This window comes from Phaseolus vulgaris, chromosome 7 (genome assembly GCF_051622355.1).
Source record: "Phaseolus vulgaris cultivar YP4 chromosome 7, ASM5162235v1, whole genome shotgun sequence".
NCBI lineage: Eukaryota > Viridiplantae > Streptophyta > Magnoliopsida > Fabales > Fabaceae > Phaseolus > Phaseolus vulgaris.
The window spans coordinates 8,165,788-8,301,533 of record NC_143504.1 but is presented as its reverse complement, the minus strand read 5'-3'; the positions used below and the strand labels follow the sequence as shown (position 1 = coordinate 8,301,533).

General features: G+C 32.2%; 12 protein-coding genes, 1 long non-coding RNA gene and 1 pseudogene across 25 annotated transcripts; 7 read left to right on the top strand and 7 right to left on the bottom strand.

Moving 5' to 3' along the window:
- Nucleotides 1–2,721: 2,721 nt before the first annotated feature.
- On the bottom strand, nt 2,722–8,160 carry LOC150025759 (uncharacterized). Its single transcript, XM_090304388.1, has one exon. It carries the CDS (start codon nt 8,158–8,160, stop codon nt 2,722–2,724), a length of 5,439 nt encoding a protein of 1,812 aa, XP_090160514.1.
- Nucleotides 8,161–25,242: 17,082 nt separating this feature from the next.
- LOC137828755 (uncharacterized) lies at nt 25,243–28,112 on the bottom strand. Its single transcript, XM_068635440.2, has 4 exons — nt 27,383–28,112; nt 27,181–27,284; nt 26,714–27,100; nt 25,243–25,542 (listed from the first exon to the last, which is right to left on the bottom strand). The coding sequence occupies exons 1-4, from the start codon at nt 27,507–27,509 to the stop codon at nt 25,480–25,482; spliced, it is 681 nt and encodes a 226-aa protein (XP_068491541.1). The 5' UTR covers nt 27,510–28,112; the 3' UTR covers nt 25,243–25,479.
- A 1,306-nt stretch (nt 28,113–29,418) lies between these two features.
- On the bottom strand, nt 29,419–32,830 carry LOC137830331 (G-box-binding factor 4). 4 transcript variants are annotated; one of them, XR_011084205.2, is made up of 5 exons: nt 32,035–32,771; nt 31,865–31,936; nt 31,566–31,774; nt 30,426–30,455; nt 29,419–29,929 (listed from the first exon to the last, which is right to left on the bottom strand). XR_011084205.2 is itself a non-coding variant. In XM_068637605.2 (4 exons), the coding sequence occupies exons 1-4, from the start codon at nt 32,572–32,574 to the stop codon at nt 29,849–29,851; spliced, it is 723 nt and encodes a 240-aa protein (XP_068493706.1). In that variant the 5' UTR covers nt 32,575–32,830; the 3' UTR covers nt 29,419–29,848. The 4 variants fall into 4 exon arrangements, 3 of the variants coding, with proteins under 3 accessions (XP_068493706.1, XP_068493708.1, XP_090161131.1); XM_068637605.2 differs by lacking the exon at nt 31,566–31,774 and having other exon boundaries at nt 32,035–32,830; XM_068637607.2 differs by lacking the exons at nt 30,426–30,455; nt 31,566–31,774 and having other exon boundaries at nt 32,035–32,830.
- Nucleotides 32,831–33,739: 909 nt separating this feature from the next.
- Nucleotides 33,740–37,301, top strand: LOC137830330 (UPF0496 protein At1g20180). Of its 2 annotated transcripts, XM_090305209.1 has the most exons (3): nt 33,740–33,966; nt 35,158–35,206; nt 35,989–37,242. In XM_090305209.1, exons 2-3 carry the CDS (start codon nt 35,173–35,175, stop codon nt 37,041–37,043), a joined length of 1,089 nt encoding a protein of 362 aa, XP_090161335.1. In that variant the 5' UTR covers nt 33,740–33,966; nt 35,158–35,172; the 3' UTR covers nt 37,044–37,242. The 2 variants fall into 2 exon arrangements, with proteins under 2 accessions (XP_090161335.1, XP_068493705.1); XM_068637604.2 differs by lacking the exon at nt 35,158–35,206 and having other exon boundaries at nt 33,742–33,966; nt 35,989–37,301.
- A 2,039-nt stretch (nt 37,302–39,340) lies between these two features.
- UGT80B1 (UDP-Glycosyltransferase superfamily protein) lies at nt 39,341–51,482 on the top strand. 3 transcript variants are annotated; one of them, XR_016523225.1, is made up of 14 exons: nt 39,341–39,929; nt 40,770–40,918; nt 41,231–41,461; nt 43,875–43,992; nt 45,071–45,241; nt 46,147–46,210; nt 46,441–46,498; nt 46,612–46,789; nt 47,329–47,464; nt 48,785–48,887; nt 50,138–50,214; nt 50,457–50,504; nt 50,670–50,819; nt 51,014–51,482. XR_016523225.1 is itself a non-coding variant. In XM_068637602.2 (14 exons), the coding sequence occupies exons 1-14, from the start codon at nt 39,749–39,751 to the stop codon at nt 51,215–51,217; spliced, it is 1,863 nt and encodes a 620-aa protein (XP_068493703.1). In that variant the 5' UTR covers nt 39,341–39,748; the 3' UTR covers nt 51,218–51,482. The 3 variants fall into 3 exon arrangements, 2 of the variants coding, with proteins under 2 accessions (XP_068493703.1, XP_090160999.1); XM_068637602.2 differs by having other exon boundaries at nt 47,329–47,459; XM_090304873.1 differs by lacking the exons at nt 39,341–39,929; nt 40,770–40,918; nt 41,231–41,461 and having other exon boundaries at nt 43,878–43,999; nt 47,329–47,459.
- A 2,186-nt stretch (nt 51,483–53,668) lies between these two features.
- Nucleotides 53,669–56,691, top strand: LOC137828044 (Sphingomyelin synthetase family protein). The gene is made up of 4 exons (XM_068634448.1): nt 53,669–54,120; nt 54,762–55,156; nt 55,581–55,774; nt 55,893–56,691. Exons 1-4 carry the CDS (start codon nt 53,831–53,833, stop codon nt 56,289–56,291), a joined length of 1,278 nt encoding a protein of 425 aa, XP_068490549.1. The 5' UTR covers nt 53,669–53,830; the 3' UTR covers nt 56,292–56,691.
- A 4,623-nt stretch (nt 56,692–61,314) lies between these two features.
- Nucleotides 61,315–63,912, top strand: LOC137828273 (uncharacterized). Its single transcript, XM_068634763.2, has 5 exons — nt 61,315–61,736; nt 62,104–62,192; nt 62,344–62,521; nt 63,448–63,518; nt 63,622–63,912. The coding sequence occupies exons 1-4, from the start codon at nt 61,542–61,544 to the stop codon at nt 63,511–63,513; spliced, it is 528 nt and encodes a 175-aa protein (XP_068490864.1). The 5' UTR covers nt 61,315–61,541; the 3' UTR covers nt 63,514–63,518; nt 63,622–63,912.
- Nucleotides 63,913–68,561: 4,649 nt separating this feature from the next.
- Nucleotides 68,562–70,251, bottom strand: LOC137827869 (small ribosomal subunit protein uS13z/uS13y/uS13x). The gene is made up of 4 exons (XM_068634224.1): nt 70,079–70,251; nt 69,814–69,974; nt 69,542–69,730; nt 68,562–68,810 (listed from the first exon to the last, which is right to left on the bottom strand). The coding sequence occupies exons 1-4, from the start codon at nt 70,079–70,081 to the stop codon at nt 68,705–68,707; spliced, it is 459 nt and encodes a 152-aa protein (XP_068490325.1). The 5' UTR covers nt 70,082–70,251; the 3' UTR covers nt 68,562–68,704.
- An 8,347-nt stretch (nt 70,252–78,598) lies between these two features.
- On the top strand, nt 78,599–80,380 carry LOC137828021 (uncharacterized). The gene is made up of 2 exons (XM_068634419.2): nt 78,599–79,425; nt 79,993–80,380. Exons 1-2 carry the CDS (start codon nt 78,787–78,789, stop codon nt 80,176–80,178), a joined length of 825 nt encoding a protein of 274 aa, XP_068490520.1. The 5' UTR covers nt 78,599–78,786; the 3' UTR covers nt 80,179–80,380.
- A 3,383-nt stretch (nt 80,381–83,763) lies between these two features.
- Nucleotides 83,764–84,766, top strand: LOC137828067 (HSP20-like chaperones superfamily protein). The gene is made up of 2 exons (XM_068634487.2): nt 83,764–84,038; nt 84,112–84,766. Exons 1-2 carry the CDS (start codon nt 83,891–83,893, stop codon nt 84,603–84,605), a joined length of 642 nt encoding a protein of 213 aa, XP_068490588.1. The 5' UTR covers nt 83,764–83,890; the 3' UTR covers nt 84,606–84,766.
- A 3,516-nt stretch (nt 84,767–88,282) lies between these two features.
- LOC137827851 (protein ROH1D) lies at nt 88,283–90,438 on the bottom strand. Its single transcript, XM_068634206.1, has one exon. The coding sequence runs from the start codon at nt 89,845–89,847 to the stop codon at nt 88,633–88,635; it is 1,215 nt and encodes a 404-aa protein (XP_068490307.1). The 5' UTR covers nt 89,848–90,438; the 3' UTR covers nt 88,283–88,632.
- Nucleotides 90,439–106,997: 16,559 nt separating this feature from the next.
- On the top strand, nt 106,998–109,911 carry LOC137828440 (uncharacterized; annotated as a pseudogene). The gene is made up of 6 exons (XR_016522993.1): nt 106,998–107,009; nt 107,440–107,699; nt 107,782–107,907; nt 107,997–108,275; nt 108,355–108,456; nt 108,533–109,911. The product of XR_016522993.1 is annotated as an uncharacterized LOC137828440 (transcript).
- Nucleotides 109,912–116,037: 6,126 nt separating this feature from the next.
- Nucleotides 116,038–120,572, bottom strand: LOC137828458 (uncharacterized). The gene is made up of 2 exons (XR_011083890.2): nt 116,699–120,572; nt 116,038–116,567 (listed from the first exon to the last, which is right to left on the bottom strand). It is a non-coding gene; the product is annotated as an uncharacterized LOC137828458 (long non-coding RNA).
- Nucleotides 120,573–125,218: 4,646 nt separating this feature from the next.
- Nucleotides 125,219–129,095, bottom strand: LOC137827694 (tubby-like F-box protein 8). Of its 6 annotated transcripts, none has more exons than XM_068633958.1 (5): nt 128,952–129,095; nt 127,586–128,056; nt 127,363–127,450; nt 126,384–126,516; nt 125,219–126,186 (listed from the first exon to the last, which is right to left on the bottom strand). In XM_068633958.1, exons 2-5 carry the CDS (start codon nt 127,931–127,933, stop codon nt 125,457–125,459), a joined length of 1,299 nt encoding a protein of 432 aa, XP_068490059.1. In that variant the 5' UTR covers nt 127,934–128,056; nt 128,952–129,095; the 3' UTR covers nt 125,219–125,456. The 6 variants fall into 6 exon arrangements, with proteins under 6 accessions (XP_068490059.1, XP_068490061.1, XP_068490062.1 ...); XM_068633960.1 differs by having other exon boundaries at nt 125,219–126,183; XM_068633961.1 differs by having other exon boundaries at nt 125,219–126,183; nt 128,772–129,094.
- Between the last annotated feature and the right edge of the window lie 6,651 nt (nt 129,096–135,746).

Genomic DNA, 135,746 nt, shown 5'->3' with positions numbered 1-135,746 from the left:
TCTATTCTCTTTTTTTTTAAATTGTGTCCTCTATTTTTTTTAATCAATAGAAACAAATAAATAAATAAATAAAATATTTAAAGATGTTTCAACCCACACACTCATTGTGCTTGTTTTATATTTTCTTTTTGGTACCTCTAATACTAATTAATGTATATTAATATCGGCTGATTAATAAAAAGCTACTACGAGACAACTCCTTTATCCGCACCAATAATATTCCAAAATAAAAACAATGGAAGAATACAAATTTTATATATTAAACTTCTTATATAAGTATATGCAAACTTATATTTGGAAAATTAGGAAAATTCCTCTCTATTAAATGACTCTCTCTTTAGGTAAAAAATAAATAAAATAAAAATGGTTTGAATGGTGCATGTATTTTCTGTTCATAAAGACTTTCTTTTGTGTCTTGCATCTTGTACCTGTATGGATATTGGGGACTGAGTAATGTTGATCCACGTCGATACAAGGTGTCTCCTTCACTCTTGGTTGTCCTATTCTTCAAGTCTTCTTTCTCTTCGCGTGCTTCGGTCGGCCGGCGGGGGTACCTGCGATTGCACTCCGACGCTCAAGTCAGCGATGGTGCTCAAGTGAGAATTCTCTGATAGTATGGAAAACGTACCTTTTTCCCCTTTTCAGAAGTCCCTTTAGTAGGTTGACCTGGGCCTTGGCCATGTGGGCCAATCAGTTGATGGTTAGAGACGTGCTTAGTGGTCTTTGGGTCGTGCCTGGTGGTTTCCTGAAAACCAGGGGAGTGGTCTAGAGAACGTGTTTTTACTTCGTCAATGGTTGTTATAACTGCTCTTTTCTACACGTGTAACCACGTTCTGGATTAAATTAGATTTATTCGACATAAACCATTCGGTCGTCCGGCTAGAGGTCATGGAAGGACGAAGAGTCGTATGAGACGCAGGGTTTTGTGATGATTTTACTATGAGTATCCTGCGGTCGTCCGGTGCCGACCGGTACACTTGCCCCCCAGGCTCGAGGTCATGTAAGGACGAAGAGTCGTATGAGACGTAGGGTTTTGTGATGATTTTACTATGAGTACCCTGCGGTCGTCCGGTGCCGACCGGTACACTTGCCCCCAGGCTCGAGGTCATGTAAGGACGAAGAGTCGTATAAGGCTCAGTGGGTTATTGAAACAATGCGTGATAGTTGGCATCATTAATATGTGGCAGAGATGTGACGCATGGATGGTCGTGAATTAACTACCGTGTAGGCTCCCTACGCGGGAACTGATAGCCCTTTACGGGTCGTCCAAGCAGTGGGTGGACCTAAATGGTGAGCACCTTCTTCTTGCGGTCGTTCGGCTGATAGCATATTTGTGCCTTACCTTCGTGTTTGTGGTGCAGAAATTGTTGAGTGCTCAAGTTGAACAGCTGCAAGGGTTCATGTTGCGCATCAACGAAGAGTCATTCAGGCAGGGAGTCCGGCGGGTCGCCTTTTTCCATGGGGTGCCGGACGACGATGAGCGATACGACTCGAACGTGGATGTTGTGGGCGGCCGTCTGATGCCTCTGGGGGACGAGGAGGCCGAAGATATGCCACGTGCAGATGATATTGTACCGCCGGAGGAGTCGATGCAACCGGATGACAACCTTGATATTGTTTAATATTTTCATTACCTGGGCCCGGGGTGTGGGCTAAAGACAATTTTATTGCTTTGTGGCGTGTTTTGACCTATTTTACTTTTTGCTATCGAATTTATTTTCATGTTGCTACTACCACGCAATTTAATACCGGACGACGGTGCTTTAATGAAGAATTTGATGTCGCGTGTAACTTGGACATTTATATATAATTTAATTGAATGTCTGACTAAGGTAATTTAATTGAATTTCCGACCGAATGAACGGTTAGTTAATTTAATTGAATTTCTGACCAAGATTGGTGAATAACGTTTAATTTATGATTCGGATAACTTTAGTTATGTATTCCGACCGAATGAACGGTGAATTAATTGGATTTCTGACCGAGATTGGTGAATAACGTTTAAGTTATAATTCGGATAACTTTCGTTATGTATTCCGACCGAATGAACGGTGAATTATTTGAATTTCTGACCAAGATTGGTGAATAACGTTTAAGTTATAATTCGGATAACTTTCGTTATGCATTCCGACCGAATGAACGGTGAATTAATTGAATTTCTGACCAAGATTGGTGAATAACGTTTAAGTTATAATTCGGATAACTTTCGTTATGTATTCCGACCGAATGAACGGTGAATTAATTGAATTTCTGACCAAGATTGGTGAATAACGTTTAAGTTATAATTCGGATAACTTTCGTTATGTATTCCGACCGAATGAACGGTGAATTATTTGAATTTCTGACCAAGATTGGTGAATAACGTTTAAGTTATAATTCGGATAACTTTCGTTATGTATTCCGACCGAATGAACGGTGAATTAATTGAATTTCTGACCAAGATTGGTGAATAACGTTTAAGTTATAATTCGGATAACTTTCGTTATGTATTCCGACCGAATGAACGGTGAATTAATTGAATTTCTAACCAAGATTGGTGAATAACGTTTAAGTTATAATTCGGATAACTTTCGTTATGTATTCCGACCGAATGAACGGTGAATTAATTGAATTTCTGACCAAGATTGGTGATTTAAAGTGCCTCGTTAAAACATTCTCGGTAGAAAACCCTCCTTAGGGATAAAACTACCGAGCGAGGAAAGAGTGCACTAAGTTTATTCATCAACTGTAATAGAATTTGAGATGCGTGGCATTCCACGTTCTCGGTACAGATTTTCCTGACAAATATTCTAAGTAATAAGCTCCTCCTGTTGCTGTGTCGGAGATGCGGAACGGACCTTCCCAATTGCTTGAAAACTTTCCTCCGTCCTTCCGGGCGTCGCTGCGCATGCGCCAAACTAGATCTCCTTTCTGATAGCTTCGTGGCTTCACTTTGGAGTTGTACCTTCGTGCTGCTCGTATCTTGCATGCTTCTTCCCTTATCTTGCATTTGTCCCTTAATTCATTGATGAGGTCGAGGCCGACTAGTAGACTTTCCTTGTTTAAGTCTAGGTCTAACGTCTGTCGGCGTAGTGAAGGCTCGCCGATTTCGACCGGAATCATGGCTTCTGTGCCGTACAGGCTATAAGGTGTTTCTTGAGTTGTTGACTGGGGAGTACAACGATAAGCCCACAGAACCTCTAACAATTCTTCAGTCCAATTTCCCTTGGACGGGCCAAGTCTCTTCTTTAACTCATTGAGAATAACTTTGTTGGCGGCTTCCGCCTGACCGTTGGTTTGAGGGTGTTCGACCGAACTCGTTATATGTTTGATGTGAAGTTTCTCATAGAATTCAGCTAGCCCACGGTCGGTGAACTGTCGACCGTTGTCTGTGATAATGATCTGAGGTAGGCCGAACCTGCAGACAATGTTTTTCCACACAAAGCTTTGTACGTTCCGGGCGGTGATGGCTGTTAGTGGTTCAGCTTCAATCCATTTGGTAAAGTAATCTATACCCACCAGTAGGAACTTGCATTGCCCTTTTCCGGGTGTGAAAGGGCCGATAATATCCATTCCCCATTTCAAGAACGGCCAAGGGGATAGGATGTAGTGCAAGTGCTCTGGTTTTTGGTGCAATAGGGTGCCGAACTCTTGACATTTCACGCACTTTTGAACGTATTCAGTGCAGTCTCCCTGTAAGGTCGGCCAGTAGTATCCTGCTCTCAGAATTTTGGCGGACATAGTCCGCGCTCCTGAATGGGTTCCGCATATCCCTTCGTGTAACTCGGTCATTACATAAGTGACTTGTTCTGGACCAAGGCATTTTAGGAGGGGACGGGAATACCCTCTCCTGTAAAGATCTTCGCCAATCAGTATGTATCGGGCGGCTTGTAACTTCATCGTTTTCTCCAAATGTGGATCGCATACACCATCGGTAAGATATTGTTTTATGGGAGTCATCCAGTTAGGTTGGGTGTCAGTCGCCATGCATTCTTCGGTACCAACACTTGGTTTAGCCAGGGTCACGTGTATGGCCGACCGGTGGACGCCTTTCTTTTTTAGGGTAGCCAGTCTCGATAGAGCGTCCGCCCTAGTATTATTTTCCCTCCGTACGTGTTGGAAGGAGACTTCTTTGAACCTGTTTAGAAGATTTTTTACGAAATGAAAATATTGTTGGAGTAATGTTTCTCTTACCTCATACTCCCCTGTAAGTTGTCCGACGACTAGACGGGAGTCGCTTTTACAAGTTATATTTGTTATCTCCAATTCAATCGCCAAATGCAAACCTGCGATTATAGCTTCGTATTCGGCTTGATTATTGGAAGTTTTAAATTCAAATTTCATGGCTTGTTCGACAACAATCTCCCCTGGTCCTTCAAGTACAACTCCTGCTCCGGACGAACGACTGTTAGATGACCCATCTACGTATAGTGTCCATCGGGGAGTCCGTTCGGTCGGATAGGGAGTGAGTTCCGCTGTGAAGTCGGCGAGGGCTTGGGACTTGATGGCTCCCCTGGGTTGGTATTCGATGTGGAATTCTGACAGTTCGACTGCCCAACCTATCATTCGTCCGGCGAGGTCAGGTTTGGTGAGAATCTTCATAATGGAATAGTTAGTCCTAACAATGACCTTGTGATTTTGGAAATACATCCGCATCCGTCGTGCGGTAATGACCAAAGCGAAGGCAACTTTTTCGACCATTTGGTACCGGGTTTCTGCGTCATGTAAGACTCGACTTACAAAATATACCGGTCGTTCTTCTGCTTCAATTTCTTGTACCAGAGCGGAACTCACCGCTTCATTCGAGACGGCGAGGTAGACCACAATGGGTTCCCGTGCGTTCGGTTTCTGGATGACCGGTGGAGATGCCAGAAATGCTTTTAACTGTTGGAAATTTTGTTCACATTCATCTGTCCATTCAAATTTACTTGTCTTCTTCAGAAGTTTTATGATGGGTCTCGTTCGTTCGGCAAGCTTAGGTACGAATCGAGACAACGAAGTGAGACGGCCGACTAGTCTCTGGATCTCTTTGAGTCCGTTGGGACTTCGCATTTCGGTGATTGCCTTGCATTTTTCTGGATTAGCCTCTATACCCCGATGTGTGAGCATGAAGCCTAAGAACTTCCCCCCTTCTACGCCGAACGCGCACTTCTCCGGGTTTAAACGCATGCGGTATTGACGCAAGGCTTGAAAAACCTCTTTTAAGTCAGAAACATGTTGTTCGCAAGAGTCTGATTTGACGACGATGTCGTCAACGTATACTTCTACATTCCGACCGATCATGTCGTGGAATACGTGATCCATGAGTCGCTGGTATGTGGCTCCTGCATTCTTGAGGCCGAACGGCATGACTTCATAGAAGAAATTATCAGAATCTGTTCTAAACGCGGTTTTTTCTCGATCACGGTGGTACATTTGTATTTGATTGTAACCTGAATAAGCATCAAGGAAACTTAAGATTTGATGACCGGCTGCACCGTCGACCAGCCGGTCGATAGTAGGTAGAGGATACGAGTCCTTTGGGCACGCCTTGTTAAGGTCTGTGTAGTCTACGCACATTCTCCATTTTCCATTCGTCTTTTTTACCATCACTACATTGGCTAGCCATGTCGTATAGTGGGCCTTTTGAATAAAACCAGCTTGAATTAGCTTGTCGGTTTCTTCTCGTGCGGCTTTGCGCCGTTCTTCACCTAGTTTCCTTTTCTTTTGAGCGATCGGCCTGGCCTCTGTATAAACAGACAATCGATGGGTAATCACATCTGATTTTACCCCTGGCATGTCTGCAGCCGTCCAGGCGAAAAGATCAGCGTTCTTTGTTAATGTTTTACCGATCGTCTCTCGGTCGTCCGGTTTGAGGGATGTTCCCATGTATGTTTTCCGGTCTTTGTCCCGAAGGAAAATGGGTTGAAGATCTTCTCCTGCTTCCATTCGGGGATCATCCAGTCGGGGATCTAGATCGACTAAAGCGACCAAGTGTCTTCTAGATTCTCTTCCTCTGGAGCGTCTTTCTGTTGACCGACCTCTTCGCTCTGTGGTCCGTTCGGCTGACGTGGTATAAAGCCTTCGGGTCGGCTCCACCTTCAGGCTAGCTACATAACACTCTCGTGCTGTCTTCTGGTCTACATGCACGGTTGCTATATCTCCATTGACCGAGGGGAACTTCATAGCTAAATGAGGAGTTGAGACAATGGCTTTCAATCTGTTGATAGATGGTCGACCGAGCAAAATATTGTACGATGTATTGGCATTAACGAGTAGATATCGTATGTTGATGGTCTTGCTGAGGTAATCATCCCCGAACGTGGTGTATAGATCGATAAATCCTTTCGTATCCACTCTTTCCCCTGAGAAACCAACTATCTGCTCGTTGTAGGGTTGTATCTCTGCTTCTGGAATATTCATCTTCTTAAACGTTTTCCAATATAAGATGTCGACCGAGCTACCCTGATCTACCAAAACTTTTGCAATTGCAAATTTATCTATCTCCACAGTTATTACCATGGGGTCATCTTGGGATGGATCGATTGCTGTGAAGTCTTCGTCAGTGAAAGTGATTGGTGGTATATGCGGTCGGCGTTGTGTGGGAGTCGAATGAACGGATTGAATTGCTCTCAAATGTTTTTTTCTTGCTGAATTAGAGCATCCTCCACCCGCAAAGCCACCTGCAATGTAATTAATTTCTTGAGGGGGCTGACCGAGCGACACCGGTCCAGCGATTGTATTGATGACTGTGCGAACTTTTTGTTTAGTTCGACTTCTACGTTCAGGGCTTTCGCTTTTAGGCCTCGTTCGTCTGATCGGACTTTCGCTTCTTTTTCTTCTGTTTGAACGATAGTGGTTGTCACGGGTCCGGTCGTCTCTTCGTCCCGAACGTTCGCGGGGATCATGATCACGCTGGGGTGACCTGGGTGCAGTGATGGTGGTTTTCACGAACTTGCGCAGATGACCGGCCTGGACGAGCTCTTCAATTTTATCTTTCAGTGCTTGGCATCCTTCGGTCGTGTGGCCATAGTTACGATGGTATTGGCAATGTTTACTGGTGTCGGCATTGGGAGGGGTTTGTGATGGCCTCAATGTCGGAATCAATTCAATCTGCAGTGCTTCGTCGAGAACCTTACCCCTTGGTACAATCAAGGGAGTGTAGTTGTGGAAACGGGGTCCCCTATTGGGGCGATGTCGTTCTCGGTCGGTCGGTATTGTGGGTATTGTGGGGGGACGAATTCCTTTGCTCTTGTCCGTGTTCTCAGCATAAGTTTTTCGATGATAGTCAATATGTTCTTCTATCTGCATGAACTTTGTTGCTCTTGTTCTTAATTCATCCATATTGCACGGAGGTCGTTTGATAAGGCTTTCAGTGAACCTTCCTGGTAGTATGGCCGAGACCAAATGATGCATGGCTATTTTTGGATTAAGATTACGAATGTTCATACACACTTTGCTAAATCTGTCCATGAATGTTCTCAATGATTCTCCCCTTTCTTGTTTGACATTTAGAAGAGACATGGAGGATGTCCGATGAGGTCTACTTGTGGCGTATTGCATGGTGAACTTCAATTCCAAAGCGTCGAAGCTTGCAATGGAATTGGGTGGAAGGTCCGAAAACCATCCAAGGGGGCCTTCCCTGAGAGAGGTGGGGAAGACTTTACACCATACCGTTCGGTCGGTTGTGTAAAGGGTCATTTGAGTTCTAAATATATTCAGGTGTTCGTCTGGGTCTGTGGAACCGTCATAAAGGTTTATCGTTAGGCCCCTCCACTTGTCAGGGAGAGGAGCGGCTATGATGTCATCAGTGAACGGATGGCCTTTTGGGTTTGCTACCTCGGTCGGGGTTACTGGCTTTACACTCTGACGGGTGTGTTGAACGAGTGACGTGTGAGGTATAGCCTGGGCTATTGTTCTTGTTCCTGATTGGAACGGTGATGGAGAAGGTGCACGTGAATGCCCTTCGCGTTCAGATTGCTCAAGTCTATCCAACAATCTCTTGTTCTGTTCTTTCAATTGTGCTATCTCCTCTGCGTGTTGTTGACGCTCTTCTTCTCGTCTTTTCCTTTCTTCATCCTGGCGAAGTTGATCGATGACTCCTTTTTGGAGTAACTCCTGCATCTGAATCTGGAGGGTTTGTAGTATGGTCCTATGCTCTTCAGAGATATCATTGTTGTTGTTGTTTGCCGTTGAGCCCATCTTCAAGCGTTGGGATCCTTGGGTCTGGGAATAATGATTACTCGGGCCCCACGGTGGGCGCCAATTGTACCTGTATGGATATTGGGGACTGAGTAATGTCGATCCACGTCGATACAAGGTGTCTCCTTCACTCTTGGTTGTCCTATTCTTCAAGTCTTCTTTCTCTTCGCGTGCTTCGGTCGGCCGGCGGGGGTACCTGCGATTGCACTCCGACGCTCAAGTCAGCGATGGTGCTCAAGTGAGAATTCTCTGATAGTATGAAAAACGTACCTTTTTCCCCTTTTCATAAGTCCCTTTAGTAGGTTGACCTGGGCCTTGGCCATGTGGGCCAATCAGTTGATGGTTAGAGACGTGCTTAGTGGTCTTTGGGTCGTGCCTGGTGGTTTCCTGAAAACCAGGGGAGTGGTCTAGAGAACGTGTTTTTACTTCGTCAATGGTTGTTATAACTGCTCTTTTCTACACGTGTAACCACGTTCTGGATTAAATTAGATTTATTCGACATAAACCATTCGGTCGTCCGGCTAGAGGTCATGGAAGGACGAAGAGTCGTATGAGACGCAGGGTTTTGTGATGATTTTACTATGAGTATCCTGCGGTCGTCCGGTGCCGACCGGTACACTTGCCCCCCAGGCTCGAGGTCATGTAAGGACGAAGAGTCGTATGAGACGCAGGGTTTTGTGATGATTTTACTATGAGTACCCTGCGGTCGTCCGGTGCCGACCGGTACACATCTATTATTAAAAATCTTAAAAAGAAGCTTTAATTTACTAGCGATATATAGTTATGGGATCGCTAATGAAGAATATGAATTTTATTGACAATTCCACAACAAAACAATAAAACGCATATATTTAAAAAATAAAAGCATTTATTAATACTTCTAAATGAAAACCTGATTAAATGTACATAAATAAAAGAATTATGCTATAGTTTTGTTTATATATATATATATATATATGTTGACTAGAGGGATATATCCTCTCTTTAACCTTTGTATAAAGGAGACTCTACACCTTTAATAATATGATTGAGTATCCCTCTGGTTAAAAATTGATTTCTAAATTAGTTTTTATTATTGTTAAATAGTTTTTAAATTGGTATCTAATTAGCAACCAAGGTTTTAACAACCAATTATTTAGTTTATAAATTTGGTAGCAAAAACATTGGTTGCTAATTAGATACCAATTTAAAAACTATTTAACACTAATAGAAATCAAATTTTTTTAGTTTTTAAAATGGTCTCTAATCTAATTACTATTGCAACTAATTATTTTAGTTTTTAAATATTGATTTCTATTTCATAATTTTCTTGTAATATATATATATATATATATATATTTTTTATTTTTTATTTTTTTATTTTTTTTTTATTTTTTTTTTTATTGAGTTGGGTTACTCAATTATTTAAACCGACTAACTTAATTATATTAGAGTCGAGTTTCATTTAATTGGGTTAAATTTATTTAATTAAAATTAACTCACTTTTATATGTATTGTGTAATAAGTCTTGATCTGAAACTCAACTTTGATACTTGTTTTTATACTTGTATTATATTATAGATAAATAATGTTATATGTTATCTTCATTAATTAGTTTACTAAACTTGTTATGATGTGATTTATTAATTTAATTAAAATCGTGAATTAAATTTTTAGAAATATATTATTTTTTAATTAGATTAATACTTAAAAATTATAGTTTTAAAAAAAATCAAAATCTTTACTCGATTAACATAACCCAATCCAATATGCTAACACCTTAATGTTCTAATATCTTGAATGGTGTCATGGTATAATAAGAAAACTGCTCGGAAAACAACAAGGTATTGATGTTGTATTTGTTAGTACAAAATTTGATGCATATATTATAAAGTAATATTGTCTTGTTTTCATGGTACTAATTAAAAGCCTTTTAGGTCAATTTGTCACTTCTGCTTCATTTGGATGGTATTACAGAATCTAAAGAGAATAAAAAAAGGAAAATTATGATGAAAAGAGACATTATTTCTACAAATTTTAAAAAATAAATAGTTTTATTTATTATTATTATATTAAAAAACAAACCAACATCATAATGAATTGTGATGACTCATCATCCATAATAACAATAATAGTAATAAAAGTGATAAGTTAAAATGACTTTGATGTCAAATCTTATCATACGAGGAAAATTTGATTTGATTAAGGACCCAAGTTTCATTCTTATTAATTGTCAACAAATACCTTTCAGATGAATAAAAAAAATCAACGTCAATCATTTTCCTTCCATCTTTCCTTAGCTTCTGTTTGAATTAAATAATAAATAATAAAAGTACTTAAATTAAGGGAGAATACAAAAATAATATATAATAATTTGATAATTTAAATAATTATCCAAATATCTTTACTTTAACCAAATACTTATTACTATTATTATTTAATATATTTTTTATTTATTTATTTATTTTTATATAATTAAATATAAAATTTAATCAAATTAAATAATATATTATTATTTGTATTAATTTTTTATTATTTATATTTATATTTATTTTTAATTAAATATGTTTAAAATAAAATAAATAAAAGAGATGAAATATGAAGAAAATTAGCAATACACAATTTCAGAATTTTAACATTAAAGTTTTTGAAGCATTGAGGAGACGGAAGACCTGGTGAAGTGGTGATGAAATATTGAGGAGATGGAAGAACAACAATACAGTTTCAGAATCTCAAAATTAAGATTTTGGAGACATTAACATGTTTTTATATTATTTCTCTCACAGTTCTCTTATATATCACTCTTTCAGAATCTCAAAATTAAGATTTTGGAGACATATGTTTTTATATTATTTCTTTTTTCACAGTTTTTTTTATATATCACTCCTTTGCCTAACCGTTCATAAATTCACATTTCACCCCTCTCTCTCCACTCTTCCCTAATAAAAGGCACCTATCTCTTCACTTTCCTGTCAGTTAAGTGAGAACAAATAAAATAAATTTTTAAAATTAAAAATATGCTTATTTAATAAAAAAGAATATCAGTTTAAAACAGAAAAGTAACTAATCTCTCTACTCTCCTGCCAGTTAGGTGATAACAAAAATTAACGTACCAACAAATAAAATATTTTACTTCCAAATGATACTCACAAAAAAAATGGATCTTTAACCATAAAAGATTTTCATCTATGACATCAAAATATATTAATTTTTCAAAATAATATTAATTATTTATTTTAAAACATTAATAATCAACAGCCTTTTTAACACTACCTTAATAATCAACACCCTTTTTCTATAAAATCCCAAACTAACCACGAATAAAAAAATTAAAAAAACAAATAATAAACTTGTATCTATTGATTTTATTTTATTTTATTAAATTCTTTTTGTTTTAAAAAAAATAAAATCTACTAATCGTTTCTGTTATTACACAACAATTAAATATACACATTTTTATATTACACAAATATTGAAAAAAACAATTTAAAAAATGAATGATCCCATTAGAACTCAAATCAACTCAAAGATAATGGTATTTTAAAAAAAAGTTGGTATAGTTACGAAAAATGAGAGAGACTACGAACAAAAAAAGATAAAAAAGGAAGAGGAGAGAAACTAAATAATAAATTATTATAGAAGAACCAACAGAAAGAAAAAAAAGATAGAAAAGGAAAAGAAGAGAGAGATGTAAATAATAAATTATTATAGAAGAACATTATTATAAAAGAACAAACAGAAAAAAAAAAGATAGAAAGGGAAGAGGAGACAAAGATGTAAATAATAAATTATTATAAAAGAACGAACCAAAACAAAAAAAAATAGAAAGGGGAGTTGTTATGGCATTAGTAAGCGGCAGTAGCGTGCACCGATTGGAGAGGAGTAGCGTGCACCAATGATCAGTCACGAGTTGCGTCCGTCTCCCTTTCAATTAGGTGTCTGACTCAGTGGTACCTCTGAATTGCATTCCAATAACTCTATCTTTGGCCACTACGTTTCCTAATATTTAAAATAAATCATATATTTCAATTGAAAACCGATAATCTATTTCAAATATTTTTTAAAAGTAGAAAAATGACGCAATAACCAAAATAATAAAATAAAACCAAATATTAATCTAAGAATAAAATAGGAAAAAAATTTGAAACAGTTAAAAGAGGAAATCCCCTTTATATATAGTTATAAATTATTATTATTATTATTATTATTTATGTGTTTTAACAAAGATACTTTCTATAAATCCACGCGTGACTTTGAAGTAGTAACTGGGGAAGAAAAAAAGGGTCTTTCTTTCAAATAGTAATGTAGTTTTTCTTTTCAATTTTCTGAAATGATCAAATTAATTTAATTTTATTTTAATTGTACAAATCACTCGTGAAATCCGAGTTAATTTTATCGTATTAGGCTTTGACATTTTCAAATTTTAAAAAGAAATGGTACTCTTTAAATACGATTCTGTCTAAAAAAATTTAGTCAGATTTTAAAAAAATGGTATTTAAAAAATACGATTTTAATTAATATAAAAAAATAAATTAATTAAAATTGTAAACTTTATAATAAGTATAATTTCCTTGAACCCCAGTTTCTGATAACAAGAATCTCTTTCCATGTCGGTAGAGTACTATATAGTGGAAAATGGGGGTGGAGAAGGAGAAGTGCACTATGTGTGTACTGCGTTTTATCCTTTACAAGTAGCAAAACGAGACACTGTAGTTTTTTGCGAGCTGAAGTATAAAAGGGGTAGAAGAGTCTAATGTTGCAAAAAAGGGTAGAAGAGTCTAATTTTGTGTTTGTTTCTAGTATAAATTATAGGTATAAGGAGGAAGAAAAAGATGGTGTTTCTGTTATTCGTAGGAGAATGGATGGGGGAAGAGGGGAGAGTATTTTTTCAATCTTCACAAAAATTTAAGATTTGTATTGATTTTAGGTAAAAGTATTATATTTTACCAAAATATATTTATCTATGCATTTTATTATAATATATAATATATAAAATTAAATATTACATAAATTTATTTAATAATTTTAAAAATATTTAATTATACTATTAATAATAACAAATAATTATAAATAATAAAAATAATAAAATAAAAATATAACATTCAAATATTTTTTATTATTTTTTTATTTTTTATGGAAAAATACAATAATTATGGACATTATATATTAAAAAAATTTAATTAATTCAAATATTATCATAATTAATTATTCAAATATTTTTAATAATAAAAATAAATTTGTAAATTTACATTCTACATTTTTAAAATAATTTATAAATTTTCTTACAATTATCACATTCACAATTTTAATAAATCATCGTCACATTTTCATTCAATCATTTCTTAATTCAAACATCTTCACGTATTCTCACATATTTTTTCTAATTCTCTCAAATTTACTTCATCTCTTTTCATAAATCTCCCTCTTCAATTCAATCACATCATAAATATAATTCAAGCAGTGCAAAGTGGTGGGAATAGTGATGGAGACGTATCTTGTGGTGCCAGATTCTCTCACGTTCGCCGTGTGTGAATGCTACGCTCAACCAGCCAAGAGAACCTATTTGAAATACGATTTCTCAATTTAATCTTTTATACTAATTAAAATTATATTTCTTAAATATGATATTTTTTAAAAAAGTTTAATTAAAAAAAGTTACATAAAATCGTACTTGGAGTATTCGATTCTTTTGAAATTTTAAAAATTATCTATAATACAATTTTTTTCAAAATTAAGTCGTACTTCTCGCTTATAATTTGTTCATTTCAAAAATAAAATTTTAATTTGTTCATTTCTAAAAATTGAAAAGCAAATTACATTTATGATAGGAACAAAACAAAAAAGCAGAGGGAAAAGTCAAAAAGTTGTGACAAGGAGTCAAAAAGTAATTGTAATGTGTCTTTTTCTATAGTATGAATAATAATTTAATAAATTCATCAGGTGTGTTTGAAGAGATGGAGAATTTTCCACTTTAACGTGAACAGCTAGTCCTTTTCAGCTTGTTTGTTTTTAGCATAGAATTTTTGCAAGAAGGCATAAAAAAACCAAGAAATAAAATATTATTAAAATTCAAAAATCAAGGTAAAAGGAGTTGATTCATATTTCTATTGCAAATATACAAACATTTGTAAAAATATTAGGACTAAATATATATTTTATAATTATTAAAAATTTACATATTTAAAAAGTTAAAATTATCTTTAATTTTATTTGTATCAAATATTTAATAATATTATTAACAAAAATAAATAATTATAATAATTAAAAATAATAAAAATAAATATAATTATTTATTATATAATAATATTATTATTGTTAATTATAAAAAATAATGATATAAATTAATTATTATTTTTATTCAAATATTTAAAAAAATAAGGATAAATTTATAAATTTATATTTAACATCTTTTAAAAAAATTAAAAATTTTACACAATCATCCTCTTACTCACAAACTTCGATAATTTTTTCTCACAAATCTACTATAACATACCCAAATCCAAATAGCCACATTTCTCTCTTAAATCACTTTAAATTTCTTCTTCAATCTAAAAACATCATTTGAGTTAGTTATCTTCAAGATAACTAGAAAGACAAACACACCAGTCCATCCACCCATATATAGGAACCTAAAACTAAAGGAAAAAATAAATAATTACAAGGACTTTTTTTGAGAAATACGTTTACATAATTTTAAAAAAAAAATATTTATTTTTTAAATTTCTCTATAAACTATTTTAAATTTACAAATAATTAAATTTTAATTTAAAACAAATTATTATATTTTTTCTGTTTGTGTTATTATTTATAATAACATTCTTATATTATTATTTTTCTTTGCCGAGAAAAAAACTTACATTATTTTAGTCTTTCTTTTTTATGGAGACTCCGCAGAAGAAAATGTTTCTTTCAAAATCTATTCAACAGCAAGTAAATATTATAAGAAGTATTTTAATTTAAAGAAGAGAATTTTGTGTCGAATTTCTTCTCATTATACGTGACTATTTTATCTTAAAAAAATACTAGCTGAAATGTCTAGTTAACAAAATCGATTGTAAGGTCGAGAGATCGTGAAATTAAAAAGGTCTCTCATCCTACTAATTATTTTATTTTAACAAAACTTTGACAATAAATAAAAGAGCATAAAATCATGCATGCTATTAACACTATCTAAATCATGTTGAAATCCAACCCATAACATAATAAATTCAATAAATATAAATATAAATAGTAAAAACTTAATAAGACTGCTAAAGTATAATAATTTACAGTAAAATACTTAATTAATAGGTAAGTAGAGTATTTTTTAAAGAAATAATCACTTAATTAAGATTAATTCTAACTTTATCATCAAAGCACCTTGCAAATACACACAACTTCTCCAAATTACTAGAAAATCATTTTTTAAGACAAAAAATAATTAGTTACTATATTGATTAAATTACATACTATTTTAGAGACTAAAAAAAGTATTAGTTTCTAAATTACTTTTTATTATTAATAAATAGTTTTTAAATTGGTATCTAATTAGCTACCAAGATTTTAACAATAAATTATTTAGATTATAAATTTGGTAGCAAAAACCTTGATAGGTAATTAGATACCAATTTAGAAACTATTTATCAATAATAGAAACTAATTTAGAAATCAATAATTTTTGTGTGTCTAAAATAGTATATAATTTATTCAATATAACAACTAATTATTTTTTGTCTATAAAATTATTTTTATTTAATATTTTTCTTGTAACAGTGATAATCGAGAAGCCATGAAGAAGAAGATTACATACTTGAACTGAAACATAAGAAAGGGAAGGACAGAAAAGAAGTGTTGAAAATATAATTAAATCTATCTAAAAGTACTAACAAATAATTTTTATAGTGTTAACTTTGTTATGAGTTGATAAAGTCTCCTTTTACTTATTCTCCAATTGTCATTTTAAAATATATTGACTAATATTACCGAAAATAATGGATCACACATTTTAATTAGTTTATATATGCAGATGAGCCTTACTCTACAAAAAAAAAAAAGTTACAACAAACCCTCTTTCTTCCTTATCCTTTTAAAATTATTTTTGAAAAATACTTTATAAAAAGAATCGATTTCTCCTTAAAACAGATATGAAAACATTTTCGTGTTAAAAGGTCTATTTACCTTTTTATATTAAGCACTAGAAAAAAGGTAAAATGTCCTTTATTTTATAATATCATATTTTTATTAAAAATGCAAACAAGCAGTTTGTGTTTGAATTGTAATTTGAAATTTATCATAAATGTGTATTTTTTAATGTATATAATTTAGAAATAAGTATTTTATTTTAGTGAGACAAACGTTAGTTATATGGGATGTAACCTTTATCCTTAATATATTCAACGGGGAAGCTCCACTACTATTGAATGGTAAAATATCCCATTGGCCACAAAATTTTGTATTATTCATACGTCATGATTTATTTGATAGAAAATCTTCTTCAATATTATGAAAGTCAATTATATGAAATTCAATTATTATTGTATTTATAAATTTATGGAGGCTAGTAGATAAAATTAGTGATATGTGATACCAAATCCAATGAATTGTAAAAATTATAATAAAGTAATTTTTAATGTTGTTAAAATATTAGAAGTTTTTCTTTTGGGCTTTTCCTTTTCTATTATATGTTATATGCAGTGTATCCTATTTTCTATTCACACCACAGGTATATAAACTCTTTTAGGGTTTATATAAACTGTTTTTCGTAATATTTTTTAGATTAATGATACATTTTCTTTCTTCTTTTCTTTCACATAGTGCTTCGTCCCTCTTCCCTGTCCTTCATATATTGAAGCCCTCTTTCTCTTTATCCTCTGTAAATGTCACAATTATATCAAAATACTTGTTTGGTTTTTCTCTGATATGGTATCAGAGCTCTTCATTGAGAAGAGCTCTGCTGCACGCACTTTGATTTCGTCCTCCCAAAATTCTTTCTTCTTCCCTTTTCTCTTTTTATGTCTTGTATATTTTTTTTTATTTTGTGTGTTTTGCTTTTGTTTTGTTCTTTCTAATGATGGTTTGGTTCTTTACCGTTCGTGTTTTCACACACAAATGGCCGACGAGAAAAATGACCGGAGTGAAAAACCCTAACCCTAGTCAACACAAGAATTTTGTTCAAGGTGAGAATTTTGTTCATTGTTTCTTGTATCTGCATCCCAGTGAAAATCCTACTACACCCCTTGTGTCTCCCGTTCTTGATTCCACAAATTACCACTCTTGGAGTCGCTTGGTTCTCACGACATTAAGCGCAAAGAGTAAAGTCGAATTCGTCAATGGTGATGCTCCCCGACCTTCAGAAACCAATTTTTCTTTCTCATCCTGGACAAGATGCAACATGGTGGCGTCTTGGCTTGTACACTCGGTCTCTGTTCATAAATGTCAGAGTATCAAATGGAAGCTTCTTCACTCAATCAAGGTGACCTTTTTGTTACCAATTACTTTACTAAACTCAGGATTATTTGGGATGAATTAGATAATTTTAGGCCTGATCTTGTATGTTCCTGTAATGTGCCTTCTGTTACTGTCCAAAGAAAAAGAGAGGATCAGGCAATGCAATTTTTATGTGACCTTAATGACCAATACAATAATATAAAAACATATATTCTCCTCATGGAACCCATCCTTGCTATTACCAAAATCTTTTCTCTTGTTGTCCAACAAGAGCGTCAGTTCAATAATAGTGTTCTTGTAGCTAATGTAAAAAATGTTACCCCTATTGCTCCTGTTACCTCTGTTAACCACACCAGTACCAGTACCTGTTCTTTTTGTGGAAAGTTGGGTCACAGTGAGAGTGTTTGTTTTAAGAAAAATGGCTTTCCTAACCAAGATAACAGAGGCTCAAATTTTGGTAGTAATAAAAAGGTATGTACTTACTGTAACAAAATTGGTCATACTATTGATGTGTGCTACAAGAAACATGGGTACCCTCCCGGGTATATATCTCAGTATGGTAAGTCTTCTCAATCCAACAACATCAACCCTACCATTCAAGAGGAAAATTTTGGCAATCAAGATCAAAACAAGTAGAATATCGAAAGAGATTTCCACATCACTCAGCATCAATACCAAATTCTTTCGGACCTTCTGAAAAATGTCAACAATTCCCACAATCAAGTTCAAGTCAACCAAGTTGGTTCTATCTCTGCTGATCATCAAGATCAGAATTCGATCGTCACAGGTAATATCCAAAAGCTCAAAAATTCAAATTTTAATAAATATACTTGGATTCTGGATTCTGGTGCTACTGATCACGTTTGATTTTCTTTGTCAAACTTTACATCATATAAACATATCAAACCCATTGCCATTTAGCTCCCTAATGGATATTTTGTTATTGCTTCCTGCTCTGGCACAGTTTTCTTTAACAAAAATTTTATTCTTGAAAATGTTTTGTATGTACCGGATTTCTCTTTCAATTTAATATCAATTTTTCAATTGACTGCATCCCTTAAATGTGAACTTATTTTTTCTTCCACTGAGTGTCTGATACAGAATTCCAGAACCAAAGACAAGATTGGTACAGTTGATCTTGTAGTTGGACTAACTGACAACAAAATTATGAGCTACACTGCAAAACAGAGGAACATTTGGCACCTCATAATGGGTAACCCCTTAGAAGAAAGGTTAAAAATTCTGCAAACCTACTATCCTAATATTCATATTGACAAAAACTATGTTTGTGATACATGTCACCAAGCCAAACAAAAGAAACTTTCTTTCTTTCCTAATAATACTAAAACTGTTCAAGCTTTTGAATTCCTGCATATTGATATACGGGGTCCCTGTTATGTTGTTTTCATGCTTGGTTATAAGTTCTTTCTTACCATAGTTGATGATTTCACTAGATACACTTGGGTTTTTCCCATGCATAACAAATCTGAAGTCAGGGCTAGTGTTGTTAATTTTATTGTTTATGCTGAAAACCATTTTTCTACTAAGGTTAAAACCATTCGTACGGATATTGTATTGAATTTTCTATGTATGAATTTTTTGCATCAAAAGGTATTATACATCAAACCACTTGTATTGAAACACATGAGCAAAATGGTATTGTTGAAAGAAAACATCAACACCTCTTAAATGTCACACATGCCTTGCTTTTTCAATCTAATCTTCCTGTTTTTTTTTTTTTTTGCTTTGCTGCACAACATGCTATCTTCCTTATTAATTGTATGCCTACTCCGCTGCTTAATAATGTTATGCCTTATGAAAAATTGCATAAAAATCTTTGTGATATTTCTTCCCTTTGTGTTTTTGGGTGTCTATGCTATTATTCAACTATTCTTGCTCACAGAAAAAAAAAACTAGGCAGTCGTGTTGTTCTAGGCGTTTTCCTTGGTTTCATACCAAACAAAAAATGTTTTTTTGTTTCTAAACCTTAAAAACCATAGGATAGATTTATCAAAAAAATGTTATTTTTTATGAAATTTTTTTTCCTTACCATTGAAATCATATACAAAATAATGACTCAAACAGTCTTTCTTTACCTATTCCTCAACACTATGCCCAGACTCATGATGATATTCATATGCAAACTGAAAATATTGTTGATAATGTTACTCATGATGTTTTTTAGGCTGACACTAATGTTGAGCAAAGTGAGCAAAGAGAGCAAAATGAAACTACAGTTGCACCTCCTAGAAGATCTACCTGCAGCGGAAGACTCCCCATTTATCTTCAAGATTTTGATGTGTCAAACTTCAACAACAATGTTGTAAGTACCAAACATTCAATCCATTCCTTTTTAAATTACAATTCTTTATCAAAGTTTTTCAAAAATACAATACTGTTAATTTCTTCTACTAAGCAACCTCGCAACTATGAGGATGTTGTCCTACATCCACCTTGGATCCGTGCTATGAAGGAGGAAGTGCAAGCGCTTCAAGATAATGGGACATGATCCCTGACTACACTTCTAGCTGGAAAATCAACAATTGGGTGTAAATGGGTTTATAAAATCAAGCGTCATGCAGATGGTTCCATTAAACGTTATAAATTCTGATTGGTAGCAAAAGGATACAACCAAATTGAAGGACTGGACTTTCTAGACACTTTTGCTCTTGTAGCAAAGTTGACTACCCTACATCTACTTCTTGCTCTAGCCGCAACCCATAATTGGACACTCAAGCAACTTGATGTGAACATGCTTTCCTACATGGAGACTTCGATGAAGAAGTTTACATGCAATTGCCTCCAGGCTTTCACACTTCTTCTCCCAATCTTGTTTGTCGCCTAAAGAAGTCCCTTTATGGTCTCAAACAAGCAGGTAGACAATGGTATGCCAAACTCTCAAATTTCTTACTTTCACACAATTATAAAATTTCCACTACTGACCACTCTTTATTTTTGAAAGATGATGGCAAACACACAACGACACTCTTGGTCTATGTGGATGACATTATTCTCGCTGGGAATAATCCTATGGAGATATCTGGTATCACTTGTTTGTTACACAATTTTTTTCACATTAGAAACCTTGGTGATTTAACTTATTTTTAGGGCATTGAAGTTGCTCACAATTCCACTGGTATCCACTTAAGTCAGTGCAAAAAAAATTTAGATTCTAGTATGTTGGGATGTGCCCCCGCTCCTACACCAATGTTGCACACTGTCAAGTTGTCAACAACAAAAGGCACCCCACTTGGTTATGCAGAATTCACTGCATATAGACGACTGATTGGACGTCTTATTTATCTGACCAACACACGACCTGATATTTCCTTCTCTGTCAATCATCTCAGCTAGTTCGTCTCACACCCAACTAGTGAACATCACCAAGCAGCAATGCACGTCCTTCGCTATCTCAAAAGAACTCCTGACACATGTATCTTACACAATCAATCTCTTATTCAAATAAAAGCATATAGTGATTCTGATTGGGCTACATGTCCTGAAACTCACAATTTCATAACTGGTTTTTCTGTGTATTTGGGGGAGTCAGTCATCTCTTGGAAGTCCAAGAAACAACAAACCATATCTAGGAGCTCCTCTGAGGCAAAATATCATGCTCTTGCTGCAACCACTTGTGAGATTCAATGGATAACATACTTGCTACAAGATTTACATATTCAACACCTACAACCATCTCTTCTCTACTGTGATAATCAAGTTGCCATCCAGATTGCTAATAACCAAGTCTTTCATGAGCGCACAAAACACATTGAGATCGACTGTCGTGTTGTTAGGGAGAAACTTAATGTTGGCCTACTCAAACTACTTCCAATCTCTTCATCCCTACAAGCGGCAAACTTCTTCACCAAGCCTCTTCCTGATGCTCAATTCAATATCTTGTTTTCCAAGCTAGGAATGAAGAACATCTACTCCTAGCTTGAGGGGGCTGTTAAAATATTAGAAATTTTTCATTTGGGCTTCTAAGCTAGTTGGGCTTTCCCTTTTCTGTTGTATGCAGTGTGCCCTATTTTCTATTCACACAACATGTATATAAACTCTTTTTAGGGTTTTTTTTTAATATTTTTCAGATTAATGATACATTTCTTTTCTTCTTTTCTTTCACGCAGTGCTTCGTCCCTCTTCCCTGTTCTTCATATCTTGAAGCCCTCTTTCTCTTTACCCTCAATAAATGTCACAATTACATCAAAATACTCATATGGTTTTTCTCTGAAAATTAGTGGTGTATTATTCATACGTCATGATTTCTTTGATTTAAAATCTTCTTCAATATTATAAAAGTCAAATTGTGCGTCTATTGATATGAATGAGGTTTAATTATATAATTTATCATTCAATTATTATTTTATTTATAAAATTAGTGGAACAATGATAATTGAGTATTTGCGGAAGAACATTAATGTACTTATGTCAAGTGTAGTTATGACAATATCTAACTTTAGTGTCAAGGTATTTCTCTCCGCACCCCAACAAATGGCTTCCTACAGTCCATCATTTTAAGAAAAGACCATTGTACCCCTTTTGAAAATGACTTTAAGATTATTCTTTCCATAATATTTTCAAAACATACTTTTTAGAAAAAATTTTATGAATTATGGATTTACTATTCTAAAAGTTAAAAAAAAAATGTGTTATAGAAAGAATATTCTATAATGGTTTTTTGCCTTCCGGATGTGCTATTCTAAAAATACATTTTGCTTACGGAACTCTTATTCTAGAAACACCGTTGGCTTATAAAACACTGTTCCATAATCACTCAAAATTATCAAGGATAATTCTGGTATTTCAAAAAATATAGGGGTGCAATAAGAAAAATGCAGGGGTACAAAAATAAATACCGTTAGTGTCATCATCCAAGGCTTATGCGAAAAAGAAATTAAAAAAAAATCATCTTAGGCTTGTAGATTGCAAGATTTGTCTACAAGGGAAAGCTATAATATATATAGAAAAAAAAACTCACTTTGCAAGCTAACCTTGCTTGGCCCAATTGTTTGCAGGCCATCCTTGGGCCTGAATAACGATTTTTATAGGACTTTGCATCATGCACCACCAAAAATTTAACTGCCCTTTTTATCCTTATATTTAACACACTTCTCATTTCTTTTACCCCACCTCACTACAAGAAAATCATGAAATAGAAATCAATTTTTAGAGAACAAAATAATTAGTTGCAATAGTAACTAAATTAGAGACCATTTTAAAAACTAAAAAAAAATGGTTTCTAAATTAGTTTCTATTATTGTTAAATAGTTTCTAAATTGATATCTAATTAGCAACCAAGGTTTTAACAATAATAGAAACCATTTTTTTTTTTAGTTTCTAAAATTGTCTCTAATTTAATTACTATTGCAACTAATTATTTTGGTCTCTAAAAATTGGTTTTTATTTTATGATTTTCTTGTAGTGTCTCTTCTTCTACCTTATGTTGCATTCTTGCCTGCACCTCTTCCAAATTTTCTTCCTTCATTCGTGAGTAGGAGAGTTATTGGAAATACAGTCAGAGAACTGTCATTGAAGAGATTAGTATTTACGGTGTATTTTGTTCTTATTAGTTATGTGTGTAACCTAGTTTTCGGATCAAAAAAATACAACGCACAATTTAAAATGTATATTAATTTTAAGAAAATTATTGTTTGTTTGTTATTATTATTGTTAGAGATATAACCAGGACCATAAATGGATCATCATCACAAATGCAAACTAGAGAGAGATCGACAACACTAGTTTGTAGAACAGATAGGGAACAAGCTATCGCCAATGCCATTAATGATGATCTCTTGCTACCATCTGTTACATAAAAAGTATAAATAAATTGGAGTAAGATTTTATGAGAGACATACTGATATGTCATTACTATAGAGTTACACCAACCATATGGCTTGTAGATTGTGGAAGATTGACAATTGATTTTGATTGGACATTAAGTTAGTATCCCACATACGCAAACTAAGTAAGTTTGGTATCATGTTCAAAATTTTTATGTTCAAAATACAAATGCATTTTAAATTTTACAATTTAAAATATAACTATTTTAAATTACACCATCTAAAATACATTTGCATAGTACATTCTCAAATAAAAAAATTTAACTTCTAACATTCAAAGATATAAACTTCGAAAGGTCACCATATTGTATATTCTGAAAGTGAATTTACAAAAATAAAATAAAAAACTAACCAAAGTCGGAACACCAACTAAAGCTCAATACAACCCCTTACCAAGCACTCCAACATAAACACATAAATTGCCCATAACTGATAATTAATTCTGGGAAGGAGAAAATTAAAATTTAAAGTTTTATGGAAATGCAACTTGAAAATATAGATGCAGAAAAGAAGAGATGGTAGGTTATATTTATGGATATATTAGGTGCAATATTTAGTAAGTTATAATCTTTTATAGCAATTTCTAAAATCTTATTTTAAACATTCAATTTCAATTTAAATATTTTTTTTAATAATAAAGTGAATAAATAAAAATGTTCGTGAAAAAAATTAAGTATTAAATAAATATTTAGAGTTTAAATGAGTTTCTACATGTACTATTTTAACGCGCATAAATATTATTAAATATAAAATGTGCCTTCAATATGGTAAATAAGTTTTTATTTTAAACACTTTCTACTTTTATTTTTCAGAAATTAGTTAACAACAGTATTACTTAAAAAAAGATTTTTTAATCCTTTAAGACAACAAATAAAACGAAATTTCTCTGAAATGATTGACATTTCAAACACTAGATGAAGTAGTAATAAACAAATAAAAATAAATAAATAAATGTAAACAAAAGTTATAAGCACATTATAAAATTTCATTATACATACTATTTTTTTAATAATAATCTGCATGAAATAATAATTATACAGAAATGTAAATCGTTAATTTTATTGAAAGTCGTTATTCTAGTTGTTATTATTTTGTTCATTGTTAAAGAGCATTTAATCGCCAAGTCTAATCTTTTTTAGAAATTTGAGAGACATTAAATAGATGCCCTTTTCTTTCTACTCTTGTTTCCTTCTGTTTTAAGATCATTGTTCTTTAATTTAATTAACAAAAATACGATATTTGATTTGTGAAGAAAAACTCATAAAAACAATATAATAATTCAAATATTTCATTAATGTTTTCACAAAAAAATGATTTCTCAACACACCTTTCCCAAGTCGTTTAACAAACATTTCATAGTTTTCAAAATGGCTTAATTATCTTTCACTCAGATTATTTATTTAGTTTATGCTATTAGTAAAATGTTCAATTTTTTTACTTTTTAAAAATCATTAAAGAATAAATATTAACAGTTTTAATTTACTATAATCTAATTTGTAATTAACACACAATGGTAATTTATAAAAATAATAATTTAATTTCAACAAATAAATATTCAGTTTTATTTTTTTGAAACTGATTGAAGTTTTAAGGAATCATACTGTTACATTTTTAAGAAATTTGATTGAAATTGTAATGAAAACCAACAAGAACAATAAATAACAGAATAAGAAGATAATTAAGCCATTTGAAAAGAAGTTGCTTAAAGAAGGCATTAATGGGTGGAATTTAGAGGTGGGATGACATGAGAGTTTCCCCACCAGAAGGGTGTGATGTTTGATGCAGTTGGTAATGTTAGGACCCATCACCATAAAAAAGCAAGGGGAATCAGAGGGAAAAAGAAAAAAGCAATTGCAGTAATCGATTGGTTTCTTAAACCAAGGAACAAAAAGTGGGAAGCATTCCAAAGTAGAATGTAAGAGCATCTTAATACATGGTATAATCATCACTCTTAAAGCTACTTTAGACCCAATCCACAGTCCTTGCTGCTACCCCATTGCCTTCCCACTCTCTCTTTCTCATTCTCTTTCTCTACATAAATTGAGTTCCAACTCTCTTTTTCTCTTCATCCTCACAGCAGCAGTAAAGCCAAGGTGTGCACAGCAATGCCAACTCCAAATGACCCAATCATCACCTGCACTCACCCACAACCACAATCACAACAACACAATCCAACTTCCAATCAGTATGCATCAACCCCACTTCCCACTTCAAATAAACACATTTATCATTATGTGCAAGTTTCTGGCTAATAAATAACATTAGGTACCACATACACACACAAATTTAGGTGCAACAACAAAACATAACATTTATGATTTATGTGCACGTTTGTTGCTGATATATACCACATTTTGGTACATGCTTAGATAGGAACTTTAGGTGCACTAACTTCACTTAAAAGACAGCATAACATTTATGATTTTTGTACACTTTTGTAGCTAATACACCACATTTAGGTACGCACATAGATACACATTTAGGTGCACTAACATCAATTGAAAGACAAAATAACATTTATGATTTATCTGCACTTCTGTAGCTAATAAACCAAGTTTAGCTACACACATAGATACACATTTAGCTGCACTAACATCAATTGAAAGACAGCATAGTGTTTATTATTTGTGTGCACTTTCGTAGCTAACAACCACATTTAGTTACACGCATTTAGGTGCACTAACAATTAACAGACAACATTTATGGTCATGTGAATGTTTCTTTCTATCAAATAAATCACATAACTTAGCACTAAAACACACATGGAAACATTTAGGTGGACTAACCCCAATTGAGAAATAACCAAGGTTTTAAAAAACAGTCTGTCACAACAATTTCAATCACAATATCAATCATTTCTTTTTTATCTTTGTAGTCACCCCATGATTATTGTAGTTATATCAAAATAGTTATCTATAATTGTCTGTATTGTCAAGAATTACATGTTTGTAATAAAATTATGACTACAAAATTTAAAACTTGAGAGATAGCGTTATGATAAATTTTAAATTATGTTCGCGGTTGCAACTTCTTCATGTTTCATGATATTGGAAGAAATTGCAGATAAATATAATCACTGTTAGTAATATTGCAGTCTGATTGCGTTTGCAAACACTCCAAAAACTTGACACTGGGGTGGAAATTGCTATGGGTAAGCTTTTTTCAAAATGTTGCACATGGTCTACAATTTGTTGTTTATGCAATCTAAGGAAAAGTGCGTGACACAGAAGTAACAAAAATAGAAACAGTACACATTAAATGCGTGCATGCTTTAGTAGAGAGAAAGAGAGGTATGGTATGGGCACCTGTCCTTGATGGCCAGAGGTGGGCAATGGGCGTATGGTGGCAGAGTCAACTTCACCAGTAGGCAGAGGAACTGCAGGATTGCTGTTAATGAAGGGCATGCCACCACCTTTATCTGGCACTAATGGAACTGTCACTGGTGAACCTGCTTGTGCTTGTGGTGCCGGACCAGGTGAATAAGCTGCTTGGTGTGGACGAAAAGGCCATGGAAATGAAGGGGAAGATGGTACCTCTCCCCCAGAAGAAGGAGCTGGCGTTGCCACTGGAGAAGGTTCCGGAACCATTGCTGAAGAAGCAACTTCTATGGCTAGCTTTTCAGAATCTTTGCATGCCTTGAGTGACCCATTGTGGAAGGTAAAATAGAAGAAACCGGGTCGAGATGGATGCCACTGAAAAACATCAACTTGGTTAAGGAAATTGGAAAAGTTAACCCTGCTGAAAGTAAAGAAGGAGGCTTTAAGGGCTTTACCGTGTAGGGGTTGGCGAGAAGAGTGGCTTGAGTGATATTGCAGAGGTTGTAGGCTTTCTCGTTCTTGAAAATGTAGAGGTTGAAATGTTGCTTGTGCTTGAAAACTGAGAGAGAGAGGAGAAGCAGAGTAATGTTAGATGCTAGTGGTAGAAATTGTTATACATTTATGTAGATTCCAAATCTGGGTGTTGTTGGTACTTACTGATGGAGTCACCGATGGAAACTGTGGGGTTCTTCCACTCTGAAGATCCGTCTACTAGAATTGTGGCTGAATATGAAAGCTTGAAGAGTGAAGGTAGGAGAAGGAGAAAGAGAATGGGGAAGTGCATTGTGATGAAGGTGTTTGATTTTGAAGGGAAATTGAATGGAGGAAGGTTTGTTGGTTTTGTGTCGTATTTATGAATGGCCAGGCTCTCTGGGTAATTACGGAATAGCAAGAGAAAAAGGATTTTGAAAACTGTGTTTGATTTGGAAGAGAGAGAGAGTGTGTGGGGAAGGAGACTGTTAAATTGTCAGGTGTGTTTGGCTTTTTGATAAGGAAGAGTTTAAATGGGTGCCAGATATGGGTGTTGGGGAGGGTGTGCTGATATTATTATTTTATACAGCAAAAGGTTGTGTGAGATTTTGTTTCTGAAAAATGTAGTCTCAAAATTGTGGCAAAAGAGGTTGAGAAAATGGGCAGGAACACAATCAGTATGAAATTTTTGGGGCTCTGAAGTATGATGATGGGGATTATAATTCTAAAATGATTAGTGCTGTGATTATAAACCTGCAGTCAATAATGTAGTGAATGCTGATTTCATTTTTCAATTCAAAAAAACCCTTCTTCTTGGGTGGTGAGAAATAAAAATTGTCTTTCTCCTTTACCTCTTTTATTTTGAACCAAGTTTTGCTCCCTACTTTCTGCATTGCATTGTTGCTCACACTTTCATGCAATAGCGGGAATAATGTTTTCAACCTATCCTATTTTTTTTCTTCTGCTTCAATGCTAACAATTTTCATTTAATAATATGATTGGTTAGAGAGACACATTTAACTTTATGTATAAATTTGGTCTTCTTCTTTTTTTGGAGGGGTGGTGACCATGTTTAATCTAACTTCTTTTATCAATCAAATAAGTTATTACGACCAAACATAAACTTACACGCCAGAATTACTTGGAGAATGAAATGCCAATAATATACGAAATTAAATTTATGCCAAGAATGTATAGGTCCCGTAAAGTAATATAATATGCTCTTTTTTCTCAGTCTTCCTTCCTCTTACACTCAACACTTTATCGTGCATTTTCTTTTCTTCTCTAGTCAATACATTGGCTATATAAATATATAAAGTTGTTTACAAAAATTGTTTTAAAATAAAAATATTATTTTAATGTAAATCTCGTATACGTAAATTACTTAAAATTAAAAATTGTTTTTTATAAATTAGAGAAAGTTTTTTATATAAACAACTCTTTTTCAATTAATTTGTTTATCGTACGATATTAAAATACTATTTTTTATTTATATAGGTAATTTTATAAACAACTCTCATTAATGCTAATGGTACAGAAGAGAGAGAGAGAGAAATTAGGAATATCAAATAATATAACATGGAAAATTCTTTGAACATCCAACAATCAACCACATGATTCATTTTCCTTTTAAACTAACAGATGTGCCCCTCATTTATCAGTTTTCCTCTTACTGTTAGAACTCTGAACTCCGGAGTTCAAAAGTTTTACTGTGAGTTTAATTTTTAACATTGACACTTGGTGAGTACTGTTGTTGTTGTAAAATGGTACAACACTTACCCTACGGAAGTAGGGGCAGTCAAAAAACATAAGGGTCGATGTCTTTCCCTAAGGTGGCAGCTTTGCTTTCTTTTAATCTCAGCATGTGGTCCAACATACAGATAACGAGACCACAAGGTCAGCAACGACAAAGAGGAAGCATCATATTTATTGTCTTTGGTCCATTTAATATTTTCTCCTCGCTTCTCAAGAACTCTCTAATTTATATATTCATCACTATAATTATCCTCGGTCTTCTAGAAGAGGCCTACGGATAAAACAAAACAATTTACAGTATGATACAATAAAATCAATAAATTATCCGCATCAAGAACTGCGCTTGTTGGTATTTTACAACAGGACCAGGTTCGTAAGTTAAGACTGAAACACCCACGCATCTCCAGACATCAGAGATTATCTTTTCACATGCACAGAAGAATTTTCAAGAGAAACGCTATTACAGATCGCATAAACAATTTCTTTATACTTTTTCTCCAAATAAATATCTGTCTGAGCACATGACTAGGTAGGTTATATACTCGTCTACAAATCCCCTTTGCCCTCTACTATTACACATTGGCATTCTTCATAGGGGAGAGAGACCAGGATGTCAAATTCGTATCTAAACTACATGATCCAACTTCATATTTCTGCTTTTACCTAAGAATAAGTAAATGTTGTTTCTTACAGAACAAATTTCCTTGGCCCCTCCTGGCTCAATTCCTTCTATCTATCTCTTCACATCATTAACCAAGATCGCCATTGAGACTAACCGTTAGGCTGAGAACTATCATTTAAGAGATGATGATTCGTTTGGTCCTGTTATCACTTCCCCACCACTGACGTGATTAATTTAGTTAACTGTCCTGCAACTGCACCACTAGGAAATTTTATCTACCACTGCAAGGAGCGAGCCCTACGGAGTGTACACGGTGGCCTTTGTTTCTGCGCTATAGGGAGTACTTTTTCCATTAGCTGCCCAAACAAAAACGCCAAGGTCAGTCGTAATCCAATCACTTTCTATGGCCAACATCTATTCTATAAATACACACTTTAATATAGTCACAGGATAGCTAAAAATCCAATGCTAACAAGCTTCATGAAACAACACAACTAAGTCTAATAACATTATACTTGACAAAGTAGTTTTTTTGCATCTCTATTAAATCATTATGGGCACTATTGATAAAAAAAAATCAGTATGAGCACTGAGTTAATTTGCTACATCTCGTATCATATACAAGCAAACTTCATATCCCAATGAACCATGAGTGTGTATTCATGATTAATCATCAGTTATGTTCTCAGGCAAAATATCTAAAAGAAGTGTTTACCAATAACATTATGCCAGTAACAACTAGCAAGCAATTCAGATAGAGTATCAACAGAGAAAAAAATTCTCAGAGCAATATGCAAAGTATTTTCACCAAAAAGATCCTACGCTAACTAACTTTTTAGAACAAATCATTACCTGCTTGTACCTCTCTTTTTTCCTCTCGGCCTGCACAAGAATATCTTCAATAAGAGATAGAGGGCAAAAATACATAATAAGTTCTAAAGCTACAAAGGCAGATGTGCAACGATAAATGAGACACTAAAGTAGAACCTGTATTACAGGCTACACTCAAACCCCTTACAAGTTACATCCTCTGTTTTGGAAATACAGTCCAAAACGTGGGCTGTTTGCAACTCAAAATGCTTGAACATATTCCAAATTCAAACGTGCTAGCAGTGAAAACAAGAACGGAAGCATGTGTTGAGAGAATAAAAATCTGAAGATCATGATTCATGACTCGGGTATAAATAGAGACTGAATTCTGAGGCAGAAATAGACATTTTCCCATCCCAACAATGGCTTTCTTGTTTGGTAGAGGGCAGACTCAACACTATAGCTTGAAGATTATGCACAGACCCAATTCTGTGTCATGACTCGTGTGTAACTGGAAAAACGCTTTGCCATTGCCGAATAACACTAATATCAGTGCAATCAATGAGGGAAACAGTGATATTTCCACACACAAAAATTGTACGAGCATTCTCAACTCAACACCAGTGAAGTTACCACACTTGTTATAACAGTCCGTATGAATAATAGTAGTGGTAAGAATACGACACTTTGTAAGAATATATTGGTGTAAAAGTAATACATAAAAGATAACCACAATCTTTCTCAAAATATGACAGAAAGAATCATCCCATATCTAAAAAATTCAAGGCGAGCATCAAATACAATGGCAACGAAAAAATGGTGATAGGTTAACCGAAGTTTATTCATTACCAATATCAAACCTATCACCATTTTGTATACCCATCTTAAAAACGTGAGACACTTGCCTACAATATAAGAGAGAGGGTAAAAGTCATTACAATTGGATCAGAATTGTAACAGTATTAAAGCAATGGGGAGCACAATCGCTCAGACATTTTAATTCAATGATCAGACAACCCCAACTAAAAAATATTCATGGCTTCAGAAACATTTACTACATAACCAGATGCCAAGAAACGAGACAGGTTATACTTAAGCAAGGATGGCTTCAGGTGTGACTGAATGAGAAATTGAGAATAACACTGTGAACCCATTTATGATGAGGCAAGAGAAAAATATGACCTGCAAGCGTGTTTACGAAAGGAAAGTCCATCAATGCAATCCCAAACATTAATAGATAGCACCCAACAGCAAGGTAATGAAACCATGTCAGGGAACAAGACCAGGCCAAAAACCCAATCAATGATCAGCCAAATCAAACGAAAAACGAAAAGTCAGCACTGGAAGGGTTTCAACTTTCAAGTTCAACACACAACAAAACTTATTGTCTCCTGCAATGATTACAAAACACAAGTTGCATGGCTGATGAAAACTGAAAGTATCCCCTGGATAAAACTTCAAAACAATGAAAACCAAAGCACCTTTTCCTTCAAGAGCTTGTCGTTTTCCTCCTCTAGTTTCACCGCCAAGGACTCCAATTCCACTTGGTAAGCCTTGAACAACGAAATTCACATCACAACCAACAAAGAAAAGTCAAATACACCGAAACAAACACACACATATATATCAATATCCACATCACTGTAGAGACCTGCTTGCGTTCCCGGGACCTAGCGGCAGATTCTCGGTTTTTAATCATTCTCCTCTGTCTCTGTTGCGCTGCCTTATCCAACTGCTCCAAAACGGGACGTGCTCTCTTCCCTCTCCCGCCTTCAACCACCTCCAAACCGTTCCCGAACCCTATGACGGAGCCTTCCACTCCGTCCTGAAACGGCGTTGCAGCGAGGAGGGGATCGAAGGCGAAGACGCCGCTGCCGAGCCTCTCCGTGAGGGGCATTGGCATCTTGATGTCGCAGTCAACTTCTTCGTTGTCGTCATCGTTGACTGCGCCGGCCTTGGCGAGGAAGTCTTCGAGAGTCATCATCTCGTCGTCAGGAGCCTCCTCCTTGCATTCGCGGCGGTCACCGGCAACGATCTCCCTCCATACGTCATCGACGGTCTTGGGGGCGGCGGTGACGGCGGCGTCGGAGATGGGGATGAAGTTGGTGGTGGTGAATTGAGGTGTGGGAGAAGGAGAGGAGGATTCTGATTTTCGTGAATGGGAAGAAGCCATTAACTTGGAAGATGCCATCGATCAATCATTCGATGTCTCTGTGTGTCTCTCTCCTAGGGTTTGGGTTTTGGGATTTGGAATTCGCAAGTGAAGAACTTAGACTGAGCAAACTGCAGAGTAGAGACCCCAATGCCTTGTCGCGGCTGTTTTTTGTTTTACTCTTCTTCTATTATTATTACTCTTTCCTTATACCATTTTTTTAAATATACTCTCATCAAAAACCGTGCCACTCTACTTCCCCATTTTATAAATCATCTTAATTTTCTTTGAATCCAGTGAAAAGTTTTTTTGAAAAAGGGAACTTCTTTAATAATTTTGAAGGTATATTTTTTTAATTGAATGTTATATAAATGTATAGAAAATATTTAATTGATTATTATATTTATTGAGTAAACTATGTTTTATATAAAATGTAGTTAAGAATGATATATTTATGAAGGTCTTGAAATAATATGTGAAATATTAATTTAAATTCAATTATTAAGTATTGTAGCCTATAATAATGATTTTTACTTCAATAATTTGGCATGATCAGAGAAGTGAGTGAATACATATTCCAAGTGCATTAAATTAGATAAGCCTAAAACTCCTTTGTCAGAAATTGAACTCTGCACGCACCCGCACACCATAAGCGGTTGAGTATCTTTGTGCACAACACCCCCAAAAGTTTGCGTCTAATTTCATGCATCACTCATTCTTGTACACACATTCTACCTACCCCAATTTAAAATCAGTCCTTATAGATACTAAGAAATCACTTATTTAATTAATGAAGATGGTAAGAGGATAATTTTCATGTGCCACTGCTTCTGTTGCTAATCACACTTACTAATTAATAATTACCAATTGAAATAATGATCCCTTCTGCTTGACATTAGAGCAAACACTTGGCGATGTGGCGTAGCAGAGTGTATTTCAGAATGACAACTAATTAACGTGACAATGTAGTATTGTTTCTGTTTCTTTTCCACTTTGAGAATGTTCCCATTCATATATACCTAACCAAGCAAAAGATGTTGGTTTCTCAAAACTAGCTAGGTTTATGTTTATACACAGTGACTCAATTTATCTGTACATGTCTCTTTCAATTGGCTAAGGCGTAACAACAGAACATGACTAGGGGCCATGAATGCCTGCAATAACGACAATGGGGAAGAGACTGACCAAGGGATATTTTAAACTCAAAGGGAATAAACCAAATGATTAAAGATGATAGGTGGTTAACCATGACAAGTGTTGACAAGTATATATTTCAGCCTTTCTTTCTTGAAGCTACATGTGCATGCAAAATAAATAGACAATAAACAGATTGTTTGTAAGGTTGGAGAACTCTTGCCTTCAGTGATTAAGCTAATTTGAGTTTGAGATTTGCCAATTCTTGGTGATGATGGAACATGCGTCAATCAGCAGGTAAATTAAACACTATAATTTTTATTTTACATCATGCATAGAACAAATCAGAAACCACAACACACAGTTTCACAAGTAGCAAATGCTATAAATGCTATTTTTCCATGTATAAGCGCATTTCCTAACAGGACTTGTAACACAACAAGTGCTAAAAACATTGATTAAGAAAATAAAAATAGAAAAACTGTTTATAAATATTTTTTGTGTTTCAAATATAAACTCATTAAAAATTATTTAAAATGATTAGAAAATATTTAATAATATAGGGTGTATTAACTATCTACTTTGTGCATAAATTTCACGCTAGTGTATAACCCATCTAATTGATTGACACATAAAAGAAACTTTGAAGGATGTTTTTAATAAGGGGTTGATACATTAATTTTTTACTGAACAACTTATTCTTTTAATCAGGACTTTCTTTCTATTTTTTATAAATTTTTTTCTAGATTTAAATTTTGGTTCTCGAACACTTTTAAAAGATTTTTTAACGTTAAAAGTAAGTGTTTGATATATAGATATAATAAATATTCTCATAATGACTTATCTTTATTTTGATTGTTTTATCTTAAACTGAAATTAACATAGGTATCATGATTAAGTTAATCTTCTATGTAAATATGTCAATATATTCTAACTTTAGCACATTCTTTTTATGAAAGATTGGTCGATACAAATATTCGTATGTCTTGTGACTTTTTAACCTCTAGGGTATATGTAAAAGATTTATAAAAATATCTTAGCCTGCATGATATATTGTAAGATAGAATGGTGCAACCTTGCAAAATTAGGTGATTAAAATGGGGAAAAACCTACGCGAAGCAAATAATTAGAAAAGGGATATCTCCAGCAATTTCAGCCTTAAGTTTGCAGACAACTTGGCAAAGAAATTATTATCTCTATTTGTGGATGAGATTAGAGGATTCCAATATCTGAGAGAAAGCTTTAACCAAAATCCTTGAAATTAACAATGATAGAGCCTTTATAAAGCACATTAAATTTAAATATGTATCAACTTCAATAAACAACCCAGCTGCTAGGAATCTGATCATTAGCATTATAGGGATATATACCAACCCATTCTTTGTTATATAATTAGGGTTATTGAGATTGTAATAGCAAGGTTTTGGGGAGCCAAGTTTGTTCAGTTAACTTTGTTAGCTTTTGCATTAATTATCAATTTTTTCTTAGGACCAATAAACCAACATGTCGCCAAAATTAAGAGCTTTGAAAACTCAAGGTATGTTTTACGACTTCAGCCTTAATTTTTTCATTTGGCTTCTTATTTGTTTCAAACCCATAGAAATCTAAAGCAGCATGATTCATTCGGATTATTTTGTCCAAAAAATTAATCAAATTTTGAAAATGTTAATCATTTTGTATCATGTTTAGGTAATAGTGTTGGAAACATTACAAGGAAAGGTAAAAAAAATTAGCATTATGTGTCAAGTAACACTTTAATATTTCAGAACACAATATATATACATATTATTTAAAAATCTCTGAATGTGTTATAAGCTCTATTTAATCAACAACCGACTTGTTCCCTTTGAAACTTAAACCATTTACAGCATATCCAACAATGAAAAAAAAAATCCTAATTCATTGTTTATATGAAAATTTCCTAGCACCAAAGGGAAATAGATAGCCTTTGCTAGACCAAACTATTTCTCTTTGTAATCAAAACCCTCTTTAGTTAGAAACAAGTGATGTTACCTGCTTCATAAAGAGATTTGATCAGGTTCATATATGCTTATGCTTGAATGGTTACATGGAAAAAGCTTGGTATCTATTGTTTGTCAAATTTCAATTTTCCTTCTTCATCCAATCTTATATTTATGAATGTAAATTTAAATTTAAATTTAACTGATCAGTTTTTGTTTGCCAAGCATAAAGTTTCTTTCTGTTTATCACTTCCCACGAACATTCTGATTCTTGGATCAAGTTTTGGCAAGTTCCAAGTCTAAAGCATATTGTTTTGGCAAGTCTTTGCTCTAATCTGTATCTTGCTCCTTGTCACAGGGCATCCTACTTTATTTAACATCACAGATGTGAAGGAGTGCAGAGAAGTCCCGAAAAGCATAAACTTCCATGATGAGTACCATAGGACACTGAGGACAAAGCCCTATGTTGATTTCTACAATAAAGTTCAATTACTTGCAAACCAGCCTTCCATTAATTATAGCCATGACAATTTTTCAAAAGTCCTCCTTGAACCTTGCCAAGAAACTATATCTTCCATTGTTGATTCAGGAACCCTTTCAAAGACACCAAAACTCAAAAACCTTATGCTTAGTTACTTTGACATAAGTGCAGAGGCTTCACACATTTGCTGTCATCTTCTCAAAAGCATCAGCCAAATCCACTCTTATTATCAGTTTGTTCAAAGAGTTCTAGACATCAAGGATGGTGACTCTTTTGAAACTTTTGAAGTAGTCATCTTTGAGTTGAACTCATTCACCTATTCAAATGATCCGTTATCAAACCTTAAAAACCATGACTTCAAGCTCATCAATGATAAGCACTCATCAGTTTTGTGCCATCTAAAGTCAATGAGAAGAAGGGTTGCAAGGAAAATTAAGCTTATGAAGTATTTGATGAAGACATCTTGGTTTTGTGTCACTGCAGCTTGTGGATTAGTGGCAATCACAGCCATGGTTATAGCCACACATACTTTCACAGCAGTAATCTTGGGGCCAGCAATTCTCAGCTTCCCATTTAAGCATCTTAAGAGGAAGCTTAGAGGCTATAAATTTTCAAGAAAAGGGTCTCTTAGTAAAGTTTATGACCAGTTGGACATAGCAGCTAAGGGGACTTACATATTGAATAGAGACTTTGACACAATGAGTAGACTTGTATCTCGGCTTCATGATGAAATTGAGCATAACAGGACAATGGTGCAATTCTGTTTGGACAGGAAAGACAAATTATCTTTGCAGGTTGTGGGGGAGCTTAGGAAAAGTGATGTAGGGTTCAGGAAACAAGTGGAAGAACTTGAAGAACATGTGTACTTGTGCCTTGCAACAATAAACCAGGCAAGGACCTTGGTCATTAGGGAAATGAAAAGATCAGTATGATTCCATGGAGATAAAGGATGGAAAACTTGTACATACAAAATCGTTAGATGATAAATCAAATGTAAATTACACCTTGAAGGGATTAAGAGTAGTTAGTTAAAAGTTATTTTCTCTTCTAATGATTTCAGTTACCAATTTGGCTTTGAAAGATTATTAAGAGGATGAATAGGGATAAAGTTGTTGGTCTAATTGGTATCTCTATTGAAGTTTGGAAGTATGTTGAAAATAATTTTTTAATTGATATTATTACAATCTTTCTATTAGTGTCTATAAAAATACATTTTATACATAATTTATAACCTTTGTAACGTAAATGGTCCTTTGTTAAGCAAAATAATCTTTATCGTCATTTTATTTGACTCAATATAGGAAATGTTGGAGATCTCACATCTCCTTGATGAGAATAATTTATTGTATATAAGTGGGTGCAAACCTCACGGTTTTATGAGATTTAGTTAAGTTTAAAAGTCCACTTTGTAGCCGGAAATATAAGAAAAACTTTAAAATAATTTCAAAACAATTACAAAATAAAAAATAATGAAATGGGTTTATTATAAGAAGAGAAATGAAAATTATTAGTCTCACAAGATTTATGAATAAGTAATTGTTTAATAATTAATAAAAAATATACATTTTTATTAAACATGATGTTTGAATTGAATTCACAAATTATTGTCTCTTCTTTACTTATTTAATAATCGGAATTATTCTTTGATAAAAGATGACAGAAAGACCCACTAAAATTTGATCAATAATTTTTGTACTGGTATTATTTCATTACAAATACAAAAAAAAACAAGTGTTTGCTACTTTAAAGTTACTTTCCCTCAAACTCTTTGAAATAGCGTTGTAGAGGACATTATATTATTGATAAGCTATTAGTTATGATTACTTGAGATGAAAGTTTCAGTGACACATGAATCTCTGGATGTGCTGAATGAAAATATAGTAATCCTCTTCCTTAAGATTATTAATTTGTTATATATTTTCATTGATTGTTGCAATTTATCGCTGTATGTAGGCCATGTTCTGTCTTTGTAATCATTTACAGAACCCAAAGTGAGATTAACTTAATTACAAATACACTAACATCGATTTAAGTTTTGTTAATGTAAATTATCTTTATTGTATTATGGTAACTTGTATAAAGCAAATGTTAACTTCAACGTAATAAGGAATTTTTTTAAATGAATTTTAATCCATTTTTTATTTATGTAAATAGATTTTGTAAGTTAATTTTCAATGTCAATATAAAATATTTTAAATGTAGAATAGAAATTTATTTTATTATATTCAAAACTAATTTTCTAGAATGAATCCAGAACGAAGGACACTTTAGAAATTTAAAAATACGTAGAAAGAATTAGCCTAAAATAATAAAAAATCGACAATGAAGAAAATTGTGTCCATAGAACTGTCATTTAGCAGGAGTCATTGGTTGCTGTACTAGATAAAGCGGTGGAAGCCTGACAGTATGAGAAAGAACACTGAATCGTTTATTCTATTTAGTTTTATTTTATTTGTTTCCATGTTTAATTAATTTTTTCACTATAATATAGACATTTTAATCTAATATTAAATATAAAATTATTAATAAGTAAAAAGGATATACCTTTAATTTATGAATTATATTATATTTTAAAATTGAGATATTTAACTAAATATTTTCTCAACAGAAAACTATAATGAATAAAATAAATATTAAGATTTAATCTAACAAAAATGAGGTAATATAGCATCACGATGGAGAAAATATAAAGGTGTTTATTATGATTTATTTTTTTTAAATTTAAAGTTGAAAATATTAACTAATATGAAAATGTGTATCTATGTATCACAGATATTGATGCGGACGGACACCAATACAAATATACGTATATAGATTACAGAGACACAAATTTATATATTATATAATTATGAATTATATAAATTCATAATAAAGGTTTATACGCTTAAATATGTTTTACATTATTTTTTGAACAGAAAAATATTTTTCATAACTGATTTAAAAATTTATTTCTTATTTTTATAATTATAATAAAAATTTATACAATAAATTTAAATTTTTAGAAAATTAATTTTTATTTTTCAAAAAGTTTTGTTACAATCGTACTAAAATTATTAAAAATTCAATAAATACTTTTGAATTGATACATGTTCTACAAATTTTGCGACACTTTCCAATAAGAGTATACGGTGACACGATATAAAGAACCAACTTTGTAGGTGTGTATCGGAGAAAAGAAGTTAAAGATTATTGGTAAAATATATAATTTAAAAGTAATTTGAATAGTATTAAGTTGACCAAAAGTGGTATTTGCAGTGCCATGGTAGCGTTGGAGCTGTGAATAGCTCATAGTTTGGGGATTTTGAGTAGAAGTGCTTCTCCTCGTGAGGAACGTGAACTACGCCTTGAGTTGACACCTCGAAGGAAGAACTGGGTTGAAAAAGGGTTTGAACTTTAGGTTTACCAAATGTTCTCTGTGTTTTCATGACTGGTGGGTTTGCGTGCCAACCTGTTTTTTCGTTACAGAACCTTTCCACTCTTAATTTTCACCCTCGCTCGCTGAAGGCCCACTTCCCACGTGTTTAGCATGGGTGCCTCTGCTTTATTTCAACTGTTCTGTACCCGATTCACTGGAACCTTTTGTTTATGCTGCTCCTTCTGTTTGCAAGAAGTAATGGATTGATAAACTCTGATTCTGATGATGGGTAGTAATGAGATTGAATGTTTGTCTCAAGAAGTGGTGGAAGGGGTTTTTGATGGTCTGCAGAAGAAAGATCTCAAGCAAATGGAGATAAAGTCTCAGGGTGAGAATGAGAAGTTTGGTGAAGCTTCTTCTGAGGACGACGAGTCGGTGCAAGTTTCTTCTTCCTCACGAAGAGGTTTGTGCTCAATACTTCTGTCTAAATCAGTTTCTTTGTTAAGCAATTGATTGTTATGACTGTGAAATAGGCACTGCTTTGGGTGTGTTGCGCTGTGTTAATAGTGAAGGTGTCTTCAGTGTGTTAAGTATGTTATTGCCTTACTGCATTCTGTTGTTGTCTGATGAATACATTTTTGTTTGACTTGTTTTTTGCACCTTTTTGAGCTTGTGGGGGTGGGGTTTATTTTGCTCTGGGGTTTAACGGACGGGGAGTTGGCTCCAGCACTGTATAAGTCTATAAAAACATTGAGAATATATGTAGATAATAAAGATGTCCTAGCTCTACAAAATTAATGCCTTGGAGAAAAAGAAACGTTACTTCATTGGACCCCTTCTTCAAAAGTTTTCCCAAGCACAAATAGTTAGTGTCGAGTTAGTTACAGTAAAGTTAGTTTGTTAGTTAGGGAGGATAGAAGGAGAGGGTTGGAAAGGAGTGGTATATTCTCTTTTGTATCAATTGAAAACTGCATTAGCTTTGTAATAGAAAGGGGAAACTCTCTTTGCTAAAGAGATCTTTCTCCTTGTTCTGTTCATTTTCAATCAGGAAATAAAATAATTCTTTCTCTTCTCTGTTTTGTATTCTGGGCTCCTGAGAGTTTCACAGGTTTAAATATAAAAAATGAATTTTGTTGAAATTAGTTTCTACCTCAATGACTTTATTTCCTTTGAAAATAATTGTCTGCTCACTGCCTACCTTGGTGACAAATGCTATGGACCTTGTCCTAATGAACTGCTGTTTCTAATTGCTTCTGTTGGATGATTAATTTTATGTCTTGTATATCCCATTTTGTTTGTGAAGGTGTGGAACATTGCATCACAGCCCCTGTAGGAGCTGAAAGGAACCCACTTAGAGTTGATGACGAGTTTATGATTTCTAGATCAATAACAGAACAGAGGGGATTCCCTAAGCGAGACACAATATTGGACAGGCTGTCTGAGCGGGCAAAGGTATTGGAAGTGTTACTGCATCTGAATGATCTTAAATTTCAAACTTGTGTTTGCGTATTTTTATTTTAGTTGGATTAAGTTTCACCCAAAAGGCTGATATAAATATTTGTTTGACTGTTCATTTCATCCTTGTTTGGAAGATGCAGTGCAAATCTCTAAATAGTTCTATTAGTTCTTGTGTGTGTTGGATATATCTTGTGATTTCTTGACAATGATTGGTAGTTGAAAAATATGGTTCTGAATTAGTCATTTATGTGTCAGAGTTTCCACATTATTTGCATGTTCATGACACTTTCTTGTTTTGCTACTCAGCAATTGATTACTAACTTAGTCAAGATACAAAATGATGGGACTGTTGAAGTTGATCTAGAAATGAGTGCATCTGTTGCTCCAGAATTGTTAGAGCTCCAATCTTTTGAAGAGTCAACAGTGAGTGGAGGTCTTGGTTCAGAATCAAAAAAATCTGTTCCACGGTTACAAATTGTCATACTTGTGGTTGGAACAAGAGGCGATGTACAACCTTTTCTGGCCATAGCAAAGAAACTTCAGGCATGTTTGGATATTTTCATTCAATTCATTTTGATGCACACAACACATCAGAATTGCCTTTAAATCATTGTAATCTTTGTTATTGCTTTCTTGCATATTTTATGGTGTAGAACTCCTTAATATATTGATATTTACTTCAATATGAGCCTAAAATGTGACTTTACACTTGAGATAAATAAAGGAGACGATATATTTTAGAGAGCTTGAATCGCCTCTCTTATGTTCTCATATATTGATAAGAGTTCTGATACAATGAGTAGAGGGAAGAGCAAAAGATCAAAAGACAAAGCTAGAGTCCTAGGTACAGAGATAGGTACAACATTTAGCAATTTTTCAATAAAACTATTTAATGCCTATATTTAATACCTATTTTGACACTCCCCTCAGGCTGGAGTATACAAATTGTATGTACCTAGCTTGGAACAAATAAATTCAATTCGAGGTCCCCTTAAGGATTTTGTCAAGACATCTGCAAGTTGATCATTGGATCTGGCAAACTCAGTACAAATTTCCTTGGACAACAACTTTTCCCGAATAAAATGACAAACAATTTCTATATGTTTAGTCCTCTTATGGAACATTGGATTGGAAGCAATGTGGAGAGCAACTTGGTTATCACAATACATCTTCATTTGGTGAATCTCACAAAAATTAAGTTCTTGAAGGAATTGTTTTACTAGACAAGTTCACAAGTAAAAGACACACCATTGCTCTATATTTAGATTCAACAATTGATCGGGCAACTATATTTTGTTTCTTACTTTTTCAAGAAACAATATTTCTTCCCAGGAAAACTCAATATATTGTAGTTGAGAATTTGTCAATAGGGAATCCTGCCCAATCAGCATCATAATACCTAGAGAGTTTAGTAACTAATCGGGCTTTGAGATGATCAACTTCACCATTGGGGCCAACTTTAGTGGCAAAAACCTCATTGACACCCAACCGTCTTCTTCCCAGGTGGAAGGGGAACTAACTCCCATGTGCTATTATGGTCAAGAGTTTGCATTCTGCAATCATGACTTGTCGTCATCTAGAATGATCAAGTGCTTCATTCACATTTTTTGGAATAGTAATAAAGGACACAAATGATATAAAAGAACAATAGGGAGGAGACAATCTGTGATAGCTAAGAAAATTATAAATAGGATGTGGATTACTGGTAGAACGAATACTTTTTTTGGAGGGCAATGGGCCAAGCTGAATCATCATTACTAGGAACTGTGGCATTGAGTGATGATTGAGAAGAACTTTATGAAGAGAATTCACCTTAGAGCATTGGACTAGCCATCTGAGTCCTACATTGGTAGGTAATAGAAAGAGGTGATGATGGTTTAGGTAGATTTTGGACAGAGGAACAACAAACTCAACTAATGGTATAGGGAGGACCTGGTGGACAAAATGAACATCTTGGACAAACGGAGAGAAAAAAGGAATTTGTACAAAAAATATGACATTAGAAGACATGTAATACTTGGTTTCAGAAAAGTAACAATGTTACCCTTTTAAAATTGATATTTAACAGCACAAGCAAAGAGCTTATCCAACCTTGGAGACATATTTTGAACAAAACATACACAACCAAACGCAAGGGGGGGATATGAAAGAGAGGATCATTTGGAAAAAGAATGGAATAGGGAACCTTATTGCTGAGAGAAGAAGGCGACATTCTGTTAATAAAAAACAAGTAGTTAGGATAACATCGCCCCAATGATGGACCAATATATTGGCACCAAGTAACAAGGTACGAGCAGTTTCAACCAAGTGTCTATTTTTTCTCTTTATTATACCATTTTATTGAGGTGCGTGAGGACAAATAGACTGGTGTGAAAGGCCATGTGAACATAAAAATACAGAGAAATTAGAGAAGTACTCTTTGGCATTGTCATTTCTTAAAATTTTAATTACTTAACCCAATTGATTTTTTATTTCAATAAAAAAGGATGTAAAGTAGACAACCATTGAGAACAGTCTTTCATAAGATAAACCCAAGTACATATTTAATACTCGTAAATTAAAGTAACAAAATACCTAAAACCAAAAGATATGACACATCTTGGCCCTGAATATCTGTATGGAATATGGATGATAGAAAAAACATAATTACATCATAATACAAACTGATAAGGAAAAGAAGATCTAACATCTTTTCCTAAGTGACATGACTCACATTCTAATTCTTGGAATCTACTAAGTTTTCAGACCATTTTTTTTTTAATTTTGACAAGTAAAGATTACCCAAACAATCATGTAAAATCCCTAGGTTTTTCCAAAATTATCTGATTGCTGTTACATGATTTCCCTTGCTGATCTATCTGAAAATATGCAATGTTGATGTAGTACCATAAGTCCCAACAGTCAGTTTTGTTGCATTTATTCTTTCTTTCATAGATGAACTAATATTTACTTGCAGGAGTATGGTCATCATGTTAGGCTGGCAACACATGCTAATTTCAAAATATTTGTAAAGTCAGCTGGTGTAGATTTCTATCCTCTGGGTGGTGATCCTCGTGTTTTGGCAGGATGTAAGAGGTCCCTTTTTAATACTTCCATTAATATCCAATAATTTATTCTCAGTCCACTTGTTACTTTTTGTTTAACTTGACCATAGCAGAATGTGAGAGGTCCTTCCTCAATATTTTCATTAATATCCAATTCTTTATATTGGTTCACCTATTAAAATGGTGAACAGATTAGAAATCATGCGGGAATGCACTGATATCTCATGGTGCTCATTTGCACTTAATTTCTCTAAATGATTTCTGGAAAGAACTGAAGTATTTTATAATACTTTGCAAGTAGCTGTATGGAAGATCTTGCTTTTATACCTCAAGTTGTCAATATATCTCACATTATCTAAATTTCCAATTGTTTATAATAAGTTCAACAGTGTAAAAATATATACATTAACATATCTTGCTAGTCTATAACTGTATATGAACCTAAAACAGATCTAAAATAGATAAGGATGTATCATGTATGCTAGCTATAATAACTTCCAAGAAAAGAAAATATAAGTTTTTGGAACAAGGATTTTTGAAAGCAAATTGAGCATCGTAAATAACTAATTGAATTGTAAGTTAAATAAAATAAGAGTTGATAGAAATAGAACTGAATAAAAATTATTGAAGCCTTGTGATCTCTCTTTTAATACAGTTAATTCATATACAGTAATTCTTGTACTAATAGTCATATGACATAGCAAACTTTAAGGTAATTAAAAATTGTAAAAAATTATCTCATTTCATTCTCCAATGGACTAGCATATGCAAAAGATTCACTGATTTCTCCACTGTAGATCAAGCTAAGTTAGGCAATGCTAAGCACCTAAGCACTAGGGGAACCTGTCTTTAAAGGCTAAGAGGGAAGAACCAAACACTTAAGTACTCCACTGAATATCATATGCTACTCAATGTGGGACATAGGCACCCTAATACCCAAATCACTTTCAGGCAATGACTATGGTCTTTCAAGCTTCAGCTAGTCTCTCCTATTTTTGTTTTGAAACATGCTGAAACAATGTGCATTTTTTGTTTAATCTTATTCTGTTGTTACTCTTATTCATTTTATACTGATATACTAAATGAGATATTTAAATAATAGATATGGCTAGGAATAAAGGTTTAATCCCTTCTGGACCGGCTGAAATATCTGTCCAAAGAAAACAGCTGAAGGCCATCATTGATTCCCTTCCTCCAGCATGTACAGCACCTGATATGGAAACTGGTGTTCCTTTCAGAGCTCAAGCTATTATTGCCAATCCTCCTGCTTATGGTAAGTGGTTAGGACTTGAGAGATTAGTGTCTTGTATTTCTCCATTTCATATCTTATGATTTATCTGTTTTAAGGTTTAATTATCCTTAGTTCTTTTATTGAAACACGATAATCATACAAGATGTGATCTACAAGTATGACATTTGGTGATTATATCGTTAGCCTTGACACAAGTCTCTGTGCCTGTTCAATAGAAACATACTTCTGTTACCTGGATGACAGTTAGACAATATTCATGGTCTTCATATTGTAATATTATATTACTAGACCTGTTTTTCTGAATGATCAAAAAAATATTAGTAGGCCTTCAAATGGTTGACCCTGATATGAATCAGACATGGCTACTTGGTATTAACAGTTAGAGATGCATCAGCATTTTGCACATATACATGCAATTAATTTTAATTTCTCGTAAATATAATGTGGGGCTGGGCTTATCTCTTCAAGAGCATAAACTGAGAAGTAGAAGTAGAAATAAAGAAAAATTAAGGTATTTCAGTTTTTTCTTTAAATACTTTCACTTGGATATCACACACCAATTTATAAACAGGAAGTGTTGATCATCTACCAGAAAAAGGAAAATATATATATATATATATATATATATATATATATATAGAAGGAACAACAGTAATACAAGAGTAATTACCAACCTTGAAGTATGAAATTCAGGGGGTTTTCACATTCAAAGCCTGAAGAATAATGCAACTTCTTTAAAATATGTTTGCCAAGTCCATATGAATGTTGTTGAATTCTGTAATATTTTTAAGAAAATAAATCTTTTTCATTTTAGCAGAATATTTTTGTTTGTTTACAACTTCAATATTTGCAAATTTTCCTGAACTTACACATGTTTATTTTTGGAGTAAAATAGATATATTATATCTCGTGATCCCTGTTTGCAGGACATGTACATGTTGCTGAAGCCCTTGGGGTGCCCCTCCATATCTTCTTCACAATGCCATGGACGTGAGTTTTAATTTTATATAAGCTGTTACTTTATGTGAGAAAGATAAAGTTTCATAACAAGATATAGATACTTTTCTAATTGTTGAATTGATAAAGTAGTACAGTAGTGTTTTAATTAAAACCAAACTGTATCTTCAAATATTCAGATAAAATGCGACATTCTTTTAGCATCACTTCTCAGAGCTTTCTTTAAATATTTGAGGTCACTTAAATAACTTCTCAATATGCAGACCAACGTATCAGTTCCCCCACCCTTTGGTACGTGTTCCTCAAAATGCTGGTTATTGGGTATGTCCTTTGCTGACACAATATATACTTTGATTTTGATAATTTTATAAACATTTGCTGGACTACCTCAAGACCAACACATACCTGTTTCAATGTTTCCTTCCCATCTCCAGCTGTCCTATATAATTGTAGATCTGCTGATATGGTGGGGAATGCGAAGAATTATTAATAACTTCAGGAAATCGACATTGAAGCTTGCTCCTATTGCATACTTCAGTATGTATCGTGGATCAATATCTCATTTACCGACTAGCTATATGTGGAGTCCTCATGTTGTTCCAAAACCAAGTGGTATGGACTAGGATTACATCATTAGTTACATTATCTGATGCTTTCCTCATACTTTTTTTTTTAAAGAGCAATCATTTTATGTCATTGAAGTAGCAAATGGATAGCTGTTATTAGAGAACTGAAAACACAGTAACTGTTGACTTGGATTGTGAATCTATATTATGAAGTTATCTATTGAAATTTAATTACTGAATAGTCTTATTATACAATATATGAATTTATAGTGGAAGGCGTTTGTAACTGCTTTGGTTCAAATCAGATTTCAATCAATTTTTGTCCAAGTTTAAGCATTGAAGAGACTTCACATGTATCAAGTATTAACTATAAAGTACAGTCAACATTTTGTGTTAATAATATTATTATTTACAAATGTTAACATAAAAAAATCATTGAAGGATCTCCACCTAACATGTTAAGCCTTTTGAAGAAATTATTCTTGACAGTAATTACTAGAGCCACCTTACATGATTGGTAGACAGTTTTTGCTCAGCGTCCCGGATTTGTTACTGTAGCACTAATAACATTTTACAAATGTGCAGATTGGGGCCCTTTAGTTGATGTTGTTGGTTACTGCTTCTTGAGCCTTGCATCAAAGTATCAACCTCAGGAAGATTTTGTCCAATGGATTAAAAAGGGGCCACCTCCTTTGTATTTTGGGTTTGGGAGCATGGTATGGTAATTCCACTTGAATTATAAGTCATTATTTCATGAATTATCTTTAATAATGAGCTTCTTTTTTTAAAAAATAGAGTAAATTGCCAATTTAGTTGTATCTTGATGTCTCTATTCCCTGAATATGAAAACTCGAATAAGTTTTTAAAATATTTTAGAGTTTCATGTAAGTCTCAATACTTTCCTTATAAATAATCTCAATACAATCCTTCTAAATAGTAAATTAGCCCAACAAAACAATGCATTAGTAGTTGTTACGTACTTGGAGGATGAAAACTTTTCTTCAGGTAAATGAAACATGATGTTTCATGCAAGATTTATAGGTTACTTTTTCTTTGCAAGACGTGACACATTTGATGCCTGAGAATGGTACAATCTATTTTTGTACATTGCATTTGGACTGTGTTTGTGCGTTGATTATTCATTATATAATCTGCTATCAATCCCACATTGGGCAGAATCAGAAAGATTACTCAAAAATCTCGATATTCAGATTCAGTGGAGGCTGAATTCTTGAATTCCTTTGGTGATCTGCCTTATAGGGAAACAGTACCAAGACAAGCAACCCAAACTAGTGGATCAAAAAAGTTGTAGTCAGGAATTGAATAAAATGTTCTACTCCAATTCTCCAATCTTCTAATAGGATACCCAAAGATCCTAATAACTAAATCTTATTCTCAAAGAATGTTATTAAATGGTGTTCATGGAGGCACTGCCGGGAATGACAGTGACTTGGCGGGCTTTGAATGGTGGCTGCTGTACGCATGTTGCCTAATTATTCCAAAATTTTAATTAAATATTAACAGCAATTAAATATTGAAATTAATCTGTAAATCCTGTTTTTTAATATTAATTAAAAACTTGAGGTGTCAGTAATTAATATTTAATTGCTGTTTTTTAATTATTATAAATATCTATATCCCCAATCAAAAATCCTAATTCCCAATTTCTCTCGCTGAAGAACACTTTTCCTTGAGCTTATAGGATTAGTTCCTTTGGTGTGTATAGAAAATATGACTACTTATTATCATGATTCTGACCTTTCTGAACTAGTAGATCCACAGATGTGACTCTGGTCAAGATAATTTCCTTTAATTATTTTCTTGACCATGCATAAATCGGGGTACACTGATTGTACATGTCATATAAAGAGGTGTTATAGTTATCATAGAACCAGTGCAAATGTGCAATTGGCATATTTTTATCAATAACTTTCAGCAATACTCATAACTTTGTAAGCTCATGAACGTGACATTTTATAAGTCGATGACACTATTAGCAAAATTTTGAAATCCTCTAAAAAAGTTTGTTTTTCTTTTTCAGCCTCTTGAAGATCCTAAAGGAACAACAGATGTTATATTGGAGGCACTAAGAGATACGGAACAGCGGGGAATTATTGACCGGGGTTGGGGCAATCTAGGGAATTGTAAGTGTTTTATTCCAATTTTGTTTTGTACCTATTCGGTACCTTTTTCTCAAAATACTTACTGCGTTTGAGGAAGTTATAATTAATTGTTTGTTTCACGTTTTATTTGTTTGTGCCAGTGTCAATGAATGAGTGAGATATGTGTTCCGTATTACCAAGTTTAACCTAATGACCTCGTGCAAGTTGTCCAAACCCTCCCCACTAACCCCTTCCTAATTTTTAAACTTAGTTCTATTTGGCTTTTACGAATTTGCGTACATGAAAAAGCCTGAGAAATTTGCATTTTTTAGTTGTATGATAGATTTTCTCATTCTGTTAGTCACTTTTTTTCTTTGAAGCTCAAAAGTTATCTTCTGATGAATGATTTTATAATATGTGATTCTACAAACTGAAGAGGCCTATTTCCAACCTTTAGAAGGGTATATAAAAATAACTTAGTGATATGAAATATTATAAAACTTATTTTCATTTGTTAGCGGAATTATTTGTTTTCACTCGTGTTCTTGTTAGCATACATAATTTTGTTTTGTAGGAGCTAAGGTCCTCTTTGATAGAGAAGAGAGAAAATAAGGTGAACGGAAATAAAAATGGTGAGTGGAAATAAGTGAAAAATAAAATAGAAATTAAAGCTGTTTGGTTGAAGAGAAATAGGAAAGATATGAAACGACAGATAGAAATGGTATAGCGGGAAATGGTATAGCGGGTCCATCTATTTTAAAACTCTTTCTACTCTCTTTCTTCCACACTAATCAACAACACATTAATTTTATCCTCTCTCCCTCTTCCGTTCTTCTCAACTGAACAGAGCATAAAGGATGAGTGAACTGTGTAAAGATCACCATATAAACGTTTTTCCTAAAGTATTATTTAGTAATCTTAAGGAGGATAAGCAGAATAAAGGCAATTTCACACAGCCAATTGGCAAGTAACCTAAACATTGAATATTTCAGTTTATTTCATATGCTTTAACGTTTACCCCCCTTGTTTCTATATGTTTTGTCAGCTAGTGTATCGAAGACTAAGACATTCCTCAAAATTTTCATTAATATTATCAATTTTTTGTCCAGTAATCACTTGATTCAGTGAGAACTTTCTGTTGAATTGTTTGCTTTTTGTTGGCCTTAACTTTGAAGAATAGATATTTTTTCTCGGGACATGTTTTGTGATACGCTTTCAGAAAATCATACATTTTGTTTCAATTCATTTTAGGTGACATTAGTTTCAATTGCATTTTGTTTTCCATTATGCAGTGGCAGAACTTTCTGACAACGTTTTCCTTCTGGAGGAATGCCCTCACGATTGGCTGTTTCCTCAATGCTCTGCTGTGGTGAGTTTGAATTTATCTTTACGTGTGGGTTTATATGGAAAAGCTTTGGAGTTTGTCAGTGTGGTTTACTCAATGCTGGTTTAAGCCTTTTTTTACTTTGATTCTTAATTTCACAATTCAAATTTTAGCTGCGATAAGTTCTTCGGAGAGAAAACTAAGAGAATGAGGGGGGAGAGAAAGGGGTTGGTGGAAATTATTTTGGTATGCTATTAACTAGAAGATATTTTGGCACAATTTTGCAGGTGCATCATGGTGGAGCTGGAACCACGGCTACAGGATTAAAAGCTGGGGTAATTAATGTTCAATAGTATCTTGGATATTTTTCTTTTACATAATCCGAGGATTCTTTGAATGTGTTAGAATTTAATGGCAACATAATTATGGTGCTTTTAAAATTAAAAAAAAAAGTTTTTGCTTCTGTTTTTTTTATAATATGAATACTACCATACTTGCAGTGTCCAACAACCATAGTTCCATTCTTTGGAGATCAATTCTTTTGGGGAGAGATAATATATCAGAAAGAATTGGGACCCGCTCCAATCCCAATATCTCAGCTCAACGTTGAGAATTTATCAAATGCCATTAGATTCATGCTCCAGCCAGAGGTGAAATTAAATTCTTTTCATCCCTCTTTTATACTTCCAAAGAGCAAGGATTTTAAAAATAAAAAATATACGCCCACTTCTTTTCCCTCCAGCATATTTAATAAACAAAATATAATACTAGTGTTATTCAAGCAAAATCATGGGGTCATGGTTTAGCTAATAATATTGATAGTTAGTGGATAATAAATGTTTAGGTGAAGTCTCGAGCAAAGGAAATTGCTAAGTGGATTGAGAATGAAGATGGTGTTGCTGCTGCAGTTGATGCATTCCATCGACATCTGCCTGATGAGTTGCCGTTGCCAACCCCATCTCTGGAGGAGGATGAACACTTGAATCCTTTGCAGTGGTTTTTTCTCCAACTTGGAAGATTCTGTTGTGCTCCTTGTGGTGGTGTGTAGCTTTTGTGCATTGATTGCGTTTTCATTTTCATTGATTCATTATAGAATTACAGTTTGTAGGCTGCATAGCGTTTTGCTTTTTTAGTATTCCATTCATTAATGTATAATGTATATTTGATATACATCCCCCCACCCCAGGTATAGGTTGTGTCAATAGTGATAGATAAGGGTAACAACATTCATGTAGCGGTTGGTCCAAATAGTATGCTTCTGTATGTTTCCAAATTTCATAGTTCATAATAATATCATGCAGGAATTTTGTGTAGCTTGCCTTCATTTTTTTCTCCTGCTACTTTATTTTTGGCTTTTAAAAGGTGGGAGATATAGTGTTCCTTATATAAAGTTGATGTCAATATCTTTGTATGTATATATTGCTTTTGATCTTGTTATTAGACACAAGTATTTCATTTTAATTACGTTTAATTTATGGTTTAAAACTATTTTAAAAATTTATATAAAACGTGAAAAACTAAAAACACGTTTTTAAAATATTATATTCTATTATGAAAATAACTGTAACTAAGAAGCCCAAATTACTTGGATGTGGTTGATGTTATTAATGTTGGAGCTTGTCCTCCTTACCACCCGTACGCTTGATGCTGATCTATGTCTTTGAACTATGTGAAAACAGGAGCTATTGTTGTTCTTCTGGATTATCTTGGAAATTAGCAACCCCTACATATTTCAAAATAATAATACTCTGATTTATCAAATTACACATGCACCATCTTTAATTTAAATAGTAAAGCCTGATTTAGTTAATAATTCGACAACTAGTCTAATTTTAATTTATTTTTTTAATAATGTTTCAATAATATTATACTATCCGAGGTCGAACATCCTAATACACATAAGTACTTGATTAGATACATTTATTATATTTTATGTAAATATAGGAAAAAAATTTACATTTATTATATTTTATGTAAATATAGGAAAAAAATTTATGGAAAATGGTATTTCAATTCTATGTTACTTAATAGAAAGTTAGAATACAGGTGTGAATTAAAGAAAGAAATTAATGGAGAGTCTTGATCCTGTTGAGAATACCAGTCTAAACGTGATAATTCTAGTTATAACTTTGAGAGTCTTGATCTGTTGAGAATACCAGTCTAAACGTGATAATTCTAGTTATAACTCTTTTGATTATTTAGTAGGTGTTGATAAAACTTTTTTAGTTAAATATGATAATAGGAATAGTTATTCAATATGTTTAGATAGTGAAAAAAAAACTTTGGATATTAACAACAATTACTCTTTTATAAGTGAACAATTTTTTTTTTCTAGATATCTTAATGTTGTTATTAAGAGTGATTAGTAATACTTCATTTAGTTGTTAGAACAATAACATTCATAGTTCCATTGATAGTTATTTTCATTCTCAAATTTTTATTGATAGTTGTATTTTTGGTAATATTAACAAATCCAATGATGGTTTTTTTATAGTTACTTTTTTTAGTAGTGAAAGTGAGAATTGTAGTTTGAGTTTCATAACTAGTACAAATGATACAAATGATATTGATTCCACTATAAGAGAAAATTCTAAAAAATCTCCATGAAAGCCAAAAATTGACGCATTTGTGGATTGAATGTGAAACTTTTTATAAATTAAATTATAAAAAAAAAAAAATATTTGTGATTATTGTGGATATTATTTGAAAATGGACAATTCAAATATAATCGAATTTTTTAAAGATTCGGGTACTATCCTATGGATGAAAACATGGTTTATATAGATTCCATTGAATTTCATTAAAAAAAAACCTTATAAAAATCGTATCGATTTTTGTCAAATAAAAACAAAATTAATTAAGGTTGCTCAAATAGAGACAACTAAATAATATTTAATTAAAATAAACTAAATGGTATTTCTAAACAATTGGTATTATGGATTTTAAATTTATGAAAATTAGTATGACATTTGTAGTAATATGCTACTAATCAACTTTTACCTATTATTCTCACATGTTCCTCCGGATGAATGCTATAGAAAAAAGAATTTTAAACTTGATGCAAATGAGCTAAAATATTTTTTTGTTTTATATTATTATCAAATAATTAAAAAATTATTCTATGTATCCTCATTAGTGGGGTTACTTGTATTGCATTTGTTGATAGAAGAGTAATTGAAAAAAAATTAAAAATAAACACATCATTAAATAATATTATTAAGTAATTATTATGCAATAACTACACGTAAACAATGATTAACGAATCATTGAGTTTTATTGACTATATCCATTAATTTGTATATCCTGAAGTTTAAAATTGTAGTTATAAATAGATGACCTCTTTCTAAAAGAAGGTAATAGAATTTATATCCCAAACATCTAATACTCCAACCTTTAAACTTAAGCGTCATAATATCATGACACACATATCTTACCGATAAAACGACAAAATAGAAAATAACAGATACAATAGAAGACATCAAAAGAAAGGAAATAAGATACAAACGTAATAAATATTCTGGTTATTTTAAAAGTAAAGATTTAGTAATTTTTATATTTTTAAATACCCACTTCCCCTGAAAGTCCGCCTCAGCTCAATTCTACTCTTCCAGTCAGTCTTCACTTCCAACACTCTTCGATTCCTCACTCTCACTCGCAGCCCATGCGGTGGCCGGCGAAGAACGCCGGCCTGGCCATAGCCGCCATGTCCTACATCACCGTCGACTACCTGCGCCACCTGTCCCCGACGTGGCACTCTTGGCTGCAACCGGCGCTGTGGTCCCTCCTCGCCCTCGCCGCTGTGGTCCGCGTCCCCTCCTACCGTCACTGGTCCGCCGAGTTCCGTTCGGCGATTCCGTTCGTCGCCTCCATGCTCTTCATGCTTTCCGCACTTCTCTTTGAAGCCCTCTCCGTCCGCTCCGTCACCGCCGTCCTCGGCCTCGACTGGCACCGGTAACTGTCTCTCTACCCAACTCCGTTGCCGTTCCTTCTTCTGTTCATTGCAATGTGTAGATCACCGATGTTTCTTATCTCGTTGATCTTGATTAGATTTTGGAAAGTGGATCTCGTTTTGGTGGTAGGCGCAGATTTGTATTTAGTAATAATATTTTAGATTCAACGGCTTTTGGATGCTTTAAGTAATATCTGTTTGGCTAAAATAAGATAACTTGTATTAATGTCTCTGTGACAATTAGTAATAATGACAAAAAATTATTAGTGTTGATTTCAGTTCTTAATTAATTTATTAACGAACTTCTGATTTTACCATTTTCGATAAAAATTTAACTTTAAGATTGAAAACTCGGAAAGAATATTTCAGAGAATCTGTTACTAGCACAAGTAGCAAGAAGTAAGCATCAACAAGCTAACATAAGTGCATTAAACAAGATCACTGGCATTGGTAATTTCAATTTGAAAATTACAATATTAACAACGGGCCATAAGGTTTTGAGTAATTCTCCGTTAACGTAAATCACAATAAAGATAATCCAGGTGTGGTAGAGAGTGTGCCATCGTTATTTTTACATGAACTTAACTTCAATCGAGTGTTGTGATTTCTATTTGAAAATAAAATCCTTTTTTTTTTCTGACAGGAATACACCTCCGCTTCCAGATACGGGTCAATGGTTTCTATTGGCATTAAATGAGAAACTTCCCAGTCCTATTGTTAAGATATTAAGAGCTCGAATCATAGGACTGCACCATTTCTTGATGTTGTTTATGATGCTGGCGTTCTCGGTGCTATTTGATTCTGTGAAAGCTCCGGGCCTCGGATTAGGGGCTAGATATATGTTTACCATGGGAGTTGGCCGCCTTCTTCGTGCCATAACTTTTGCGTCTACAATTTTGCCATCAGCCCGTCCTTGGTGTGCTGGTTCTCGGTTCAGAGTTCCGGGGTATCCTCATCCTTGGGCCCAGAAGTATTATGTTCCCTATGCTACAGATCATGATGCTATCAGCCGGGTGATAAAGCTAGATACAGCTTATGGTATGTAGGATATTATTTTTGCTGGGTTCTAGCAACTGCTTTTAACTTACAAAGTAATGTTCTCATACCATTTACTGATTTAATCTGGGAGTGCTTATGTTATGGCCCATAATGTTTACAAATTTACAAGACTTGTGATTCTGATTAAAGACACTCTTCGTTTATTTTTCATGAACTTCGTTGACTAGAAACATCAACTTTGAATTGAACCTAAAAATTATTAGGTTTTGGACCCTGGAATTATTTGCAGCCATTTGGAGTTTCTTTGGACATGCATGAATTAAGATTTTCTTATTTCATGTATCATCCGCAAGTATAGCTTTTACTCTCCGCTGGATAATATGTCTGTATGAACCTGTCCATCTTTAGGGACATTTTGCTTGGATCAGACGGTCTTCCAAATTAACATACTTTTTTTTCTTAGTTGACATTGGAAAACCAGTTGGTGACTACCAGCCAGATTGGGGTTCAATGAACTTTCTGATTGATTTTTTGCGACCCACTGTGTCCGAAGGACCTTCATGGTACAATCTGTTAAAGAAAGCTGGAGGTGGCTGCAATGATCTCCTATACAGCGGCCACATGCTTGTTGCCGTACTCACAGCCATGGCTTGGACAGTATGATTTGAATTAATTTCAAGACTGCCTTGTGTTTTCATCTTTTGATTGTTTGCAGTTGATTTTGTTAGCAGGAGCTTACCTTTCGATTTTTCTTTCTATACTATAATAACTGCAGGAAGCATATGGAGGTTTCAGTTCTGCTCTTGTATGGCTTCTTTTGATGCATAGTGCCCAAAGAGAAATACGAGAACGTCATCATTACACTGTAGACTGCATTGTAGCCATCTATGTAGGGATCCTCTTGTGGAAGATGACGGGTTTTATATGGTCACATGAGGCTACGTCAAGTAATAGGAGTCTGACCAAGCTGGAGACGATTCAAAGCAGACTAATCCAAGCTTCAAAAGACTCGGACATGGACAGAGTGAGGGAGCTTCTCAAAGAGATTGAGTTAAGCAGTGAAGAAAGAAAGGATCCGACTGGAATTAAATATGCACGGTTGTTTCGTAGTGCCACCATTGTCTTTGCACTCACCGTTGTTGTTCTGGCTTTCATATTGACAAGTGATGGATGATCATGGATGATCTTCTGGCGACCCACTTTTTTAGAATGTCACACGGTTTTAAACTTGCAAGTATTCTGGTATTCTCGGTATTAGTTTTGGAGTCATACAATTATGTACATCACGTGATGAGGCTTCCTGCAAATACCCCTGAAGTGAGGATTTAGTGTTCGGTATCATGGACTTTTCTTGATCATTGTCATCCTCTTGTAACCACTAGACATGTATGTTATCTTGTTTGATGTAATTGTATCATTACAAAAAATTGACAACTCATAATTGCCACGTTACATTTGCAAGACGAGTCTTGATTTACTTTGTTTGGGAAGAATGAGTTGGATAGAATGGGTTAGATTTTTATAGTCTTTTCATGTAATTCTTGTACTAAGTGCAAATCCTCCTTATCCCACAATGCCTCCATCTCCCTCTACACTTCTTATTGCGGCTATGTATTGTTTTCTGGCTTGTAACCTCCATCCCTTAAATTTTTTTATCATTTTTCAATATTGATTCACAGATCTTCATGAGATCCCCTAGGTCAACTTTCACTCACCATATTTTGGAAATCAGGCTTAAGTAATCCTGCATTCTCAAACTTAAATGCTCTCTTAGTATTTCTATGTGGCTTTTTAAGTAAATTGAGAAAATTAGGACCAAGGGTTTAGCGTTGCTTGCAAACTCCTGAACACATGTTGCCACATATTTTACCATGAAATTGTCCATCTCTTTTTCTTTCAATAAAATAATACCGAGTCAAATGCATTAATGTCATCTAAACTTGTAATTTATATTTTTGTGTACATGAGACAAAGCAATCAATTATGAATACAAAACTTGAATTAGTAATACTAAAATTTAAAATAAAATATCATAAATTTGTTCTTCTTATTGAGAATGGATTAGAAGAGTTCGAGTTCTGAGGTATATTGATTGTAGATTGATTTATAGTGTACATTGATTACAAGGATAGAACGGAGGTTCACCTGCAAAAGTCTATTTAACTTTTCTAGAAGTCATCATGTATTTATTGGTTTATGTCGTTGTATAGAAACATTGATGAAGTATTAAAACGGCTATTATGGTCATAATGTAGCTATTTTGGCAGTATAGAGTGTCTTAATTGTACCATTATGGTATTAAATACTTGTTCTCGTCGGTTGACTGGATGGACAACCTCTGCTTCAAATTTGTCTCCTCTTGGTGCACTGGAATAACGCTCCGTTGAAGAAGAAGGGACTCTACCTATTGATCACACTCTGATGATTAAGTCAGTGAGAGCATACAAAATAATAAACAGTTTAAGTCTCTAGTACTCAGAAACAACATACATTTACTGGGGTCTCAAGCCCCTTTTATAGTTATTCCTCTAACCACTTTCACTCACGAGAATATAATCTCTACTGAAAGTATAAAATAATAACAGGAAATCACCTGCTCACGTGCACCTTTCATGTTTGGGTGCTAACAACAGGAAAATATTTTGTTCACGTGCACATTTACTCACGGTGCTAACAATAGAAGAGAATCTCATGCACATTTATTCTCGGGTGCTCTCCACTTATTTATCAGCTTTATATATTCAACTAACAGCTTTATACATACATTTATTTAACTAGTGTATATTCACATATATTCTATTCTAACATATATATATTAACTAACAACTTTATATCACTATATGACCAAACTTATTATTTTCTCTATTTAATTTATTCTCCATCGGGCTTACCAATGAAACTGGGTCGAACCCATGACCCGCCCTTTGGGCCCAAAAACCGAGTTAACCATACTCATATGCTTGGACTGAGGTCCCGAACACTTCTGTCCAGTACAATACCCAGTTACCGAGTTAAATGTAATGTAATAAGAAAGAAATGTATTTTCCTTATATTCTGGGTAGGTACATAAGCCTTTCACCTCGAAATCCACGCAAGGGGATTAAATTTGTAAGTTTGTGTTTGCACGACTATGTATAAGCCCAACAATGAAGTGGCTTAATTTACTTGTAAAAGCTGGCATTCAAAATATTTTTTTTACAACTTTTCAAAGAAAAATTCTCCCTATACCTTTATACATTTCCCCTGCACCTTCATATTTTTTTTTTAATTCCAACAATAGTTTTTTTAATATGGTGGAGATTGTGATGTTTTTTTCCTAATTTTCAAGTGGTGAACCTTGGTGGTTGAGGTAAGTTTTGTGTTATTTTTACTGGCGGTGGTTGTGTTTTCATTCGCATTTTTGTGTGGATACCGGATTGTAAAGTCCGTAACACCCCCTTAATTAAAAATGTGTTTCAAATTGTACAACCCAAAAACATTTTTTTCAAAAGGCTTTTGGATTATACAATCTAAAAGGTATCTCCAGATTTGGGAATACCTTATGGATTGTACAATCCGAAAACCTAAAACCCTAGAAAAAAACCAATGAGATGCAAATATAAATTACAAAACTAAAAAAAAAATTGTTTGCACTAGGAAACGTTGAATACAATGAATCATCTCGTCAACCCTCTTAGACATGCTCAAATGATGGAACTACTTTCTCAAATGTTGGGACTAGAAAAGAATGGAAATGTTCAACCGGAATGAAGGTATGGGGTGTGGGGGGTGCAATTGAGGTTATTTAAAAAGATGAGATTACGCTTCATTTAGGGTTATCTAAATAATTTTAAATGGTTAAAATTGACTTTTCACAATTATTATGGAGATGCAACGGAAAGGTATGGAGGTGGAGAGAGAATTTACTCTTTGCAAATCAACAATTATATCGCAAATGGACATGTTTAAAAGGTGATATCGTAGGAGTGACAATGTGGACTGACTCGTCCTGTATTGGTCTGTCTTGCATTGGCTTGCCCCACTTAAGTAATGTTGGTGCAACCTATTGACCTGCCTCATATAAGGGATGACTCGCAGGTTTACGGGTCAATCCGCATAAGAAAATTAAAATTTATTAAAAAAAATGAATGCACTTGTAATATATATATATATATATATATATATATATATATATATATATAAACAAAAGTTAGAGAAGACAATTTTGTATTTTATTAGGGAGATTTTTCCTACACTCCATCAAATTTTTGGAGGTGCAACGAGAAGGTATGGAGGTGGAGAGAAAATTATTATGGAGATGCAATGGAAAGGTATGGAGGTGGAGAGAGAATTTACTCTTTCCAAATCAACAATTATATCGTAAATGGACATGTTTAAAAGGTGATATCTCAATGGATAGTAGGGGTGGCTATGTGGGTTGACTCGTCCTGCATTGGTCTGCTTTGCATTGGCTTGCTCCGCTTAAGTAATGCAGGTGGAACCTATTGATCTGCTTCATATAAGGGATGACCCATTGGCTTATGGGCCAATCCGCTTAAAAAAATTAAAATTTATTAAAAATAAAAAAAAATATGAATGCACTTGTAATATATATATATATATAAAACAAAAGTTGGAGAAAACAATTTTGTATTTTATTAGGGTTTCTTCCTGCACTCCATCAAATTTTTTAATGCCCGTCATTAATTTTGGAATTTAATTTCCATAACATAAAAGTCTTTCAGAAATAGAAATTTAGAAGAGAGAAAAAAAGTATTCTGAATAACCTTTTCGGAACAACAATTTTACCTCCCAAAATTTAGAACAACTATTTTGACTTTTGAAATTTAATTTTTGGAATTGATGGGGTGTAGGAAGCAACTTTAGGAGGTGCATGATAAAACACCATTTTTATTATTATGCGGGCTAGTGAGTTGGTCTACCTTGCCTCATACTTGTCTCACACAGGTTGCTGGTTATGCAGAATGGGCCTAAGTGGGTTAGCGAACCAAAATAATGAGTTCGTCCGACTTTTTCACAGAGGGTTGCAAGCTAACTCGTACAGTTCTCTCTATGTGTTTGGATAAGGGAAAGGATGTGTGCGAACTTGAGAGAGTAAATTTACAGTGATTTGAAAAAAAATTGTGAAGAAAGTGAGGTTGTTTAGATTATGGTATGTAAAGTGGATGTATGAAGAAACTTTATTTGAGAGGAGAATTTTTAAAATTTTTAAAAGGTTTAAAATGTAAGTTTACAAATTTACTCTTATCTTTACAAATATTTAAACAGTAAAATATAAAGTATTTTTATATAAATTTGAGTTAATTTAAATTTTGTAAATTATTTTATTAATTAATATTGTTATTATATAAAAAAATTATTATAAATATTTATTTTTTATATTTTATAATTATAATACATTATTATTAATATTATTATTTTTATTAATATCACTATTAAATATTTTTATAGCATAAATTTATTTAATATTTTTTTATATATTATATTATATTTTTATAATTATAGAATTAATTATATATAATAGAATTGATTATGTTAATATTTTTAGTAATTAGGTAATTAGTGTTTTTAATATTTATCTTTCATATCTTTTATTTTCTTTTTTATATTTAGATTATAATTTGAAATTTTTTATTAAAATTTGTTGTCATGTATACCGAGAACATAATTGTATTTTATTTTATTAGATTATTAGATGGAGTCCTGACTTTCCAACATTTCTTCTCAATTCACTACAGATGTGAACACTACTAATCAATGCATTCACTCACTCACTCTCATTTCGATCAAATTAATATATCCAACCAAACTATCTAGCTTTCACTTTTCCATCGTGGACAACAGTAAATATGTACGATGATAGTTCTAATTGTGTAAAATAATAACAATAATAATAGGTTTTTTTATTGAAAAAAAGGCAATACTTTTCTTTAAAATAAAAAAACTAGTTGCAATATATTAAAAATAAATTATAAACAGCATTATCATCTTTGTTTAAAATGTAATAATAAAGTCAAGAAACATGCAAAATAATTTTTTTTTAAAAGTACAACATTAATGATAAATAAAGATATGAACAAATTTTCTACGAACACAATAAAAATTATTTTGATTCAAAATTCTGCCTTGGTTTGACAATGACATCCGAAAAATGTTTTTTATTATTCAATAAATGGTAAATTTTATTAAAAAGAAAAAGAGAAATGGAAAAGAGATTTGGGATTGAGAGAGTAGGAGTGAGAGCAAAGCAGCAGGTTGGGTTAGACCTGGGAGAGTCCGTTTGTTCCTTCGCTTTGTTTTCTTTAGATATTTTCTTCTTCTTTTTTCTGTCGTTTCATTTGCAAACGGATAGTTTGGTATCCAAACACACCTCATCTACATTTACTCTTCCCCAGCACAAACAAACACGTCCCGTTTCGTTCCCATGACGGTTTCCGTTTCAGCATCCTCCGCGATTTCTTCTTTGAGTTCCGAACGTTCTACGCGCTTGCCGCCCTCCTTTGCCGCCGTATCTTCTTCCGCCAAACAATCCTCGCTGCAATTCCCCTCGCGCACGCGCCTTCTTCGGATTAGTACACCACGCGCTCCTACTTCTCCGCGGCCACGATTCCTTCCTCAGGTAACCTAAACCACGCTATCTGCTTTCATTTTCCATTGCAGTTGTACGTAGATTCACGAGTTTCTTCATAGTTAGTAAATCTAGGAACACTCGTGATTATTATTATTATTATTATTATTATTATTATTACTATTATTTACATTCGTCGTCCCTAAATATGTATTTAACCCTGAAATTAGTCGCTGAATGAATGTGTATTCCAGTAGTCAAATTAATTCTCAGATTTGTGACGTGAAAAATCAATTGAAAGAACAAGTGCGGCCTCAAGGACCCTGAATATTAATTTGACTATTTAATTTTGTTAAACTGTTCAACATTGTTAGCGAATTATGGACTTATAAGTGTTTTGGTGTATTGTTCTGTTTAGGCTCAAGCTAAGAAACAAACCTTTAACTCGTTTGACGATTTGCTTGCCAATTCTGAAAAGCCTGTATTGGTTGACTTCTATGCAACCTGGTATGTTTCTCCCTCCGTTTCCTCTTTTCTCCGAATTTGCTGGCAGGGTGTTATCTCAGTTTTTGTTAACTGGTGCTTTTTGAGGTTGAAGCTGTTTTATTAACTTGTTATATGATAGCAACTAATGAGTGACCCAAGACCTGGTTTACAGGTGTGGTCCTTGTCAATTCATGGTTCCCATACTCAATGAAGTAAGCACTCGGCTTAAGGATAAGATACAGGTGGTGAAGATTGATACTGAGAAGTATCCTAGCATTGCTGACAAATACAAAATTGAGGCATTGCCAACTTTCATCATGTTTAAGGATGGAGAACCTTATGATCGTTTTGTAAGTCAAATCTTTTTTTTTCATTTGAGTTGTGCTTTTTCCTTGCACCTGGTGGTTAATCATATCTATGTGACACTTTATAATGTATGGAAGCTTCTGGTTCTGGTTCTGCAATGACTCCTAACACTTGCATTTGGCCTAAAATGGCATGACATGGCATTTAAATTTGAATTGTGAAACCAAATTTATTGTTTGTGTTTGTAAGTATATTTGCATTAGCAATGTTGCTATGTTCTAAAATATACTAAACGTAAAATTAACAATGCTACTAATCTTCTTTGGTTTTGTTAGGAATTTGAAATTGTAATGTGAAGGATCCTAATCATCATAATTCTTCATTCGATTACTAAGCCAGCTAATGAAAGAAGTAGCTATCTTTTTGCCCTCTATTGGGAACTGCCTGAAGTTAGCTTTTATGCACCACAACTTGTAGAGGACCTGCATCTAAAGGAATAATCTAGTTCCTAATTTTGATTAAAACTTTCCGCTAGGCCTGTTGAGTTTGAAACATAATGAAAACATATTTGATTTGGTTATAGAAAAGAGCCTAATTGCTAGTTTAGTACATAGCTTGAAAGATAGAGTCTTCTGTTTGCAGTCAATAGCACGAGTGTCATGAACATTCAAATGCTTGCTCCCATCATCATATTTGTGTGAAGGATAGCTTGAAATGATCTGGTCTGGAGCTTGTCTGTTTGTAGCCTTTTCTTTGATGTTCTTGAATTTGTTGCTTATGTTGGTAGAGACTACACAGATTTTCTTGCTGAATCTGTTATTTACCTATGAAGTTTTGTTATGAAGCTACATAGACATTTGCTTATTTGACAAAATAAAACAAAACAAGGGTGTTGTCTGTCATCTCCATATTATAAACAATCATCTTCACCTTCTAAGCAAGAATTTTTTTTGGTTTTGATGACTTCCAGGAGGGAGCATTGACTGCAGATCAGCTTATTGAACGCATAGAAGCCGGTCTGAAGGTTGAACAATAACCCTAGTAAGTTTTTATTGTTACGCTGTTTATTATTGTATTAAATATGCTCAATAACATTTCCAATAATCCCTGTCCTTAAAACTCCTTGTTGTTTTAACTTTTTCAGCTTTGATGAAGACACTTGTCCATTGGAATGTTCGGTCACATACATGATGTGATGTGACCGACTTGAGGATCATTTGTTGATTCAACTTAGTACGGAGATTAAAGTTGGTCAATGTTTGCGATGCACTGATTGAATTGCATGGAAAATGTTTAGTACCCATTTGAATGAGATACACATCTTAAAATAATTTTATCAAAATTAATTTTATTAATCTTAAATCTGTACAAGTTTCTCGACAATGTATTGGATGCCTTGCATTAGCACTTGTTACTAATCCGTATTTATTTTGAACGGTGTGTGGTGTGCAGCACATGAGCCTGTCAATGTTTGCACCTCAATGTGTCTGTTGACTTTCGTACGGACAGGAAGAACAGTCAACCTCAGCAATTCTTGCAAGGTGTAAGACGGAATCACAATTATAAGTCTCGCAAAATTTATTTCAGAACACATTTCAACATAAAATTGAATTAAATTGTTTAAAAGTTGAGTGAACCTAAAAAGGTCTCCAAATCAATCTGAAGTACCAAACAGTTCAAGCAAATTTTTTTTAAAAAATAGTATAGTTAACTACATTTTATATTTGCAGATTGAAATATCTTTATAGTATAATTTGCAACGATCTACATTTTAAATTGATTATTTTTCGCTAGAAATTGAACTAAGTTAATATTTAAATTTCCTTTTTACCAGTAGATGAGACAGAATTTGTCTTTTTTTTGCAACTAAAATTTATATAAGCAACACCAACCTTTTTTTAGACTTATATCTCATGAACTAATATAAATATTGAAGATTTAATACGAAGGAAACAAACCATTTTTCACTAGTATCTATTGGAATGCATTTTTGATAACTAATATTGAAAAAAAACATACAAATTTTGCTAATTTAATTTAATTTTAGTAATAGATAAGTTAATTGAAAGTCACCCCAAAAAATCAATGACTTCAACAAGTGGTAAATGATTTTGTAAATTTTTTTAACTCTCATAATAGTTTAAGTATTATACTAATAATAGATTTTAAAAATTGAACTAAAATAGCTTAATTTAATTTTTAATAAGAATAGTTCAGTTTTTCTTTTTCTATTTTAGTTTAGTTCGATTAACTCTTTTTATTTCGGTCGAGGTCTTTTAATGCCCTTTTACATTAGAGTTTAACATAGAATTTACTATTCTCATTTGGAGTAGGTTTGTTTAACTCAACCAAAATAATATTTGGATTAGTTTTACACTCTAAGTTTCTTGAAAAGTATTCACAAAATTTTCATACTATTTTTTGTTTTATTCTTCTCAATAATTGTACATGAGTCTAAACTTGAACATGTTACTATTTCACTTAACATGGAAAGTAGCCTCTAATAAACCATTTGACAATAAAGACAAAAAATATGAATCCTTTTCATTAAAACATTTTAAACTAATTGTACTAAATTCACTTTTATGAATTAATTTGCCTACTATTTGTTACAGAATAATCTAAGTAGACATGGAATAATCAATGAAATAAAAAAAAATACATCATACAGATTTTAAGAATTATTATTATAAAATACAAATCATTGACAAACTTATTACAACTGACAAAATTCCTGTGTGAAAGGGTTCTATAGTAGTTTAACTAACTTCCATTAGAACATTATCATGCTTCATTATTATTTTAATATACAATAAATATATTAGTTATGTTTATGCTCACATACCAAATATCATTCAAGCATTGTGTAAGTCTTGGCTAATCATACATTAATCTTGCTAAATATCAAGCCATATTTTAACTGAAATCAACATGACGTACCCTACAAATGGACAACTGGGGACCAAAAAGACAAGATTCACAAGGGAATAAAAAGAACCAACCCAATCATAACCAAAATTCAAATGCAACAAAATCCAGATGCATTCTCAAAATAAAATTGTTGGCTTTAACAAAATAATATATCCCATTGTTCAAAAAAACAGTAAGAAAAAGGGAACAAAGTGAGAGCTTTAGGATGTGTTTGCTTCCAAGGGGGAGGAGGGAGGGGGTGTTTAGGATGTGTTTGCTTTCAAGGGGTGGAGGGAGGGGGTGTTTTTTTGTGTTTGTTTCTATGGTTTTGTGAGTGGGGGAGAGGATGGGGGAGAGGGTGGAGGGATTTTTTCATTCTTCACAAAATGAAGAGATTTGTGAGGATTTAATAGAATTGTTGCATTTTACCAAAATACCCTTATACATGTATTTTATTTTAATATATAAAATTAAATATTACATAAATTTATTTATTATTTATAATTTTAAAAATATTTAATTATACTATTAATAACAACATATAATTATAAATAATAAAATAAAATTATAATATCAACAGTATATATAGTTATATAAAATAACAAATGAATATTATTTTCATAAATTTTAATGTATTTAATTTATTTCAATTTAACACCAAAATATTTTATATTATATTTTTTAATTTTTTATTAAAAATATAAATAATTATGAATATTATATATTAAAAATATTTAATTAATTCAAACCTACAAAAAAAAATCATAATTCATTATTTAAATATTTTTTAATAAGAAGGATAATTGTGTAAACTTACAATAAACCATCCTCACAAATCCACTCTATCATCCCTCAATCTAAACAACCTCACATATCCTCACACATCCTCTCCAATCCTCACAAATCCACTCTCTCTAATCCTCACAAATCTCCTCCTCAATCCAAACAGAACCTTAAGCTCAGTGCTTCTTAGAGACTAGTGTGTGTGATTCGTGAATAACTTGTACAGTTTCCTTTCCTAGCTAAGTATTTAGATTCACGAAGGAAAGGAGAGAGAAATGGACGGATTATTTTCCATAGGACACCCAAATTTTGTACTATTTGCAATCCTTTACTCGGGAAAATGGTTAGGAATGAAAGGGTTCCTGAGAAAACCTAATTTGTTTTCTCACTTAAACAGTTATATAATTCTCTTAAATGTTTTTCAACGGATAAAGGTAATAAAGTAATTTGACTTGTATCTATTTTTATTTCTATCTAGTTTGATGAAACCAATTAAAGAGAGTAAGCCTGCTTCATTTTCATTGGATATGGATGATACCATACAAAGAATGTGACTCTTCAACTTTTCTCTACAATCCTTTACTCTCTTTTTTCATTTCTCTACATGATACCAAACACACCCTGGCATGCAGACAACAGTCTTGAAGGCATACATCTTAAATTCATATGGCTAATGCTATCAGGTCCAAAGAACAATATTAACATGCTAAATGGTATATTTGAACTCATACTTGTACACATCATTTATTTACTCTTGCAATTTATAATACATTACATTTTTGTACTTTATGAATGACAGAAAAGAAGCAGGTTGTGTCACATAGTGCATGCAGCCATTAAATAAAATAAATGTTATAATACAAAGATTATATTCAGAAATTGCTGCCGAAAAGAACAAACCTTCAGCATAATTGAAATCAAAATGTGCGAAAGAATTAGATTGTTGGTATCAGATTTAATGAGCAAAAGACTGTTAAGAATCCCAATATCACTCTAACCATTGCATGGTTAACAATGTAATCACTAAAAGTGAAATGGATCAGTGATAGCTAAATATTTTTTACGTGAAAAACACACAATAAAAAACAGTAATCACCTGATTTTCTTGAGTCTCTAATGTTTTCACTAATTATTCATTTGTAAATTTTTCTTAATAGAAACTAAATACAATTCTAGCAATGCTGCCATTATATTTATTACTGTTATTGTCAAAATTGCTTGTGTGACTTTTAATTTTTAATAAAAATCATATGCTAGGCATCAGTGTAAAACTTAACTTCCTAGTTAGAGTGATTGTCTAAGATCCAACAATCATATGCCATTACATAGAAAGATGTATAAAAGAGGAAAGAAAACGAATAAAAAAAAACATAGGAGAACCAAACTAAGCTCATGTAAAGAAACACAACAACCCTGATATAGGTGATTATTTAAAGGAAAGTATTTCTTTATTGTAATTCTTTTAATTGATATGATTTATTGTTTTGGATTCCAGTGGATATTTCATAATAGGGCTGACCAGAATCCAAGCAAAAATTTCATCTCCTTCACTAATGACACTCTTCCATTCTAGTTGCTTTTTCATTCTGGTTCTGTCAACAAAAACGGCATTCAGAGTGGTGTGTGAAGACTGAAAATTTTCACACGACACAAAGGAATTACAAGGATTGCGTCCTAAACAAGTGCTACGAATGAAACTAGTAATATTGCCATTTTCAATAGTAATGATAAGTACACTTTTTTTTTCAATAACAAAAACGTGAACTTTGTACTATATTAGAAAAGGTCCTCAATTTTTTATATTGATACTCTCACATGCAAGTTTATATGATGATTGGTATAAGTATTAATATTAGACCCTTCAATATATCAAGAACGTCACCCATATAAAACAAAGTTTCATTAACTTTTAATAGTGACAAACCGTAATTTTGAACTATTATTATATTTTTTGGTAAGAAATAGAGAGTATTACAATAGTTTAATGTTTTTATTTGACAGAATGGCTTTTAAAATGAGGCAATGGAATGGTTTCTATAAGACAAAGTTGTATTGAAAAGACGAAATAATACAGGAGAACGAATATATTTTATCTTTGTTAACAAAAGGTATGTTAAAAAAGAACACTTTCAACATGAATAATTTTTAGGAAGAAAACTAACGAAAAAACTAGATTCCAATCCAGAGATGTCATCATATAATTCACGCAGTTAAAAAGCATAATAAAATAAACCACTAATATAGAACGCAAATTCAACATATTACCATCTCTAATTAATTACTTAAATGTGAAAAAGGTAAAAAGGTGGATTTTACTTCGGGAGTGAGAATGTAATTTCATCAATAATATTGAAGGTTATCTACAAATAAAAACCAGCATCATAAGAGAGCTTAACGCAAATAACAAACAAAATTGAAATTGCCACCACATTAAATAACTGATACAAAGTCCTTTCGTTATGCAAAACATGTCTAGTGTTCTTTAAAAATTGCCTCCTCAACAAAATCTAATCTTGAAGCCAAAACATAACAGCTTAACGCTTCTTAGAGACACCAACAGTCTTCCCCCTACGGCCAGTGGTCTTGGTGTGCTGACCACGGACTCGAAGGCCCCAGTAGTGCCTCAATCCACGGTGGTTTCTGCAGAAAAGAAAGGATGTGAATCTCAAGGGTTAATGCGGTTATCTACACACCAATATTTAACAAGCAATACACAAATTCTCCAGAAAAAATGCTTGGGAAAATTTGTAAATACATAATTTGACTTGTAAAAATATATGGCAGGGTTAGGTTAGATATTCTCATTACACTCATATACCCATATCTACATGAATATGCAATTGATTGCAATAATGTCAATCTAACAAATGAATGGTATTTGGAATATTGGGCATGCTTCAATTAGCTTTCTTTAAAATTATTCGGTTGGTTTCAAAATATAATTGAGAATTCAATAGTCTCACTGACATCTCGTAACTAAATGGCTAACAGCAAAACCAAAATAAAGATACTGGTCAAGAAAGCCAGCAAACTACACTCGAATGGTTTCTTCTTTTCGGGAGATAACTCCATTACAATAAAGACAATCTATCTAATTTCTGAAGTCACACAAAAAAAAACAATTCAGACAAGCAGCTACAATATCTAAAACAAATTAAACAAACTACTAAACAAGGACATAAAACCACATCAAATCCAACAATTCTGCATCCATGTCATATTACACAAACTAAGCACACACTGCATCAGCTAAAAACTATAATTCGGCTTTGTCAACAAAAGCAAAACCAACTTTAATTTGGAACGAATCATCAGACCTGATAAAAAAAATTGAATAACTCAACAACAAATAGACATAGTAAATGAATGACCTGATTTTCTTGAGTCTCTCCAAGTCATCTCTGAGCTTCATATCGAGAGCATTGGACACAACCTGGGAGTACTTGCCATCCTTGTAATCCTTCTTCCTGTTAAGAAACCAGTCTGGGATTTTGAATTGCCTTGGGTTGGCCACCACAGTCATCAGATTATCCAACTCAGCAGCACTCAACTCACCAGCCCTGACAGTAGCACAAAGGGTGTCAAAAAAAATCCAAAAACAAGTGAATCAGCGTGCAATTAAACTGATCAACAAAACAAGTACCTCTTGTTCATGTCAACATCAGCCTTTTTGCAAACCATGTTGGCGAATCTCCTACCAATACCCTTGATGGAGGTAAGGGCAAACATTATCTTCTGCTTGCCATCGACGTTAGTGTTCAGCACACGGAGAATGTGCTGGAACTCCTCGTTTGCCACCAGAGCCTGCAACATTCGTAAAACAAATTCAGTTACCGATTAAGGATTCTTCAAAAATTGAACTTTTTTCATCAACGCGCAGTGAGAGGTGCGACGAGATGGGCATGTACCATTTTCGCCGCGAAAGTGTCGTTGGAGAGTGACGGTCGCCGCTGCTATCGGTGCTGGTTGAATGAGGATCTGAAACTCTAGGGTTTGGGAATGAGTAATGTTATACAAATGTGCTGAGCCAGTTCTAGGGTTTTGTCGTGTGGGCTTGCTCAACTTCAATGGCCCATTTAGGACCTCAGTTTGGGCTTTGGTTTTTCTTTTATTTCTTAAATTAAGGGAAAACTAATTGATGAGTAACCAAATACTTTCAACACCCGAATAATATTTTCTTACACCAATTTAGAATATTTTTTCTAATTGCTGTATTGCGTAATCGGCACCAATATAATTTTACAAGAAAGATACAAATTTGTGAATTAAGACGAAAAAATAACTTTTTGCTTTTAGGCAATTCTCCCTACCATGTAAATTTGAATATGCACCAGATTTTTCAATAAAATGAAAAATAAAATAAGAAAATATTTCAGTGAAATGACAAAAATTGCCTTAAATAAAAAAAGGTACGGATAAAAAAATACTTTAAGAATTTTTTTTTCTGAAATATATTTATAGATTTAGATTTTTAAAACATATTTCTAAATTTTTTTAAAAAAAATATTAATATATTTTTAGATTTTTTTCTGAAATATATTTTTTTCACTTTAAATTTATTTTTCATAATGAGATTTTAATTTTTGAATTCTAGATTTTTAAACTTAAAATGAAAAATAAATTTAAAAAATTTAAAAGATGATAGGACGCAGTTCAAATTATTACGGTGCATAAATAATTTGTCTTGCTTTGGGTGATCCAAAATTAAACCAAAATCAATAATGTAATGAATTAATTGATAAATTCTATATATTCATTTTTGTTAAAAAAAAAATACAACTATTTTCAATTTTTAAAAGCTTACTGTTATCATAACACCTCACTTCAGATCTTGTGTTATTTTATGCTATATTTTTCTATTACATACTTGTGTATACCTACTTATATTTTATTATTAGTTTTTACAGATTTTATGTTATGTGATTCCCCATGCCTTATGGGATACGTTTTTAAAGTTACTCCGTTTTTTATTTTCTTGTTTTCTGATGTTTGATTACAGTGAAATTCTTATTTTTCTTCCATTAAAAATATTATTAAACTATGATTTTTTTTTCTTGATAATGCATATTTAATTTCTTTTAATATTTCATGTACATAATTCTAAAATCAACGGTAAAATAATTTACTATTCCCATATTTTTAGATTTTAAAATTAATTTTTATATGATTCTTACATACTGTTTTATTATCATGAAAATGATTGTGATTTATATTAATTTTACCAATGTTTTAGTATGTTTATATATTCACTTTTTACAAAAATAAATAACTACCTTCAAACAAAATCAAAGTTTTTAAAATAAATTTTCTTTTAGAAGACACTTTTAGGTTAAAAAAACGAAAATTCTTTTACTTTTAACCTTTTAATTTTTGTCCGTACCTAAATTTTTTCCAAGCTAAATTAATGACATTGATAATTAATCAATAGTATGTCTAAGTGAAGTAATGACAGTCAAATAATCATTAGTATGTCTAACAAAATCAGTAATGTCGTCTTATATATGTTTAATTTTTACATGTAAAAATATAATTTAAAAAAAGTGATAGTACTAGATAAAGCAAAATTTTAGTGATAGTACAATTGTTTTATTCACATGCATTTCTTAGTTTTCATTTTAAAACAGTTCCAATATATAGATTATATTCAGAAATTGCTTACGGAAAGAACAGAGATTCAGCATAATTGAAATCAAAATGTGCGAAAGAATTAGATTGTTGGTATCAGATTGTTTAATGAGCAAAAGACTGTTAAGAATCCCAATATCACTCTAACCATTGCATGATTAACAATGTAATCACTAAAAGTGAAATGGATCAGTTATAGCTAAATATTTTTTTTGCATAAAAACACACAATCAAAAACAGTAATCACTTGATTTTCTTGAGTCTCTCCAAGTCATCCCCAACTTCATTTGACTGAGGTCAGGGCGAACATTATCTTCTGCTTCCCATCTACGTTCGTGTTCAAAACACGAAGTATGTGCTGGAACTCCTCATTTGCCACCAAAGCCTAAAAAAAACAAGGGTCAGATTCAAATAAAACAACCCAAAATCACTAAAACCCAATTTTTAATCCACATTCAATCACAGACAAAAAGAATAACTTTTAAATTCCTGATTTCGAATCACAGGTTAGGTTACAAATTGTAATAAAATTTGCATTTTTATGATCATTCCAAAGAGAAAATAAAAACTCCGAAACTCTATAAAAACATGTAACCTAAATATGAATAACACGAGGAAATAAGAATAATAGAAAGCGTTGAATTAAGCACCATGTTGAACGCAAGGGATGCACGATTCCGTGAAGTGAAGCGGCTGAGAGTAGGTCAACACGGTTCCTAGGCTAAAACCTTAATGTATTAGAAGAGGGTTCTAATATTTCTAGGACCATAGATGATTAAGGATGATCTTGAAGCTTTGATGTCTCCAAATCCATGGTGTTTGATGAAAGACTGAAGTTGTTACTTGTGTAGGTGGGATCTGGATAGATTAATGTGTAATTTACTCTTTGTTTGAATCTAAAACAGTTTGGAATCAAAACATTTTTGAAAAAGATTGTTGTATAACGAAGTGGAAAAACAACCAGTTATTTCATCGTTTCATTCGATTTTTGACACTTAGAGGTTTTTGAAAAGGATTTGAAGTTGTTTGACTTGGTTGACTTTGCTGACAAACTGATTTAATCGGTTGTTTCGAGAATTCAACCGATTGTTTGTTGAAAATGCATAACACAATTTATGTTAAGTTTGCAAATCAACTTTAAATGTTTTCTAACTAAATAGGATCCTTTAAATGTTCTTAACATCTTTAAGAGAGAACAGTTTTAGACATTTTTTAAAGTATGAAAACAAATTTGAGTTTTCAAGATTTGCATTCAAGTTTTTGGGTTTTCTCAAAAAAGTGGAATATGATTGATGCAATCTTTTGATTTGATCTTCATCGGGTGTAATCCTTTCTGTATCTCTAGTATTTCTGAATACTGGTGTGTAAGTGCAAAATCAGAGGGTGTTCTGATAGGAAGTGTGTGACTTGAGGTGTTTAAAGTCACTTATTTGGTGATGTGTTTGTAATCTGAATTTTGATTGCATAGTATATATCCCGTGGTTTTCTAGGGACTGGATGTAACTCTTGGAATAAGAGTGAACTAGTATAAATTGCTTGTGTGCTTTTCTATTGCCCTGAACTCATTTAAATTATGCTTTTAAGTTGTTTTTAACTCTACTGATAAAAACAACCGGTTGAATCGCAAAAACAATGATTGATTTTTTGACAATCAACTTAAACAGATTTTGATTGATTGCTTTTTGAATTTCTATATTTGTGATTTTGCATTGAATTTCATTATACCTTCAAAGTTTGCGAAAATCTTTCATAAACAATTCACCCCTCTTATTTAAAGTCATATACTCTAACATCATAGGTTGGCTTCATAATGAGCCTTATCCACCCAACTTAAGGCGATTTCTTCCTACACCTCTATGCTCTCTTTCTGCACCTCCGTATAAGAGATCAAATGACAACTTTACCCTTTTCTTCATTTTTTTTATTAACACACATATTCTTCTTATTTTTTTTAGATTCTAAAATTTCGAACTCTAAAATTTTAATTACAATTTTGTATTCTGAATTTTTAAATTCACAAAATACCTTCTAAAGTTTAAAATTTTTTATTCTAAATTCTAGAATTCAAAACGTTTACGAATTCTAAAAAAAAAAAAAAAAAAAACTGCCCCTTTTGCTGTAGGATAGTTTTGGAACAAAAAAATTTATGGAGGTGCAGGAAGGAACTATGGAGATGGAGGAAGAAATTGCCCCAACTTAATTGAAGCCCTTTTATGTATATGGGCCTAATGTTCGGGAGTCCTAGAATTGCCCTTGTTTTTGGACCCGTCATGTCGGCAATGTTTGATTTTTTTTAATAAATCCCTTTTTCAATGCAATAATTGTTATTGTTATTAGGTATCTCACTTAACATTAATGTGTATTCCTATTTATTTAATTACATTAGACACGTGGTTGATAATAAGCATATAATTTAAAAGAATATCAATATCCTCATAAACAAAAAGTAGCAAAGCAAGGAACCATCTCTACCATATTTAAATTTTTAGTTTTATTGGAAAAAATATTATAATATACCTACCAATTCATTTTTCATAGCTACTTTAAATGAAATCTTCTCAAATTCTTTGCACAGATTTTAGTCATTTAAATAGATATTTCCTATATTTTCCTTTTGTTTCTGTCGGATTACTTTTTTCTTATAAAATTTAATTGAGTTGTTTATTATAACAGAAGAACATTGGCATAAATAAGTTTTTTATTTTGCATAAACAAACAACATTTTAATCATGTTATTACAGTGAAAAAAAAATACTTTTCTGATTCATTACAATAATAGCGAAAGATTTTGAAAATTTGCATAACAAGTATTACATATTCAAACTTAATTTAAAATGTTGAACAAGGATATATCTAAATAACTTAATTAGACGAATAAAAAATATTTTTTTTTACAAATTAAAATAATTTGTGAAAATTCTTTCATATAATTTATTTTAAAAAAAATATCTTTACTTGCGTATAAGTTTGTATTAACTTATAAAAAAAATATTGATTCTTTTTTATATAGCAAAATTGTGAAGAAAATCGTTTAAATATGCCAGAAATCTTAAATATAAAAAAAAAAACTCTAATAAAACCAAGTTGAGGTTAGACAAGTATTCCAACATTTAGGTTTTAATAAAAACCAACATATTTTATGTTTATCATTCTATATAACATACAATACTTAAATCACAAGTAAAAGAACAAAAAAAAAATTATTTATATAAAAAAAGTATAGTAAATTCTGAACGGAAAAAATATCAGTAAACGAATACTGTATTTAATGAATGTATTGTAAACATTGTTCCAAAAAGTGATTTATAAAAATGAAGTGGGTTTTGGCATAAATAAATCAAATTTTGAACGAAATAGAAAGAGAACATAATTCGTTTTTCCCATTAATAATTTTTCTTTAATGACCTCTATAGTTCAATTCGATATGAACTTGAAATTTCCCAATTAAGCAAAACTCAAACCAACAAAATTATTATTATACTTTTGTGATTAAAAAAAAATCATAGATAAAAACAAAATGAACAATGCATGTGATCATCTAGATCCTAAATAATCTGGTATTCGACAATCATGAAGTTACATCACGAGAATCCAACCACTAACATAATTCCCTATTTTTATTTTTATTTTTATTTATTTCTATTACTCCGTGTTGTATACGTGGCAGCAGCACGTGGCTGTGATTTGACCCACAATCTTTAATCTTACCAAATTCAAGTCTAAATTCAATCAATTAATTAATTAAAGTGTCACAACTATGTCCCATACATGGCCAATACGTGTAAGGCTGAATATGCCACCCAAGTTTCCTTCAATTCACATAAACCAAACAAAAACTAAACAAAAACTTTATCATTTTTGTTTCATTTTACAATTATTTCCACAGTTTTTTATTCATAGATAATTCTTACTAAGTGAAGTTTTTTCTTATTGTAGTCTAATGCCATAATATCATTGTTTTGCTAAATATATTCAATATTTTAGATAGTTGCTCTTAAATTATGGGTTTTCTTTATAACACGATTAAGCATAATTGCATAATAACTTTTTAATCTGTTAAAATCAATTATTCTTCCCAGCTGAAACCAAAATTAAATTATTGTGTGATTTTTAATTAGCTAAGATATTAATATTACAAGTGTGAGGTCACAAATAAGTTGTATGGTTTCGTGTGACAAATGACTACCTATATTTGATGTGCTATTTTGTTTTATGTTTTTTTTTGTGAGATTTGATATATAGACAACCTTTATATTATATCAATCTTAAAGTCTTGTTGGAAACCACAAATTTATCTAACTGTATATAGACAATTCGCATGTCTTCACGTGTAACTGGCAGGTGTAAAATTTTCTTCAATTTAAAATATAAAAATTACATTATTTATCAATTATTATACAATAATTAATAAAAAAATATTTTTTATAATAATTATTTTAAAAAAATTAAACATAACTTATTGAATATCTTACTTGATTTTATTTATTAGTAGTCTTAATATTATACGTTAATTTTAAATCTATTTCTCAGTATTTAAATTTAAATGTTAAATCTTAATTAACTTTATAAAAACATTATAATTATTGTAAGATCATATCTCTCTAATAAGATATGAGATATTTAAAAGAATATTTAAGTTTTTTTATGGATGGATGATATATTTTTTCTTACATTAGCCATTCATCAATTTTTTTTATAACAGCAATATATAGATTTAGTTATTTTTTTTTGAGAAAGAATATGCTTAAACACATGAAATGGAATGTCCTTTTGTTGCCGACACAAACGAACAGTTCGTCAAGTAACAACTGCCATTCAAATGGTCCCATACCATCACACCCAATCTTATCCACTTCAATTATCTTTCTTTTATTTGTTATTTTCTATTATTTTGCAACATAATCATTAAAATCTTTTGTCCTAATTTTTTTTTTCTGCAACAGTACAAATATTTAATGTATATGGGGTATTTTTATAAAAGAAAATATAAGTGGACAACAAAATATAAAATAAAATAAATTCTTTAACTCTACAAGATTTTAAGATCTGTTAATCCTTTGATTCGTTTTTGTTGCACTATTTGAATTTAGGTTTCAACCTTAACTTATTATCATTGTTCTATTTTTATTCGTAATACTTCAATAAAATTTCGTACTTACTACTTATGGAGGCTAAGTTTGGCATTGAACAAAAAAAATTGAGAGATAAAGAAAAGAAGTGAAAGTATAAAAAAAAATATGGATAAAACTATATAAAGAGGTAAAATAAAGATTGGTTGAGAAGAAGCAATTTTTTTTTAAATATTATTTAATTCATGCTGTAATTTTTTTTTAATGTAAACATAAATAAATATTTATTATTATTATTATAAATATTATCAGTATGTTATTTTATTTTAAACATTTATCATTATTACTATCATTATCTATTTTTATTTTTTAATTATTATTATATTACTACGTGGGATCTTTGAAAGAATGGGGGGACGTGGATCAAATGCATGATGTTTGTGAAGAGTGTGGAAATGCCTTTCTCTCCTGCTTGTTTTCATTCACATGCGGAAAAGAGAAAAAAAAAATTATCTCTACTTTATTTAATAATATTTTCTCTTGAATTACCTTAATTTTAATTAATGTTTGACCTTTAGTTATACCATCAGAACTTGTATTCTTTATTTAGTACAAGTAGATTTTAATGTAGCTAATTGACTTCCTTATATACGTGTGTTAAGTTTTTTCTTTTTTTTTGGTTATAAATAAGAAGAGTTAATATCATATATCAGAATTTATAATTAAATAATTATACAAAATATATTTATATTTTCGTTCTAATATAATTAAACTTTAATAACCAACAATTGATTGGTTTATAATAAATTAGCTGAGTTCCTAAGAAAAGTTTGAATCCAAATTTTATGTAGAAAATAAAAAAAAAACTGAGAGAGAAGATAAATCATAATTTTTAATAAGAACTAATAATTGACAATTATTAAGCCTTTTATATTATAGTTTTAAAAAATAAATTATAACATTACATATAATTTTAATTTTAATACACAACCTTTATACATTTCCTGCATTCCATTAAATTAAATTCTTTACATGTCTCCGTTTATACGAAAGTATACGAGTAGTGTATAACTCAATAATTTATTCACGCAGCTCAATTATATGAAAATATTATCCTCGAATACTATTCATGCCATTTTTTTCAATAATGCATTTATTGTTTGTTGTAAAAAATATAATTATTGAAAAAGTATTTGAAAAACGATTTATTACTACTTCACCGGTTAAACAATAATCATATGTATTATTTACGTTAGCACCAATGCCCGTCAAACACTGAGCACAAGAGGTTAATATATGAAAATTGTGCTTATTTTTGTCCTTGTCTTCTATAAACAGTATCATTATAAATCAAGAAAAACTTCATTGTCTTTCGTCCAATTTGATCTATTTTTCGCGTTCCAAACAAGCATTTGTTAATATATCATATATATGACAACTCCAAACAAGTAATTACAAAAAAAAAAAATACATCATATAATAAAAAAAAAGTGGAAGGAGAAATTCTAATAAAAATAGTTAGTTAAATGTTTGAACAAAACTTAACCATCGATCAAACTAATATATTTGATATCAATAAGATATTTATTAAAGAAATATGAAGTTATAATAATCTGACTTTACTTGAAAGTGCTTAAAAAATAAAATTATTTATAAAAATATAGATTATTTCAATTATTAAAAGATTTTTTTTTAAATAATGATAAAAGTAAGAGGCAGAATTTGCTAGTTATGGAAGATAATTTAATGCCCTACCAAAAAAGCAGGAAGTTAAGAATCGTGTAACAGGTTACATGGTCACCACCACTTTATAAATACCTAACTACTCCTTCCCAACTATCACATCCCATCTTACTTCAACTCACTTCCCTGCTCACCCTTCTACCTTCTTCTCCATTCATTAACTATCCCCAACAACCACCATGGCCGAAGAGAAGCACCACCACCACCACCTTTTCAACCACCACAAGCATGAGGAGACTAAGCCCATAGACACCGAGACTGGTTACGACAACACATCCTATGAGTCTTCTGCTGCTGCTGAATACGAAACTACTTTCAACAAAACATCATTTTCTAGTGACGACCCTTCTGGTGGAGGCTATGATGAAGGCCGCAGAAAAACAGGTTATTCTGCCATTGATGAGTCTTCTGGCGGCTATGGCACAGGTGGTGGATACTCTGACACTGCCGATGCTGGCTACACCAAAACAAGTACCGGTGGTGGCTATGGCACTGGTGGTGGATACTCTGACACCACCGATGCTGGCTACACCAAAACAAGTGCCGGTGGTGGCTATGGCACTGGTGGTGGATATTCTGACACCACCGATGCTGGCTACACCAAAACAAGTGCTGGTGGTGGCTATGGCGTTGGTGGTGGGGATGTGTACTCTGATACCGCTGACGGTGGCTACGGCAAGAAAAGTGGTGGTGGCGGCTACAAGGATGATAGCGATGAACGTGATGATGATGTTGATTACAAGAAGGAGGAGAAGCACCACAAGCATCTTGAGCACCTTGGCGAGTTAGGTGCTGCAGCTGCTGGTGCTTACGCCTTGGTAATAACTTTCTTTACCATTCTTATTTGCTTTATACTGCATACATACATGCATATTATGTAACACTATTCACACAATTCACTTCAAAAAGTTATCAATTAACGTATCCACTATAATGTTTTCTTCTGTTTGATCTCATTTACTTGATCTTTGTTTCTTACTTACCATATCACTTATTTGCAGTTCTTATATATATTTTCCTTTTTATCTTTTTTAACTATCTCTTTCACATCACCCAATCCAGTCAGAATGAGGTAGACGTTGATGATTATTTTCAAACCAAGACCTTTTTTTTATTTCTGATTTTGAAATCTCGTAAAAATTTGTCACCGATGTGTTCTTTTTTTTTGTAAAGTGATTTTTATAAATAGACTTTACGGATCCTCATATTATAATTTAAATAAATTTAATAATATAAATTGTCTTTCTTTCTACACATTGATATGTGCAATAAAGTTATTGATTTATCTAGAATTAACTTGTGTATGAAATATGGTTTGTTTGAGATATGCTTTGAAAGGAAACATAAAATGAGAATTGAAGTTTGATATGTACATATAAATATAGCATGAGAAGCACAAGAGAGAGAAAGACCCAGAGCACGAACACAAGCACAAGATAGAAGAGGAGGTTGCAGCAGCAGCTGCGGTGGGAGCTGGTGGATTTGCCTTTCATGAGCATCATGAGAAAAAGGAAGCAAAGGAACAGGAAGAGGAATCTCATTCAGAGAAGCGCCACCACTTCTTCGGATGATCAAAACCAAACATTTATAATTATGCAACCAATAAGACCATATATATTCCTTCTACTTCCCTGTATGCTTTTCGCTTTACATGTGTTTCTGTGTCTTTAAGTTACATATCTTCCACTTTATTTTGGGAGTGAATGGCTTCTGTCCACAATATTTCCTTATAATCATCAAATATATTGTGAAATGGTTTGAGATTGTTTTTTTTTTAAAGTATATCATGTGTTCCACACAATATGTTAGGAGACAATCATTAATTAATTTAGATATATATATCACAAAATATTTTATTTTTAAATTAATAAAATACATACATACATTATATATATATATATATATATATATATATATTGAAAAGAATGAGAAAAATAAGAAGAAACGAATAACATGAATTGTTATACTTACTTCAAAGTTGATTCAATAATTGTATTTTTTTTTCATTATTTGAAATATGCATAAAAGAAGCAAATTAGAATTAGAAATTAACGTCTCTAAACGAGATGTAATCCATTGACAATTCAATTTCTTAAACATTTCTGCCTAGATTTGTTTTAATGGATAAAGAAATAATGAATAAATGAGAATATTAAGATACTTCAATCCTATTAAAAAAACACCTCTGAAAATTTAACATGTTTATTAAATATCAAATTAAAAATTATTTATCAATAATAAAAACTAATTTAAAAATTAATAAATTTTATTCTCTAAAATTTACTATTTTTTTTAGTAATATGATAACACATTCTCTTCCATACAAGATGTCAAAAAAAAATAATAAATACCAAATTTCTTTCAGAACAACAAAAATATTTGAAGGACCTATATAACAATTATATACTAATTAACATTCCAAATATCTTTCCTACATCTAATTTAACTTTTCAATTCAATATCAATAACTCATGAACAAATTCAGTATCCTTCCGTTGGTTCTTCTAGAAAAAAGCGACAGATCAATTGTTTATTTATACTAAACAATCAAGTAACTTCTACCCATAGTCACATAACAACTTCAAAAGACTATTTCTATTTCCTGAAACAACATGCAGCCATGTACCTTTCACAACCCATAACTTCAAGTGCACCAACAAAAGCTCAACCATCTCACTGATTCATTAATCAAATTTCACTTCCATAAATACAACCTTATACACTTCAAACACTAATCGAGTATAAGTATCAATTTCAAAATTACTCAACAACAAATTTAATTAAATACTCAACAAGGCCTAGGTTTGATTCTGGAAAAGGAAAAAATATATTTTATTTGGAAATATCTTTATTTGAAAAGGTGGGGACATAAAGCTTAAATATGGACAACGCACACAATGAGAATTTTACTTTCTGATTTTACTTAATTTTACTTTTTACTTTATACAGCAATCACTATATTAAATTTTAAGGGGTAACGGGTAGTAAGTGGTTACCGACAGAAGTAGGATAGAAATAAGCCACTTTTTTGCAAAATTATGATGACCATAAGAAAATGCAATCTCAGTGAAAAAATCACAATCACATATGCAAATATCAACGTTGCCAAAATTCAAAGAGGTTTCAATTAAAGTGGGAAGAGGACAACAAATGGGCCCGGATGATTGAATAACGAACACAAAGTATTGGTTTTATGTCGGATTATGTTTGAAAGTTTAGTTTTGGAAGAAAAATAAAAGAATATCAATACTCACACATTGCTTACCCAAATCATAGTCCATTTTGAAGGTCCATCACACACAGTCCTCTCTCATTCATTTTTTTTTTTCACAAACAAACTTCATAACACCAAAAATCTCATAATTTTCTCTTATTTCAATACACAACACATTACAGATTAATAAGAAATAAAATCAATTTATATTATATAAATTAATCAAAATCTTATTTTACAAATTAATTCTGTAAATTTGAATTAAATTTAAAATTAATTTTTAATATAATATCAGAATTATTTAAATTAGTGTAAAAAAATTTTATAAGTCGATTTTGTAAAATTGAATAAATTTAAAATCTAATCTAAATTGTAAAGGTAGATTCATCAAACTTCTTTTTAAACAATTTTAAATAAAAAATTAATTTATTTCATAAGTTAAACTTAATTCATGCATAAATAATAATTATAATATTTTCATATTCATTTTTCCATCAACCCAACTTAATCTAAATCAAATTATATGGGTTGGTTCAAGTTAATAAAACCAAAATTTGAAAAGTTGATGAATCTGAATACTTTGTATTGCTTTTAAATTGGTCATCATTTAGTTCCAACTTTATTGGATGACCCAATCATACATTCGATCCCATTCAACATTTTGAGTGTATTTTATTTCGGAAAAAGATAAGTTGGCATCCAACAAAATGTTAATATCCATCTAATACTTTCATTACAAGTGACAATTATTACCATCATTGAATAAATTAACTACACCACATATTATATTAGAGATTTTTCAGTGATGAATCTTTAATGCTGATTTTAAGATTAAGATGTATTTTTCTATAAAAACTCTCAAGATATTTATAATGATAAAAAATTCATATCTTAAACTTGTTTTTACTACAAAAACATTTATGAGATCTATAAAAAAAGTTATTTAAAATCTCAAGCTGAAATCTATTAGTAAAGTAAATCTTGAATGATATATTATCAGATCTTATATTGTCATTAAAATACTTACTAAAAGTAATATAAGATTTTAAAATAAGATGTTTTACTAAAGATCTACACCAGCTTTCAGATTTAATTCTAACTACTCTTCATATTAAAACCAAACTGATGAGTTTAAATAGCTGAATAAGAATTTATTTAGTGTTCAATTTAAATTTTCTTAAAAGTCTTGAGTTTAATTTAAATTGGAATAACAGCAGTTGAATGAGCCCTGAATAAAAAAATAGATAGATAGAAGATTATACCGATTGACTTTAAAAATATGTAGTTTTGTACTGTAGTTAGTTTTTTAAGAGAGTTCTAATTGTTAACTGATTTTATCGGTTATTGTTGAACTTAAATATAATATATTAAATTAGTTGACTTTCATATTCATAACTTATTATACTTTTAAGTAAAATTAAAATTAAATTTTTTTATAAATTTATATGTATCATGTCCTATTAATACTGTTTTATATATTATATTAGCATTAAACAAATAAAATAATAATATTTTATTAAAGCAAATTTAATCCGTAACGATCATTAAATAAAACATTTTTGTTATCAAAGTACCTTTTTTATTACATGATTAGTTGAGTAGAAAGTGATGGAGAAGAAGTAGCAATCAATCTTATAGATTCAGCAAATGGTGGACATGTTCTGCAATGAGCACAGACACACAGTGAGAGCAACATGGATTGTAATGAAAGTGAAAACACCACAAACCTTAAAATTGCTAGACTCTAGATAGTAACAAAAGTAGCCCAGTTCATTTGTGAAACGAGGCTTCATATATTTTGGCCCAATACTATTGCTGTAACACAGCATAATAATATTTATAGGACAACCATGTTTTCTACAGCTTTCATGTTACACTCAAGTGTCCAAAAGCAATAGTAGGTTCTCAAAGGTATAAAAAATAGGAATACTAACAGTAAAGCAATTCACCAAGTTATAGTAGCTTTTCCCATACATACTATATAGTAAAGAAATGAATATGTGCTTTACTTGCACAGTTTTGTTCTTGGTGATACAAGGATCCCTTATTTTGAGGAAAAATTAAGGATCATGGAGGTTGAGTTGGGGCTGAAGATCACAAGAACCAAAGATGAAAGCACTTCTGTTTCTGATTTTCAGTTTGCCAAAGACAGATCAGGACCTGTCTTCTTTTGTAAAGAAACTGATGCAAAGCTCACCCTCACTGCACATCTTAAAGGTTTCTTCACTCTTGTAGAGTTATGTTAATCTTTTCTTTCTGTATTAACATGTATGCTTATGTGGAAGTGCAGGATATAAGAAAGAGGACATTGACATCAATATCAGCAAAGATGGCACTGAGATTTCGGTGAGTGGGGAGAGGGAGGTGCAGGAAATGCAAATGATTCCTTTCAAGAAAGAGCTCAAAACCAAAGGGTTTGCGAAGAAGTTTAGAATCCCTGATGGGGCGGTTTTGGATCGGATCAAGGCTAAGTATAACGAAGTGGATGCAGTTTTGACAATTGTGATGCCAAAGATGGAAGTGAGAAAAGAAATGACTGAAATTGAGGAGGTGCAGGAAAAAGATGAGGTAATTGTGGAAGAAAATGTTTTAGATAGCATGGCACCAGAGGCAGAGGAAAGAGAGGTAGAAAAGGTTGCAGATAAGACTGAAGAGGAAACACCTCCGGTGAAGAAGCACAAAACACCATGGACTCCTTGTCCTCCTTTCTATTTTGGAGGATCAACTTTGCTTGTAACTATTCTATTTCTTGTAATGCAATATATTAGATCGAGAAAGAGTTAATCTTTTTCTTGTAATGCAGTATAAATTGGAAGAAATGGGTGAAGAGAAAGAGTTAATTTAAGTTTATTCAAGGATTTTTTTTTTTTTTTTAGAGTCTCCACCTATAATGTATTATCTGTGTATCCACATATATAGTTATGGAGAATAAGCAGTTTAAGTTATGAAGTGGTGTATCTACTTGAATATCCATTATTGAGTAGTTAATGAAGTAAAAACTTCAATTTATGAGTCCATTAGTTAATAACAATAATGAAAAAGAGTTTTATATCTTTGAAATATAAGGGAAAATCAAATAATATTCTATATATGACGCTATAAGGTTTAAGTAAAGTAAAAGAATAAAAAAATAAATAGCATAATATAAACTATAAAATGAATGAGTTAAAGTTAAATTTATTATGATTTATAGACTTTTGAAACTCTTTTTTTTAGGATTAATTACAGTGGATGTTAAATTTTCTTACCAGAAATATAATAGATTGTTTGGATAAAAAAATAAAACTACATAAGTTAAAATAGATAATCTTTGATGGGTATGTATAAAATGGAGACTCAGATCTCCATTCAGAGTAATTAGAATTTGACTTTTTGAAAAGAAGCCCATACAAATTTTATAAAACCACTCATTTAATAAAAGTCAAATTAAGTGCTTCAAAAGCCTTTTCAAACCCACCCAATTTTTCTTTTGTAACATAATAGAAAATTATCACAAGTTTATTAACTTTTACAGTAATCAATTTAAAAGAAATGGATGTAATAATTTCTTTCTTATTAAAAATGTATATTATACTCAAAGCATGGAAATTAAACCGTAAATAACATGAATGGTTTAAAATATTTTTTCTCACAATGGGTGGCATATACTTGAGTACTAAGTATAATAGGCCCAATAGTTGACCTTGTCACCATTACATATTTGTTGCCCATTTGCAAAAATGGTCCAAAAAAGGGTTAGTACTTAAATCACAATGCTGATGCCTCTTCCTCAAGTTTGGTTATTTTAATGAGCATTTTGAGAACACTGATTAAAGTGAAGAAATAAAATCAGAAATTAAAAATAATTTAATCAAATATGTAGCATTATATATTAAAGGTTTACTTTTTTCTTTTAGTTTTTTACTCTTTGGGATCTGAACAAGTAGAAGTTACTTCCTTAAAAAACAAGTTGGAGCTATTCGAGAAATAGATGAGTTTCTTCTTCGGAATCTATCAAATTATTGTCATGTTAATTTTGATAACATTTGTCTTTGTTTTTTGATAACATGTTTTAAGAATAGACAAGGAAACATTTATTTTCAACACACTTTATAGGAGAGGAATCCATGCGTTGACTGTTGGCTAAATATTGAACTTCTAACTGTGAACCTCAACCCATTTTTGTTTGAGAATCTTCTCCTGAAATTAACATTATTTTATTTCTCAGTGTCACGGGAACTCTGTTTATGAGGAGTTCATTTATTTACTTTTTATATTTATGAAAGATAAAATTAAATGGTGTGGTGTTTTACAAATACTTTCATTTCAAGAACAATTTTACTATTTTTTTTTCACATCCAAACTCTCCATTTGAGGGTTCTGCGTTCTTATTGGAGGTAATTTAATGTCATGAAAAAATAAAATAAAAAGAGTGTAGAAGCACCATATACAAAAATGAGATTAGTTACTTTGTGAGAGAGGGTGAATCCCTAAAAAGAAAAGGGTATTGATGTGTGTTATATATAGTAATATTATATGCTGTTGTACTATGCTTAAACAATATTAATGGGTTTATTTGAGTAAGATATGGCATGACCAAAAGGTATGACTTCAAATCAGCATCTTCATTAAATAACACGTGTTAAGGTTCTATTTTATTTTACAGCTTCTAATCTTTTAGGCTGCGTTGCTTTGTTGTTATAGTAGTAGAGACTATGGTATACGGAGCTTTAGAAAAATAAAAACTATTTTTTTTAATGTATATAATATACAAATAAATTCTTACTGTAATTTTTCATGTTTTTTTATGGTACTCATGGTTAATAAAACTGAAATAGAAAATATTTTTTTGGACATTAAGTACAAAAAAGTCATTGCTGTTGAGTAGTTTTTTTTTAACAACTCCTTGAGTAGACTAATTCTTTTTTTTACACCCCCTCACCTTGAGTAGACTAATTCACCAATTGTTCAACTAATCTTGAGATTTTTTTTTTTCATCCAACAATTCTCAATACTATTATTTTAATTTTTTTTAGAAGAATGATAGAGGGACAACTTGTTCCATTATACAACTCTTAATTGATAATATAAAAAAAATGTATTTTTGTCATTTCATACAAAAATTGAAATTTAAATAAAGAAAGATGGTTGTATAGTGGAGCAAGGTGGTCAATGTATCATTTTTCATTTTTTTATATTATTTAATTATAAAATTTATTTTTATTGTATTTTTTTTAAACCATTATATCGGAATTTGTATACCACTTTTGGATTGTGAAATTATAATTTTTCTTGTGGAACATATGCGTGACAAACTCTTAGGTTAGGTGGACACAACAAAACTATCATTTAATTGCATGCTACAACATCAACTAGCTACAAATAAAAGATCATACCTTCAACTTTAGTCATTCTATTGTATCTCAGAAATTGTTCTTTTATTTAAGATTACATAACATAATTAAAAGCAAACTATCTTCTTAATGTATTTATATTGTATTGAGCTGGAAAGAGAATAGTTTGCTCCTGAAGCAAAAATCATACATTCTTCTAAACCTAGGCACAAGTTGCAGACATAGCATGTGCATACAGATAGATAAAGATAAACTAGTAGAAATCATCATGAAGACACTTAAAAAGACATCAAAATAGATTGTGATTATTTAACAGTTGAATGCCCCAGCTGTTGAATAATATTACTTCGATGTCACTTAAAAGATATAAAAGTAGATTGTAATTATTCACATAACATGAGAAACAAAATGTGTTCAATCGAATAATAACAACAACGAATTCTAGCATTGTCTTACCCGCTGAATCAAAACCATGATATTTTCCAGCAGAAAAAGAGTGAGTAGCTATCAGAAAACCTTTCAAACATTTCCAAGTTCTAGCACAAATGTTACACCCATAGCCAAATCATGATGACTTTGAGAGATGTCATAAAGAATACATTGACATCTAAACAACAATTTTTTATTGACCAGAGCTACTGTCACTGCCTTGAAATTCAATCCCGGATGGCAGTAACCAAGTCAAAGTCCATCAACTTCAACGGGCAAATAAATAAAGACACAGATAACAAACTAAACTTGTGAGATTTCCAATTCGATATATGTGATCTTACAGTGAATGGATGGCTTAAGGGTGCACACTGGTCTGATTTTAATTGACCAACCCAAATGCTATTTCAAAATCTTTTTGAGACCGTATTTTCTTAACACCGGTCAAATAGAGCAGAAAAAAAAGTACTTGACCAACATTAATGTCATTCCGAATTCAAGTCCACAAATGATGGTGGAACAAAAACAGACTTAAGCATATGAACCAGAATGTCTTTTTCTACGTTGAGTCCTTACAGTTTAAAGGAAATTAAACAATCCCAAGACTGCAAAGGAAATAAAGATTGTACCATAATTTGGTCTCCCAAACCAAACACAGATGTTGTTAGTATATGAACCAAAAGGATTTGGCTAATACAATGACGGTGCAGAAAGTTACAGCGAAATTTGATTATACAAAGCAACGTTACAAGACAAATACAAGAGGAGAGGAAACAAGCAGCATAGATCACCATGATCTACTTCAATATCCTACATTCTATACATTTTATATGATTTTTAAGTACAAGAATCCTCCACCTCACCCTTTCCTCGTAGGCATAATCTTCATTTCAAATTACCAGACTGTCATTTTCGACTTTTTATATCCATTAGTAATTCGCTTCTTCATTTAGTAGTCTTCTATTTCCATAGAAGCAAAATTAAGTTATCACATCATCTCAACTTCTATTTCATTACAGCACCCACAAATAAATGATGCGGGTAACAAGTTACTCAGCATGGGTTGGCCTACCAATAGAGTCAAGCCCTTCTGTTCGACTGCGAACAATTCTATGGAAAACCTTCCTTACTTTGCGCTCCAAAGGGTCTAACCCGTCTTTCAAAGCATCACAAACTTGTGAAACCTCCTGCATTATCTGTCTAACCTCCCGTTCTTTCTCCTCTGTCAACGGGAAGTGCACAGAATCAGACAATTCATTCATCAATCTAGAACATTTCTCAATCTGATGAATCTCCTTGAGCAAGCCACAAGAATTCTTGCGCTCCCTCTTCTTTGACTCCTCCAGGATCCTTTCGTGAAGAGAGAGTAATGCAACAGCCCAGGAGAAATTCCTGGGAATGGTAAAGTGGACTTGTAATCCGCGGTCCTGGCACGGAATTGCAGCCACAAGAGCCCACATAACAAACAACAGGATCGAATTCATGATGAACAACGTCATTGCAAGGCCACCGGAAGCCACAAGATCATTTGCCTTAGGTGGATTAAGGCTGCTCCCGATTGCTTGGAGCTGCCTGGCAGCAGACCAGGTCCGAGAAACACTCCATGAAAGCGATCGAAAATGCCCTAAAGACCGATGATGGGAATTACTGCTACTATGATTGTGACCATGACTATGGTTATGATGATCTTTACTACCAGTGCTGCGGCCAAAGGACCGGTTTCTATGCGCAAGTGAGGCATTGGAGTCCTTATCGTCAAGCATCCCAATTGCCAAATCAACGAGGGCCTTTTTGGCTCTTCGAAATTGGCCCTCGCCAATGCTCCTCTGATGCCCCAATGCATAGAGAACAATCTCCAACAGCTTCTGCCATTGGCGAATCTGCTCAATCCCATCACGAATTGCATTACAAACATCCAAAGCCTTCACACTGCGCTCAAAGTAATCAGACACCATGCGATCCAAGGGGGGTCTCAACACCTGTGTCTTCTGGGTGCGGACAATGGCTCTGAATTCGTCTTGGCAACACAGAAAGCAATCAAGGAGCTTCCCAATCCACGATAGTGAAAGCAAATCATCATGGGCAACCGAAGAGAGTTCCATGAACCGGTCAGTGACGTGTTGCTGAAAAGATTCCATCTCAGCCTCCAAGCTTGACCCTTCCATGGAAATAGAGTGAACCTGTTCGCGACGAAGACTGAAAAGTGAACGGCCAAAATGGGGTAAAGATGCAGGAGACGACCCTCGGTAGTCCGTCGCGGGCATTCTCTCGTACACAACGCAACTTACACAAACTCACTCAATCCTCTCCTCCAACACCTGCCTCATAAACCCAGAAAGAAAATATCCAAACGAAAGGAAATGTTCTCTCCAATTTTAAAATCTTTTCACCTCACTTTCAAAACTAGAAATAAAAAAATCAAATTTCACACACGCAATTCTCAAAGAAACTGATACCCCCAAAAAAGAATAATAATAGCAATCTCAGGTTTAAAACTTCTACAGCTGCAATTTGAAACCCAGGAATTGAAAACTCTAAATTTTCCTTGAAATTCGAAATTGAACCTCCTGAAACCAAAAAAAATCCCTCAAAATTGAAATTATAGTCACTCCAATTGGAAAACCTAATTTTGGTTTAAATTTGAACTGAGTGAAACAAGGAGTTGAGAATCCAAAACAGAAGTCAGAAAATTTCAAAGGGCGATAGAGAGAGAAGCAGACAAGGAAGTGAGAGAAGAAGAGAGAAATGTGGGGAGAAGTGAGGCATGGAACCCTAGTAGGAAGGAGAGGGCTTATATTGGAGACAATTGGACCGCGTAATAGGGTGGTTGGAAAATAAAAACAGCGAAATGCGCAGAAACAAATAACAACCCACAAAAAAAAAGGAAATCTATTTTCCCCAATTAGAAATAATTAATAAGTTTAGGTTTTAATCCATGGTTAATTAGTGAAAATTTTAAGGTTGAGAGAGAAGTTTGAACGCGCACCCAACACGTATCGGACACGGTGGCAAGAACCAAGATTCTTAGTTAGCGGCGTAGATCCCAACAAACACGTACGGATTATGTATACGCCGTTGATTTTCAAACAGTGACATTTCAGTTATCACCCCTGTACGACAACACCTGAAGAAAGGAAAGGAAGGGTTACCTTACCAGTTTTTTAATTTTTCGAAAAAATTAAAAAGAAAATAAAGCTAATTTTTCCTAAAACTGAACTGTATTTTAGTATTAAATAAAAAATGTTTAATATATTTAAAACTAGTAGAAACAGATTAAATATTTAATATACCAAATATGTAGAAAAAAATAATAAGAATATGTCAGAAGAAAATTTAGAGTTTTTTTTATTAAAGGATTTGAGGGTTTGAGTTTGGAACAACCATACATGCGGCACCACGTAAAGGAATGATGGGATTTGGTGTCACATGGGTCCGAGAAAGACACGTGGAATACTCCGGTGTGTACTTGATGTAACTGCTCAAATAATAATACTCATTCAGTAGTATGTATGTGTATATATAGAATATTTATTACATCTTTAAATGTAAAGTTATTTAAATTTAAAATAATCAAATTACTATTAGGTAGCTTCACTTCTAGCTCTCGTAATATAATTGTTTAGGTGAAAACGAGTTTAAATTTTAAGATTTAAATTTATCAAATTATTATTATTATCTTAAATTAAAATTATGATATGATTTATAATAATTACTTTTAAAAATCCAATATTGTAATCCATGTGATTGATGATAAAAAAAATATTTGTGTTTTTGACATGGAAGATTTTTAGAAAAGAAAAAATTGAAAGAAATGTAGGGAAGTGTAAAAGGGGGAATGGGTTAGTGAGAGAAGACGTGGCTGAAACAACCGAGTCTACGATGGCGCGTGAGGGACTGGGTCAGTTGAATCAAAGTTCATTTTATTGGCTGCTTTCTAGAAAAGAAAAATGAAATGATAATAATTGGTAGAAAGGTTCAAAAGTGCAATGTATCTCTTGAGATTCTAATGGGTGGAGGAAGCAATGGGTATTATTGTTGTATTGGTAGCTATGATGTGACACTCACATCCATCATTACTTTTTCTTTATTATTATTATCTACATATCAATATCTCTTTATTTTACTTTTTCCTTATCAATTGTGGAATTTAAGTCATGACTTAGCCAACCACAAGTTACATCAACTTTGCCGTACGATTTTCTTTTCATAACTGAATTGCAAAATACCTACCAATTTCTTAACTTCAACTTATATTTGCAAGAAATTCGTAAATATATAAAGAAATTTCCCTTTAAAAATATTATCAATGATTATTTTTCTTTATTATAACATCATCTTCATAAGCATATCTTATTATATAAAAAATTAAATGTATAAAGTCATGATAGTTAATGGAAGTATTCAATGAGTAACATTATGTTATATTTTTAGTGATAAGTGTTTATAGTACACACACATATATTAATTTCTTTACGTATATCACCTTATTTAATATACTTTACCATTAGCACATAATGTTACCTTCTTAATAAATATTATATTTATATAATATTATTAATTTTAAATTATATCAATTTATTTTTTACAACTCATTATTCACAACTACAATTTTTTATGCATAATAATTTATGTGATAGAAATACCAACAATTCAATTAAAGTATAAAATTCAATATTTTCTCTATAAATATAAAAAAAACATATATTTTTGAAGAAATAAATATTTATTTGAATTTTTTAAAATTTTTAGCTTGAATGAGAATTCTTTTATTTCAGGAAAAATGAATTTGTTTAAGTAAAAATTGAGTCATGTCAAACTTTTCTAGTACACATTGATTTTTTATTTATCGAAAATACATTGATTTGAGTAAAATTCACTATAAGCATGTATTCAACTTAAATAAATTGTTTCTAAATCACAATTTTTCCAATTCGAAGTTCTAATTTCCTTTTTTTAAATTTTAACCATTTGCAAACATTTGACAATACCTTAACAACCTCTAAATTTTTTTTTCAAATCTTTAACACAAAAAACAATGTTTAAAGCAATGATAATCAATTTAATGTTTAAGATAATCGTTATGGTGATTTTTCCATTTGATAATTGGTTATCCAATATTTTTGAAAAATTCACAATTGATTATACAATATTTTTGAATTGAACATCGATCATATATGTGTCATGTAGTGATTTTTTTATTAAATAATTTACGAATATTAATTGGTATTAGTTGAAGGTTTTTCTTCTTACAATTTGCAACGTTTTTCAATTAATTGTTATAAGGGTTTTATTTATCGATCAGAATTATTTCAATTCACATTAATTAGAGATATCTTTTCAATAAGATGGGCTAAAGTTTATTTTTTGAACTTTTCAAACTATTAACAACTATAAAAATGTTCCAACTAACATTTGGACAAAATAGTGAAGGTTTCATTGAAAGTTTTTCCTTTTTTTACATAAAAAAAATATATTGACAACGTAACATTGATGACGTTGATCGAACAAAAATGTTAACATAAAAAAAAACAAAAAGGTAGCATCCAAAATAAAACTAGCTAGTAATTATAAAAAAATAATTCTACATACATTGTCTAAACAAACTAACTAATATTAATTAAAAAATGACTTTATCTATCTACAAATAAATAATTTTAGTAAAATTTCTTTATCAACTTTGATTATAGAAAGTGTTATAAAGTAGTTACATATGTCACTCATAAAAGAATTTAGCTAAGATTTGTTAAAGTTGGTAGAATAATAAACTAATTATTGTAAGATGTAATGATATTTTAATATTAAATTTTAAAATAAATCAGAGTACATAATCTCTATAAACAAAAGTTAAACGTTGATTTCTAAGTTTATAAAATTTAATTTTAAAAAACTTTTTTTCTTTGTATTATTTTTTACTTTAAAAATTATTCTTATGGAGAATTGGGATATTAAGGTCTGATGAGTCGATTTAGATCGATTATAACTTTATTTTGGATTGATTTTTAAAATACTTACCAAGGGAGTTCGGGTGCCAAAAAAATGATTATAAAGAAATTGTTGACAATGCATGCTTCAATCCAAGTAAGGGCGAGCTAGTAATACTTTTATATAATGTAATGGTTTCAGTGAATGTATGTGTCATATGATGAAATTGTGGTTAAATATTGTGGCATGGGTTGTTGTTTGTCTAATATTTACTCTGTAAATGTTTAGGAAGGAGAAGAAACCCTTAAAATGGTGAAAAACTTTTGAAAATATTGAGTTTGAGTTGTTTGGCATGTTATTGGATCATGAATCGCTAAAGCAACGTGTTGCCGCTCACGCCAGATCCAAGCAGTGTGCAATCATTGCACTCATTGCCTAGCATCACTAAAGCATTTTGTCAGTCACTTAAGTGACGTGGAGTATAACTTTAGTGTTACCTTGTAGCTTGAGTAAGAGAGATGTAAAATTATTATCTCTCCTCTTGAAACATATCAATCAAGTGTTGGAGAGGATTCTCAAGCAATGTGACTTATGGCTTAAACATTATTTTTAATGCTTAAGCGAGGTGTAAAAATGATGTACAAGTGTCTTAACGTGAGGTCGTGTGGGATACATGGCCTAAGCGCTCAAGCAATGGTTAGATGCTCAAACGTCCAAAGACAATAAAGAAATTCTCTGAAACTTATTGGATTTCTTTCACATGGTGGTAGTCTCTCAAGCATTGACTATAATGCACACGTGAGGAACACTCAAGCAATGAGACCGTCGTTGGAGCGAGGGGGGCCCTAAGAGAGTAATGCTCTTGGGTCACATTTCACTCAAGCGTTGATAGTGTTGCTCAAGCAAAATGGATGATGTCTCGCTTATATTGATGAGGAGGTCAATATGATCTTGCTCAAATAATGGTATGTTGAAATGAGGATAATGTTGAGTCTGTTATATGTTTTTATACATGTTTACTCTAATGATATGATGTATAAATGATGAGACTAATTATATATGTCTTAGATATGTATAATATATTATTAATGTTGAAATGCATAACATGATGTATGCATGACATATGTATTTTTTTGGTAGTCCTTCGTTATATATATGTATATGTGTTTGTCTATATGTATATAAGGTTTGACCTTATATAGGTGACCTAAATGGGTAATTTGTATGACTTTGGTGGGTGCATGGATACTTAGGGAAGTATAAGAACTTAGATGATGATAAACTTGGATTCACGATTCTCTAATAATTTAAATAAGACTTTAAATGAGGAGAAACTGAAAGAGACTTATATATGGTTGGTAGAAAATGTTGTGTGCCATCTAGAACTTGTTTATCATGGTCTATAGTCTTCTAGAGGATGCCTTGCATTTTGTCAAAACATGATGCGTGACTAAATGTGAATTCATTACATCCATATGCATAATATGAGTATAATTATGATTTAATGATGATGGTGACATGCATGATGGTATGTGTTTATGTGTTTGTACTCTAATGATCGGACATGATACAAAACAAATGTAGCTATAGGTGAGAATGGAAGTGAGTAGACTTCTCATTGGTACCTATGTTGGTAAAATAAATAACTTTGGTAAATGTTGGAAGAAAATCAACTTTGACTAACATGAAGTAAAAATTACTATCATCAAATAAAAAATATCATTGATATTGACAAAAAAACACCTTAATTAAAAGAAATACTCACCAACATTATTAAAAAAAATGTTAAATTCCCATCACAATTCAACATTATTAAAAAAATGTTAAATTCCCATCACAATTGAATGAATGATTTTTTAATTTCAATTCAATCAATAATCTAAAGTCAAGAATATATTAGTTGAATAAAAAAGAGAATATAAAAAAATAAAATATATGAGTATATAAAAAATTTAAAATTTATACTTTTTAAGTATAATTTAAATTTTTACTTTTAAATAATCAAATTACTTTACTAAATTTTTTATAATTTTAATTTTTTAAAAATCTCTCAAGATAATATATTTTGTCCTAAAACTTTTGTAATGTTTTATAAAGATAAATTACCTTCTAAAATATTCTGAATGCAAGTATTATACTACATATATAATACTTGCAAATCATTAAATTTTAATATTCCTCTTAATAATACTACTTTTTTATTATATGTTTTTTTTGTTTCTTTATGTTTCACATTTTATTAAAAAAAGTAAAAAATTATTTTCTCCACTTCTAATATAAATTTATGTTTAGGGGTAGGAGATATTTTTAAGTGAATTGTATATATAAAGAAATGACTGGTCAACGATTCAGATATGGTAGACTTTGCAGTAGTAATTTATTTAGTCAAATTGTACAATGAATTTTGCCCCTCACTTAAATACATATTTTAAACTTGACAGAGTGCATGCACTACAATGTAATTAATAATTTTAAAAAGGACGAGACTTACAATATTTTTTCTTTTACTTATTTTGCTATCTTTCTTTTTTCTACTTTTTTTTTCAACCAAATATCTTTAATTCTTTATTTATTTCTTATCTATTTTTAATTCATTCCCTCATATATTTATTCCAATAAAATGGAATCTTAGTAAAAAACCAAAGAAGATTTAAATATATTTTAAGTTTTAGTAGATATGGTTCATCCCACTATAATTCCTTAAAAACTATTTAATAAATTTAAATCTCTAAAATTCTCTTACCACCATTTCTAGTCCTTATTACTAATTATATAATCAATTTAACGGTAAAAATAAAATAGATTAATTAATATAATTAAGATAAAATAATATTTCAAATTAAGAGGATTATAATATTTTTGAGATATAATTTAATTAAGTAATATATATTAATCATATATATAGTCATTCAATTATTTACTTTGAATACTGTATTTTTATTAAAAATAATAATATTCCTTAGAACTTATAATTTATTTTCTATATACTAATTTTGATATTACAATATTGAATCGTCGTAAAATAATTTTGATGTATCGTAAACAAATATTTTATATAAAAAATTAAAATAATAAAATATATATTAAATTTTAGAATTAATAATTATAACATATTGAAATTATATGTAATATAAAGAAAAATATATTTTTTATCTTTACATAATTTAAAACTATTATAAAAGAATTGATTTAAACATATAAATGTTGTTCTTATTTAATCCAAATAAATATCATTTTCTCTTATTTAAGCATCTCTAGTTATTTTTAATTTTAAACGTTTATGAGATTTTTTGTGGTACCTTTTAGTCGTTCTTATTAATTATAATTAGTATAATACTGAAATTATAAAGTAATAATTAAAGTTATTAGATTTTTAAAGTCAACTATTTAATTAAGTATTATATTTAATATTGTATAAATAAGATAATCACTTATATATTTTAAATAATTTCATATATTACGAACACACTACAAGAAATTGCTTATTTAGCTGAAGAAAAAAAGCGAAGGTCTTAGGTCGACACTAAATAGTGTCAAATAAGCCTTCGCTATTCACAAAATTCAAATAAAATGTGAGAAAACGTGGATTATACCCACGCAAACTTTTTTTTAAAAAAAAAAAAAAAGTTGCGTGGGTGGAACGACCACTATTAAAAGTATAAAAATAATAAAAATTTAAATGTTTGAAGGTTTATCCCACGCTAAACATTTTAAATTAAATTTAAACAAAGAATTAAATTCTGAAGGTGAAGCCCACGCAAACAAATAATTTTTGTTTATTTGAAAATTCTTAATTGTTAAAGTTTTGAATATTTTGAGAAAATTTTGGGAATGCATTTCATACGGGAGAAGTCATCGTAGTTCATAGCCTTCAGCTTGAGCGTGAGTAGCGTGCCACTATCGTTCATAAGTAGCGTGCCACTGTCGTTCATACATAGAGGGGATCATCGTCGTTCACCGTCAACGCTTGAGCTTAAGCAGCGTGTCACCGTGATGGAGTAGCCGTGCCACCGTGAGAACGCAAACGGAGTCTTTGCGGTTTTGCCCTAGGTTTTCATCTCGATTCCTTTCTTTCTGTGCTATGTGTAATTTTATCTTTGATTCCTACTCTCATTTTTGCCCTAACATTGTGTTATTGATTTTCAGTGATTCTCAGTGATTCTTGCCCTAGCACCTTAAATTTTGCGTGCATCTCTCATGGTGAAGGTAAACTTAATATGCCAGAATCATAAAATCCACCAGTAAGGGTCCCCTGTTTTTATTACTGGATTCACTGGTCTTGTCCCCTGTTTTTATTACTGGATTCACTGGTTTTTATTAGTTTTGTATTTTTTACACTGTTCGAATATTACTTTAGGATTCACTGGCCTTAGTCTCTGTTGTTTTGTTTTTTTAGACCGTTCGACATTTTTTGGACACTGCTGGTGGCATGTAGTTCAACGACACCATGTTTATGTCAGCACGCCTTTGCTTTCAAAGTCTTTCTGTTCCTGATTGAACTCCTTCATGCCATTGATTGAACTCCTTCATTTAGCTTACCTTCTCAGTCATCCTCTTCTACTGGTAAAAAATAAGAGGCCCGTAACCTGTTTGAATTCTTTACATTACAGCCATTGGGTAGCTTTAAAACACTAGTGTTTGAAGCCACTGGGGTGTTGTTTAGGTAGTTTGCAGAAGTCCTAAGTTCGAGCCTTCATGCCATTATTCTTTCTATAGCTTCATGAAAGATTTTATTTACAAAGCACTTAACATACTTTGACCTGGATTTATTTGCAGCATACTGTAATCCCACTTCAACAATTGGTCAGCTTTGGTCTGAACCTTGTCAGCCGATCATTTGAATTTCAGGTTACTTTTCTTTTCTTCTTCTTTCTTCTCTCTTTTTTGTGGTGAATATGGATTAGATGAATATGGTTAAAGTTGACCTGGTTTTGATGTTTATTAGCTAGTTCTCCCAAGTTCAAACACTAAAAATCAGTTCCATTGTTTTTTATAATCATGCAAAACATGTCTCCAAGTAACATTATACATTAAATTTTTTCCCGCTTTCTTTTTTGTGATTAAATTAGATCAGATTATTATGCTTTCTTTTTTTATGATGCCATTTTTATTCCAGGAAAAATGCCTAGGACTAGAGGAAGGGATGGTTCTGTTATCAGACATAACAATGCTAGGCGTGGAGTTCACACATCTATGCATGGCGGTCTTGCAATAGAACTAGGGTCCATTCCTTATTCTGGCCCATCACCCCAATCCCGTTTTCCTCAATCCTCCATGCCCTCTTCCTCCACCCCTTCTTCTTCTTTGACCCCTTCTTCTTCTTCGACCCTGTAAGGATCTAGAAAATAACCTTAGAGTAGAAGTGGTATATTTTAAATGATACCTGAATATTTTATTATTAAAATGAAAATGACATATAAATAGAAAATTCAGTTATTCAGGTTTCATTTTAAAATAACTACCATCTCTCTAAAAGTTACCCTTTTCCTTTCTCTCCCTTCTCTCTAAGATTCTGACCTCCTCGTTCATCTGTTTGACGATCAGAGTACGCCATTAGACTCCTGGCAGCAAAGACTACAAGTCTACCCGATCAGAATCTCTTATAGAGTAAGTTCAGTTTTGTTCCTCTTTTTCCTTTCCTCTCCTTTTCTTTAAGATTCTGACTACCTCGCTTATCAGTTTGGCGATCGAAGTCTGCCGTTAGACTCTTGGTAATGAACCCTATAAGTTTGTTGGATCAAAATATCAGATAGAGTAAGTTTCTTCTTGACTCCTTTTTCTTTTGAGTTAATTTTGATCTTATTAGATTTTGTACGGGTTAATATTAGATTTTGTACGGGTTAATCTCTGTATAGTTAGATTTTGATTAGGACTCTGTGGTGCAGGTTAATTACCTTTAGCTTTTGGGTAGATTTGGAGCTCTTAGTGAGCATAAGCTAAAGTTCAGGTAAGGGAAGCTAGTCTTATTATTTTCAATAAAACCCTAGGTTAGAAGATTCTGGATGTGGAGGTGACGTGGTCACCAATTCCAATTATTTTTGCTTGCAGGATTGTCTCTCTTAAAGAGTAAAGTAATATATTGACTGGAATGGTTGATTTTGAATCTGTTATGAGAATAATTTGTTGAAACTGTTTGTGATTGAGAATTGAAAGTGTTTGAATGATAATATAAATGAGTTGAACTATTCCTTTTGAATATTTTGGTTGAATTACTTAAGTGAGATGTTTGAATGAGAAGTGGTTGTGTGATTTCAGACGATGATTGATTTAAAGAGCATATATTTGGAATTAATTATGTGTTTTAAGTAAAGTTTGAGATATATTTGGATTGTTTAGAAAGTATATATATATATATATATATATATATATATATGAAGTGATTGAGTGGTGCATTGATATGTTAAATGATGTATGTAATGAGGTTAAAGTGTGATGAAGACGTAGTATTTTCAGGAAAGGAAATACCATGTTGAGATTGTTATTAGGGTGTATTGATTTGTGAGTGTCCTGTGAATGAGACGATCCTGACTCTACTGATATAATGGAATCAAATAGATGAAGTTATTCAGTTGGTGAGAGTCGAAGGAGGTCCATTTGGCTGATTCTGAGGTTTGAAAGAACTGATCAGAGCATATCAAATGGATTTACCCTGTCATATGAAGATGATGAGATATTGAGATAATTATGTGCATGGCTGTGTGGGTTTCACAGCAGTAGTATGACAGGTGCAGGTCTCTGGATGCTAATTTCAATACACGAGTCTTCCGGAAGTAGAGTCGAGTGTCTATGTGTTGTGAGTCAGTAAAAGTCTGACATATGAAAAATGAATTTTATGAATGTAATAGACACTTGATGGTTTGAGAAATCATATGAGAGTTGATGAATTATGCTTATTAATTTGAAATTTAAATTATATCAAAACATTTTATATAGATAGCTTATCCTGTTATTTGTTTGTTTCTCTAACTGTGATGATCGTGTATTTACACGGGAGCAGATGAGATTGCAGGTAATAGAGCTCCTCAATGAGCAGCAGAAGGATTAGATAGATTTAAATTGAATGCTCTGTTTTGTTTTGTTTTTAAACTTTTTGGATGTATATATTAAATCCTTATGAAGAGGAATATATTTTGAGATACAAATATGAGAAAACAATATATGTTTATATGTTAATTAGATATTGTACGTTAATTAGATATTGTACGTTAGTTAGATATTGTACGCATATTTTTTTTTTATTTTTTTTTTTAAAAAAAAGTAAAAGTTAGGGATGTTACATTATGGTATCAGAGCTGTTCGAACCTTAGGAGACCTAAGGGTTATGGGATTGTTTATATGTGCTTTAGTTAGGTTGTTAGTAAAACTTATGATTTTTTAGATTCATCCTAAATCTTTCTTTTCTGTTGTATAGCATGTCTCCTAGACCTCCTACCCCTCCCCAACCTTCTTCTGAGATGAACCAGATTGCCAGGGCTATTGAGATGATGGCAAATGCTATTCAACAACAGAATATGGCAATGGCTTAGAATCACCAGGCAGCAATGAATCATTGGGAGATTGCTAGATCTGGTGCAACAGCTTCCCATGTCAGTCAGTCTCAGGAGCAGATGGGACTGACAGAGTTCATGAGACACAACCCACCTAAGTTCACTGGGAATGCCACTCCTGACCAAGCAGACCAATGGATAAGAGATTTAGAGAAGATCTTTAGGGCAACCTTCTGCCCTGAGGATAAGAAATTGGTATTTGCTACATATTTATTGTCTGGAGAAGTAGAGTTCTGGTGGATGGGAGCTCAACAGATGATGGAAGCTAGAGATGAAGTATTAGACTGGGAGAGTTTCAAAGTGAAGTTTTTAGAGAAATATTTTCCAGATAGTGCAAGGTTTGTAAAGGAAGCTGAATTCCTCAGGTTGGAACAAGGAGAGATGTCAGTGAATGCATATGCTACTAGGTTTGAGTACCTAGCCAGATTCTACACCCAAGCTACCTCTGAGGCTTGGAGGTGTAGGAAGTTTGAAGAAGGTCTAAAACATGAGCTGAAGAAGACTATAGCTCCTATGTGCATTAGAGAGTTTCCCGCCTTGGTGGAGAAGGCGAAGATGGTGGAGACCCTGGAAAATGGTGATTCCAGGGTGATCAGATCACACCAAGGAGGGTCTTCCAGTGGGAAGGCCAAGGTGCAGCATCAACAACATAAACCTTATGCTAGACCTCCACAACATAGGACAGGAACATCTCTACCACAGTTTCAGCAACAACAACCATGGAGACCCACATGTTATCACTGTGCTGGACCCCATTTGAAGAAAGATTGTCCTCAACTTTCATCGGAGAGAAAGTGTTATACTTGTCAGAAAGAAGGACATCTATCAAAAGATTGCCCTAATAGGAGGAGGATAATTCCTGGAGGTAACTTGCAGTCAGGAAGAGGAGGAGGTGGTAGACCCCAAGCAACTGGAAGGGTGTTTGCTATGTCAGGAGCTGAAGCATCTCAGTCAGGTAACTTGGTACAAGGTGTATGTTATATAGCTGGTAGATATGTGAAAGTTTTATTTGATTCTGGAGCGACACACTCTTTTGTGTCGAGTTTATGTGTAGCGGAGTTGGGTCTTCTAGTAAAGGAGTTGTCGTTTGAATTGTTGGTCTCTACACCAACATCAGGAAAAGTTTTAACCTCTACAGTTTGCTCTGAATGTCCAGTAATAGTAGAGGGACGCAGGTTCAAAATAAATTTGATCTGTCTACCTCTTCAGGACTTAGATGTTATCTTAGGGATGGATTGGCTATCTGCCAATCACATTCTCATAGATTGTGGTCAACAGAAAATAGTGTTTTCAGATTCCAAGAAGTCATATGGGATGTCTGCTCAACAAGTGTGGTCAGAATTGAAAGAAGGATCAAAGTGTTTTGTAATCTTAACTCAGATGGAAGTTAAGAATGAAGAAGAAATGAGTAGTATACATGTGGTGAAGGATTTCATGGATGTATTTCCAGAAGAAATACCTGGATTACCTCCTAAGAGAGAAGTAGAATTCTCTATTGATTTGGTACCTGAAGCTGGGCCAGTGTCAATGGCACCTTACAGAATGGCTCCAGCAGAGTTGATTGAACTAAAGAAGCAAGTTGAAGATTTGTTGGAGAAACAATTCATCAGACCAAGTGTATCTCCATGGGGAGCTCCGGTGCTTCTAGTTAAGAAGAAAGATGGAGGGTCTCGGTTGTGTGTAGATTACAGACAGTTGAATAAGTTGACCATCAAGAACAAATATCCTCTGCCCAAAATTGATGATTTGATGGATCAGTTACATGGAGCCTCAGTATTCTCAAAGATTGATCTGAGATTTGGATACCACCAGATTTTGGTAAAGGCTGAAGATGTTCAGAAGACAGCCTTTAGGTCTCGTTATGGACACTATGAGTATGTGGTGATGCCGTTTGGAGTAACAAATGCTCCAGCTTTGTTCATGGATTACATGAATAGAATTTTTCGTCCTTTCTTGGATAAGTTTGTTATAGTCTTTATAGACGACATACTTATTTATTCAAGGACTAAGGGAGAGCATGAAGAGCATCTGAAGACAGTGTTGGAGATTTTGAGGGAGAAGCAATTATATGCTAAATTCTCTAAGTGTGAGTTTTGGCTGAAGGAAGTCAACTTCTTAGGGCATGTAATATCAATTCAGGGGATCTCAGTGGATCCAGCCAAAGTGGAGGCAGTGCTTCAATGGGAACGTCCAAAGACAGTGACTGAGATAAGGAGTTTTGTGGGTCTAGCTGGCTACTATCGGAGGTTCATTGAAGATTTTTCCAGGGTAGTAGCTCCTTTGACTCAGTTAACCCGCAAAGATCAACCTTTTGCTTGGACTAACAGATGTGAGCAGAGTTTCATAGAGCTGAGGAAAAGGTTAACTAGTGCTCCGATGTTAGTGATTCCTGATACAGGAAAACCTTTTGAAGTTTACTGTGATGCTTCACATCAGGGTTTGGGTTGTGTCTTGATGCAAGAGAAAAGACCAGTTGCATATGCTTCAAGGCAACTCAAAGTTCATGAGAGAAACTATCCAACTCATGACTTAGAATTGGCAGCTGTGGTGTTTGCTTTGAAGATTTGGAGGCATTATTTATATGGAGCTCAATTTCAGGTGTTCAGTGACCATAAAAGTTTGAAATACTTGTTTGATCAAAAAGAGTTGAATATGAGACAAAGAAGATGGATGGAGTTTTTGAAGGATTATGATTTCCAACTGATGTATCATCCAGGGAAGGCTAATGTAGTTGCAGATGCTTTGAGTAGAAAGTCAGTACAGGTGTCAACCATGATGATTGAAGAACAAAAGTTGATTGAGCAATTCAGAGATCTAAATTTAGGAGTGAAATTTCATGTTGATCATATTAGTTGTAGTAAGTTAACTATAACTAATGATTTTCTTGGAATGATAAAGGAAAAGCAGTTAGAGGATCCTACTCTGAAGCGTACTATGGATTTACTGGGTACAAATCAGGCTAAAGACTTTGTGATGGGAGAAGATGAGATCTTAAGATTTAATGACAGAATTTGCATACCTGCAAATGAAGAACTGAAGAGAATGATCCTAGAAGAGGGTCACAAGAGTTATCTTAGTCCACATCCCGGTATGAATAAGATGTACCAAGATTTGAAGGAGTCATTTTGGTGGTCAGGCATGAAGAAAGAAATAGCTCTATATGTTGCTACATGTTTAACATGTTAGAAGGCAAAGGTAGAACATCAGAGACCTGGTGGTTTGTTACAACAGTTAGATGTTCCTGAGTGGAAATGGGATAACATTGCTATGGATTTCGTTACTCATTTACCAAGATCAGTAAGGGGTCATGATGCAGTCTGGTAATAGTTGAGCACTCATTTTCTTCCAGTTAATTTGAGAATATCTATGACTAAGTTGGCACAATTGTACATCAAAGAGATTGTAAGATTGCATGGGGTGCCTTCTAGTATTGTTTCAGATAGAAATCCTAGGTTTACTTCACGGTTTTGGCAGAGTTTACAAGATTCTTTGGGAACTAGATTGAGAATGAGCTCTGCATATCATCCTCAAACAGATGGGCAGTCTGAGAGGACGATCCAATCCTTAGAAGATCTGTTGAGGACATGTATCTTGGATCATCTGGGAAGTTGGGATGAGATGTTGCCTCTGGTGGAGTTTACTTATAATAATAGTTATCATGCCAGTATTGGGATGGCACCATATGCAGCTTTGAATGGGAGGAAATGCAGAACTCCTTTATGTTAGTATAAGGACGGTGAAACAGTTTTGGTTGGGCCAGAGTTAATTCAACAGACCACTGAGAAGGTGAAGCAGATACAAGACAAAATGAAAGCTTCTCAAAGTAGGCAGAAATCATATGCAGATCAGAGGAGAAAGCCTTTGGAGTTTGCAGCTGGAGATCATGTGTTCATGAGAGTGACACCAACCAAAGGTGTAGGACGAGCTATCAAATCAAGGAAGTTATCTCCTAAGTTTGTTGGACCATATCAGATCCTAAAGCAGATAGGTCCAGTGGCTTATGAGATTGCTCTACCTCCTCAATTAGCAAACCTGCATAATGTCTTTCACGTATCACAGCTAAAGAAGTACATCCCAGACCCTAGTCATGTGTTGGAAGTGGATAATGTGCAAATCAAGGATAACTTGTCTTTTGAAGCAAAACCAGTCAGGATTGAAGACCATCAGAGTAAACAGCTCAGAGGCAAGACCATCAGTATGGTGAAGGTGGTGTGGGATAAACCATTAGAGAAACCTATCCATATCTCTTTTCTGGTAAGTCAATTTTCGGGGACGAAAATTTTTCTTGTTAGGGAGAATGTAAGGATCTAGAAAATAACCTTAGAGTAGAAGTGGTATATTTTAAATGATACCTGAATATTTTATTATTAAAATGAAAATGACATATAAATAGAAAATTCAGTTATTCAGGTTTCATTTTAAAATAACTACCATCTCTCTAAAAGTTACCCTTTTCCTTTCTCTCCCTTCTCTCTAAGATTCTGACCTCCTCGTTCATCTGTTTGACGATCAGAGTACGCCATTAGACTCCTGGCAGCAAAGACTACAAGTCTACCCGATCAGAATCTCTTATAGAGTAAGTTCAGTTTTGTTCCTCTTTTTCCTTTCCTCTCCTTTTCTTTAAGATTCTGACTACCTCGCTTATCAGTTTGGCGATCGAAGTCTGCCGTTAGACTCTTGGTAATGAACCCTATAAGTTTGTTGGATCAAAATATCAGATAGAGTAAGTTTCTTCTTGACTCCTTTTTCTTTTGAGTTAATTTTGATCTTATTAGATTTTGTACGGGTTAATATTAGATTTTGTACGGGTTAATCTCTGTATAGTTAGATTTTGATTAGGACTCTGTGGTGCAGGTTAATTACCTTTAGCTTTTGGGTAGATTTGGAGCTCTTAGTGAGCATAAGCTAAAGTTCAGGTAAGGGAAGCTAGTCTTATTATTTTCAATAAAACCCTAGGTTAGAAGATTCTGGATGTGGAGGTGACGTGGTCACCAATTCCAATTATTTTTGCTTGCAGGATTGTCTCTCTTAAAGAGTAAAGTAATATATTGACTGGAATGGTTGATTTTGAATCTGTTATGAGAATAATTTGTTGAAACTGTTTGTGATTGAGAATTGAAAGTGTTTGAATGATAATATAAATGAGTTGAACTATTCCTTTTGAATATTTTGGTTGAATTACTTAAGTGAGATGTTTGAATGAGAAGTGGTTGTGTGATTTCAGACGATGATTGATTTAAAGAGCATATATTTGGAATTAATTATGTGTTTTAAGTAAAGTTTGAGATATATTTGGATTGTTTAGAAAGTATATATATATATATATATATATATATATATGAAGTGATTGAGTGGTGCATTGATATGTTAAATGATGTATGTAATGAGGTTAAAGTGTGATGAAGACGTAGTATTTTCAGGAAAGGAAATACCATGTTGAGATTGTTATTAGGGTGTATTGATTTGTGAGTGTCCTGTGAATGAGACGATCCTGACTCTACTGATATAATGGAATCAAATAGATGAAGTTATTCAGTTGGTGAGAGTCGAAGGAGGTCCATTTGGCTGATTCTGAGGTTTGAAAGAACTGATCAGAGCATATCAAATGGATTTACCTGTCATATGAAGATGATGAGATATTGAGATAATTATGTGCATGGCTGTGTGGGTTTCACAGCAGTAGTATGACAGGTGCAGGTCTCTGGATGCTAATTTCAATACACGAGTCTTCCGGAAGTAGAGTCGAGTGTCTATGTGTTGTGAGTCAGTAAAAGTCTGACATATGAAAAATGAATTGGTTTGAGAAATCATATGAGAATTGATGAATTATGCTTATTAATTTGAAATTTAAATTATATCAAAACATTTTATATAGATAGCTTATCCTGTAATTTGTTTGTGTTTGTTTCTCTAACTGTGATGATCGTGTATTTACACGGGAGCAGATGAGATTGCAGGTAATAGAGCTCCTCAATGAGCAGCAGAAGGATTAGATAGATTTAAATTGAATGCTCTGTTTTGTTTTGTTTTTAAACTTTTTGGATGTATATATTAAATCCTTATGAAGAGGAATATATTTTGAGATACAAATATGAGAAAACAATATATGTTTATATGTTAATTAGATATTGTACGTTAATTAGATATTGTACGTTAGTTAGATATTGTACGCATATTTTTTTTTTATTTATTTTTTTTTAAAAGTAAAAGTTAGGGATGTTACAGACCCCTTCCTCCTCAACCCCCTCCTCATCCTTTCGTTCTGCTGTGTGACAGGACAATGTTCCTCCTTATACCTCTCGTATTATACCAGTGCTGTCGCCCGTGGCTCTAGCAGTCCAATATTCGTATACTCCGACGCTCTTTCCCACTTACATTCCATTATAGTCCACATCTAATCCCTCATTAGTTCACTTCTCTAGTGCTCCATCCGTTCAGGTGACTCCTCAAATTCTAGTGCAACCCACTCTTACATCAGTTCAGCCCACTCGGGCATCAGTGCAACCCACTCATACATCAGTTCAGCCTACTCAGGCATCAGTGCAACCCTCCCCTAATACGCCAGTACAACCCACGACACACCATGATATCCCTGATGAAGAACATGATGGTAGTGGGAGAGTCATCATTCGACCAGTGGGTAAAGGGTAAGTTTATTATCGCATTGAACTTTATTGTGAATTATTTGCTATACTTCATGTTTAACATTTTGGTTTGCATGTTTTGTAGATGGACACCTAATCATTGTGCTACTAAGGCAATTGGACATGCAATTAGGTCACAATTTAGGGTCCTTACTATCACTATGACGAAACACCAGAGGAAGTCCAACTTAAATGGTGGACTGAATTTAAGGTGATCTTAACATAACATTTTCACTCATTTCCATTTAAGCATTTATTATATTCAATAACTTTTATCTAAATCTGTTGTTCTTTTTACAGACTCGAGTGACTTGGGCCCCTCATGATGAGTGGAAAATTAGAAAAGTGTATGAGTCAAAGGTGAGAAAACGCCTCTCTGATATGCTTGGTAAAGCTAGGATGAAAGTAACTAGACCTAACTGGATTAGTGAACAAGCATGGATTGGTCTCTTGGACTATTGGAATTCGAAAAAGTTCAAAGAACAATCAATCCAAAATAAATTGAATAGGTCATCGACTCGAGGTGGGGCATTGCACTCTATTGGTCGTAAATCACACCTCGACATTGCATTGGGCCTAGTAAGTATCTATATTTTATTGCATAAGCCTAAATTTAGTAGATAATATCTAATATTGGTAACTTTTCCATTTATTTTAGGAACGAAAATTTGGCCGGCCGGTTCAACCCGATGAATTATTCATAGCCACACACACTAAGAAGGATGGACTTTGGGTAGATAGTCGTGCCAAACAGACTTACGTAAGTTATTACTCTACTTTTGTATACATGATTTATATTATTATTGTCCCACTTACAATTTTTCACAATGAACTAGGAAACCTACCATGAGCGATTGAAAGCCCTCCAATTTGACAACTCTGAAGGATCAACTTCCAACAGCCAACCGATCAATCCAACAACAAAACTTCAATGCTGGAAGGATGTTGTTGGAGGCAAGAGTAGAGGTCGATGTTATGGCACTGCAGACTTGGCTTCCAACATTCGCCATGGAGTGTCTTCCCTAACCCAACCTTCAATACTTTCTCCTTCCAGTGATTACTTTTCTCATAATGAACAACTTCATCAACAAGTGATGCAAGCAAATGAAAGAGTTGATCAAGCAACTCAAATAGCTGCTCAAGAAAATCAAAATTGTGCAATGTTGGAGGATAAAATAAAGTTCATGGAGAAAAAGTTAACCATGATGATGGAGCGACAACAGGGTGACACCTCAACAAGCACAAGTCAGGTTCACCCTCACTGTGCTCAGAGCTTTGATGATCAACCCCTGCCTTGAGTTCGTCCTTTTGTAAGTTTTCTTAAAACAATATCTATGTATGGTACTATAACTTGCTTTTCCTTGTATTAACTAGATTATGTTTCATTACCTTCATTGATGTCGCATACTGCTCTTGATGAAGTTTGATAATGTACAAAATAATCAGAAAGTAGAAGTTTATTTTCCTTTGGTGGGTGATTAGATAGTAGCAGATACTGATTTGTTTTAAGCAGGGTAGGCTTTAATAGCTCAACTTATGATTATGATTATGCAGGGGGAGTTAGATATCACGAAGTAGCTGCTAGGATTATGATGGTTTTCTGCTGCAGTTTTGGTGCTGGTTTTGCTGGTTTTTATGTTGTGCAAATGTTGGTTTGCTGTTGCAGTTTTGGTACTTCTTTTTGTTGGTTTTATGCTGTATAAATGTTGGTTTTCTGCTGCAGTTTTGGTGTTGTTTTGGTGCAGTTTTAGTGCTGGTTTTATGATGTACAAATGTTGGTTTTCTGCTGTAGTTTTGGTACTGTTTTTAGCTGGTTTTATGCTGTATAAATGTTGATTTATGCTGCAGTTTTGGTGCTGTTTTGATGCTGTTTTTGCTACAATTTTGATGTTCTTTTTGGAGCCTAGGCACTGTTGTTTTCAAGTTTAGTAGCAGGGTGTTAAGCATAGTTTGTTTGAGTGTGTGTCCTTGTTCTTTGGGAATGTTTGTAGTCATTTGTTATGTGGATGATCTCTTTAGTTTTAGGCTCTTTCTTGTTATGTTAAAACAAGAACCAAAGGAACCTAGATCTTTATGCTTGTTATTTTGTAAGCTTTCTTTGTATAAGGGTTGAGACACCCCTTAAGTGTTCCCCTTTAATTCATTTGACATGTTTCCTGTCTTGGTGGCATTCGAAGGAAACTGATACATTCAAAACACCATTTAGTTATTTGTATATTTGTTGCTTACCTTTCTTATTTTCCTCTTATGTTCTTCCCTTGCTTTTTTTCTTCCTTTGGCATGCAAATAGAATAAACTAGAATATTTATTTTCTTGATGAAGCAAAATATATAAAGTTGGTAATTTGTTTTTGGAAATTTTGGTTTGTCTGGAGGGTAAAATATTAAGAGTGTAGTTAGCTTTGCAGACAAAAGTAACTATTAGGCTTATGCTTTATCATTATGAACTACAGAGTTTCAACATTTACTTTACTTAACGCTCTCAATTTTAGCTTTTTAATTAAAAAATTTAAATTAGTTTTAGTATATAAGATATAGACTTTTACCATCATTATAAATCCTCATACATTCTTTTCAACCAAACTAACGTAACTAAATATTTCTTAAAAAAAAGTTATAAATAAAATATTTTTAGTAAGAAAAACATTTATTCATATTAGATTGCCCCTAAAATAATTTTATCTTGAATAATTATATTGAAAAAAATGAAATAGGTAAAAAAATAGGATAAATGCAATAAGAAAAAGAGAAATAAAGTAATTTAAAATTGATTTCACATTAGTTAATGTAATTTTAAAATTAATTTATTTTAATAAAAAAATAGTTTTATTTTTTAAATTGATTTATTTCAATAAAAATATATTTCAAACTAGAAACTGTAGTTACGTGAAATTCTTTGTGTGCCAAACTTGTAGGCTAAGCCTACAATTTTTCAAATAAATAATATAAAAAATATTTTGAAGGCTAAGCCCACGCTAATTTGTTGCCAACATGAAGGCTTAGCCTACTCTTATTGTGTACCCCTCGTAACTAAACTCAATCTATTTGGACATTTTGAAGGCTTGGCCCACGCTAATATAATTGTGTGGGCTTAGCGTGAGTTTATTTCACGCTAATATAATTTTCTGTGAGCTTAGCGTAGGTCAAACTCACAATTTTTTATAAATTTCCAAACTCCTTGTAGGCTAAGCCCACGCTTGACCTACGCAAAAAACACCCGCCATGTGTCATCTGCACCCGCCAATATATATTAGCTTCAAAATTCTTATTAACGCTATGCCGACGATAATGACATTTTGCGTAGGTTTTTCATACTTAGCCTTCGTTTTTACCCCACGATAATATACATTTTTTTTGTAGTAACAATTTTTTATATTAATTTAAAAAAATATTTTTAAATTATAAAATAATTTTTAATTTAATTAATCAAATATATATATATATATATATATATTTTTTTTTTCTAAGAAAAAAAATAATGAATCACAAAATATTAGTATATTATGAATAAAATTAATTTATATTGTATAAAGATGAAAAATTATTATTATTTTTATAGAACATATAATTTTAGTATATTTTAATAGATAAATATAAAATATATTATATTATATTTTAGATATACATTTTTTGGTTATAAAATTAGAAAATATTTTACAATAATTCAAAATTATAATATCAAAATTAATATATAGAAAATAAATTATAAGAGTTTAAGTAAATCAAAATATTTTAACAAAATTAAACTATTAATATATGAATGTTAAAAGTAAATTATTAAATAAAAAATAATATATATATATATATATCTTATTTATACTAAATAAGGAGTGTATTACTTAATTAAATAATGTGTATCGAAGAATCTAATTATCTTAATTGAAATATTTTTTGTTACTTCAATTATATATCTTTTTTCATTTTTAGAATCAAAGCAATTACTAAAAAATAATTAAAAAAATGTTAGATATTTAAAGAAACAAATATTTTGGTAGGATTGAAAAGAAAATAATTCATATATTTATAATAACTAAAACACATTTACAAAAATTACGTTTTTTAGTCCGTCATAATTAAGTTTTGAATCTCTTTTAAAAAGAAATACTTAAATCTAATTTATGAACAGTGCATCTAAATAAGATTGTTTCGAAAACTATATTTATGAAAAACTAAAATAAATGGACAATCACAAAGACATAACATTCCTTTTCATGTTACCACTAGCAAAATAATATCACATCTTAGGTTTTGAATTTGTAACAAAGATAAAACATTAAACAATATTAGTTACCATTAAAAAAAATAAGCATTCATGCCTATATAATCAAGTGCTAATCTTAAAATAGTAACAAAAACTAAAACATTGGAAATAACAATGATTAAGCCAATTGTCACAAATTTTGTTGATTTCTCTATATATTTTGAAAATGAGATAATATAAGGACTAACTAATAATGGATGATATCGATAAAGACAAACTAAGGTGTAAAAGGGTTGGGATACCCCTTTGTATCCCCTTAATTTTATTTCATTTTTTGTTGACAAAAAAAAAAGACAAACTAAGGTCTAACTAATAATTTTGGAACGGTATTAGTAGCTTTAAACTGAAAAAATTAAAACATATTTACCCAATTAAATAATTAAATAGCTACTGACTTAATTATGTTGCTATATCAATTGATTTATTGATTTGATATTTATTTATTTCATTATTATTTATATCATTAATTATTAGCTTAATCTTCCTTGCGATGCTTGTTTGATTTAGATTATATATATATATATATATATATATATATATATATATATTAAACTTTAATAAGAATACATTGCAGTGAAGAGTTGTATTATAATTCAATTATATATAATTTTCATATATTAAAAATTATTCAATTTTATAGTAACTGTTTTCAAAATCATGTTGATACTAATAAATTAATTATATACAAATATACACGCATATGATACACATGTTTTATGCTCTATAATATTCATGCAAAAATATATTTTGGTCAAACTCTCTTCCTTAATTAAAGAGAGAATTCGTTTACAAGTTATCATTTGGAATTTAAGAACTTTAAGTGTAACTACTAAAAAAATTAAATAAAAATTAATTTTAAAAATAAAAAATAATTAGATATTATATTGATTAAATTAGATATTATTTTAGAGTTTAAAAAATGATTGGTATGTATATTATTTTTTATTATTAATAAATAGTTTTTAAATTGGTATCTAATTAACTATAAATGTTTAGTATAATATTCAATTTAGTAAATATAGAAACTAATTATTTTTTGGTATCAAACCTTTCCGTCGATGTGAACTCTTGGGGAAGACAGTCTGTTATCCCTAGAGTAACTTTTATTCGTTCAGCGACGATCCTTCCACTCGGCATCGTCGGATCACTAAGGTCGACTTTTGTCCCTGCTCGACAGGTGGATCTTGCAGTCAAACTCCCTTCTGTCTTTGCACTCGAGGGCCAATCTCCGTCTGACTCGAGGAAACCTTTGCACGCCTCCGTTACCTTTGAGGAGGCCTACGCTATATAGAAATTGTCTACCTGAGATTATCCCCCGGCCCGTAGGTCTTGACACAAGGTTATAATTCTAGCTCTTTCAAAGTGGTATCTTATTGATGGTTCTGACCCATAAAAAAGCTTAGTTTTTATTTAATAATTGTAGTGTTTGAGTATAAAAAAAAGAAGAAGTAATTTAACATCTATAAATCTATTACCTTAAAGTTTTTCTTTTACTAAAACAACATCATATTATTTTGAATAATTGATAATGAATATGTTTGTAGTGTTTGTCTCCACAAATTGTTTTCCATGGAAAAAGGGAACTAGAAAAGGACTTTGATTGTAAGAAGAAGTAGGGTTGATATTGAATTAAAATTTGGAGGTAGGGACATTCAACTAGCTCTCATGACTATTACATCTACCAGCAAGCTCTTAGTTGGTGCTGAATGACACCTTATCTTTATATTTATTTATGAGAAAGAAAAAACAAAGGCACATAAAAGAAAAAGATTAAAGAATAAAATGGAGCCCCACAATTGTAAGATGGAGGAATAAATTAGAGCATTGAATTGGAAAGGGAAGTGCCTCCATATTTGTTTAAGTTTCGTGCTCCAATAACAAAATCTTATTAATTTATTTATTAAACAATCTCACGTGTGGTTGCTCTCCATCATAAATTAGATGTGCCTTTATTGTTTAAGCTATGGACAAATCACACTTATGTGCCATGTGATTTCCAAATATTAATCAAGTAAAAATGATTAGGTCCACATTTATAATCTCAATGTTTTCTTGTACAAAACCATGATTCACTGCGTAATGCTGCCAAGTTTATCTCATTTTGTAAGACTCCAAGGTAAATCCGAGTGTCCCAAAGTTTGTCTTGCACATGCACACATATTAAAAAAAGCCAAAGGGTTGGCTCCCCAAGTATTAACTTGAGTATTTATGAACTTTACATGCCCTTTTTTTTCATTTTTTATCCATGTAGAGGAAGAAACATCACCAACAATTCTCGTGGATCGAAAACATGAGTTATTTCACATACGTCGATAATTTTACTAATACTTTATACACACACAAAATGGGAAGACCCCTTATAAAAAATTACAAGAAACATAGGATCACCAACAATTAAAATTTGTAGGAAAAGCTTGAAATCCGTAGGTAAAAACTAATTATCTACAAATTATCCATGAAAAATATTGTAAGAAAAACATTTTAAATTCATAAGTAAATTCATGTGGCATAATCATAGTTACATGTTTATATAATTGCATACAATACGATTGATATTCACATGTAATATTTTTAGGTAAGAAAACAAATTTTGTCTTACATTAAGAAAGAATCGATAGAATGACACCCAATAATATACTATTTAAGTTTGAACGACTTAAGATTTTATACCTTACATTTTGGAGTTCTAGTGATTTTTTGGATTCACTACACGTTTCAGAGAATTTGTTTTGTAAACGCAAAATGAGGTTAAGAAAATAAATGAAAATCGAGCTTTAATGAAGAAATTGTAGAATTTTTTTCTTCTTCTTAGCCTTATAAAAATTGTATATATAGTAGTTAAGAAGTATTGAGTTTTATATTTTGGGTCAAAGTAGAATAATGTGCAAATAGAAAGAAGAGTAAGGTGTAAAATGGTAAAAGAGGGGTGCAAATAGAAATGTAGGCAAAGAAGACATGAAAGTCCACATGTTTTCCTCTCCTCAATTGAGAAGATTTTACTCCAATGACAGCATGTTATTTGTCACTCTCCCAGTAGAAAGAATTGTAACAATAATGAGGTTACACTTGTCACAATCTCATTTGAGAAATTTTAAGAGACTTTTTCCTATAAATAGAAGTATTTTGTACATGCTTTTTTATCTTTGATTTAAGTAATAAAATGTTCTTCAATTTGTGAGACACTTTACTTGTTCAAAGTTTTTTTTAGAGATGCTAAACAATCTTCTAGATTCTTCCTAGTAGTGTTGTTGGCCCAACCAAACTCTAAAATGGCCAAACTCTAAAAATTAAGTGTTGGCCCAAAAAAAATTTCACTACATGTTGAAACAAATTTACTCATACTAAAGTATATAATATTGCTTATGTTTTTCAATAAAAAAAAACTTTTAAAAATATAAAGATTTCATGACATTGGACAATAATTGCATTGTAATAAAGTAATTAAAAAATGCAATTACAAATCACAGATAAACTATTTTATGCAAGTAATTTTAAATTTATGTAGATTTTCACTATAATTTTTTGACCAGACAACTATAAATATTCCTAATATTTGATTTTTTAAAAACTAATTATGAGAACGAAGATAATTATGAAATCCATGTCATTTTCATACTCTTATTATTTACATTATTAAAAGACTTTCTAGTATATAATATATTGAACAAATTGTGAGGCAGAAAAACAATCCAAATAACGCTGTCAAATAGTACTTCCATTTTCATTTATAAAATAAATCCACACCAATGATAAAGTAAACTTAATATTTTACTTCAAATACTCTAATTCTTCTAAGCAATGTATGGCGTTATATTAACATTATCAAAATAACATTTTAGGTTTAACAACGAATAAAATTAAAAAAATTAAGATGCAGCCAAAATTTTAATAAAATGAAATAATTTTCTTTATTAGTGTGAAATTAATTACTTATATAAAAGATGATTTGGGAGTAGTATCATTAATGTGAAGTAATGAAGCAAGTTCTAACTATATGATTGACTATTTAAAGCCTTTTCGTCCACTATAAAAGTATTTGGCCAGCAGAAAAAATGTACTCAAATTCCTGCTTATACTTATTTATCAGAATAATCAATTGGCTTGTTACGTTTGAAATACAAAAACGTTCTGTTTGATTCATACCTACAAATACCAGTACTTCTGCTAGTCGTTTTCCAACCAGACAACATCATTCAATTTTCCAACAACCCTCATTGACCTGGCTTTGATAGATTCAAGAAATTGAAGCACTCAACAATGACCCAAAACCCATAATAAATCACGAACTTCAATTTAATTAAGCAAAAACACGTCCTAAAAAGGAGACACAAGACGGGTTAAGAAAAGCTTGAATTTGCACGAATCATTTCCGAGTACATTACGTCACATGAAATATGCAAACATCAACTGAACAACATCGAGTTCATCCCAATCACGGTAACCGACCACATCAAAATTGGAGACATAAATCTTTATCAATATCACGCTCAAAAGTAAACGTCTATATAGCATCTCAGATTTCGCTCTATCTATATACAAAAGAATCTCCGGCCACAACTCACAATAAATAATAGATTTGCAGCTGAAGATTATTAACGAAACCGCGTTTCCCTGTCCATATTATTTCAACAAGGAAATTGTCAGGTTAAAAGCACTGTAATATTTATATAATTTTCATCAATCATTATACAAGAACACGAAAGGGCATTAAACATAAGAGTAAAAAAAGACGGAAGGCGCACAAGAATCACCATAGCTGCTACCAAACTTGACAAGTGAAATTTAAAAACGTTCGATCACATTGTCCCTATAAAACAAAATATCGGTGCAGCTCTTCAGAAAAAAAAACACATTACTGACAAGACATCACTATGCACATGAACAATCAAGTTAGCCAAAAAAATCAGGAAAAAAAGACATAAAGAACATGGGAACTCATAACAATTACCTAAATTCCATGGGCAATATTTGATCAATGCCACACGTATTACACACAAAAAATGCATAACAGATAATAGTAATGTACAGAAACTATTTTGTGCTCTCAGATAAGTTCAATTGGGTACTATTTCAACATCCATAAAAGCCTTTCGACAATCCTCTTAGCACTTCAAACCCACAACCTCCGTCATCTCTACTTGCCACCAGCAATAATAATAATAATAATAATAATAACAACAACAGCAGCAACAGCAGCAAAGAGAATGAAGAGAAAGAAGAGAAGCAGCAGCAGAGTTGGTGATGGCAGTGGGAAGAAAGGCAGAAAAGATGGAAAGGCTTTCAACAATATTCTAAAGTACCATATCTCACAATGAGCATTCATCATTGGGCAAACAGAAGAAATATGACACTCAGTTATAACAAAAAACATTTAAGTGCAAAAAAAAAATCATAACTAAAATGACACTATCAACTTAACTAGTTGTATAAGAAATAAAAGGCTTTAATATACAAAGAACACCGTAGTGCAGACAAGACCCTCAACCTCCTAGCAATACACAAGTGAGCAAACATGTATTACCTTAACACGAGTGAACAAACTATTATAAAAACCTCAACAACACAAGTAATAATGATTTATGTTTACATCCGATGCATAATATAGAAAAAGATAAAACAGTTTTTTTTGGAACATAGAATTGATTTAGATAATAAACTAATAAATGTTACAAAGCTAATCACGAAAAAAAGAAAAGAAAAAGGCTTGGGTTTATTCTTATGACCACGAAAACGAACAAAGATTTCATGGCTACTGAATTACTAGAAAAATAGTTCGAGGTAGCATTATCTTCAATAAGAAGCTTTTTATAGTGTGGGCCATATGTTTCTTCAAGTTAAAACAATATTAGAATATAATCACTCATGAATATGAAACAGAGTTAAAAATTCAACACATTCAGTAAACAAAACAATATTTGACCAATGACAGCTGTAAAACACAACATTGATAATTTATATACTAAATACTGATATGTAATGTTGTAGGAGAATTTGGCTGTTTGGTATTTACATGCACATGCAGAATACTTTACTGTTGGTTCCAAACATCAACTGGAATTCCTTCCAAGTGAAAATATCTAAATACTGAAATATGTAATGTTGTAAGAGATTTTAGCTGTTTGGTATTTACATGCACATGCAAAATACTTTACTGTTGGTTCCAAACATCAACTGGAATTCCTTCCAAGTGAAAATATGTGTAGCTAGCAACAGACACTGACGGACCACTTTTGGAATAAAAGGTAAAGCGAGGAACAGGTAAGCAAGTGTAGATGTAAAGGACAAACCAAGAGAACTAACAAGGAAAAGCTGTGGGAGTGTGGGAATGACTCTTTGATATGAAAGAAGGAAATGACTTGAAAAAATCATAAATTTTGTATGGAAGAGAACAGAGTCATTTCCATGTCTTCCTAAGTTTTCAATTTTGCTGATAATACTTGAAAAATATCAAGCCTTTAGTCAAAATCATGGCCATCAAAAAACAAATAATACAAGTGCTTTTTTATCTTGCCAAACAACACATTGTAGAAAAAAAAACATAAATAGGCACTTCAGACTTTAGAACAGTTCAGTCCATAACACCAGGAACATAGATCTTTTACATTCATTTTTGGAAGAAGTAGTCCATAACCCTCAGATCTCATGGCTAAGTAAAATCATCTACGACTTCTAAACAGGCTTCATTCACATCCCACATGCACCAACTACATACATACACATAAACTGATGGAGAGATAGAAAGATAGATAGATAAATAGATAGATAGATACTGAGAGAGAGAAGTAATGGCACATGACAGGTTATGACCAAAACAAAGAAGTCGTTCGATGTCCATCATTGGGCAGGACAGAGAATTAAATCATTACAATGAAAGTGGGAAAACGGGAGAAAAAAGAGATTTTGACGTGAAACCATGTGAAGATTTGAGAAAGAATTAAGAGGGATAGAAAATGGAGCAGCACCTGTTGGGGTTCTTGGCCTCTAAGATTGGAAGATGACTAAAGCAACTACATTAAAGGGGAAAATCTCAACCCACCACCTATTCTGCCACTGTAAAGGCGTTCAAAAGAAATTCAATCTGTCTGTCAAGTCATCACCAACTTAACCAACTTCACATGGAGTCGTTTTAAACAAAATTAGCGTTGAAACTGTTTTTTAGTCACTTACATTGGGACCAAAAGTGGCATTAAACCTAGATTTTAATAAAAGAATGTTAGCATATCATCATTAAATCTAAGAACAAATGTAAAAAATCACTGCCAAAAGAAGAAAAATATATTGTTAGAAGACAGGAAAAGCGTAACCCTCACATATCAGCTAAAGAATTTTCATTAGTTTGGCTATTTCACAATATCATGAATCATTTACAAATACACAAGAGAAGGAAAATCACATCCAGTTATGAACAGAACAAATAAGTTGCTAACTAGTCAATTCGGTATCACTGGGCAGGGTGAAGAGTTACTACATTATAAAAAAATCACATAAACAAGTCTCCTTGCACATTTCCCCTGATTATTTCAAATGCATTAAGCCACAGGGTTTCAGATGTTAATAAAAAATTGTGTAGTTCTGCTAACATATCTAATAAGAACAATAGAAAAATTGCTGAAACAAACGGAGAACACTGGTGTTGCAAAATAAAATAGAACGCATAACCCTCAGATATCATAGCTAAACACAGATCATCTACAGCTTCATCACAGGCTTCGTTCACAGCCTTCTTGCACCATCTCAAATTAATTTGTGTATATATATATATATGTATGAATAGAACGATCGAGAGATAGACGCGCGCACACACACACACGTAGAGAAAGACAGAAAGAGAGAGAAAGAGAAAGAGATAGGTGCAGGTCCAGTTACGAACAAAACCATGTAGCTGTTCAATAGACTATTTATCCATCATTGGGCAGCATAGAAAGCATCATGCCAAATGTCATCTAAATCAGTTAAAACAGTAAACATGAGTTTTAACCCCAGGAAACCCTAGATCAAAATTTTGGTCACTGCTTCATATTTAACAAACAAAATCCTTTCAGATTTAACCATCTAACAGGTTTTAATCGGCCATTTAGCCGTCAAACTATTAGTGTTTCTCCAAAATACAAGTAATCGAGAAACGAAAGAACAAAAAACGTAGAAAACACCAAACAATAACGAAGACGGCAAAGGGAAATATAGCATGATGATATCACAGAGCATAGACGGTGCTACTCCATCATCGGGCACATACAAACAGAACAAAACCTTCGGTGAACTGAGGTAAAAGCGTGAAAACGCCCTCAGATCCCATAGCTCAGAACAAATCATGCAATTTTAAGACAATGGCGTTCATCAAAAGCCTTCACAAACAATGTAACTGTGTGTGCATGACGAAAAATCTTGGTGGTGGTGGCGACGGCAGTAGTTAGGTTAAAAGCCAATGAAAAATAAAAAACCAATGAAAATCTGTTCAATACACTGAGTTATGCAAATATATTAAACCACAGAAAACAAAAACTTCCGTTGAAAAATCATGGAAGGACTAAAAAGTGAAAAAAAAAATTCGAAAAAGTGGAGTGGCGTGGAGAAGAACCAACAACGAAAAAGACGCAATGGTTTTTAGTTTCGGCTGCGTGAACTTTGTTTTGGGCAGTTTTTATTTGGGTTTGTGTGTGTTTATGGGCTCTGTATGGGCCGATATCGCTTTCCCAAATTGCTATTCAAACACCCCAAGTTAAAAAAAATGATTTTTTACATGTTTCTGTTGATCAAAATCAATTCAATTGAAAACAAAATTTTGTTGATTTTAATTTTAATTTTTTTATATAAGTATTTTCACAAAAAATAAAAGTAAGAACTTGAAAGGCTGAAATAATAAATCGAGTTCAAATAACATGTTCTTTTCACAGTGAGTTTTACAAGAGTAAATATTGCAATACCAAGCAAAAAAGTAAGAGTAAATTGGGATGTAATAGCAAGCATTAAAAAGATTGAAACTCAATGATACATTGGAATTTTTATTTTTTATCGGCAATAAAAATAAATAAATAAATAGGAACCAGTTCAGGAGTGGTCCAACCCTTATACATAAATACCTGACAATAAACTCCTATTAGATCACCTACCTACCAACTTAGTAAAGGGATTACCAACCAACACTACTCAACCTTAATGAATCAACTTCATACAAGCCATAGAATTTAAAACCCAACCAGAATACGGGAAATATGCAAAACGAGACTTTGCATGAATCCAAGACCATACCTTAACTTGCACCGAAGCGAACACTTCAAACACATTTGCCACTCCGCTATTAAAGATGACTGAGTTTCTATAATTCCAGATTTCGCTCACTATGTCAACCCAAATTGTACAATGGACAAGTAATCGTGAAACATTTATCATACGAACTCTGGCACAGTTAGCATAAAAAACTTGGATCCTTACACAATATCTATCTATCTATCCACTTTTTTAAAAGAAATTAACACGAAGCACTTATTTCCGCAATAAGGTTTCAAGCAATTTGAGAAACACGTTTTAAGGTAGATACGTGTTCTTTCTGTGAATCTGGTGCTTCCTAATAGTGGAAAAGAAAAGTGTGAAGTAAGTGAGAAGATTATCTTCCAAAATATTTGGCACGCACTACTGAGTGTGAGTCCAAATCCAACGAAATTCAGGATTTTTGTGTGGGGTAGGATTTTTTCATATAAAATCTAGTGCTCCACCAACAAAGACCATAACAACAAAGAAATTTTACTTTCTTTCTTCCTACATGCGCATGACATTCTTCTGGGACCACAATTATTTGAGAATCCACTCATATGGTCTACAACATTCACGTTTCAGGATTATCGTTCAATTTTAAAGTTGCCCTTTCAGACATGTTTCGGTTCATCATATGTTTATCATTCCATCCATCTTATACTATATTATGTCCTATCATCTCTTCATACACATACACTCACAGGGATACCATATAATAATCACTACCAAACTTCATCATTAACTTTCATTACACTTCATAATTCAGCTACAAAGTACCTGATTCCTTCTATTTTAAAAAATAAATAATAGTTCATGTAAAATGAAATCTAACTAATTTAATCGCTAATCTAAGTGATTAAGAGTTCCACTGTTTTCGGTCAAACCTTACAATAGAACCTTGGAAAAATCTTGTGGCTAATAATGGAGGAGGATATTTGCCAAAGAGATTTGGTTTCTTTCGAAATTCTAAAGCAAAAATCATAGATTTTGTTTGCTTCATGAGTTTCACAGTTAAAGAGAAAAGATGTGAAGAGATATCTACGTTTAGATTAAGGATTTTGTAGAGAAAAAAGAGAGAGTAATTTCTCTCTCCCAAATATAGAAATATAAAAATTGAAACAAAATATCATGATTTAAGATAATAAAAGTATTTATCTTTTTATTTTGTTTTTTACTTTACATGGAACAAATTTAATTTGTATGGAACAAGTTTATGGACTCTGATAAATCTATCATATATTTTTTCATTCAATGTAAAAGATATTTCCTTTTTAATTAAAAATTAATTTCAGATTCATAATCAAATCCTTAATATAGATTGAAAAAGAAAATTAACAATTATTTTTTATGTAGTTTAAAATTATTCAACATAAATACAACCGTCAACTTAATTTGAAATTTTCTTAGCTAGTAATACTATAGTAAATATAGAAAGTATTATAAGACGATCATATTCATGGATTTTTTTTCTTCTCAACACATTAAGAAATAACCCGGAAATAAAGTAGAACTAAAAATAGAAAAAAAAGAGTGACGTAACTATTTACTAGACTAATTTCAAAACACTGACTGACGAAAAAACTACATGCGATGAAAGGTTAATGAATAAATTACTATAATTTTTAGAAATTACATTCCATGATGAAAAGGAGGATAATAAAATTATAGAAATTGCAATTTTAAACCACGATGAAAAAAAAAGTTACACATAAATAAAGGGAAGAAGAAGAAATAAAGTTTTTTTTTGTTAACAAGTAAATTTTAGAAAATTGTATTAAATTATAATGACCTCTTTTCACATTAAATATCCATGGTCTTCTCATCTTTCAAAATAATGAATTAAATATTGAAAATATCATTAATCACCGTTTAAAAAAAATATTAATAATGATTATAGAAACTATTTTTCTTGAATCCACGTACATCATAACCTAACTCTCTAGGTTAACTTTTCCCTTTTTGTTTTGGATAATATTTTTATTTAATTGATTGTCATAATCTAAGACCCACCGTGCCGAAGGGGGTTACTGCTCTCAACCCCATGAAACCACGTGGGCTTGCACTATACATTTATATATCAGCTTACCTTTCATCCCTCAGAACCAACCAGAGGAAGAGATGGAAGAGGGAGAAATGGAGATGGAAGAGAACTTCATACTCCATGGCTTTCAAGAACACCTTCGAGATGCTATCAGAGGATGCACATCAACCTCCATCATCTTCTGCATTCACTTCATCACCAACTCCACACCTTGTTACAATTAGTGGCTCAAATGCTACCAGTGCTCACTTCTCGTAAGTCTGTCAAGGAGTTCAACATTTTGGGTATGCTCTCCTCTTGTCTATTTAATTAATCATAGAACAATACTCTCTACACTTTTTAACCCTTGTAATCATCACACACTTTCATCTCTTTAACCAGATCTCACTGTATTTCTAAAAACTTTCATCTTTCTAATGCTCATCTCAGCACAAAATTCTCTCATCCTGCACTCTTGTGCATTTGTACCATGTTCTTCCTATGTGTGCCACAGGTTTTGATTGGTGAATAAAATAGTTGATGTTAAACAAGAAGAAAACAGAGATTTTAACATGACATAGTACTAGGAAATGTATAATGGGTTAGTTGTGTTGGGATAGTTAATAATGTTCCACAATACATATTTTTGATAAAAGTGTGTTTTGTGTATGTCAAATGTATATGGGATTGTGTGTTTGTCCTCTGGTTTTTGCACTATATGGTTGGAATGCACCTCTTGATATACTATTATATCATAGCAGTATATGTTGGTAAAAACTAGACAACTTTAGGAAACGTGGCAATTAGCGAATTGAATGAGTATTTATGATCCATATCAACTTTTTGCCAAATGGTGCACCAATCTTTATTTACCGACACAGTGGCCATCAAATAACTTCAAAAAAATTCATTGTGCAACAACTTTCATTTGGTTATGGTGGATAAGATATTGATATCAGATAGGTTAAGGATGATTAATAGTAATAAAATAAACAATCCACTTGATAAATATAAAATACTATTAAAAAAAATGGGTGGCATTGTTAAATAGCACTTGGATCTTTTAGTTTTGAAACAAATACTACCTCTTCTATTTTTAAAATTTTTTTACAGTAGTTCTCTTTGAAAGATATTCATATCCATTATATTTTGATTAAAATGATATTCCACTATTATGTTTTTAATAAAATCATACTTTTTTTTATTTAGAAATAACATATTATCTAAAAGTTAAAGAAATTTTAAAAAATTGACCAATTTAATTATTATATATTAATAATATCTAAAAACCTGACAGTCAACTCATAAATAGACTTATAAAAATTAAAAATATTTAAGAAAATATTGTTTTAATATAAAATAAGTAAACTATTCTTATAATTAGATGTGATATAATCAGTCGCAAAGCTTATAAGGGCGAGGTAGTCTCAACTTTTTCCAATTTTTTTATTCATTTTGAAGTTTTTTCTTCTTGAGATAATTAAGGAATGTGTATTTTTTCACATTATTTATTTACAAGCAAATTAAGAGAAATTTATATACGCTAAAAAATATTTTTTTTTAGTTTTGTACAAAGATTAAAAACATTAAAATTATGTTTAATTTTAATTTAAATATATTATTTTAATCATCATTCAACTGAAATACAACTAATGGAGCGCACTTTTTTTCGATGAACCTTTGCAAAGCAATGTGCTCGCTCCATTTGTGCACGGAGAACTTGTTCCTTCATTTGTTCTTCATTTCAATTACAATCAAGCCCCTCTAAATTAATCAGACCTCGATTAAAAAACTAAAATAATACAACAAATTCTATAATCGCAATACTTTGTTTATTTTTCATAAATACTTCTGGGCGACCTCTAGGGCTTTACAATTCCTCAAAAATCACAACGATGGACTGTGATAACTGTCACTCTTTTTTGTTGTTGCAAAGATTTATGAAATCACCTTAAATATTTAATGCCAAATTTTCAATATACACCATACCTTACGGAAGCAAGAATGCTACTACATTTTCATTACATATTTATACAAAATATGGAAATCTACATCATCGAAGTTTGACAAAGATAGTATTGACTATCAAAAAGAAGAGATTGTTCCATACTTTACAGTTTAGCAGTGAGATGAAGAACAATGACTTCATGGAGCTTCAACATTCCTACAAATATCTAAAATGGAGATTAAATCCTACTTTTCTTACCACACATATATATCTGTTGTAACTATTCACAAGCCAATTTTGTGTCAAAGCTAGTCAAGCATATAGCAAAAGCCTGAAATGCAGATAGAGGGTAGCGGTAGTCCATTGTAAACATATCCTTGCCAACCTTGCCAAACTGAAGAATGATCTTGTCATGGTCAGAAGAAGAAGACTGTGGTGGGTGGGATAGTGTAGGTCCTGATCCTATAGGGGCTGGGGCTGTCATCGATGTCGCAGCAATCAGCTGAAAATTCTTTACAGAGGCAACAGTGACCCTTCCTCTAAAGTTAAGGCACCAACACTGAAGCTGTTCATGCCACCTTGGGGACTTGTTCTTCAGAACTAATGGTACAACCTTTCCCTCCTGGTCTTCACTGCCGGTTCCCATTATGTCTGAGAACCTAGAGCTGCTAAACCGGGTTGAATTGTCAATTGATTTTGAGAAGGAGATACTTCGGAAAGAATCCTCAAGGGGGTGGGAAAGGAGCTCTGGCTGCCCTGGGACAACGCCATTAGGCTCAAGAGATGATGCAGGAATTGAGTACATTGTACAATTCATCCTTCGGGGTCCCCTAGTACCAAGGACATTCAACTCATAGGTGACCTGACCAATGTTGTAGCTGCCGCTAGGGACCTTTGGAGAAACCTTTTTCGAAAACCTACGGCTACGCCCAGGTGGGGACAGCATAGCATTGTTGTACGGTGGTTGTGTATCATAAATTATAAACTTTGTGCCAAGAAAATTTGACCTGCTACAACCACAAATTAATACAGTGCAAGTCCATAATGACTACAAAGTAAAGAAACAATTTATTTGTAGTACTTTCTTGAGTGATGGTAAAAAAAATTATGCATAAATTTAGATCTTGTACAGGGCAATAAAAACCAGAAAATTGTCTGTTAATGCAAAAATGCATGCCAAGTAGCCCCAAAATTAAGTCTTTCTTACCTCAGTTTTCCAATGTACGTACTACTAGATCTCGATATGTTATCTGCATCCATTGATATAATATACTCCGTGCATGTTGTTCTTCTGGTCCTTTTTGCAGAGAGAAGAAACTTTCCATTTTCAACAAGCAGGGCTGCAGGAAGGAACACGGTTATCAGTCCAGAACAGGTCCCAAAAACAATGATAGCCAGGAACATAAAATTGCTAAATGCATATATATATATACAGCATATTGGAACAGCAAGACATTTGTCAACTCAAGATAAGGAAGTACTTGTGCCAGCATAGAAAACATTTGAACCAATAAACCAAGTAGGATAGGCAAGGCATGAATTATTCTCTCGTAATTATAGTCAAACTAAGCATAGACATGCCTCACAAACGGCTAAAACATTAGCTAAGCTAAGAAGCCAAAACAAACACCAAGTCAAAACGATGCTCTGAACAAGGTTGAATTATTTGAATGGATTATATGTGACCAGAATAAGCTAGAAGTGACATCCCAACCCTCAAGTAACTTGGTGGCCAGTAGATATTACTTACTTTCACAAGCTTCAATAAAATAACACAAGAAGCTTGTAAGTGGGCCGCAACAAAGAATATGACCATCATATTCGAACACTACTACTACCTATATTGCGTAAACAACAATAGGTTTTTGATGAAAAACGAATTTGGACAAACAGTTCCCAGTGCCACTAGGAAGCTGTACATTTCAAAACAACCACCTCATTCCATCCCTTTTCACCAATCCAAACATAGAAATGAACATCATAAGCGCTTAAGCTGGGCAAAAAATCAAAGAAACACCACTAAAAGTTCAAAGGTGACCTTGGCTCAGATTGATAAGGGAAAAGGTCAATAAATATATCAAATGCCATAAGTACAAAAATTACACACTGAAAGCAAATCAAAGAAAGAACAGATCAAGATTATTATATAAGTTCATATATGTTAGTGTCAACAAAGGAAAGCTCACCAGGACTGAGGCAAAGGAAGAGATGGTATGTCAGCTTAGATTTCTCTCTCTTGATGAAACACTGGATGGTTCCATTCCTATGCCCAGGCTGCAGACAAGACAAGAATCAACGAAGCATAAAAATGTAAACTTTGATGATGGTACAGATTTCATATCCTTTATACACAAAGCAAATATTTTACACATATTCTAGGCACAGGATAGAAGAACAAAAGGTTCATACCTGCTTCAGGGCGATAGGGAAAGTAATCTTCCCACAGAGTTCAGGACTGCTGACAATTTCTTTGCACATTTCTCTCCAGGACTTGCACACAGCAGCACATGCAACTACATGCTTACGACCAGGCCATGTACTCTCACTTGCTTCCAATCTATTAATAACATCGCGAAGGAGCTCTGGGGGAAGGCTAGCCCACCGGCTGTTCTGTATGACCGCTGGCTGCTCCTGCAACTCGTGGACCGAACTGCGTGACTTGCCCCTGCTATGGCCAGGAAGCCTTACCTCAAAGCTCCTCCTTGATAGGCTTCCAAATCCATCCCTTACATCACGAACTATGCTGCGGAAGGACATCTGTTCTAATATACTCTCACCCCAGAACTAAATATATCATCAAAGTGCCACTAAAAGAATCAATGTTCCACTCTAGTCACTAAGAGGACGTCACAACAACTGAAACCTTAGAAGAGTGAGGAGCTGCAAATAAAACAAACTTTATTTTAAATTCCTCCCTCAATGCTTAGTGATCAAGAAGCAAAAGAGAAGGAAGATAGAATGGGGTAAAGCACAAAGTGTATGAATAAAAGTAAAACCCCACATGGACCTAAAGGCTAAAATTCCATACTTTAGTCAGAAACATGTTTTTTTAAGGGTTTTTAAACCTGGTTGTGTTTCTCTTCAATCTAACTTAACATAGGAGCAACTGAAGCAAAATAAAAGGCTTACTGAAGGTTCTATTGTATACTAACTTCGACTATATGTTACTGTAAAAGGAATCTGATTTCCCTATTTTTTGCTACGGGAGTTACTAGGTCACGAATCGAATAAAATACCCCCTCAAACGCACAGGGGCAGAGGCAAACAAGCACACGAGAAAAGAAAGGGGGTCTTTTTTCTAAACGCTGAGATCAAATAACATAACAGGGTCTTTAAAGAGCAGAAAAATAGATCAAAGCTCTAGACTACAACTTTCTTGGTAACCAAATAACAAGAATCCGGAAGAATTCTAGAACCAAAACTCATATTGACTTTATTGCAAGTTCCCAAAACTACACAGCAAGAAACACGCCGGGGACTACCCAAATACAAATTTCACAAAACCAAGAGTCCATAGAGTAAAAAAATAGAAACTTGGAAAGGCGAACAAGAAACCCAGAAGAGTAAAGAATTCAAAGTTACAAACCATACATACCTAAAGACACCTGGGTCTCGAAGTTTCCCACGCCCCAATCACGGCGAAGGGAAAAATAAAGAGCAAAGAAGTTTGAACAAATGGAGAAAGACTAAAAAGATAAGAAATTGAATAGAACGAAGGTGCGTTCATACACATAAAACCACACAAGGCGATTAGATGAAGATGTTGCTGACTAACCATGATGTTCCAAAGTCGTCTTGTCAGATTACACGTTTTTAGATCCTGTGTGCTTCACAAATCACAACTCTCTTTCTCTCTCTAACTTTTTTCTTTCTCTATCTAACACAACGGCTGACTCTCTGTTAGACACGGACATGTAAGAAAGAAATGGAGAAGCCTTATATATAATATTATAATTGCTTACCTTCAATCATATTTAGAATGTTATGTAGATGATACTTATATTATTAACTGTATGTATCATATTTTATTAAAATAAAAGTTTAAATATGATTGAAAATAAATACCTATATTTATAATATTTATTTAAGTTTTTTTCCAAAAGAAAACTGCTCAAAAATCAAACAATAAATAATAGTTAAAATTAGTTGTTAATTATAAAAACTCCAAAATTATTGAAGTACTGATTTTTCATGGGTAATACCGAAATAAATAATAAAGAGTTTCCCTCTTTTCAAGTTGGGCTAAAATTACGGTTTTGACCTTGACAGTTGACTTTACAAATTACTAGAAAAGGTTATACCGACTAACGATGCGTGGTGTGCTCACAGTTCACGCTTTGCCTGAGTGGGGGTCGGATAGCATGCGAAGTGGTGTACAGAGATATAAGATGGTGAGGCAATAGATACTATTTATTCAATCTATGGACACGACAAATTTTTCAATCTCCATTTTTATTATAATTTCTTTAGAAAATTATATCTTTCCTGTTACTCTTTGCATGAATTTGAGAAGAGGTGAAAACAAATATTTTTATATTACTATTGATATTTTACTTTTCTTATTGTTGAAAATTAAGATTTGAGAATGAAAAAAATACATATTGTTGTCCAAATAATCAACTTTGAGAGATTTTTTTAAAATTAAAAAAAAAATCTTTAAAATTGATTATAATTATAGTAGAATATGTATTATTAATTATAATAATTTTTTTTCTCCATTTGTTTATGTTAGGTTTATTGTAGGGTAATTGTTATATGTTGAGACAAATTTATAGGTGTTATTTGTGTTTGAATAAGGTGATTTGTGTAAAAATGAAAGTAAGGATTTGCACGAAAAGAATGTTTGTGGTTGATATCAGGTGTGAAAATAAATAAGGGAAAAGTCACGTCAACGATTGTAAAATAACTGAATTATTCCTTTTTTTTCATATGCATGACAATGATTCTTGTATGCAAAGATTCCTAAAATAGTGGAGGCTCAAAGATTTCATTGTTGACTATTAGGTTTTAACTTGTCATTAAGAACTCGTAAATACTCTTTTTGGATCACATTGTTTATTGTTTATCATGATTGTGTTTTTGGTGTCACTTGAGAGTTCTCATTGTTGTTGGGAGAAGAGGAGTTGAGGTGCTTGGTTCCTGGTGCTACTAGAAGTTGATGAACGTTGGTGGTGGTATTGGGTTAGGAAGCTTTCTTATCAGTGTTGGTAAGTGAACGAAGCATTTGTACATGATATATGAAGGTGCATGCATGATTTTCAAAATGTAATACGACTCTCTAATCAATTATGATGTGTGGATAATCGATTATGATTCAAAAAGAAGCACATAATTGATTATCCACACCTCGTAATCAATTAAAAAGCCTTTTGTATAACTATTTTTTGCACGGTTTTGCTTTGGCTGAGAGTGAATGAATCCATGCATTTGGCTGGCAATGTTATGATCATCTCCTTATTTGACTACGTTTGCATGACTTGTATGATTATTGTGTTGTAGGTGCATTGGTAAAGGAACGTGTTAGTGTGGTGTTGTATGTGGTTTAAACATCCTGTGTTTGATTCCTTGTAGAGATCATTAATAAATAAGTCTTAAATTCCATCTCTTATGCATACATGTGTGGTCCTTTGATTGATATATGTCCAAATATGTTTATTGAACTCCGTAGTAACAACTTGTGCATTAATCATCATCCCTACAAAATCCTTATCCCTATGAAATGTGATTACCCTTCTAAATTAATATTAACTTCAAACTAAACTAATAGATGAAATAAAAAATAATAATAATAAACAAGTCTTATGGAAATTTTCTACATAGATCATACAAATTTATGAAGAACAGTGTTGTGCATCATATAAAATTAAATATAATTATGTTTGAAAAAAAATAGTTGAAAATGAAAAATTGGTAAGATGAAGAGATAATGGCTAGATACTAGAAAATTGTTAAACTAAGATATTAAATTGTAAATAGTTGGTAAATACAAGATAATAAAATTAAATAAACTTGTAAAATATTTTTATATATTTTAATTTATTTATTGATGAAATAATTTTTTTATATATAATTTTAGTAAAAATAATATAATATTCATAAGATAAGTTCTATATATGTAAAATAATTGGATCTCATATCAAAATACTATATATAAAATAATAAAGTAAAAAAAGTTAACCTGTTTATATTTTAACATATAAAAAATAATATGAAGTGTTTATACACAAAAATTATAAAAAAACTAATATAAATTATGTACCAATATTAGCAATTTTGATAATATTAATGTATATTTTATTGTGAGTAAAAGACTTGTCTTTATTAAAATACAAAATGGTTTAAATATTGTGCTTTAAGTGAAATAATTTTTAATTAATTTAATTAATTATCACAAATTATATTTATGGTTTTATATGTGAAGATATTTTTGACATGGATAATGATAATTGTTTGGAAAAATTTATCATGTGGCTTAAAGCTCCTTACTTTGAGAATTTGATTAAAGTGTTTCATTCTAACATGAAGATGACAAATTTTGATAACTTTAATAATAAATCACATACTCAAATTGGTTGACTTTGATTAATTTGAAGTACCAAGATAAAAAATTGTCATCTCCAAACATTCTTGAGGAGCTCAACTATGATCATGATATGACATTGAGTTCCATGATTAAATTAGAGACGCACAATCATAATGTAGATAGTTTGAATATTAATGAATGACATACTATTGCATTACATGTTCGTGTCCATATTGAGTATATGGGCCATCAATTTTGCTTAATTATTTCAGGAAGACATTTTTATGTTATGGGTCATGAAAAATAATATATGATTAATTGGTCTCATTGCATAACGCGACACATTATCAAATGCATGGACAACAACATGTCTCTTCCACATAACATTTTGATTACATGGATCATGGTTCAATATGGCATGGACTTTTCCGTCGATGCATCTATGGAACTAGGAATACCATTCAAGTTAACGATGTCTGACAACATGGTGGGATGAACCAAGATGATGAACAAGACGACCAAGACTTAACAATACCCGATAACAATGTTGAAGACATTGCACCTCAACCCTCATATTCTATTATGATGCTTTCACAAACTTGGGGTGATATTAAAGAGTTACAACAAGGATTAAATATTTTGAACATCAATGTAACTAGAGATTTTGAGAGAGTTCATCAAAGAATTGACCATCAACAACAAAAATTTGATGATTTCGATAACTCTTTCAAATGATAGTTGTCATTTTATATTGTTGTTTTCCCCCACTTAATAATTTTAATTTAACTATTTTTTTTTCATCATATTGTATTGTATGGTTATATTTTAATATTAATTAGGTGATGTATTTTTATGTAATTTTAATTTATTTTATTAAGTTTTACGAAATTTACAATTTCACTTAAATATTATACAATTATTTATATTATAATTTTATTTAATTTTATCAAAATCAATTTTCAATAATTTTGTATGTATCTAAAATGTTAAATAATTTGTATTTTTTTTCAACTAAGTTAACATACCATAGTAAAAATAATGTTTTTATCACACGTAAGTTCCATGCTTCACACACATATTTTATAATTATAAATATACAAATTTTATTTTAAATTAAAAATATTTTTTTATGATAATTTGTCATGTTCTGACAATTTTAATTACAAAACAACTCAAATGTACAAATTAATAAATTATATTTCTTTTTAATTATTTTTAAATATAAGGAAAATTTTATAATTTTTATTTTTTATCAATTACATAAAATTTTAATCTATACATTTCACATCAATCATGAACTTTTATAATTTTTCCTTTCATTTTTCTTAATTTTTCATTCAATTTACTTTAATTTAAATCATCTCACTTTTCTAACACTTTTTCTTCAAATTCATTTCCTCGGTTCAAATCTTTAATCAAAACAAAACATGAATTTAAAAATATTTTATTTTTCATTATTTTTCTTATCAAATTTATCATTTTCCTGTTCCTCAGAATTAATATCTCAATTTTTAAAAAAAACAAGAGTCTTTTTCACTCTATTTTGTGCCAAAAATCACACACTCTCCCACCTTCCCACTTCGTTATTTCATATTTTTCTTAATTTATTCTCTATTAAATCACTTTTTCATTTTTCTTATTTATCTAATTGATAACGTGTAATTTCGTAGAGACTTTACCAATTTATTAATTTAAGAATCCATTTAATTAAGAAATTATTCACCCAAGTAAATTTACTTTATAAGTGATTTTTATTCTATTATAAGTGATTAAACTATCATAAAATTATAGAAATATCGACTGTGACTGTTTTAAAAAACAGTTAATACCAACATCAGTATTGAATGATACACACAATTATTTTAATAGTTTATAAAATAAAATCAATCATATTTATTTATATAACTAACCACTAAATTTAACAAACAATGGATGGGCAAATTCGTCATATGTTAATCATTACTAATAGAAATATTTAGTATATTTTATAATGAAAAGAGAATGACTTACAACCACAGAAACCGAAATTTACGTAACACATAACTAAGAAATAGGCTCTATTATTAAAATATATAAAATTTATAACAAATTTATTTAACTCTTAAAAATTAGCTTGATTTATTCACCAGTCTTTGTCAAATATCTAACATAATTCCTCCTCTTAAACTGATACGGTAAAAGCATCAGTTTAACTTTCCATCCTTCGAACTCCAAGCAAATTCCTGAGCTTCACAAACTGATCCAACTTGATAGGCTTAGTCAAAAACCAACTTCATGATTTCTTCATTACACAAGTCTCGCAAGTAGTGTTACCTGACATCGATGTGTTTTGTCCTCCTATGCATGACTGGATTTTTAGATAACTTAATCGTCGAGCTATTGTCGCACATGATGTCTATACATTCACCATTTACAACTCCTAGCTCCTGCAACATCCCTTTTAGCCAAACACAGTGACACGCAGAGGAACTTGCTGCAACATATTCAGCTTCGGTTGAGGAGAGAGTGACTATGTCTTGCTTTCGAGAACTCCATCTAACTGCTGCCCCATTCAACAAGAAAACATATCCAAAAGTGCTCCCAACAAATTCATTTTTGACAATCTCCCACAGAACACTCCAAAGTCATGTGTTCCTTTTACGTATCTTAATACTCTTTTGGAAATCAACATATGTTCTTCCTTAGGGTCAGACATAAAACGTGAAATCAAACACATTACAAACATCAAATCAGGTTTTGTTACCGTAAGATACATTAGACAGCCAACAAGTTGTTTGTAGAGTGTTGCATCAGCTCTTTTAATCTCCTCCTTTGAAACAGTAATTCCTGGAACAATTGGATTTTTGACAGAGTTACAGTTCCCCATATTAAAACGCTCCAACACCTCCTTTGCATACTTCTTTTGACATATGTGTATCCCAACTTCACTTTGATGAACTTCCACTCCAAGGAAAAAATTCATTTTTACCATGTCCGTCATTTTGAATTCCTTCTGCATTGAGGACTTGAATTCTGCGCACAATATTTTGTCACTTCCAGTAAAAATCAAGTCATCGACATAGAGACTTACCACCAATAAATCGTTTTCTGTTTTCTTGAAGAAAAGGGTGTGATCATAGTCACTTTTCTTGAACCCTTCCTTCGTAAAGTAACTCTTAATTATGCTGAACCATGCTCTTGGCATCTATTTTAAGCCATAGAGGGCCTTTTTTAAGCGATATACTTTGTCTTCCTCCCCTACTTTAAGATATCCTTCAGGCTGATCAACATAAACTTCCTCTTTCAATTCACTGTATAGAAAAGCACTTTTGACGTCTAGTTGATAAACACACCAACCTCGTTAGGCAGCTACTGCAAGAATACTCCTAATTGTATCCCATCTGACCACTGGTGCAAAAACTTCTGTATAATCCATCCCTGTTGTTTAAGAGTAGCCTTTCGCCACTAAACGTGCTTTGCATTTTTTGACATTTCCTTCTTCATTCAGCTTTGTTTTGTATATCCATTTGACGCCGATTGTCTTTGCTCCTATTGGCAATTCTGTGAGCTCCCAAGTGTTGTTTCTTTCAATGGACTGAATCTCCAACTTCATTGCTTAATTCCACTTTTCTTCCTTTGCCGCTTCAGAGAAGTTTATCGGATCATCATTGCATATGAAAAAAACAAAGTTTGTCTAGTTATCATCTTCTTCTTCTCTGCTTACAAAATCTTGCATCCATCCAGGTGGCTTTCTTGCTCTTTTTTATTGTTTTTCATGTTCACGCACAGGATTTGTTGCTGTAGTGATCTCTTCTGTTTCTTCTCTCGGAGCATGTATTGCTATAGAATTTTCAGGTCCTTCTTCCTCATATTCGTCCTCAGTTTTTTCTTCTTCAAGAACTCCATCATCATCTTCCCATGTGAATATGTTTTGCTCTGGTGTACTCAATGTCCAGTCCCACTGCGCTTCTTCTTCGAAAATAACATCTCTGCTTATTGTGATTTTCTTCGTGATTGGATTATACAGTCGATAAGCCTTGGACTCCTCACTAACTCCAAGCATGACAC

What these genes read in the sequence shown, in the direction of transcription:
- LOC137828755 (XM_068635440.2), bottom strand. Translation starts at nt 27,509, where the DNA reads ATGCACTTCCCCATTCTCTTTCTCCTTCTCCTACCTTCACTCTTCAAG. An exon ending in TTCTCGCCAACCCCTACACG is followed by an intron (nt 27,101 to 27,180) that starts GTAAAGCCCTTA and finishes GATGTTTTTCAG; the next exon opens with TGGCATCCATCTCGACCCGG. An exon ending in CCTCTGGCCATCAAGGACAG is followed by an intron (nt 25,543 to 26,713) that starts GTGCCCATACCA and finishes GGGTGAGTGCAG; the next exon opens with GTGATGATTGGGTCATTTGG.
- LOC137827869 (XM_068634224.1), bottom strand. An exon ending in GATGTTGACATGAACAAGAG is followed by an intron (nt 69,731 to 69,813) that starts GTACTTGTTTTG and finishes TGCTACTGTCAG; the next exon opens with GGCTGGTGAGTTGAGTGCTG. An exon ending in GAGAGACTCAAGAAAATCAG is followed by an intron (nt 68,811 to 69,541) that starts GTCATTCATTTA and finishes TCTTTTCTGCAG; the next exon opens with AAACCACCGTGGATTGAGGC.
- LOC137828021 (XM_068634419.2), top strand. Translation starts at nt 78,787, where the DNA reads ATGGCCGAAGAGAAGCACCACCACCACCACCTTTTCAACCACCACAAG. An exon ending in CTGCTGGTGCTTACGCCTTG is followed by an intron (nt 79,426 to 79,992) that starts GTAATAACTTTC and finishes ATATAAATATAG; the next exon opens with CATGAGAAGCACAAGAGAGA.
- LOC137828273 (XM_068634763.2), top strand. Translation starts at nt 61,542, where the DNA reads ATGACGGTTTCCGTTTCAGCATCCTCCGCGATTTCTTCTTTGAGTTCC. An exon ending in GTTGACTTCTATGCAACCTG is followed by an intron (nt 62,193 to 62,343) that starts GTATGTTTCTCC and finishes CCTGGTTTACAG; the next exon opens with GTGTGGTCCTTGTCAATTCA. An exon ending in GAGAACCTTATGATCGTTTT is followed by an intron (nt 62,522 to 63,447) that starts GTAAGTCAAATC and finishes GATGACTTCCAG; the next exon opens with GAGGGAGCATTGACTGCAGA.
- LOC137828044 (XM_068634448.1), top strand. Translation starts at nt 53,831, where the DNA reads ATGCGGTGGCCGGCGAAGAACGCCGGCCTGGCCATAGCCGCCATGTCC. An exon ending in CTCGGCCTCGACTGGCACCG is followed by an intron (nt 54,121 to 54,761) that starts GTAACTGTCTCT and finishes TTTTTCTGACAG; the next exon opens with GAATACACCTCCGCTTCCAG. An exon ending in AAAGCTAGATACAGCTTATG is followed by an intron (nt 55,157 to 55,580) that starts GTATGTAGGATA and finishes TTTTTTTCTTAG; the next exon opens with TTGACATTGGAAAACCAGTT.
- LOC137830330 (XM_090305209.1), top strand. Translation starts at nt 35,173, where the DNA reads ATGTCGCCAAAATTAAGAGCTTTGAAAACTCAAG. An exon ending in AAGAGCTTTGAAAACTCAAG is followed by an intron (nt 35,207 to 35,988) that starts GTATGTTTTACG and finishes TCCTTGTCACAG; the next exon opens with GGCATCCTACTTTATTTAAC.
- LOC137828067 (XM_068634487.2), top strand. Translation starts at nt 83,891, where the DNA reads ATGGAGGTTGAGTTGGGGCTGAAGATCACAAGAACCAAAGATGAAAGC. An exon ending in CCTCACTGCACATCTTAAAG is followed by an intron (nt 84,039 to 84,111) that starts GTTTCTTCACTC and finishes GTGGAAGTGCAG; the next exon opens with GATATAAGAAAGAGGACATT.
- LOC137827851 (XM_068634206.1), bottom strand. Translation starts at nt 89,847, where the DNA reads ATGCCCGCGACGGACTACCGAGGGTCGTCTCCTGCATCTTTACCCCAT.
- UGT80B1 (XM_068637602.2), top strand. Translation starts at nt 39,749, where the DNA reads ATGATGGGTAGTAATGAGATTGAATGTTTGTCTCAAGAAGTGGTGGAA. An exon ending in TTCTGGCCATAGCAAAGAAA is followed by an intron (nt 41,462 to 43,874) that starts CTTCAGGCATGT and finishes ACTAATATTTAC; the next exon opens with TTGCAGGAGTATGGTCATCA. An exon ending in GATTCATGCTCCAGCCAGAG is followed by an intron (nt 50,820 to 51,013) that starts GTGAAATTAAAT and finishes ATAAATGTTTAG; the next exon opens with GTGAAGTCTCGAGCAAAGGA.
- LOC137830331 (XM_068637605.2), bottom strand. Translation starts at nt 32,574, where the DNA reads ATGGCATCTTCCAAGTTAATGGCTTCTTCCCATTCACGAAAATCAGAA. An exon ending in ACAAGCTCTTGAAGGAAAAG is followed by an intron (nt 30,456 to 31,864) that starts GTGCTTTGGTTT and finishes ATTCTTGTGCAG; the next exon opens with GCCGAGAGGAAAAAAGAGAG. An exon ending in AAAAAGAGAGGTACAAGCAG is followed by an intron (nt 29,930 to 30,425) that starts GTAATGATTTGT and finishes TTGTTTGGGCAG; the next exon opens with CTAATGGAAAAAGTACTCCC.
- LOC137827694 (XM_068633958.1), bottom strand. Translation starts at nt 127,933, where the DNA reads ATGTCCTTCCGCAGCATAGTTCGTGATGTAAGGGATGGATTTGGAAGC. An exon ending in CTTCCTTTGCCTCAGTCCTG is followed by an intron (nt 126,517 to 127,362) that starts GTGAGCTTTCCT and finishes TCCTTCCTGCAG; the next exon opens with CCCTGCTTGTTGAAAATGGA. An exon ending in ACGTACATTGGAAAACTGAG is followed by an intron (nt 126,187 to 126,383) that starts GTAAGAAAGACT and finishes TTGTGGTTGTAG; the next exon opens with CAGGTCAAATTTTCTTGGCA.
- LOC150025759 (XM_090304388.1), bottom strand. Translation starts at nt 8,160, where the DNA reads ATGGGCTCAACGGCAAACAACAACAACAATGATATCTCTGAAGAGCAT.